This window comes from Scardinius erythrophthalmus (genome assembly GCF_964197995.2).
Source record: "Scardinius erythrophthalmus genome assembly, chromosome: 3".
NCBI classification, from domain to species: Eukaryota; Metazoa; Chordata; class Actinopteri; order Cypriniformes; family Leuciscidae; genus Scardinius; species Scardinius erythrophthalmus.
The window spans coordinates 49,314,153-49,438,414 of NC_138223.1; the positions used below are offsets into that span (position 1 = coordinate 49,314,153).

The 124,262-nt window shown below is 36.8% G+C and overlaps 4 protein-coding genes across 6 annotated transcripts; all 4 read left to right on the forward strand.

Moving 5' to 3' along the window:
* Positions 1 to 20,940: 20,940 nt before the first annotated feature.
* On the forward strand, positions 20,941 to 23,549 carry LOC308688873 (GTPase IMAP family member 8-like; the record flags this gene model as incomplete). The annotated part of the gene is made up of 2 exons (XM_081362313.1): positions 20,941 to 21,998; positions 22,883 to 23,549. 2 exons carry the CDS (start codon positions 20,941 to 20,943, stop codon positions 23,547 to 23,549), a joined length of 1,725 nt encoding a protein of 574 aa, XP_081218439.1.
* A 34,812-nt stretch (positions 23,550 to 58,361) lies between these two features.
* LOC308688244 (uncharacterized protein) lies at positions 58,362 to 66,348 on the forward strand. Its single transcript, XM_081361192.1, has 5 exons — positions 58,362 to 58,517; positions 58,886 to 59,577; positions 59,656 to 59,765; positions 59,834 to 59,937; positions 65,886 to 66,348. Exons 1-2 carry the CDS (start codon positions 58,409 to 58,411, stop codon positions 59,161 to 59,163), a joined length of 387 nt encoding a protein of 128 aa, XP_081217318.1. The 5' UTR covers positions 58,362 to 58,408; the 3' UTR covers positions 59,164 to 59,577; positions 59,656 to 59,765; positions 59,834 to 59,937; positions 65,886 to 66,348.
* Positions 66,349 to 73,850: 7,502 nt separating this feature from the next.
* LOC308688239 (uncharacterized protein) lies at positions 73,851 to 79,187 on the forward strand. Its single transcript, XM_081361186.1, has 5 exons — positions 73,851 to 74,007; positions 74,313 to 74,630; positions 74,710 to 74,819; positions 74,888 to 74,991; positions 78,711 to 79,187. The coding sequence occupies exons 1-5, from the start codon at positions 73,908 to 73,910 to the stop codon at positions 78,847 to 78,849; spliced, it is 771 nt and encodes a 256-aa protein (XP_081217312.1). The 5' UTR covers positions 73,851 to 73,907; the 3' UTR covers positions 78,850 to 79,187.
* Positions 79,188 to 79,329: 142 nt separating this feature from the next.
* Positions 79,330 to 114,986, forward strand: LOC308688240 (uncharacterized protein). 3 transcript variants are annotated; one of them, XR_014029850.1, is made up of 7 exons: positions 79,330 to 79,391; positions 82,211 to 82,365; positions 93,445 to 93,807; positions 93,906 to 94,015; positions 105,033 to 105,136; positions 110,261 to 110,364; positions 114,487 to 114,986. XR_014029850.1 is itself a non-coding variant. In XM_081361187.1 (6 exons), exons 3-6 carry the CDS (start codon positions 93,468 to 93,470, stop codon positions 114,617 to 114,619), a joined length of 687 nt encoding a protein of 228 aa, XP_081217313.1. In that variant the 5' UTR covers positions 79,330 to 79,391; positions 82,211 to 82,365; positions 93,445 to 93,467; the 3' UTR covers positions 114,620 to 114,948. The 3 variants fall into 3 exon arrangements, 2 of the variants coding, with proteins under 2 accessions (XP_081217313.1, XP_081217314.1); XM_081361187.1 differs by lacking the exon at positions 105,033 to 105,136 and having other exon boundaries at positions 114,487 to 114,948; XM_081361188.1 differs by lacking the exons at positions 105,033 to 105,136; positions 110,261 to 110,364; positions 114,487 to 114,986 and adding an exon at positions 96,341 to 96,700.
* Positions 114,987 to 124,262: the final 9,276 nt, after the last annotated feature.

Sequence of the window (124,262 nt, forward strand, 5' to 3'; positions counted from 1 at the left end):
CAATGGTGACAATCTAAAGTACCTTGCTGCAATGCATGCTGGGTACCATCATTGTACAAAACTCCCAGCATGCATTGCAACATGAATAAATTATGCAGCTAAATTGTCCTATTATTTTAATTCTAAATATGTGCTTTTATTTTTTGCTGTTGTTTTTTTGTGACATTTAGTAGCTTTTCAGTGATGTTATGAATTAATCTGTTTATCTAAAAAAATATATATATATTGTCACCCTTGTTGAGATTCATGTGCTGATTTTTGATATCTCTGTGTGTCACCGTGGATTCATTTTTCATGGTCGTTAAAATCTTCTAACTTATTGTTATAATATTGCTGGACCTCACGCTGCAGTAACACAGGGTTTGTGATGAGAACATATTATTGGTACAACACAGTTGTTAGATTCAAAATACCTCAGTGAATCAGTCTATTTCATGATGATTATAAAACCATCAACAGGAAACCATCATCACCTGATCTCGTTTCACTTTAGCTTTCTTTGCTGCTGCAAATGTGTTTGACAAACACACTGTCACAGCGGCCAAAAAAGACAAAAGATATAATAAGAGTTAAGAGCCCAACTAATGGAAACACTATTCACTGTTATGGTGACTTCAAATGAAACACATTAGAGTTAAACACCTGTTAATTCTCAATAAAAACTTCTGTAGACTTCTGACAGAAATAAAGTCAGTCTGGTTAGTAATAAGTGAAGCTGGTAATGCTGTTTGTGGAGTTGTTTAATCCTCCTCTGCTGAGATCTTCACAGATTTAATTTCTTCTTTTCTCTTCAGTTGATTTCATCTGAGGCTGTGGCTGAAGTCAGTTGTAGTTCTTGTGTTTCTGCTCGTCTCTTTTTCTGTTCTCTTCTTTCCTTCAGTGTTTCTGCTTGTTAACAGGCTTATTAAGGCTGAAATTACTCTATATTTAATATACACAGACTTTGTGGCTCAGGTAAGGTCCAGTTCTGGTTTATTTATTTGCTCTTGGCTGACATGTGGCATTGCTATGGCCTGCTTGTGGCCCAGATCTGACAAACAGGAGTGGCCCACCCAAGTGCCGTAATTCCACGCTGCATGTGGGCCAGATCATCTTTCCACGTGTGCCAGATGTGGGCCGGATCTGGGCCGACACAATGTTGCTATGTGGGAAGTAGCCTACCCACATTCAAATCTACTCTTAAAAGTAGGCTACATTTTTTCCATAAAAAAAAAACACTCAAGTAAATGTAATGAAGTAAATGTAGCCTACTTTGTTACTACCCACCTCTGGCTATTAATCAACTGACTGTGATTTATATATGTAAGTCAAACGTAAATAAAAACAGGGAAGATTAACGTAATCGGGCACTGAACACTGCCTACTGTTTTCACTGACCCATAGTGTAGTATATTATAATCCCTTTATCTTAATTTAAATTTACCCTAAGTTAATAAAGTTTACTTGGCTCCATTCTAAAATGACGATTTGGAATTGGGAATTTGCAACGAAGACTGGGGCTGTTTAAAGTTGAACTTGTTTTAGCTTGACACAGAGCTCTGAAAACATTGTTACAAATGACGCGAGACACGAACGCAAATCATCCATCAATTGGAACGAGTTCTGCGGGAACGTCCAGTACGAAAGAGTTTCTACACACAAGAGAGTTTAAAGGACAAAAACCTGAAAATGTCTTGAAATGAAACCTGAGAGATGCCTTGGGGTCACGTGACAGGGATATAAGCGGAATAATTTGAATGATTAAAAACGTAACGAAACCCAGGAAGTGTGACGTTGTCATGGCATCCTCACATCAAACACTATAAGTTTCGTTTTGGCGTACTTATATTAAGGGTATATTATAAATTGTAAATTACCTGACTGCTTGCTTGCAAATGTTCCAAAAAATAATGGGTCTTCCATGTTTTTTCCTGTGCTGTGCATTTTCTCTCTCCGCGACCCGCGTCTCTCTTTTTTAAGTCTGAAAGGAACTGAAAGTGTTTTAGGAGTGGACTATGTCACAGTGGGCTGTGCTTATGCTTATGTCTTACTCTAGATGGAGTTTTCACTGTAAATGAAACTGGAGCAGTTTTGATAGGTCTAATTGTTAATGTGAGTTGAGGTTTGTTTGTTTTTTTCCACCAGGATGAATTCATTGAAGTCTTTCAAACATCAGCTTTTCATCTCTGATGCTCATAATATTATAGTGGAGATATGTTAGTGTTTAATGTTCCGTTTTTTTTTCTTTTTTTTTTCTTTCCTATACTCTGGAAGTCAATGGGTCCAGTTAACGGTTTGGTTACTGACATACATTCTTCAAAATATCTTCCTTTGTGTTCAGCAGAAGAAAGAAATTCATATAGGTTTGAAGGGTAAGTATATGATGACAGAATTTTCATTTTGAAGTGAACCATCCCTGTAACTGGAAAACTAAGAGAGGAGCGCCACCTAGTGGACAAAGCAAGCACAGACCACAGAGAGGAGAAATGGGCAGATTTGTCACAGAAGCTGTCAGATGAAATCAATATATTTTGTTGTATCTTTTTCCTTTCTTTCTTTTCTATTCTTTCTTATACTTGGTGTTTATCAAAACAAATCAGACATGTTTGCCATCTTGAGCCAAACAGTTGAGCACAGATGTGTCTGTGCATGTTTACTAGTTTGCTTCGTAATAAAAGAACATACAGAACGTTCTCAAATAGTTATTTTTAGGCTTTATTTTTACAACCTTTATTTTTTTTACAGAGAACAGAGAAAGCGAGTGATATAGGCTATTTTTTAGCAGGTTTTTAAAATCACAATACAATCAATATGCATATTGTATGTAAAACATGACAATGTGTAATTATCTAAAACAACTGAATCTAGTTATTCTCATTAAATCTTTCAAAGAAGTTAATTAGACAGAAATTAGTAGTCAAACATCTAGCCTTTCTCGTTTAGTCTGATTAACTGTGGTCCCTATTTTGCTTTTGCTATTGCGATTGTTGCTAATGCTACTGCTCCTACTACTGCCCCTCCTAGTATTAATTTTTGTTTAAGAGTCTCACGTTCAATCTTTTTTTGGGCTTTTTTATATATCTCTTCTGTATAGTGTTGTCCAGCATTCTTCTTCACTATTTCATCAATCTTCTTCAGCAGTTCAGTGACCTGATCATGGTTCCTCAAGTCTTCATTGTTGAATGAGTGAAATCTGCCACCACACTCATTGACAACAACCTGGGCCCAGTTTTTCAAAAGTAATCCAGTGGGATTTTGGATCACAGATTGGATCAAATCTTGGAAATGGGTTTTTCAAAAGCAAAAGAGGGATTCTGAACTAAGATCAGATCATGTAATCCGATCTTAAATTTGATCTGGATCAAACCTGCCCTTTGGGTTTTTCAGAACTTTGAACTCGGTTTGGGATCTATTTGATCCAAAAAAACAGGATTATCCTGATCCCATCAGAAGGGTGGATTCAGTTGTGATTTTTCGAACCAAATAAAACCAGAGAGGTTTTTTTTTAAGTGAATGATCACAAAATCAATGTTTACTGATGATATATACATTTCTTCATATTTGAAGCATATATGAACATGTCACATCTAATGAGATATGGTAAAACAACAAAATCTGCAATTTAACATTATAACAAAATAACGAAAGTAAAATGTTTCTGTTTATTACAGTGTTTCTGTTTCTTAAAATTAAAATAAACAATGGTTATTTGTGGCCACCGGTATTTTGCCAACTGTTGTTCTTTGCTAAGCCAGTAGGCTACACTGTTGGTTCCATTTAAGGCTCTAGTAAACAGGATTTGGTGATCCTGAAAAGTTCCTATCCGGATCAGATTGATCCAATCCGATGTTGCTTTGAAAAACTGGCTCAAAAGTAAGCTGGATTACGTGATCATGGATCGCAAAAAAAAGGATTACTAAATCCGGATCAATTTTATCCGGATTAAACCTTTTGAAAAACCGGGCCCTGAAGATCATTATTTTCTCTGAAATACTCATCTAATGGTTTCCCCTTCAGTTGATCAGCGTGAGTGAACAGAACGATGGTGTAATGTGCAGCTTCTTCTCCAAAGTTCTCCTGAATCCATTTGACTGTTTTTTCTCTTCATCTATGAGTCTCACACCCACTCTGAGGACCAGAACACATGTGGACCAGGAACGGACATGTTGACACACTTCAAAACCTCAGCCTTCAGTTCTTCTCCAGTCAGGGACGTGTCATAATCCTGGAGTGTCGATGACGGAGATGACTTTACTCGCCACTGTTGTCTTACATCTTTGACAGTGTCTAGTAACAGACTTAGAAGACATTCCTTGTTGAAACTCAAAGTTTCCAATGATGGTGTTTCCTGTTGAACTCTTTCCGGATCCAGTTTTACCCAGAAGAACAATCCTGAGATCTGAAATAAAGACAGAGGAATATATATATATATATATATATATATATATATATATATATATATATATATATATATATATATATATATATAATTTAATAATTTTGCATTTTTTACTTTGTCATGAAATAATAGTGAACATGACATACAATATATGTACACTCTAAAAAATGCTATGTTGGCTTTAATTAACTTTTTATGTTAACAGGTCCCATATATATATATATATATATATATATATATATATATATATATATATATATATATATATATATATATATATATATATATATATAATTTATTTATTTATTTATTTATTTATTTATTTATTTATTTATTTATTTTATTTTTTTCTTGGTTTCCACAGAAGTAAACTACAACCAACAGTGCTCCAGACTAAATTTTTTTACTAGGAGCGCTGTAGCCCCTGAAATATTAGGAGCGCAAGCAGACAATTTAGGGGCACACCTTAAATCAGCTTGCAATGCAATTATTCAAATTTCTCCCAAAATAACTGTAATACTTACAAATTATTTAATAATAAATAGACTTAATATTACAGTGTGCAGTTTTATTTTAAGTTCACTGGGCTCCAGACTAACATCTGAGGGCAGCAGCACCGGAGCCACTGAGCTCTACAAAACATATCTGGTAGCACTGGGGCTGACAATAAAGCACTAAGCTTAATTTAGGGTGTAGTTGAAATTAACTTTAATTATTGTCATTCATAATGCCTTAATATAAATTAAAAGCAAAACGAGTAAAAAAAATTATATTGGGGAGTGAAAATTGCCAATAAGCATAATTTTTGCGTTCTGTTCACGTCAAAAGAGAACTCCCTCAAGGTGAAAGGTAGAAATGCCTTTGACAAAATATTTTAATTTCTAACTTTTAAGGTTGCACAGGAATGAGGAAGGAATGAGAGGCATTAACCCAGCTAACAGAGGATCTTGGTTTGTAACATTCCAAGAACATACAAATGTCCAGTTTCTTGAATGTTACTAGAATATTATTTAAAGGTTAGTGTGATGTTCCTGAAACATTCTTCAGTCATTCAAACACCTGCTGTGAAGAGAAAAGAAGACATTAAATCTGTGAAGATCTCAGCAGAGGAGGATTAAACAACTCCACAAACAGCATTACCAGCTTCACTTATTACTAACCAGACTGACTTTAATTCTGGCAGACGTCTACAAAAGTTCTTAATGAGAATTAACAGAGGTTTAGAAGTTGATGATTGGTTGAAAATGTTTTGTTTGACATTACAATCATGGTGATCAGTGTTTGCTTTAGTTGACCTCTTGACCCTTCTCTTTTGTCAAGTTGTCAAGTTGGAAAAGGGTGGTTTGCTCACTTCAGGTTGGTGGAGAGCTCCTGCCTCAAGTGGAGGAGTTTAAGTATCTTGGGGTCTTGTTCACGAGTGAGGGAAGGATGGAACGGGAGATTGACAAACGGATCGGTGCAGCTTCTGCAGTAATGCGGTCGCTGTACCGGTCTGTCGTGGTGAAGAAAGAGCTGATCTGCAAGGCGAAGCTTTCGATTTACCGGTCAATCTACGTTCCTACTCTCACCTACTGTATGGTCATGAGCTGTGGGTCATGACCGAAAGGACAAGATCACGGATACAGGCGGCCGAATTGAGCTTTCTCCGCAGGGTGGCCGGGCGATCCCTTAGAGATAGGGTGAAAAGCTCGGCCACTCGGGAGGAGCTCAGAGTAGAGCCGCTGCTCCTCCACATCGAGAGGGGTCAGCTGAGGTGGCTCGGGCATCTGTTCCGGATGCCTCCAGGACGCCTTCCCGGGAAGGTGTTCCGGGCGCGTCCCACTGGGAGGAGACCCCGGGGAAGACCTAGGACACGCTGGAGGGACTATGTCCCCGGCTGGCCTGGGAACGCCACGGTGTCCCCCCAGAAGAGCTGGAGGAAGTGTCTAGGGAGAGGGAGGTCTGGGCATCTCTGCTTAGACTGCTGCCCCAGCGACCCGACCCCGGATAAGCGGAAGAAGATGGTATGGTATGGTATGGTATGGTATGGTTTTTGTTTTTGTTTGTGACATCAAGAAAATATCTATATTCTGATGCTCTGATTTAATCAGATTCAATGTCAACATAACATGTGCTATCAGTTATTTTGAATTTTACACGTGTATTGACTGAACTGGTGATTTCTACATATTTTGGGTTTGTTAAACATTTTATTGAATATGTTTGTTTGATAATGTGGTAATAATTAATGTGTTCTTAATTAAGATACAAGCACTTTTTTTTTTTTTTTTTTTTTTTTTTTTTGATAAACCAGGGAGGGCCCTCTTTATTTGAAAATAAATTTGTCTGGAGTGCATGATTTAAAAACCTTATAAAATTGATAGAAACTAAAAGAAAAGGAAATGAAAAAAACATCCAGGTATCTAAATTACATATTTAACAAAAAGTGTCCCACTTTACCTGCATTCACCAAATAACTAAATTTTCTCATTAAATCTAACATCATTGGTTTTAATGAGAAAATAATAATAAACTATTCGAGGACGGATTAGAAACTAGCGGACTAGGACGCTAGTTCAACACCAGACCATTGGAGACAAGCATTAACACATTACTTTACACTATTAGTAAATAGTATATGTTATTAATCAATTAATACAGATATTCATCATGGGGAAAATCAGACATTTGCTCTAGAAAAAGTATTGTGACATTTGTAAACGAAAACACCAGTGAACATGAATTGATGAGTTTTATTTATTAATAACTATGTTTATTTAAAATGAATATTATCACATCTCTAATTATAACACATCTCCGCTATACATTTTGATGTCCTTCAGGGTTGATCAAGCAGTTATATGGAGGTCAAGCTACTCCATGGTTGTTTAGAAAGTAGCCATTGACTATGCTTTTATTTTCAAACAAAACTTGCAAAGAAATCTTCCAGAGAAAATATGTCACAGACAGACATGATTATCAGGTTGGGGCAGAAACATATATTATGCAAGTTTTAGTCATGTGAAAACAGTTGCTTGGCTGGAAATGCATGCTTCAGATTCTCAATGTTCTCATGAAAGTCCATAAATACAAACTGCATTCACAAGTTTAGGAGCCCGATGATTCAAACTGATCCCTTAAACCTTCTAGAAAAGCAATGGGTTCAGATAACAGCAAAGCAAGATGTAAGAATTGCAAGAAGAACAATTGTAAATGCAGAAGCCGTGATCGTGATAGTGGCAAACGAGTCAAAGTTTATAAATCTTCGGGAGACTTGGGTGATTTTGGAGATTTCTCTGGAGACTTCAATGCGGGAGACTGTGGTGGAGCGGGAGACTGTGGAGGAGATTATGGAGGAGACTGTGGAGGAGATGGTGGAGGAGACTGTGGAGGAGACTGTGGAGGAGATTATGGAGGAGACTGTGGAGGAGATTATGGAGGAGACTGTGGAGGAGATGGTGGAGGAGACTGTGGAGGAGACTGAGTTATCTCAGACAAGTGAGTTACATTTAAGTAATATTCACTATCTCTATATAAAAATATGCCATATACATAATTACATTACATTTCACTGAATTGATTATTTAAATCTGATGAAGAAAAGTAGTTGGAGCAGTTTTTTTGAGTAATCAACTTAAAATTAGTTTGCTACAAATTATGTATTTGCTCTGAACTCAGTGTAGTTTGTTGGATTAACATAATTCCATTCAAAGTTTTCATAACTCAAAAAGATTGATGCAAACCATTACGTTACGTTGCTTTAGATTGTATAAAAATATGGTATAAACAACTGCACTTCATTACATTGATTTAAATCTGATTAAGAAAAATAAACAAGATTCTTTCAGAAAAAAATAAGTACATTTTTAAGATTGTAATGTTTTATGAATTTTAAAATATTTCTACATGAGAAATATTTTTCCAGTGCATTTGGAGGCATAATAAACATTTAATTCAATACTGAATCTGTTTTTGTCCCAAGTGAATAATCTGTGCGGACTGAATGGATTTGTGCGACGCTCAGGACGGTTTCAGATCCAGTGAAGAACATCATCAACACAAACACAACAGAACTACAAACTACAATCAACATCAGGACGTCTTTAGTGTCATTATGAATGTATCATTAAGACAGTGTTATTTAAATGATCATTATTTGACATGAAAAATAGACAGGTTAGGTCTCCTTTTAAAAGAAACCTACTTATTACTTCCCTTCGTTTGAAACCATTTAAGTGTGATTTATTGCTATATCAATCAGAAGAGAGTTACAATATTATAAGTGAAGTTCCAAGTGCTCAACCAAAGGGAACACTGATCACCATAACATAATTCAGAAATGAGTGAATGCAACTAGAGACAGATAACTGCAAAAGTGGAGATAATGAGTGAAAAGTCTATTAAGAATTTGCCTTTTAAGAATTTGTCTATTATTTAATTTTTCCCTTTTTTTGCCTTCTCTCCGTCTTTTTCTGACTGTGTGAACCTGAATAAGAGGAAATAGAATTGTCTAAACTTCCTCATACAAAAAAAATACAGTGAACGCCGCTCATCGGCTGCATATTTGACCTGCTGGTATTAAAAACATGCAGAAGTATGTTTTTGGCTGAGGCACATTGAGTATGTACAACTGATGTAATTTGAATGGAGTAACTATTCATTTACATTAAACATTTACATTTAACATTTACTAATACATTTACATTAAACTTATATTTACATTTTGGCTCCACTTCCTGCTTTGCTACTGTTCGGACGCTTTTGCCTACTGCTCCGCACTTTGCTCTATCGCTTTCGTTATTATTACATTTTATCTCCTAATTTTAACTTCAGTGAATCAGCACAGTGCTCAGGACGCTTGGATTACTATAAAAAAGCAGAATTAGTTTCATTCCTTCAGAATTTACTGAAGCTTACATTCCGAGGAAGAGAAAACTGAACTGCTTACATTCTGGCGGAAGAGAAAACATTCACAAGGATAAGAGAAAATGCGTCCTTTTGATTCTACTTGCTGTACTAACTGCCAAAAACTTTTACAAAGGATTACAGTTCTTGAAACAAAGCTAATGGTAGGATCAAACCAGACGGAACCCACAACAGAGTTTCATCAAGGACAAATACAGCGCACAGCCGGTGAGTGTCATGAATTTAATGCTCCTCAACAGAACAGACCTAGTGCAGAGAAACAAGCCGATCGACCTACAAACCGTTGGTACAAAGAGGGGGCAAAACCCAAAAATAGAGGCATTAGACTCTCTCAGGCAAAAATAGTTTCATCTACACCATACACAGCTACAAGGATTACAAACACTGGTCGTCTTCCACAACCTATTCATCTTAAGAACAGATTTGAAGTATTATTGAATGAGGAATGCTCAAATTTGTTAAATGTGGATGAACACAGACAGCCAGGAGCTCACTCTGATACTAACAGGCGCTCAAGGTCAAGCAGACAGCGGCACTCAGCTCAGAGCGCAGCCGAGGTCAAAACATTGATAGTTGGGGACTCTACGATCAGAGATATCAGCTCGAAAGATACAACTACATGCTGCCTTCCACAAGCAACAACCTCTGACGTAAACAGAGAAATTCAAAACATTTTGATGAAACATAAGACTGCAAATCGACTCATCATTCATGTGGGGAAGAATGATATCCATAAAGAGCAGTCAGAACAGCTTAAGAAGGATTTCAATGAACTTTTTGAAACACTCAAAAGACTGAAAGTACAAACATTCATCAGTGGACCACTCCCAGCAAGAGGAAGTAACAGGTTCTCACGGTTGCTTGGGCTTAATTCATGGCTGCAAAAAACCTGTAATATAAAAGGAGTGAACTTCATAGACAACTTTAATCTTTTCTGGAATCAGAGGCCACTGTTTCAACAAAATGGCCATCTTCCAAACAAACTGGGTTCAAGAGTGCTAAAGGACAATATCCTTTTCTCCCTTCACCATCCTTCTGCCAATCCAATCAACCAGAATGGCACACACTCACCTGGACACAGTTTGAATGACCACAGGACTTCGCTTCAGGACTTGAATGGACATGCGGCTGACACATCTCACAAAGACAATGATAACACCATGCAGCCAAAACAACTTCTGCTCATGGACACAACTTCAGCTGAGCCCTGCCCACTGAGCTCACCAGAGTCAGACTGTGACATATTAGAAATGTCACAAGATTCAGCTCCCAAGGACAGCATATTACAGCCTCCAATAACAACAGATTCAGCACCCAAGAATGACCAGGGAAGCCAGGACAGCATATTACAGCCTCCAATAACAACAGATTCAGCACCCAAGAATGACCAGGGAAGCCAGGACAGCATATTACAGCCTCCAATAACAACAGATTCAGCACCCAAGAATGACCAGGGAAGCCAGGACACCATATTACAGCCTCCAATAACAACAGATTCAGCACCCAAGAATGACCAGGGAAGCCAGGACAGTACATTACAGCCACCAGTAACAACAGATTCAGCACCCAAACACGACCAGGAAAGCCAAGACAGCATATTACAGCCTCCATTAACACCACAGCCACTCTCACCGCTATCACTATCTCCTACATCCCCATTGATGTGTTTCTCAGAGAAAATGGAAAAACTAGTGTATGCTGGAACCCAATTCGCTGGAAGCCCCCAGATATCAACCAGAAAAACATCACTACCACCAAAGTCTATGGGCGCAGCTCGCCCTCTCCCCCCTCCCCCTCCTCCCCGAGCATTAAGGCCCCTTCCACAACGCCAGGGCCCACAACTTCCACCGTCTGCTCGAGGTGTTACAAAATCAACTGATACCAGCTCCAAGTGATTTGTGCCGGGTCCCCGCTGTGATAACAGTAACTTTCTCAAATGTTTACAGAACAAGCGGGAACCCAGTGTTCCTGTATCATCTGTTCATTCACATGTTAGAAAGTCTAAGGCCTTTAAAAGCCGTACAGCAAACCCATCTAATCTGGTGCCTATCACACGACAAACTAAGATTGTGGACACAAAAAGCAAGACTGTTAAGTTAGCACTTTTAAACATCCGCTCACTTAAAAATAAATCACTTCTAGTCAATGACTTTATAAGCACATACAACCTGGACTTTATATTTCTAAATGAAACTTGGCTAGAAGCCAGCTGCAGTGCAACAATCCTCAATGAAACATCTCCTCCGAACTTTACCTTTATGAGTGTCTCCAGAGCTGGAAGGAGAGGTGGGGGTGTAGCTGCTCTTTTTAAAGATGTCTATCAATGTAAGCAAATATCATTTGGTAATTACCCGTCTTTTGAATATCTGGGTATTGTGTTAAAAGGTGCTCCACGGATTTTACTTATCACTATTTACAGGCCTCCAAAATACTCTTCAGCCTTTGCTGAAGACTTTACAGAACTGTTATCAATAATTTCCTCAGAGTTTGACAGTTTCACTATTGCTGGAGATTTTAACATTCACATAGATAATTCAGAAAATAATATGGCAAAAGAAATCAATACTGTTTTAAAAACTTTTGATCTGATTCAACATGTACATGGGCCCACACACAATCGTGGACACACTCTAGATTTACTTATCAGTAAGGGTCTAAACATTTCATTGAATGATATTAAGGATGTCGCACTCTCTGATCATTACTGTATTTTCTTTGATTTATTGATCTCTCCTGCCATTGAAGTTAGATCTGTGTCTGTCAAGAAGAGATGCCTAAATGAGAACACTAGTGTACTATTTATGAAGGCCATATCCCTAAGACCGAGCATATCTGCTGACTCGGTTGATTCTCTCCTTGTTTCTTTTAACTCGAAGGTTAAAAATGTAATTGATGATATTGCTCCTGTGAAAGTCAGGAAGAATGGTAAACAAAAAGCACCTTGGAGAAACTCAACAGCAGTGCAAATTATGAAAAGACAATGCAGAAAATCAGAGCGCATGTGGCGAAAGACAAAACTTGTAATCCACTATAACATCTATAGAGACACCATTCGTGCTTTCAATATGGAACTAGGCAAAGCTAGACAGACTTTCTTCTCCAATATCATAAACAGAAACCTAAATAATACTCGAAATCTCTTCGCTACTGTCGACAGACTAACAAATCCCCCAAGCCAGATTCCCAGTGAAATGCTCTCCGACAGCAAGTGTAGTGAGTTTGCTACCTTTTTCTCTGAGAAAATCAATAATATTAGAAAGGTGATCAGCACATCCTTGAGTTGCACTGAGGTCAGACAGATCAGACTACAACCTGAGAAAGTAGTTACTATGTCTGATTTTGAAGAAATTGATGGCAAAATTCTGAAAGAAACCGTTCAGCACCTTAAAACATCAACCTGCGCCCTTGACACACTTCCCACATCTTTTTTTAAAAGTGTGTTAGACTGTTTAGAAGCAGATCTCCTAGAAGTGGTAAATGCCTCACTTTTCTATGGAACTTTTCCAAACTCCCTTAAAACTGCTGTTGTCAAACCCCTCCTGAAAAAGAGCAATCTGGATAAGACTATATTAAGCAACTATAGACCGATCTCAAATCTTCCTTTCACAGGCAAAATCATTGAAAAAGTTGTCTTCAACCAGCTGAACAAATTCTTAAACTCAAATGGATACTTTGATAATTTTCAATCTGGTTTCCGACCGCACCACAGCACAGAGACGGCGCTCATTAAGATAATAAACGATATTCGCTTAAATACGGATTCAGGCAAATTATCAGTGCTGGTTCTACTCGACCTCAGTGCTGCATTTGACACTGTCGATCACAAAATACTTCTGGACAGGCTGGAAAACTGGGTGGGGATTTCTGGGATAGTCCTAAAATGGTTCAGGTCATACTTAGATGGGAGAGGTTATTATGTGAGTATAGGTGACCATAAGTCTGAGTGGACGCCCATGACATGCGGAGTCCCTCAAGGCTCAATTCTTGCGCCACTCCTGTTCAACCTGTATATGCTCCCAATGAGCCAAATAATGAGAAAGAACCAAATCGCTTACCACAGCTATGCAGACGACACACAGATCTACTTAGCCCTATCGCCTAACGATTACAGCCCCATTGACTCCCTGTGCCAATGCATCGATGAAGTCAACAGCTGGATGTGCCAAAACTTTCTACAGTTAAACAAAGACAAAACTGAAATCATTGTGTTTGGAAACAAAGATGAAGTTCTCAAGGTGAACGCATACCTTCACTCTAAAGGTCAAACAACTAAAAATCAAGTCAGGAATCTTGGTGTGTCTTTAGAGTCAGACCTTAGTTTCAATAGTCATGTCAAAGCAATAACTAAATCAGCATACTATCATCTGAAAAATATTGCAAGAATTAGATGCTTTGTTTCCAGTCAAGACTTAGAGAAACTTGTTCATGCTTTCATCACCAGCAGGGTGGATTATTGTAATGGACTCCTCACTGGCCTTCCCAAAAAGACCATAAGACATTTGCAGCTCATACAGAACGCTGCTGCCAGGATTCTTAGCAGAACCAGAAAATATGAACATATCACACCAGTACTCAGGTCATTACACTGGCTGCCAGTTACTTATAGGATTGATTTTAAAGTATTATTACTAGTATATAAATCATTTAATGGCCTAGGACCTCAATACATTGCAGATATGCTCACGGAATACAAACCCAACAGATTACTCAGATCATTAGGATCACATCAGCTAGAAGTTCCAAGAGTTCACTCTAAGCATGGAGAGTCTGCTTTTAGCTATTATGCCAGCCGCAGCTGGAACCAGCTTCCAGAGGAGATCAGATGTGCTCCTACAGTAGTCACATTCAAATCCAGACTCAAAACACATCTGTTTAACTTTGCATTTAATGAATGAGCACTGTGTCACTGTCTGTCCGACTGTTTATACTGTGTCTTATTTTAGTCTTTATTCTAAACTGTTTTAATTATTTTTAGTTCTTTCTCGTTTCTTTATTTTAAACTGTTCTTTATTCTAAACTGTTTTAATTATTTTTAGTTCTTTCTTGTTTCTTTATTCTAAACTGTTTTGTATATTCTTATTTCTTCTGTTTATTTTTAATAGTATGTAAAGCACTTTGAATTACCATTGTGTATGAAATGTGCTATATAAATAAACTTGCCTTGCCTTGCCTTGCCTTGCCTTGCCTTGCCTTACATTTTGCCATGCCACAGTTACAATCTAAACTCAACTTTAAAGGGGACCTATTATGCCCCTTTTTACAAGATGTAATACAAGTTTTAGGTGTCCCCAGAATGTGTCTGTGAAGTTGTAGCTCAAAACACCCCACAGATCATTCATTATACCATGTTGTAAATGCCCACATTTGAATGGAAGGGAAAACATGCTGTTTTCATGCATGCATCTTTGAATGCAAATGAGCTGCTGTTGCTGCCCAATTTTACATAATAGGTCCCCTTTAAAGGAGAACTCCGGTCAATTTTAACATTGAGCTCATTTTTTTGTACATTTGGAGTGCTGTCAATACAGAGAACAACGACAAAAATCGGTGTTGCCTACACGAGTTATTCTATTTTTAAAATTTGCACCCTGTTGACTTCAATAGGGCAAGTAGTAAGCCTGCTTTTTAGCCTCTTAACATCCTTTAAGTGTCATTACAAGTGCACAGAAAATGTGAGTGATTCCTTCCGAGTAAACACGGGTGGATCTGACTGCAGTAGATGTTAGAGATATTAATAAAAACGAAGTTAATTCAGCCAGCGCTCATACCTTTGTTTACATCCTGTTTTCGGTGGAACGCCATAGTAATCGATTGTCGAGTTCACGCGCGTGATCATTGGTAACTAAACCTATGCGCGTGAACTCGACAATCGATTACTATGGCCTTCCACCGAAAACAGGATGTAAACAAAGGTATGAGCGCTGGCTGAATTAACTTCGTTTTTATTAATATCTCTAACATCTACTGCAGTCAGATCCACCCGTGTTTACTCGGAAGGAATCACTCACATTTTCTGTGCACTTGTAATGACACTTAAAGGATGTTAAGAGGCTAAAAAGCAGGCTTACTACTTGCCCTATTGAAGTCAACAGGGTGCAAATTTTAAAAATAGAATAACTCGGTGTAGGCAACACCGATTTTTGTCGTTGTTCTCTGTATTGACAGCACTCCAAATGTACAAAAAAATGAGCTCAATGTTAAAATTGACCGGAGTTCTCCTTTAACTTAGTTAACTTTAACTAAGTTCTTCAATTATAATATCTATATATTCAGAACTATCACCCATTTTCACAGTGTAAAACACATGATAGTCATTGAGATCAACTAGCCTAGTTAAACAGATTTTGCTGTAGGTTTCGACTCTAACATTCTCTTCGTCCCCAGTGTTAAATTAACACTCCTCAGTGTACATGTGTGTCCACACTACAGGGTGTTAAAGTAACACTGAATCAGTGCTGAAGTTATTGAGATAATTAAGTGATTAATTGAGTGATGATTGAGCATTAGTGATGAACACCTGCTGTTAACAAGCAGAATCACTGAAGCACAGAGAAACGACAATAACTACAACTGACTTCCAGACTGTGATCGCAATCCGTCTTGTTCAACTTTGTTGCTTCTTCTTCTTGGGTGAGCGTGATTTGAACTCAAATAACATCACATAGTCCTGTAACTTCTTTTAAGTAAAGTTTAATGACACAATTAACTGGAAAATAAAACTGTATCGCTCCAATATTGCATCACACAAAAAACTAATAGCCATCACCGGAAATGACATCATGGTCAATATGAAATATTATATTGCACAATATGTTTTTTTTTTACACATAATTATTTACCAATTGCTTAATGCACACAATTGTAAGAACTGATTTTCCTGCTAAGACAAAAGCTGAGATAAAACTCACCCTTGCAATAAAGCAATAAAACGCACCCTGGACAGAAGATCGCACAGGACATTGTCCTGTCCAAACTTTTCTCCTTCCTTATCTATATATGTATCCCGCCTCCTCAAGTCACTAAAAGTTCACTGAGGTTGTCTGTATATCACATATGATGTATCTTGTGAATCTATTGTTTTTCCTTTTTATGTTTGGTATCATTTTAAATGTCTCAGTGCGATTGGTCAAATGGTCTTAATTTCACTGCAGTCATTGGTTTAATGAGAAAGATTGAAACCTTGGGAGAATTCTGTTCTCCTCTTTGGGTGATGTCTCTTCCAGATATCTCCCGAAACCAGGTGTTACCCCCTGGGGTACATGAATTGACCCAAAACAACTCTAAACAATATTTGTATAACCCTTTTGTTCTGGTCTGGGTCTGTAAGGGTAGGTGACAGAACAGACTTTGGGAACCTGTAACCAGGAAAACCCCCCATGCATCTCAAGTCTTACACTTGGAACACACTCACACACGCATGTCTCTGTCAGGAATGCATTGCTTACTTTTAGAGTCATCTTTGAGTAATTGATGTCATGTATTTATTATTTCTGAATTGGCTTTTAATCACTTGTGTAATTGGCATGATACAGTTTTACCTGACAAATAAATGTTACATCTTGATTTAATCTGAAGTATTCTGAAATCATTATTACTAGTAGATTAAAGTGCACGAGGTACAATTTCAACTTACAACTACTGACGCAAGTAGTTCTAATTACAACTTCTGACGCAAGAGGTACAATTTCATTAATGTAGGATTAAGTCAGCATTGAACATTTCAAACAAAGCCATTAATTACAAAACATTTCTGAAGCATTGTGCAAAAAACTATAAAAATGTCCTTAAAATCATCAACATCGGATCTCTTTCGCAAATTGATATCATGACATTACATCATACATCAAGAAATAATTTTAAAACGTTTCTGTTTTCTGAACATCAGGACCTGTATTTTTCAAGCCTCTGAGAATTACTCACAAGAACACTGATAAGAATTGACTTGAGAGTAAAAAAAATCTTGACTCAAAGCTGCGCTTAAAAGTAAGTTATCAAGCATCTCAGTCGTAATTTAAGTGAAGTGTAAGACTAAATATTAAGTGTCAGTCTTAGGGATGATTCTCGACAATTTACTCCTTGAGAGACTTCTCAGCTGTCTTAAATAACTGGGAGAGTAAGAGTGATTCTTAAAGAAATTAGATAACTTGCTTTAATACTTAAGTTTGAAAGAAGGAGTAAACTTCTTGAATTCTCAGCACTTAAAGGAGAACTCCGGTCAATTTTAACATTGAGCTAATTTTTTTGTACATTTGGAGTGCTGTCAATACAGAGAACAACGACAAAAATCGGTGTTGCCTACACCGTGTTAGTTGATTTCATCTAAGGCTGTGGCTGAAGTCAGTTGTAGTTCTTGTGTTTCTACTCGTCTCTTTTTCTGTTCTCTTCTTTCCTTCAGTGATTCTGCTTGTTAACAGGCTTATTAAGGCTGAGATGACTTCATATTTAATATACACAGATGTTGTGGCTCATATAAGGTCCAGTTGTGGTTTATTTCTTTGCTCTCGGCTGAGATGTGGCATTGCTATGGCCTGCTTGTGGCCCAGATCTGGCAAACAGGAGCGAGCCGCCCAAGTGGCGTAATTCCACGCTGCATGTGGGCCAGATCATCTTTCCACGTGTGCCAGATGTGGGCCGGATCTGGGCCGACACAATGTTGCTATGTGGGTAGGGGCTGGGTGTGTAAAAGCCATAAGTTATGTTTCTTTATATAGATGTGGAATAAATAATTGTGTAAAGACCACCCATTGGCCCAGTGACGTAAGTCCAACGGTCTGGACGAAGGGATAATGCGTGTATGTCTTTTCAGCGCTCCAGTGAAGTTCACTTAATTTATTGGAATTTAGTTTCAATATTATTTTAGCTCTGCGCTTAATCTGACTCCAATTTCAAATGATAATCAAATTTAGATTTGGTTTCTTATTAGAAAATAATCATAAATATTGATTATGAAGTAATTTAGATCTTTGATTACTCTGGGTATCCCATAATTTAAAATATCCGTTCATTAGGGACCCGGTGTCGATTTGAGACGTCACGTCGCGAGTGTGCGCTCACGATCACAATCTAGCCAGTTCTGAAATAGTCAGAGGATGCAGTGCAACTATTTTACCCTTAGCGGCCGCTCACTGCTGACTCATAACAAAAGTGTAATTTTTTTTAATAGTTGCGAGCTTGCAACATGCTAAGTCAGTGATAGTCAGAAATCAGAAGGTCTCCTTAATGATGTGCCCCATGCTCCATTCATAGTGCCTTCGGTTTGATCTATCCTGGACAGAGATTTGCGGAAACACCAGACTGCACTTTAATCTAGAGCACATCTGATTGTTATAATATTGCTGGACCTCACGCTGCAGCAACACAGGGTTTGTGGTGTGAAGATATTAATGGATCAACACAATTGTTAAACTCAAAAGACATCAGTGAAACAGTTTTTTTTAATGATGATTATAAATCCATCAACAGGTAACCATCATCACCTGATCTCAATTCACTTTAGCTTTCTTTGCTGCTGCAAATGTGTTTGACAAACACTCTGTCAGAGCAGCCAAAGAAGACAAAAATATATTAAGAGTTAAGAGCCCAACTAATGGAAACACTATTCACTGTAATGGTGACTTTAAATGAAACACATTATAGTTAAACCTCTGTTAATTCTCAATAAAACTTCTGTAGACGTCTGACAGAAATAAAGTCAGTCTGGTTGGTAATAAGTGAAGCTGGTAATGTTGTTTGTGGAGTTGTTTAATCCTCCTCTGCTGAGATCTTCACAGATTTAATGTCTTCTTTTCTCTTCAGTTGATTTCATCTGAGGCTGTGGCTGAAGTCAGTTGTAGTTCTTGTGTTTCTGCTCGTCTCTTTTTTCTGTTCTCTTCTTTCTTTCAGTGATTCTGCTTGTTAACAGGCTTATTAAGGCTGAGATGACTCCATATTTAATATACACAGATTTTGTGTCTCAGATAAGGTCCAGTTCTGGTTTATTTCTTTGCTCTTGGCTGAGATGTGGCATTGCTATGGCCTGCTTGTGGCCCAGATCTGGCAAACAGGAGTGGCCCACCCAAGTGCCGTAATTCCACGCTGCATGTGGGCCAGATCATCTTTCCACGTGTGCCAGATGTGGGCCGGATCTGGGCCGACACAATGTTGCTATGTGGGTAACAGTATCGTTTTCAAAAACTGGAAATTTGAAACCCGTTTTCAAAAGTTTGTGTTTTCAGGCCACGGTTTTCAGTTCACGTGTAAGTGAACAACCAAAATGCATGAAAAGTTTTCCTTTTTTAACTGAAAACGGTGTCGTGTAAACAGCCCCTCACTGACTCCATCATGCTAACCTGAGTAATAGCTTATGTGCACTGACAGCAGGACTTTCTGTATGAAATCCCTCACTAGAGGTCGCTATAGTGTTTTGTGTTGTTTTTTATTTGAAGTTTGGCTTCTCTTGTTCTTTGCTCGTGGTTCTGATCGTCAAGTGTTTGTTTTTACTATTTCAATGCCAGCAATTACAGAAAATATGTATTTATACACAACCAAATACAAAAAATGATCTGATCATTACCACTTTTATATTCAATTTTTATTTATTTATATAACTTTAATTAAAAAATGTGGGAATTATAAAACACACTGACAGACAATGCTGTCAGTTTTACCATAGAAATAAAACAAAGAATAACATGATTTAAAGCTCATCTTTATACAGTCTTCTCTCTGTTCAGGGTCCTGCAGGCCAAAAACACACTGCTGCATAATATCTAATATACAGCCAATGAACAGCGTTGAGATGACATTAAAGCCGGGCAAAGTTCAGTATAGAAACTTCTAGATTCTCTTATTCAGATTGACAGTCAGACAGAAACAGAAAGACTCTGAATGACATAAAAACTGCAAGAGACATAATGGAATCAGAACATGAAGGTCAGTGTAAATTAATGAACATAATATGATATAGCCAGTTTAAATCAATACTCAGAACTGAATTATATGATGGGATTTTTGTTTGTGGTATTGACAAAACTGAAACGTAAAACAGGGAGTAAAAATTGAATTAAATCTTTACTAAGATAAGTTGGTCATATTACAAAGCTTCTGATTTACAGCTGATTTAAAGCAGTTTCATCATGCATTAGTTTCAACAGAATCGTTGTCTTATGTAAAATTCTATTTGGTTGTTATAAAAATGAGACGTGACGAAGAGCACATCTGCAGACTGACAGTTTTCAGTCTCTTATATCATGATCTGAGACAGGAGTTTGATACGCTGTCGCTGCTCCAGCAGATTTTAGTCTCAACTCTGATTAAAACTCATTTTCTGTGATTTTCAACTAATAATAATAAAAACTGGTTCAGGTATTTGGAAGGTGGCCTTACAAGGAAGAAGATTATACTTCCCTGTTCTAAGATTTACTTTATTGCGTGTCATTCAAACTATCTAGTTTAGGATATAAGTTAAAGGTTTACTGACAGCTGACTCTTTATATTAATGGGTCCAAGGTTAATAAGATGTTGGATCAGTGGAGATAAATTTGTGATGTGACATTCAAAGCTCTAAATCTTGTGCCAATGAATAAATAAACATATTTCAAAACGAACCATTGGGACCTGATGAGTTTTTGTCAAAGTGATTTATGACATTGGAAGCAACAATATCTCAAGCTAATGACATGAACTGTTTGACAGGTGGTGCACATGATCTGAGGATTGTGTTACTGGGAGTCTGTGGAGCTGGAAAGAGTTCAACTGGAAATGCAATACTGGGTCAAGAGGCATTTAAAGAGAGCAGAACCAGAGAGAGTGAGAAACAGAGAGGAAGAGTAGAAGACAGAAACATCTCCATCATCGACTCTCCAGGATTCTTCAACACTCAACTGACTGATGAAGAGATGAAGAAGCAGATGATGAAGAGTCTGGATCTCTCTGATCCTGGTCCTCACGTCTTCCTGCTCGTCATCAACCTGGAGAACTTTAAAGAGGACAAGAGGAACATTGTGGAGCAAATTCAGGAGAACTTTGGAGCTCAAGCTTTGAAGTTCACAATGGTGCTGTTTACTGGAAGAGAAAACATGTCAAAGAGAGAATGGATGCTCTTTATACATGGTACAAAATGTCAAGAGCTGGTCAGTCACTGCAGAGGTAATTATCATGGGATCAACAGTAAAAATGAGATGAATCAAACTCACATCATAAAGCTTTTAGAGAAGATTGATGAATTCATCAAACAGAATAATCACCAGCATTACAATAGTGGGATTTTCTCTCAAACAAAGAGCATAAGAATATGGGAAAAACAAGAGGAAAAAAAGACATACAAAAGAGTAGAGCAAGAAATTAAACAAGTGCAAACTAAAACAGCATTTGAGACTTTCACAACCCACAGAGTAATAGAAGAGAGAACACGTGCTGTGATTGAACAAGTAAGTGAAATCACAAGAGAAAAGACACTAGAAGAGAGAGAAAAGACACTAGAAGAGGAAGAAAAAGAGGAGAGACAAGAACGAGCAAAAACAAAGTCAGAGACTTTTGAAATGGAAAGTGCAACGGAAGAGAGAACAACACACACTGTGACTGAAGAAGAAACGGGCAGTTCTGTTGCTTATGTCAGAGAAAGAATGAAAACAACTCACATGTATGAAAACCTGGATAATGAGTCATTAGACAGATTCGAGGTATTCTCTAATGAAAAAGTGAGAGACAAAAATGTTGGCAAGACACCAGAAAACACGTGGGAAATTAACCACAAGAAGACATACCATATCAAATCAGAAGGTAAGAACTTTACACAAAACTCGAAAAACAACCCATACAGAAAAAAATAATAATATTGAAATATATATTTAAAGTGTCAAAAATATATGTGGCATATATTCCAAATACATTGAAATATATTTGCATTGTTGTTCATTTATATTTATCATTTTGAAATATATTCTGAAATATAACAAAAATATATGATGTTAAGTGTGAAATATATTTACATTTATAACATGTAAAATATATGACAAAATATATGGTCATAAAATGTTAAGCTTGCTAAAGAAGGGTCAAAATGTATTTTGATCATAGTAATTCCTCTAACTTTTTCCCTATACACAACAGTAGGCTACCAAACTTTTTCCCTATACACAACAGTAGGCTACCAAACCAAACCCCTCTGCATTCTGTGTGTTATTTCCTACATCAAATTTTCATTTTAGGCCAATAAAGTCAATAAAGTGGCAGCCGTGGCCTACTGGTTATAGGGCTTCAGGCTTGTAACCGAAGGGTTCCCCGACCAGTAGGAAAAATATGGGCGGGGGAAGTGGCACTGCTCTCCCATGCCCACATCCATGGCTGAAGTGGTCTATCTAAAAATCTTAATCTTTAAATTTCAAAATATATTTAAAATGAAACAATTTGCAAAAGTTAAAACATATATTAACATATATGTAAACATATATGAAAATATATTTACATATATTTAACTAAAATAGATTTATTGGGCAAATTTCGAATATTTGCATATATTCCAAAAATATATTTTGAAAATATATTTCAAATATATTTATTTTGTGTATGGGAAAAAACAAACATCAGTAGTGAATGCACTAGGAGTAAATCTTTATTTAGTACATGTTTATACCTATCCTTTTATGTTTTAATCTTGTCAGATCTCAGGATCGTGATGGTTGGTAAAACTGGAACTGGAAAGAGCGCAACAGGAAACACTATCCTAGGAGAAAAGGCGTTTATTGAAAAAATGTCTTCTCAATCTGTGACTAAGGAATGCCAAAAACATCAGAGGAAAACGGATGGTCGAAAAATCTCAGTGATCGACACTTCAGGACTGTGTGATACTTCGCTCAGTGAAGAACAACTGAAGGAGGAAATAGTGAAGTGTGTCTACATGTCTGCTCCTGGTCCTCATGCATTTCTGCTGGTCATCAGACTGGACGTGAGATTCACAGCTGAGGAGAAAAACACAGTCAAATGGATTCAGAAGAACTTTGGAGAAGAAGCTGCTCGTTACACCATCGTTCTGTTCACTAAAGGAGATCAGTTAGAAACATCTATAAAGCAGTTTCTGACTGACAACAAACAGATTAATGAGCTAGTCAAACAGTGTAACGGCGGTTATCATGTTTTCAATAACAAAGATGAAAATCGATCACAGGTCATTAAACTGTTAAAGAAGATAGAAAGCATGGTGATTGAGAATGGTGGAGAGCATTACACAAATGAGATGTACAAGGAAGCTCAGAGGAAAATAATGTTGAAAAAGTGTAGTGTAATGTAGCGAGTGTAGGACTAGCAGTAGCTGGAGGTGCAGTACTGGTCGCTGCCACTGGTGGAATGGCACTGCCTGTAGCTTTAATAGCAGGAGGAGCAGCTCTAACAGGAGGAACAGGTGCAGTTAAAGCCATTGCAGATAAGGTTAAACATGGCAAGGAAAAGGTAAAGAGGGGAAGTTCCAAGCGGAATGATGATTAATTCTCATTATAATGATCACTTTATTTATTTCCTTTGGTATGTTGTTTATGTCTTATGTATTTCTGCACAGCAAAATCCCCAGTGTTAAATTAACACCCCTCAGTGTACATATGTGTCCACACTACAGGGTGTTAAAATTAACACTGAAGCAGTGTTGAAGTTAATGATTAATTTAATTAAGTGATAATTAAGTGATTAATTAAGTGATGATTGGCCATTTAGGGCTGGGCGATATATATCGTGAGATTGTTTTGCGCATCTCGTCAGTAAAGCCGGTTTAGAAACACAGAAATATCAAAAATCTGCATATGTCTCTCATCAATGGTGGCAATAATTTATTTGTATTTATTTATTCATGCAGTAGTGCATGCTGGGAGTTTTATACAATCCTGGAACTAGAGCTGGGAGATATATCGCACGATATTGTTATGCGCATCTCGTCAGTAAAGGCGGTTCCTTGATTAGTAGTAAATCGCCATCACCTGCTTTCAGATGGAGCGGCATTTACTACAAAGAACTGTAGTTAACTGACAAGCTGAGCCATATCGCATTAATATCGCGGACGTATCGCCAGCGATAATTAATGCGATGTGGCTCAGCTTGTCAGTTAACTACGGCTCTTTGTAAACATCAAAAACTCCAGTGTTAAATTAACACTGCTGGGAGTGTATGAGTCCACACTCAAGAGTGTTGAAGTTAATGAGATAATTAAGTGATTAATTTAGTGATGATTGATCATTATTGAAGACACCTGATGATAACAAGCAGAATCACTGAAGGAGAAAATCTCAAATTGTAAGTTACCATTAGGGAAAATAGTGTTTGCTTTAGTTGGGCTCTTGACCCTCTTATTATTAACTTAAGATTTTGTTTGGCTGCTGTATCTGAGTTATAACTGCCTGATGAAAAATTTAAAAAAGTGATCTGTTGGTTATATTATGACATTCATCATTTGAACTATGTTTTTGATTTATGTTGTTGTTTACAGCATAACTGTGATTCTGCATAAATATCCAGAATTTTTGATATAATATAAAGGATTTCTTAAAAGTTGTTTAAAAAAAATCTTTCTTTTAGACACACACAGACGTCAAGATTCAGTCTATGCATCTCAACAATGGTGACGAGCAGAATATTCAATTAGGAAAAGTAAATTACGTAGACAATTCAGATCATAATTTATTATGACCGCCGCTAGCATAGCTAGCGAAAGCGGTCATATAGGGATTGTCAAAGTTTTTTTTTTTTTTTTCGTCATCTACTGAATTGTTCGTCAACGATACCAGGGACACCGAAACACCGGGGAACATGAAATTTGGTGAGCATGTAGCCCCACTAGACTTTTACGGAAAAAATTTGTTTGGTCCCCGGGGGCCACTCCCCCCCCCCCCCCCCTGCGCTGGGCCCCCCCAAACCCAAAAAATGCAGTTTTTCCTAAATAACTACCTGAACCGTGGCACCGAGGATGAAGAAATTTTTATGGTATGTTGCTCTTAAGGGCCCACATCAACCTAGCCCATAATCACTCATTTGTGATTTGCGCCCCTTCCCATAAAAAATGAAAATGCAATATTATTCTGCTTTAATCGCCCCTATCTTCAGTGGAGATGTTCAGAACTGCACCATATTTCATGTGTATGATTAACTTGACATCCTCTGGGGGTATGCTAAGTTTCGTAGAATTTCATCCATGGGGGGGTATAAAATAAATTCATTTATGTGCACATTTAGTGACTGTACACTCATCGGGCCTGTAGATGGTGCTGTTGAGCGAAGGGTTGCTGGTTTAGGATGATACTGTCACACACACACATGCAGGAATACAAAGAAACGCAAGCATGCACACACACTGACATCCACACGCACAGACACACACCCATACACACACATACAAATCCACATGCACAGACACACAAACACACACGCGCACACACATGTACGTACGCATACATACACGCACAGACACACACACACACACAGACACACACTATGAATACATTTTATCAGCGTTATGGACATAACATGAAATACACACACTTTACAAGTGTCCTACAAACTCTGTGAATTATTAAACAAACTGCCGATGTAGCATGAAAAAGACTTGTTTTTGAAACTCACTTTTGTAATACATTATGTTGGGAAAACCACTGCTATGGATGTGACGTTTTCACATTATGGATGTTAAGTGTCTAAACTAATGACTTTTGATATAAAACTTAAATAGTAATGGCAAATAATTACAAAACTCTAAATTATCCATGATCCACAGGAATACTCCAGACAGTCTTTTAAAATATACAACTTACATAAACACGCAATACAGCCAAATTGCTCCACGTCATTTATTTTTGTGGAAAGCCAGTGCAGGCCTGAGCGGCGGTCATATTTTGTACCGCCATGCGGTACATCTAGTTCATACCGCAATGCATGATGGGAGCCATGAATGAGTTGTGATTGGTGGCAGCCACTGCAACATGCTTTATTATTGTCACCATTGTTGAGATTCACAGGATGATTATTGATGTCAATGTTTCTAAATAAATTCATTTAAAAGTGTTTTGATCAGAACAATGTTTATTAAACGTATTGGATTATAAGAAAAAATACTGATAATCACATGCTGTAAAATCACAAAGCTGCTGCTAACAAGTTAAACCAAACTATCTCAATAAGTTTCATTTTTCAGATCACAGCATGATTATGTTAAAGTGTAAGTTGCAGGTTAACCACCACAGCCAATTAATGTGTAAATTAAAGTGCTCTATATGTATATATTTAATTATTTCTGTCTTAAAATGCGTTAAAATAACATTTATTGGGGTTTCTTCAAAGGTAGCGTGTTTTTTCAGTTACTGGGTGATGACGTCATAAGAGGAACTCGCAACCCATACTCTGCTAGATTCCTACTGTATTATGGCTATTTGGAGAACGACTGAGGATGTGGGAAACCATGAAATTCTTTATGGACCCTACAATTTTTAACTGGTCAGGCGTGAGAGAGGGGAGCCATGGCACTCAAAGAGTTATTAATGCTTGGTGTGTGAGGAGAATTAGTGGAGGGTTGGCCAGGTGTCCTGGTGAGTAACGTTAGCTACGTTATAGTCTAGCCTGGTGCAAACTTAACCCGGATAATATAACGGAACAAGCAAGTCTTTTCAAAATATTGCCGTCATGTAGAATAGCAAGGAGGGACAACGACTGAAGACATTATTTACTTACGGTAACTCAGTCCAAATCAGAGCTGCAACGTTAGAGATGCACACACTGCACAGGCATCAATCGCTAGTCTCATCGACGCCTCAAACGTCATGTAATACCCTTCCTCAATCCACGCGTTATCAATTTCTCACGATTTAATTAGCGATGTTTATTGTCAGAAAAGAAAAAGATAGATCGATGTCCCCATCACTGTGTTTGTGTGGGCTATGATATGCTACCCAGTTGAATCAGCAGTGGAGAGTAACGCGTGCTGCCGTGGTGAACGCGGTTTGGAGTTTAGTAGAACAGCTCGACCCGCGACCGGCTGATCTGACGTGCCTGAACCCGTTTGTTTTGCGAATAGCTTATTCTCATTTCAGGCAGGATCACGGTCCCCTTGAAGTCAGCACACACGAGTATGTTTACAATGAAGTTATTTTATCCATAATTTTTTTATCAAATAAAACATACAACCAACTTTTCTGAAGTTATGTAAGGCATCTATAGCTGCTAGCGTAGGTAACTCTACTAGTGAGTTCCTCTTATGACGTCACGCCCCATCTAGTGGAAGGCAGCGGGAGCGGTTAAAACCACTGTTAAAAGTGCCAACTTTTCATATTATATCAGCATTTTGGTATAAAAAACAATGGTGGGCGGTTCTTATCTATATGTTTAATAAACACATTGCATTATCTTAGTGAAAATTTTAACCTGCAACTTACACTTTAAAGGGGACATATCATGCCAAATGCACTTTTTTAGCCCTTAAATGCATTTTGTTGTATATTTGGAGTGTTTAGAAGTACAGAAAATATGAAATTATTCTCTTCAGGTGCTTCGTTGATATCTTTATATTCTGTTTTGGTCATATTTTTCAACCTGTTCCGATTTTTCTGTTATCTATGACGTTTTTTGAACTATTACGTCACAGTATTTGCAGCGGAACTGCCAAATAAGGACATCGACTACCGGCCCAACACTTCGAGCAATCCGCCATTTTTATTTCTCGCTGCAATTTTGTAGTCCAAGCTCAAGGATGCAGAAGTTACGAGAGGGTAAGTTAAAATGTTCGGTTGTTGGATGTAGTAACCCACACGCTTCATTACACCGTCTAATGTAGATGAACTGCCGCGCTTGTGACAGGACGCATGTTTAACTGAAAGAATGAGCAGAGAGAGAGACCCGGTCGCGCGCGAGCTCACTCTCTCTTCAGAGCCAGGGGAAAGTGTAAACAAGACATCACCGTCTCCAAACTAGACGCTATCTTGCTCTCTCTCCCTCGCACATATTCATCAAAATAAATCGACACGGTGGTAAAAGGTCGGAAGACAAAAGTTTCATGTGTAAATACAGTTCACACCATTGCGATACATCCATATGAAGACGTTGTTCTGCAGGTTCGTCGTCTTAATTTTCATCTCGCTCCGACTCTGGCTCGAACATGTAAGGCTGGCTGGACAAGTCTTCCGTTGTTGACATTTTGTTAATAACGTGTGAATAAAAAGTTTCTGTGCCGCTAGATAATCGTATCTCTGCTATCAAACTACAAAAATGGCCGAACGGGGTGGAGTTGAACCTCTGCAACCTGGAGAGGGGGCGGGGTATGAAGTGTCTCAGTTGTATTTAAAGAGACCGCACCAAAACGAGTTGCTTTCAGAAGCACATCAGAAAAGGGGTAGAAAAGGGGTAGAAAAGGGGCCTGTGGAGCTATAATAATGAGGAATTCAGACCCAAGCATTGCAGTTACGCTTTATATAGACTACAAATGTATGATTTATATGTAAAAAGGAACAATTTAAAAGCATGATATGTCTCCTTTAACCCCCTGGGGTCGACGGTATCGCCGGCGATACCAGCTCGCTTTTTTTCAGTTCAGTTCAAAAGAAATTAATTTTGCTCTGTGGACTTTGATATTACAAGCAAGTTTCATACATCAATCGATTCTGTTAAATGTGTATTATTTTTGTGTATACTCACAATAAAAACAAAGTGTTGTGCTTTTTGCCAAATAAAGAAAAATAAACGTGATGCGAGTTCTGCCTTCTCTCTGTCAGTGAAGACCATTCTGAAACGCGTCCGAAAATGAACTGTAACTCAGCGAATACTCAGTCAAACAGGCATACAGATACACAGACATGAAGCTTGAATTCTATGCTTTTAAATGAGGTAATTTATATAAAAAACAAATATTCTAATCTTGTGAAATCTGTATTAAAAGAGAGCGATCCCAGTCGAGCTCATTAGAGCTAATTCAAAGGTAACGTGACTCCGCCCACGGAGAGCGTGTGCTATTCAAACGCAAATTACTGAGGCAATCCAAGCAAACCTGTGAACGCCCCCATATCAGCTCGAGAAAACACAAGTTTATTCAGATCATTGTAGCCTACGTGTTTACACCATCTGGCAGCGCTGTGAGAAATATTAATAATGGAAAATCTACCTCAGAGTGCGGGTATTGCAGGAGAGAGGATCCGAATATGTAGTAAGTTTTTTTTTCTTTCTCAAGTTAATCGCGTTTCTGTGAATGAATGAACGGCAGCCGTTTATCACAGCTCGCAAAAAGACAGTTTAAATTTAAATTGCGTCTGTGTGAATGAATGATGATGTTTTAGCAAACTGTATTGCTATACTGAGTTGAGTAAAAATCGACAGAAATATGTTGAAATAAAATGTAGGCTATTTGTATAAGCAACGTTTTAAACTGAAAATTAACATTTATATGCCCTATATTTCATAAAAACAACGTTACAGTCAGGCGTTTCTGTTTGTGTATGAATGTTTCGGTTTTAGCAAACTGTATTGCTACACTCAGTAAATATCGACTAAAATATGTTGAAATAAAATGTATTTGTATAAGCAACATATTAAACTACAAATTAACATTTATATTTCTTATAATAAAAATGAAAGACCTATGTTACAGACATATGAAAGACAACATTTCGTTGATTAGTTTTGGATAGATTATACATTTTTACTGTAAAATATCTGCCACCTCAAATAAGCTTTTGTTTGCCAATATTTGCTTATGTTAAATATAATATGTTTTGTCAAAAATAAAGCTATCAAATAATCAATCAAATCCTTAACTTTGAAATATGTATGATAAAATGTATACTTTAGTTTTTACAAAGAAAGATTACACTTGAATTGTTGTTGTAATTGTAACCTTTTTAATAAAAAAAATATTTACAAGGTAGATGTAAACAAACTATTAAAAGGTAAATATAAGCCTTTTCTTTAAATAACTTTTATTGTGTTTTATTATTGACAAATTTGGGGAGAGGATAAATATTCCAAAACTGAAAATACAGTATGAGAATTAACTGCACAATTACTAGACATGTTTTCCTTGGATATTATAGGCCAAATTGCAAGCACAATATGTGGAAAAATAAAAAAGAATTGAGATGCTTCCAACTGTTGCTCTTGCATTCTTGTGGCTCAGTGACTCACCTGAATGAATGGCTAATTAAGTATGCAGGCCCCATTGTCTCCTCAGGTGTGAACTACTACATATACATGACCGTTGACGCCCACTCCGCATATTGCCTTTCCAAACAGAAAGTGCTTTGCAAAATTCAAATCAATGTATTGTGTTATGTGAATGATAAGGCAGGGTGATTTTCACTTCATTTTGAAGAAAAAACACTAGGCCATGACATCTTTTAGACAAAAGTCTTATTGGCACATATTTAGAATGTGTTTTATGGCCTAATTTCAGAAACTTTAGTTTTTTCAATAACCATGCATAAACATTATTCACTCAAAAATGCAGACATGTACATTCTTGTTGCTCACATTTCATGGTAGCCCTGTTTGTGCTAAATAGTGTGTAATTTTTTTTTTTTTGCCATTAACATGTTTATAAGCAACTGAAAAAAGCAAAAATGTCAGGGCATGTCAGAACATCTCAAGGGCCCCAAAAACACCTTAGACCCCAGAGGGTTAAATTGTGGAATAAACTATATGAAAACTTAAAGCAATGCCCTAACATATTCCTCTTCAAAAAAATGTATAAAGAAAAGATTTTCAAGAAGTATCAAGAAGCACTGTAGTGAAAGTAGGAGTGCTCCTTTGTTATGATTTAAATATTTATTAGTGGTCACTGATGTATGTATGTAGGTATGTATGTATGTAAGGTATGTATATGTATATATGTATGTATATGTATGTGTACATGTATGTATATGTATATGTATGTGTATATATATGTGTGTATAAGTGTGTATGTGTATGTATATGTGCATAGATGCATATAACAAAATAATAATAATAACATAAAAAATTGTTAATTAAAGGAATGTAAGAATTAAAGGGGTAGGAGTACATAAGTTTAGCTTCTTCCTACTCCTTTTCGTACATGAGATAGAAGTATGTTCACACAGGAAAGTAATGTACTTCGTTTACGGCTTATCTGTTGTTGTTGTTTTTTTCTCTTGTTTTTTTTTTTAAAAAAATGCTTTGAACATTATTGTATTTTATTTTATATATTCTTCTCTCATGTTCGAAATAAAGATTTCAATCAATCAATCAATCAATCAATCAATCAATCAATCAATCAATATTTATTTATACAGTCTCGTAATCTACACGCTGCCTCGGCAAACACGAGATTCAAGCCGTTACAATATATTTGGCTTTCATCCCTCGAGAAGAAAGTCATCAGGTGCGAGGTTGAAACATCCGACAGTGCACGGAATTTTGCATGCGCCGCCCGAGATATTTCTCAATGAACACTGCCAGCACCCTCAGGAGCTGATTGTGAATGCCTCGCACCCAAACAGTATTATTTCACAGATCGCGTGTGTCCCTTTTATTGCAAACTCGTAATCTACGCGCTGCCTCTGCAAATGCGAGATTCGAGTCGTTCACAATATATTTGGCTTTCATCTCTCGAGAATAAAGTCAACGGGCGCGAGGCTGAAACACCCGAAACGCACGGCTGTGTGCGTCGAGATATTTCTCAATGAACACAGCCAGTGTAATATGCACGCCCTCCTCATCCCTAATCCTACCCAAGGGGTTTACAGTGCGTATCATTTGAACGTTACGAGAAATATCATTCGTGCTATAGATACGCACTTTCATGAGATCATGTTGACTAATTTTATTTACTGGTCTCGGGGGTTTCTACTGAGTAATTTGTCCAGACTGACTTGTTATCATCTCCCTGATCTTTTAGAAGGTGTTTGGCCCTGCAGCTCCAGCTGTGCTGGTATGAGCATGTGTGCACAGCAACAAACCAAGCTGGAAACCAGTTACAGCTGCTTTGATGCTGTGAACATTAAATGGACTGCAAGCACTGAGAAACATGGGTCAAATCATTGCTCAATTTAAAGATTTTTGTGACTACAATATAGAATTTGACACAATTATCTTGTTTTAGGCTGAGATGTTATCAATTGCATTCTTTTAATAATCTATTTGAATGCGAAAGAAAGGTTGAACAAACGGGTCTGATGGGGGGCGTCAAGACTATTTTTTGGTTTGTTACTTTTGTCAGTCTCTTTTGAGACCTCGAAAAACTTACAAGAGTGCAGCGATTGCAAAATCTGATGTAGCCCCATGGAAAAAAAGGTATTTCCATAAGCCAATATTTTATTTTGGTTATTTTCACTGCAATATATATTTCACTTTGATACAAGTGTTTATGTTTATATGTGTTAATGTATTATGTTTGTTTGAAAATGCACTTACCCGTAAGAGTGTCCAATCAGGAGTGGGGTGAGAGGTCATGAAGGAAGAAGGGAGGAGGATGAACTGAAATGAGATGGAGACACACGTGAAGATTGTGCTGTGACAGATACGACTTAAAAGTTGGTAAAACACCAAGTTTAATGTTTGTTATGATAAGTGACATTGTATACTGCGCGAAGAGTGAGTTACAGACACTTAAATAAGTAAAAGTGTGAGAGTTCATGTCGTGGACTTTGCGATTATAGTTAGCACCACGAGGAGAAAGTGTGGATGGCTAATTACCACGTGCAAGCTAAAAGGACTTTGCCAGCGAGTAGCCTGCTCGGTTGCTGTGTTGAGTGCATCGCCTGAAAAGCCTAATCTTCGAGGAAGAGACTGTGAATGTTCGGAAGGATTCTTCCAGGAGCGTTGAAGGACGACACAGCGACTCATCAGTTCTGTTGCGTGAGTTTTATTTTGTTTGTTGCGCCGAGGCGTGAAGTGACCATTGTGTTTTAGGTCTCAACGATCTCAAGCTACACAACAGGCCTGCCACGTGTATTCATTTGACTATCAGGGTATTCATTTTGTTTATTCATTTTGATGGCCATTTAGTCATTTGCCGGCATTAGATTTAGAAGTTCAATTGGTTTAATTTGGAGAATTTAATGTGATTGAGAATTGTGATTATTTTAATTTGTTTATTTGAATCTACTTGTATGTTAGTAAATATTTTATATTTTCTTTAAGTAAATAGTTCATAACTATTTCCTGTGAAGATTGTCTTTATATTTTAGGTTTTATATATTTATACGAGTGATATATTAAGTAAATAATATCATCTAGCGTATAATAATTTGGTTTAGAGTGGACGTAATTATTTGTGTTAAAGTAACATAATAATTCCTTTCCAGTCAAAGTAATAGTATACTTTGGAGAGTATAGTAATTTAAGTAGGTGTGATACAAAAACGGATATTAAAGTGAGTGTTCATTTTAATTAGCATGTGAGATAGAGACATATAGTTAATATTTTACTTTATTTTAGCTATACAGACATTGTGTGGTTAATATAAATTAAGTAAAGTGACTATTAGGAATAAAAGTGAACTTATAGTAGAAGTTAGTAATTTACTATATAAGTTGTATATAGAAGTTAGTAATTTACATTGGTTCATTAATTAATAACAGAAAGAGAGATCTTTCGCCAAGTAGGAATTCGGGGAGCGCACTTCAATAAAATAGCTAAGACACGCTAAGGGGGCGCTACACTGATATAAGATCAAATTAAAAATGATATTTTATAATACTGAGCCTTAAATGGTGTTGTTTAAACCATATTTTGGGACATCAGTCATGAACTTTTTAGCACTATTGAAAGATTTTCAAAGAACAGCAATTAATTTGATGTAATTCATATTGTTCTTTGTCTAAATTCTCTCATCAGACAAGGACAAGCTGTGCATGTCCTCTGAAACTGGCTACAAGCCTCTTAGTGACACGATAATTGTCATTATATGCATCAGTTTTAAAATTTAGCAATTTTTCTGAATTTCAGTCTCTAGGACTTCTGCATAGCAGCTGTTCTCTAGGACTGAGAGATTTTCCCAGATCATTTCATTTGAAATATTCTAATAGCATTGCACTGTTTTGTCCAACTTTACATTTCACACTCAAAGGATTCAAGTGAGACATTTTTACTTGTTATTTTTTAGTTAATCAAATCACAAGATTTTTTTCACAAGTTAGCGTGACCATTTTCTTATGTCCAGTGTTGCAATGTTGTTGCAGCAAAGCAAATAATCAAATGTAACAACATTATTTACCTCAGAATTTAAGTTTTTAGTTTTCAACCCTCTATTGAGTACCAGAATAAAATTTGGATGATGTTATTCCAATTTAGTTTTCATCACTTGTTGCATGGGCAAACAAGGAGGTATTTAAAGTTAAAGCAATTAAGGGATGTCATTTCTCATCTAGCCACTTCCATACAACTTGCCAAGTCAGTGATAGACATAAATCAAAAGGTCTTCAGATGACGTGCCTACTGCTCTGTTCATATGTGCCTTTAGTTTGACATATCCTGGACACAGAGCTGCGGTAGCTCCAGCCTCCTCATAATCTACTAAAATAATGATTTCAGAATACTCCAGAATAAATCAAGATGTAACATTTATTTGTCAGGTAAAAATATATCATGCCAATTACACAAGTAAATGATTAAAAGCCAATTCAGAAATAATAAATACATGACATCAATTACTCAAAGATGACTCTAAAAGTAAGCAATGCATTCCTGACAGAAACACGTAGTGGTGGGTTTCCAATGGGAAAACACTGAAACCGCACTGTATGGGGGATGATCCTGGTTAAAGGGTCCCAAAGACTGCTTTGTCACCTAGCCTTAAATACCCAGACCAGAACAAATGGGTTGTACCAATATTTTTGGGTCAATTCATGTACCCCAGGGGGTAACACCTGGTTTTGGGGGAGAGGGGAGATGTCTTGAAGAGACATCACCCAAAGAGAAGAACATGATTCTCCTAAGTTCTCAATCTTTCTCATTAAACCAATGACTGCAATGAAATTAAAACCATTTTACCAATCGCACTGAGACATTTAACCCCCTGGGGTCGACTTGCAACACCATAGCAACCACCAAAACAACCTAGCAACAGCATAGCAACCACCCAGAACACCCTAGCAACCACCTAGCAACACCCTAGCAACCACCCAGAATACCCTAGCAACCGCCTAGCAACACCATAGCAACAACCAAAACACCCTAGCAACCACCCAGAATACCCTACACAGCAAAAACTCCAGTGTTAAATTAACACTCCTGGGAGTGTATATGAGTCCAGACTCAAAGGTGTAAAGTGTTAAAATATGAGTGTTAAATTAACACTCAAGAGTGTTAAAGTTAATGAGATAATTAAGTGATTAAATGAGTGATGATTGATCATTATTGAAGACACCTGATGTTAACAAGCAGAATCACTGAAGAAGAAAATCACAAATTGTAAGTTACCATTATGGTGATGGGTGTTTGCTTTAGTTGGGCTCTTGGACCTTATATGTTTACTTTAGATTTTGCTTGTCTGCTGTTATTGATTTATAACAGTCAGATGAACAAAGAGATAATGTGATCTGATGTGGTTGGTTATATTATGACAATCATCATTTAAACTTGATCACTGACCTCATTAAGATCCTTATTTCTGACTTAGATTTATGTTGTTGATTACAGCATAACTGTGATTCTGCATAAATATCCAGAATTTTAGATATAATAAAAATGATTTCTTAAAAGTTGTTTAAAAAAAAAAAAAAAAAAAAAATGTTTCTTTTAGGCACACACAGACGTCAAGATTCAGTGTATGCATCTCAACAATGGTGACGAGCAGAATATTCAATTAGGAAAAGTAAATTACATAGACAATTCAGATCATAATTTATTCATACCGCAATGCATGATGGGAGCCATTAATGAGTTGTGATTGGTGGCAGCCACTGCAACATGCTTTATTATTGTCAACATTGTTGAGATTCACAGGCTGATTATTGATATCTGTGTTTCTAAATAAATTCATTTGAAAGTCTTTTGATCAGAACAATGTTTATTAAATATTTTGGATTATATGAAAAATACTGAAAATCATATGCTGTAGAATCACAGAGCTGCTGTAATTAACAAGTTAAACCAATCTGTCTCAATAAGTTTCATTTTTCAGATCACAACATGATTATGTCAAAACATAACCAACGCCATCAGATCACATTGTCTCTTTGTTCATCTGACTGTTATAAATCAATAACAGCAGACAAGCAAAATTTAAAGTAAACACATAAGGGTCAAGAGCCCAACTAAAGTGAACACTGATAACCATAATGGTAACTTACAATTTGTGATTTTCTCCTTCAGTGATTCTGCTTGTTAACATCAGGTGTCTTCAATAATGGTCAATCATCACTCAATTAATCACTTAATTATCTCATTAACTTTAACACTCTTAAGTGTTAATTTAACACTCATATTTTAACACTTTACACTCTTGAGTGTGGACTCATATACACTCCCAGGAGTGTTAATTTAACACTGGAGTTTTTGCTGTGTAGCAACTGTCTAGCAAAAGCATAGCAACCACCCAGAACATTCTAGCAACCGCCTAGCAACACCCTAGCAACCACTCAGAACACCCTAGCAACCACCCAGAATACCCTAGCAACCACCCAGGACACTTTAGCAACCCACTAGAAACTCCCTAGAAACTTTTTAATTTTAAACTACTTCAAACTTTAAACTACTTTACTCTTTAAACAACTTTAAACTACTTTAAACTTTAAACTATTTTAAACTAATTTAAACTTCAAACTAATATAAACTTCAAACTATTTTAAACTAATTTAAACTTCAAACTAAGTTAAACTTTAAACTAATTAAACTGCAAATTAATTTAAACCTCAAACTACTTTAAACTTCAAACTTCTTCAAACTTTCTGGTCCGGCTTTCTCAAGCCAACTTAAAGTTTGTCTCAACGAACTTTTTAATCTAGGCTTGTTGGCTTTCCAACAGGAAAACACTGAAACAGAACTGTATGGGGATGATCCTGGTAAGGGTCCCAAAGACTGCTCTGTCACCTAGCCTTAAATACCCAGACCAGAACAAAAGGGTTATACAAATATTGTTTAGAGTTGTTTTGGGTCAATTCATGTACCCCAGGGGGTAGCACCATGGTTTCGGGAGATATCTGGAAGAGACATCACCCAGAGAGGAGAACAGGATTCTCCTAAGTTCTCAAGATAAGGAAGAGATAAGGAAGAAGAAAAGTTTGGACAGGCTAGGTCACACTCAATAATGCAGGTCTGTCCTGTGCTCTGTCTTTGTTATCTTTTGTCCAGGGTGCGTTTTATGGCTTTATTGCTTTATTGCAGGGTGAGCTTTGTCTTAGCAGGAAAATCAGTCCTTACAAAGTCCATAAATACAAACTGCATTCACAAGTTTAGGAGCCCGATGATTCAAACTGATCCCTTAAACCTTCTAGAAAAGAAATGGGTTCAGGTAACAGCAAAGCAAGATGTAAGAATTGCAAGAAGAACAATTGTAAATGCAGACGCCGTGATCGTGATAGTGGCAAACGAGTCAAAGTTTATAAATCTTCTGGAGACTTGGGTGATTTTGGAGATTTCTCTGGAGACTTCAATGCTGGAGACTGTGGTGGAGCGGGAGACTGTGGAGGAGATTATGGAGGAGACTGTGGAGGAGACTGTGGAGGAGATGGTGGAGGCGGTGGTGGAGATTGAGTTATGTCAGACAAGTGAGTTACATTTAAGTAATATTCACTATCTCTATATAAAAATATGCCATATACATAATTACATTACATTTCATTGAATTGATTATTTAAATCTGATGAAGAAAAGTAGTTGGAGCAGTTTTTTTGAGTAATCAACTTAAAAATTAGTTTGCTACAAATTATGTATTTGCTCTGAACTCAGTGTAGTTTGTTGGATTAACATAATTCCATTCAAAGTTTTCATAACTCAAAAAGATTGATGCAACCCATTACGTTACGTTGCTTTAGATTGCATAAAAATATGGCATACACAATTGCACTTCATTACATTGATTTAAATCTGATTAAGAAAAATAAACAAGATTATTTCAGAAAAAAATAAGTACATTTTTAAGATTGTAATGTTTAATGAATTTTTAAATATTTCTACATGAGAACAATGTTTAACTTTTCCAGTGCATTTGGAGGCATAATAAATATTTAATTCAATACTGAATCTGTTTTTTTCCCAAGTGAATAATCTGTGTGGACTGAATGGATTTGTGCGACGCTCAGGACGGTTTCAGATCCAGTGAAGAACATCATCAACACAAACACAACAGAACTACAATCAACATCAGGACGTCTTTAGTGTCATTATGAATGTATCATTAAGACAGTGTTATTTAAATGATCATTATTTGACATGAAAAATAGACAGGTTAGGTCTCCTTTTAAAAGAAACCTACTTATTACTTCCCTTCGTTTGAAACCATTTAAGTGTGATTTATTGCTATATCAATCAGAAGAGAGTTACAATATTATAAGTGAAGTTCCAAGTGCTCAACCAAAGGGAACACTGATCACCATAATGGTGAATCAATCAAAAACATTTTAGACAAATCAACATCAATTTATGAATTCAGAAATGAGTGAATGCATTAAGTGATTTATTTGGAGATGATTGAGCAATAGTGATGAACACCTGCTGTTAACAAGCAGAATCACTGAAGCACAGAGAAACAACAATAACTACAATTGACTTCCAGCCTGTGATTGCAATCCGTCTTGTTCAACTTTGTTGCTTCTTCTTCTTGGGTGAGCGTGATTTGAACTCAAATAACATCCCATAGTCCAGTAACTTCTTTTAAGTAAAGTTTAATGACACAATTAACTGGAAAAAAATGTAACACGGTCAAAAAAACATTGTCCTGTCCAAACTTTTCTCCTTCCTTATCTATATATGTATCCAGCCTCCTCAAGTCACTAAAAGTTCACTGAGGTTGTCTATATATCACATATGATGTATCTTGTGAATCTATTGTTTTTCCTTTTCATGTTTGGTATCATTTTAAGTGTCTCAGTGCGATTGGTCAAATGGTCTTAATTTCACTGCAGTCATTGGTTTAATGAGAAAGATTGAGAACTTGAGAGAATCCTGTTCTCCTCTTTGGGTGATGTCTCTTCCAGATATCTCCCGAAACCAGGTGTTACCCCCTGGGGTACATGAATTGACCCAAAACAACTCTAAACAATATTTGTATAACCCTTTTGTTCTGGTCTGGGTCTGTAAGGGTAGGTGACAGAACAGACTTTGGGAACCTGTAACCAGGAAAAAACCCCATGCATCTCAAGTCTTACACTTGGAACACACTCACACACGCATGTCTCTGTCAGGAATGCATTGCTTACTTTTAGAGTCATTTTTGAGTAATTGATGTCATGTATTTATTATTTCTGAATTGGCTTTTAGTCATTTCCTTATTTAATTGGCATGATACATTTTTACCTGACAAATAAATGTTACATCTTGATTTATTCTGAAGTATTCTGAAATCATTATTCCAAGTAGATTAATGTGTTTTTTTCTCAAATCTCTGTCCAGGATAGATCAAGCCACAGGCACTATGAAATGAATGGACCTTTGTTATGAGTCAGCAGTGAGCGGCCGCTTAGGGTAAAATAGTTGCACTGCATCCTCTGACTATTTCAGAACTGGCTAGATTGTGATCGTGAGCGCACACTCGCGACGTGACGTCTTAAAGCGACACCGGGTCCCTAATGAACGGATATTTGAAAATATGGGATACCCAGAGTACTCAAAGATCTAAATTACATCATAATCAATATTTATTATTATTTTCTATTAAGAAACACAATCTAAATTTGATTATCATGTGAAATTGGAGTCAGATTAAGCGCAGAGCTAAAATAATATTGAAACTAAATTCCAATAAATTAAGTGAACTTCACTGGAGCGCTGAAAAGACATACACGCATTATCCCTTCGTCCAGACCGTTGGACTTACGTCACTGGGCCAATGGGTGGTCTTTACACAATTATTTATTCCACATCTATATAAAGAAACACAACTTATGGCTTTTACACACCCAGCCCCTAATTGGTTGGGCAGGAGACCAATCCATTGTTATAGGCATTCCAATATTAAAGAGCCATTAAACTTGAACATTTATAAATAAGAAATAGCTACTTAGTTTTTCAACCTTTCCCTTTGGTTAGCTTTACTCTTGATAGTTCTATGTTAGTAAGCGTAAATTGCACAAGTTATTTACAGGTCTCTCCAGTATATTTGTTGTGGTGTTTAATTTTAACACGGTGTACAGTTCCACTGGAGTCTGGTATAAGGTTTGAATTACTCTTCCCATTATCCATGAAGAACTGTCCACAACTAGCACGACATAACCAGGTTCAAAGTTCCTTTAAAATCTTCAACGTTTGCTGCGTTCCTGAAGAATGGGCCGGTACTCACGAGTCCAACTTCTCCAGAACAAATCTGCGAGATACTGGACCTGTCTCCAACGTTTTCTCACATGTTGGTCCTCCTTGTTAAAGGGACACTAAGTAGGATTTTCTCCCATCTAGTGGTGAAATTGTATTTTGCAATCAAATGAATAGTGCTCTCTAGCGCCTCGCATTTTCAAATGTGTGTTGCATCTACGGTAGCCATTATGTACCAAAAAGCTATGACATGATGTCCTCTAATAGCACTTCATCGAGTTTCCCTTCGGGTGAACTGGTTTGTTATTTCAAACAAACTACAACTTGACACAACGAACAAACGAATGTTACAGTTTTGAACAAACAAAACTTACAACCTTGTTTATAGGGCCTTCTCTACTTTACTCAATAGCTGCTATTCATCAAAGAGCCTGTTTAACTTTTAACTATGTTCTACTGTCTATATCAGTGTTTCCCAACCTAAAAAAAATGTGTGGCACCCTACACTAGTGTTGTCACGATACTACTTTGATACTATACCTTGAAATGTGCTGGGGGGGGGGGGGGTATTTAATTTTTGATGTGCACAAATAAATGACAGGTACCATAAGATTTTCTTCTTCCTGTTCCATTTTTTTTCTTCGTTCATGCATGTTACGAATGAATGAATGAATGAATGAATGAAACATTTATGTATGACTTGAGTAATAAATAAATAAATAAATAATAAATGTATCATTTTTCAATACCACAGGGAAGAACTTATAGGCCTACTGTCATATAGATATTTTTATCTATTATTTTCTTTTTTTTTTTTGTCCATCCATTTAAAATCTAGGAAATCATTACTTTCTTCTGAAGAGATCACTTTAAATAATGACATATTCAATTAAGGCTTTTTATTCATATATAAACATTGCTCAATTACCATTGCAAATCTCACCTAAATGTTTGCTCACTCAGTGTATGGGATAATTATTGGGATAATAATTGGGATAATGTGATAATTATTGGGATAATTTTGTTATAATTGCACAAGATAGCTTGTTTTTACTATATTTTAGGTAGCCTAATAATTTCACAGTAAATCTCCAAATTAATGTAGAAACATCATAAAGACAGTATATTTCAAATAATTGTTTAATGGCATATTTTTATGAATGAAGTGTTATTTGATTCTGATGTCACTGCTGCACTGTCACATGTGGATCCCACACGCGTCCCATTTTCTCACAACTCTTAACGTTCATTTAAGACTTTATTTAACTAATTTAAGACTGCTCTGATGAGGATACTCAAAGCGAAAGAGAAGTCGAGTCTGGCGCGCGTCGTGTCAGCATCACAGACAGCGCATTCTCTTTTGTATTTTCTCGCTTGCATGGTTAGAAGCATTTGCATGAGGAAGAACGTGATTATATAATGTAACGCTAGCCAAAGGATGACAGGAAAAAAATGCTGCTTTAACTGCGTTAAATATTTTTAACGTGTTAAACTGAAAAACATTAATCGCACGCATTGCGTTGACAGCAGCACGGACATAACCGATGTGTTTATGTGAATACGCGGCAAGACGGACGTTGTGACAATGTTTTCGTGTGTATTTGACTGTAAGCGCATCAATGAAAAATAGGCAGCTTTATGTGGACGCACTGGGAATAAGGCACGGGAATAAAATCACACGCAAACGCAACCTCCGCAATTCAACGCCGAAAACTTATGATTTGCATTTTTATTATAAGTTTGTGCGCATTATTTGTTGTTATTAGAGACTTCCGACGATCCGAGATATTGTTTTTTAAAAATTGATAAAAAATGTTTTTTTTACACAGCACCCCTGCTCTCGCCAGAAGCACCCCGGGGTGCCGCGTCACCCCGCTGGGAAACGCTGGTCTATATAGGCTAATAAAAAAAAATAAAAATAAAAAAAAGCCTGTAATTAAGACCTTAACATTGACTTACCTGTCGAGAAGAAAGCAGGCAACTTCAGCGTCTCTTCTGAAAGCTTTCTCCTGCATTAGCTATCCCGACATTATAATAACCCTTGTTTTTGTAATCTCCGGTCACTTTTTATTTTACGGTCTTATTGTGGACTTTTTCGACGAAGAGGACTCGTTATCCTGTGACTTAACCGTGAAGTGCAGCCTTTTAAACTTGCCGGGGCAGTGACAAAAGCGCCTCTCACTGCTCTGCTCCGTTTCTGCTGGTTTCAGTCACGTGACGCGGGCTCTGAACGAAAACGCGTTGTGGAAACGCGTTGGCCTAGTACTTTTTGTCCCTCTCTGCTATTATAGTTTTTCAAGATGGTGGAACTACATGGAAGCCTCCGTGGACTTACCCATCTCATGTATATAAAGATAATAAATTCTTCGTTTACGAGGATAAGTCAGATCATTGGCAGAGGTATTTGTACACCATTGAGGACATATTTATGAATAAAAATATTGATTTTAGATAATAAAATACCTAAAAAGTTACACATTGTCCCTTTAAAGACACCTGGAGGTAAGCTGGGTTGAGTTTTCAGCAACAGTAAATGGTTAGGCGTCAGAGGCTCAAGGTCATTTGGATAGGGTTGGATAGTCATGTTTTCGTAGTTTACATGGAGACGATAACAGTATCGTTTTCAAAAACTGCAATTTGAAACCCATTTTCAAAAGTTTGCGTTTTCAGGCCACGGTTTTCAGTTCACGTGTAAGTGAACAACCAAAATGCATGAAAAGTTTTCCTTTTTTAATTGAAAACGGTGTCGTGTAAACGGCCCCTCACTGACTCCATCATGCTAACCTGAGTAATAGCTTATGTGCACTGACAGCAGGACTTTCTGTATGAAATCCCTCACTAGAGGTCGCTATAGTGTTTTGTGTTGTTTTTTATTTGAAGTTTGGCTTCTCTTGTTCTTTGCTCGTGGTTCTGATCGTCAAGTGTTTGTTTTTACAATTTCAATGCCAGCAATTACAGAAAATATGTATTTATACACAACCAAATACAAAAAATGATCTGATCATTACCACTTTTATATTCAATTTTTATTTATTTATATAACTTTAATTAAAAAATGTGGGAATTATAAAACACACTGACAGACAATGCTGTCATTTTTACCATAGAAATAAAACAAAGAATAACATGATTTAAAGCTCATCTTTTACAGTCTTCTCTCTGTTCAGGGTCCTGCAGGCCAAAAACACACTGCTGCATAATATCTAATATACAGCCAATGAACAGCGTTGAGATGACATTAAAGCCGGGCAAAGTTCAGTATAGACACTTCTAGATTCTCTTATTCAGATTGACAGTCAGACAGAAACAGAAAGACTCTGAATGACATAAAAACTGCAAGAGACATAATGGAATCAGAACATGAAGGTCAGTGTAAATTAATTAACATAATATATGATACAGCCAGTTTAAATCAATACTCAGAACTGAATTATATGCTGGGATTTTTGTTTATGGTATTGGCAAAACTGAAACGTAAAACAGGGAGTAAAAATTGAATTAAATCTTTACTAAGATAAGTTGGTCATATTACAAAGCTTCTGATTTACAGCTGATTTAAAGCAGTTTCATCATGCATTAGTTTCAACAGAATCGTTGTCTTATGTAAAATTCTATTTGGTTGTTATAAAAATGAGACGTGACGAAGAGCACATCTGCAGACTGACAGTTTTCAGTCTCTTATATCATGATCTGAGACAGGAGTTTTATACACTGTCGCTGCTCCAGCAGATTTTAGTCTCAACTCTGATTAAAACTCATTGTCTGTGATTTTCAACTAATAATAAAAACTGGTTCAGGTATTTGGAAGGTGGCCTTACAAGGAAGAAGATTATACTTCCCTGTTCTAAGATTTACTTTATTGCGTGTCATTCAAACTATCTAGTTTAGGATATAAGTTAAAGGTTTACTGACAGCTGACTCTTTATATTAATGGGTCCAAGGTTAATAAGATGTTGGATCAGTGGAGATAAATTTGTGATGTGACATTCAAAGCTCTAAATCTTGTGCCAATGAATAAATAAACATATATTTCAAAACAAACCATTGGGACCTGATGAGTTTTTGTCAAAGTGATTAATGACATTGGAAGCTGAGAAACACAGGACTGCATCAGTATCTGGTTCAACAGGAGTAAGCCCCGGTGTGGTTTATCTTGCATTAAAACACTGAAATGTTTTAATAGGCCTAATAATGCCAATACATCCAAACGGCATAATCTGTTTAAAGCTTGTGTTTATGTTAAAGGTATAGCGGAGGATCTTTCCGAATTTTAGATAAGACCCGCCCTCTCCACTTTTTGAAAAGTTTGATTGATTCACCAGAATGATTGACAATTAGGAGGACCAATAGTATAGGTCACCCACCCGGAAGTAAAAAATCCTCCGCTATACCTTTAATAATGGGTTGAAAAATAATATCACAAAACAAACATACACATCAACAATATCTCAAGCTAATGACATGAACTGTTTAACAGGTGGTTTACATGATCTGAGGATTGTGTTACTGGGAGTCTCTGGAGCTGGAAAGAGTTCAATAGGAAATGCAATACTGGGTCGAGAGGCATTTAAAGAGAGCAGAACCAGAGAGAGTGAGAAACAGAGAGGAAGAGTAGAAGACAGAAACATCTCCATCATCGACACTCCAGGATTCTTCAACACTCAACTGACTGATGAAGAGATGAAGAAGCAGATAATGAAGAGTCTGGATCTCTCTGATCCTGGTCCTCACGTCTTCCTGCTCGTCATCAACCTGGAGAACTTTGAAGAGGACAAGAGGAACATTGTGGAGCAAATTCAGAAGAACTTTGGAGCTCAAGTGTTTAAATTCACTCTGGTGCTGTTTACTGGAAGAGAAAACATGTCAAAGAGAGAATGGATGCTCTTTATACTTGATACAAAATGTCAAGAGCTGGTCAGTCACTGCAGAGGTAATTATCATGGGATCAACAGTAAAAATGAGATGAATCAAACTCACATCATAGAGCTTTTAGAGAAGATTGATGAATTCATCAAACAGAATAATCACCAGCATTACAATAGTGTGATTTTCTCTCGAACAAAGAGCATAAGAATAAGAAAAAAACAAGAAGAAAAACAGACATCCAAAAGAAAAGAGCAAGAAATTAAACAAGTGCAAACTAAAACAGCATTTGAGACTTTCACAACCCACAGAGTAATAGAAGAGAGAACACGTGCTGTGATTGAACAAGTAAGTGAAATCACAAGAGAAAAGACACTAGAAGAGGAAGAAAAAGAGGAGAGACAAGAACGAGCAAAAACAAAGTCAGAGACTTTTGAAATGGAAAGTGCAACGGAAGAGAGAACAACACACACTGTGACTGAAGAATTAACGGGGAGTTCTGTTTTTTATGTCAGAGAAAGAATGAAAACAACTCCCATTTATGAAAACCTGGATAAAGGGTCATTAGTCAGATTCGTGGAATTCTCTAATGAAAAAATGGGAGACAACAATGTAGGCAAGACACCAGAAAACATATGGGAAATGGGCCACAAGATGAAGACATACTATATCAAATCAAAAGGTAAGAACTTTACACAAAACTCTAAACGCAAAAGCCAAACATCAGTAGTGAATGTACTAGGAGTAAATCTTTATTTAGTACATGTTTACACCTATCCTTTTATGTTTTAATCTTGTCAGATCTCAGGATCGTGATGGTTGGTAAAACTGGAACTGGAAAGAGCGCAACAGGAAACACTATCCTAGGAGAAAAGGCGTTTACTGACAAAATGTCTTCTGAATCTATGACTAAGGAATGCCAAAAACATCAGAGGATAACGGATGGTCGAAACATCTCAGTGATCGACACTCCAGGACTGTTTGATACTTCGCTCAGTGAAGAACAACTGAAGGAGGAAATAGTGAAGTGTGTCTACATGTCTGCTCCTGGTCCTCATGCGTTTCTGCTGGTCATCAGACTGGACGTGAGATTCACAGCTGAGGAGAAAAACACAGTCAAATGGATTCAGAAGAACTTTGGAGAAGAAGCTGCTCGTTACACCATCGTTCTGTTCACTAGAGGAGATCAGTTAGAAACATCTATAAAGCAGTTTCTGACTGAAAACAAACAGATTAATGAGCTAGTCAAACAGTGTAACGGCGGTTATCATGTTTTCAATAACAAAGATGAAAATCGATCACAGGTCATTAAACTGTTAAAGAAGATAGAAAGCATGGTGATTGAGAATGGTGGAGAGCATTACACAAATGAGATGTACAAGGAAGCTCAGAGAAAGATCATGATGAAGAAGGCTCAAGACGCAGCTTTAGTAGGAGCGAGTGTAGCGGGTGTAGGAGCAGCAGTAGCTGGAGGTGCAGTACTGGTCGCTGCCACTGGTGGAGTGGCACTGCCTGTAGCTTTAATAGCAGGAGGAGCAGCTCTAACAGGAGGAACAGGTGCAGTTAAAGCCATTGCAGATAAGGTTAAACATAGCAAGGGAAAGGTAAAGAGGGGAAGTTCCAAGCGGTAGGATGATTAATTCTCATTATAATGATCACTTTATATTTATTTCCTTTGGTATGTTGTTGATGTCTTATGTATTTCTGTGATTTTCATGTTTTTTTCTGATTTAAGGGATTACTTACAGATTTATGATTATCATTATTGTTGTTTTGATCATAAAATGCAAAAAGTACAAATATTTTGAGTTTGTACATCTTTGTCATGTAAACTTACCCTTAGTCTGGCCACACACTTGAAGATATTTAGCCCTGTTTTGAGCCAGATTTGCACCCCAAGAGATCGGGGTACAATTATTTTACTGCCCCGATCGCGTCAGAGCTCGCACGATCCCTTTTCGTAAATATGAAACATGTTTGATATTTCTGATTCTTGATCAGTCCTCCTGTGACGTGATACCCATGATAGCCAATGAGAGCGAGCGAGCTTCACCAACCGGATGTTGTGTGCTTCTATAGAGGAGACGTGGCAGCCACGAAAGTGGAGTATTGAGAAAGAAGATCACCCATACCCTTTTTTTTTCTCCTTTGTTTTTCTTCCTCTAAAACAAAAATCAAGCCAGGAGTAGCAGCTGATGACATCAATCGTTCTCCATTAGTTTATTCTTCTCAAGTCAAATTTGATCTCACGAGTCTCAGTGAGATCTCGTCTCACTGTGAAAATAGGCTTTTTTGAGATAAGCAAAATCTGCACAGAACTGGACACTGCGAGATGCATGAGTGTGGCCCGTCTTGCTCTGATGTCATGCTGACGTGTCCTACATAACTTTTGCAACAGCGAGGCTGCCATGTCGAATTCTGCAGTCAAGCGAAGTTGTTCTCCACCGACTGCGTTGATCAAAAGCATGATGGGAAACGACTTGCTGATGACACAGCTTAATCCTCATTGATTTAAACGACCACAATGTATAGTTCTCTTTTAAAATGTTTGATTTTAAAACTCTGATATCATGTTTTTATGTGTATAAATGATATGTGTATATTCCCAAACTCTGACAGTGGGATCTTTCTGTGGGTTATGTGATTGTTGTCTAAAAATATATTTTTTCACTCCTCCCCTCTCTGCAGCTGCCTACTCTCAGATGGATTTCAGGTGAGGTGAGGCGCATCTCACACAAGCCTAATGTTACTACAATCAACAGGCGTGTGGTCTCACAGTCCGGACAAATCTTCTAGTGTGTGCATTCAGAGGATTATATTTGAAACTGCCCTTATGTCTGTGCTCTCCCACAGTTTTAAATCACTTAAGATTTGAAAATTGTCTAATGTGTCCCAGGCATTAGAGTTTGAAAGTAGCTGAAGCAGAGTTAAAGTTAATGAGATAATTAGGTGATTAATTAAGTGATGATTGTGCATTAGTGATGAACACCTGCTGTTAAGAAGGACAGAAAAAAAGAGATGAACAGAAACACAAGAACTACAACTGACTTCTGTCACAGCTTTAGACGAAATCAACTGAAGAGAAAAGAAGACATTAAGGGTATTTAAGTTTACACGACAACGATATGCTTAAAACAGAGAAGTTTTTCCTTTGAATTTTCCGCGTACAGTCGACACCATTGTCAAATGATCCCCATTCACACGGATCCGCGTAAACGACTAAAAACCCTGTATTCTGCTGCCAGGCCATTGGATGGCGATGAAACACTATAGACTGAACATGTAATACACATGTGCATGATGTCATAATTTCCACAGATTCACGTTTTTTTTTTTTTTTTTCGTTTACATGGAGACCGTTTTCAAAAACTTTGCACAGTTTTCAAAAGTTTGTGTTTTAAACACTCTTGAGTGTGGACTCATACACTCCCAGGAGTGTTAAATTAACACTGGAGTTTTTGCTGTGTACAAAGAGCCGTAGTTAACTGACAAGCTGAGCCATATCGCATTAATTATCGCTGGCGATACGTCCGCGATATTAATGCGATATGGCTCAGCTTGTCAGTTAACTACGGTTCTTTGTAGTAAATGCCGCTTCATCTGAAAGCAGGTGATGGTGATTTACTACTAATCAAGGAACCGGCTTTACTGATGAGATGCGCATAACAATATCGCGATTTAAATCGCCCAGCCCTACTTTTAAGAAATATGCTAAACACAAGCATACTTTTAATATATTTCTAACAAATGCACTAGAAGTACATTGGTAATAAATGTATGCTTAATTATACTTTTAAGAAATATGCTAAACACAATATTTGTGTGAAGTTTTAGTGTATTTAAAGAAAACATACTTATGTTGCTCTTACTTAAAGTACATTTTATGTGTAACTTGTGTAAGAACATAGCAAAATGATTAAGCTTTTAGTGTGTTTAAAGTACTTTAAACACTTAGGCCTAGTGCAATATATTTGTAATATTTATGTATTTATCATTTTAATATTTTAGATTTTTTTTTTTTTGTATAAAGTACCAACTTCTAATGTATTATAAACATTTGTCAAGTTTATTAAGCTTTGCAATATAAGCACTTAAAATTAATGTTGTTCACTTTTACTTGTTTGTAGGCTATACTTGTAAAGGGCTAGGCTGTTGTCCATTACATTATATGTTTTTACTACTGAAATTCCCACAAGGATATGAACATCATATTATTTTAATTGCATATAGATACATTTTCCAAAGATGTTTAAATGTTGTCCAAAAATATGTTGTAGGCTACTTGTTTAAATTTGAAAAATACGAATAACACACGTGACTAATCCTGATTGGTTCCAGAGCTGTTGAACGGCTGTGATTGGTTCTTGCTGTGCCTTGAATGTGATTAGATTTAGAAGTCTAAATTTAAACTGGAGCGATCGTGTTTCTTTAGAGGACTTGGAGGAAACCACGCGATTCATATGGATTAGGTGATGTTTTTTTGCGATTAACTTTCTTAAATGTTTTGCAACTGCTTAAAGGGTTAGTTCGCCCATTTAAGACATGAAGTTGTATGCAATCCTTACCAGCACTATAATGCATACACACTGACCCACTCTGTGGTCACCTCCCTGGTCAGAGTTCTGGCCGCTCGAAGTTTTTCAAGAAAGTATTCCCGGTTAGTTTCCGGGGCCTCAAAACTGTGCGTTTTTACGTGAAAAAATTATATGCGTTTCAAAGCTTGATTAATTTACATCACAAAAAACACTCCGGGCAAAATTCATACCTCAGTTTTAATCGGCACTATTTTCTTTCCATTTCTATCAATCCGCGCTGCTGTCAACGTCAACAGTGTGCACGTTCCGATCAGCTGTTCCATAGTGTTTACACAATCGAATGACAACGACTTAAAAAGTACAAAATTAAAGGAGCTGTATGTAAGAAATGTATTTCAATTAATCATAAAATGGCCCTGATATGTCACTAGACATTAAGAAATCATGTTCATTTCAAATACTTATATCACTGACAAAAGTAGTACGGCAAGGATATTGTCATTTAAAAAGTGAAGTTGCAGCCCTCAACTGATGTTGATGTTGTCATCTTGTGTTTTGGCCTGAAGCGCCGCCCTCCATCTATCTACCAATCACGAAGTCAGTAGTGTTTCTGCATCCGGGTTGCCAGCTCTGCTCTAGTTACCACAGCTGCAGCTACAAACTGCAGCCTACGTTCCTGCTGGATCCTGCAGCCTATCTGGCAACCTCGAGTCAGGGGGAGGGGGAGGGGATACACCGCTCTATACAGTAATTTGAAAGTGATTGCAGTACCAGTTTTGGCCACAATCTTACATACAGCTCCTTTAACAATGGTGCGAACTTGTAAATTCCCAGGTTGTGACCACAAGAAAGTGCCAGGATCACCGTTCAGATTCCATCGTTTTCCTGTTTCGGATATAGCTATGAGACAGCTTTGGCTGGTTGCCATCGGCTACTCTGCGGGAGCTAAAATATCCAGAATCAAGGATTTTCGTGTGTGCAGTGCTCACTTCAGCGAAGACGATTACATCCCCAACCAAGGAGGAAAAATAAAAAAAAAGATTTTAAAGAGTTTTGCTGTACCATTATCACAGGTAAGCTCTATTTACTAACTTTATAATCCCATGTCTAAACTGTACGGTAAACAAGCTGATGTTTAGACTCCAGTGGAAATCACGTGAAAAGAGGTCTAATATAAAAACAGTTTATAGGGATATAGGTACAATTTTGCGGGTAAGCTCTATTTACTAACTTTATGATCCCATGTCTAAACTGTACGGTAAACAATCTGATGTTTAGACTCCAGTGGAAACCACGTGAAAAGAGGTCTAATATTAAAACAGTATATAGGGATATAACGATGGAATCTGAACGGTGATCCCGGCACATCGGAACGTGTGCACTGTTGACGTTGACAGCAGCGCGGATTGATAGAAATGGAAAGAAAATAGTGCAGATTAAAACTGAGGTATGAATTTTGCCCGGAGTGTTTTTTGTGATGTAAATTACAGTTTTTACCAACTGCTTACACACAAAATCTTTTCATGTCACACGATTTTTGAAACCTCTCACTCAAAGTGCAAAACTACATGCCAAATCTTCAAAACCATAAGCTATTTCTCAGCCTTTGACTCAGTTTTCAATTGCATAAAACACTTTTTGCAAAACACTACACACAATTCTCTACCTAAAACACAAAGATCTATCAGGAAGTGACTTGCTTTCCTTTTCCAAACACAACCAATCAAAATGCTACACTTATTCACCAGGTCACACAGACACACTCCTCACATGTGCAAACACTAATTGCTTAACTGATCACTAACCAATCACTGCTATACTGTAGCATAGGCCTAAATAGGTCAAAGGTCAGATGATCTGTTTTGAACAATGGATTCCTGGGACCCCCTGGGACACACACACACACACACACACACACACACACACACACACACACACACACACACACACACAATTGTGTTATTTACTGTATTCTAAAGAATATACTTTTGGTTTACAGTACATATGTTTATGGTTTTGTTGTAAGCTACTGTATACAACAATAATGTTATGCCTAATAAATATTTTCTGTTTCTACATTGCATTGGTGTTTACAGTGTACTTGTTACATCAGATTACTTTCGCTGTAGAACATTGTATTGAAATGTAGATATAAGCCTATGAAAGACCAAAGAGCTTTAGATTTAGAACAGCAGTGTTTACATGGTATATCCAAAAATGTATTATTATGAAAGAAGTGTTTGCCATTTGATGCAAATGCTTCATTCTGACATGTGTTTATGGCATTTTGAATGCAGTGTTGCATTTTGAAGGAGATGTGAGGCATTTTGCATTTTGTGTGTGCAGTTTTGAGAATTGTGTGTAGAGATTTGAAAAAAGGAGACTTAGTTTTGAAAACGTGTGTAAGCAATTGGTAAAAACTGTAATCAAGCTTTGAAACGCATATAATTTTTTCACGTAAAAACGCACAGTTTTGAGGCCCCGGAAACTAACCGGGAATACTTTCTTGAAAAACTTCGAGCGGCCAGAACTCTGACCAGGGAGGTGACCACAGAGTGGGTCAGTGTGTATGCATTATAGTGCTGGTAAGGATTGCATACAACTTCATGTCTTAAATGGGCAAACTAACCCTTTAAGGTTGAGTGATCATTACAGCATTTAGATTTTTTTTTTTTTTATCTAACGTTAATAGAAAACGTAACTGTTAGTGTTACTTAAATACTGAAGATTTATTATAACGATAGAATGATGATAGATGATACTTTATTATTAATAGAGTTAAAGATGTTTAATTTGTATCATCTTTTCTCTTAATCTGGTGTCCTGCTTCAGACCTAATTTAAATGTATGCAGGAAACAGAAATCCGATCAGTTATCCAGATACAGAGGCTACTTAATGTGAACAAACGCGCCATGCCTGACTGATATATAAATATATATATATGTATGTAAATCTCTCTCTTTTTTTAAATATTAATATTTGTTTTTTTTTCAGACCAGCTGCTATAGAAGAAACACTGAAATCTGAGTGCAGTGACAAGCAAAGAGTAGAGTAGTAAGTATGGTTTAATCTCATATCACCTCTGTTATAGAGATTTTTGAATCAGGCTTATTGAAAGGCGATTCGGTCTTGGTAGGAAAATGTTAGCAAAATGTCCATTTCAGGTGTCTAATTTGTGCTCATTCATGTAAAAACCTGTTTATTTAATTGATTTTTGGGAAAGCTGCAAGTCATTTGTCCTGGCCTACAATATTTTACACAACTTCGAATTTCCTTAAATCTTTTTAACAGAGGTGAAGTGTATGTGTTTCTGTACATCACTTTTTTTTTGCTCTCAAAGTCAAAGGGGGCTGACTAAAACATTAATGCTAAAAATAAAGATTAGCATTTGTTGTACATTATAATTATTATTCTTGTTGGCTGGGTTTACTTTTTCAGTTAAACAGTTAAATTGCCCTTTTTTGCTGTGATACAGTGACATACCATGTAGACTTCACAGTTGTTCAAGAGATATTTTATTAACTCCTTTTCTGAATTACATTAACATTTTATATTGAATGTCTACTGTTAAAATATGAACTAAGCATTACATGCCATGTTAAAGAATTCAATTTTTACCAGGCGAAAAAGACTTGCAATTAAATGTATTAAATTTGTACTTAAGTATGTTTTTAGTACAAAACAAATGTACTTTAATGCATATATAATACATTTAACAGTACGTCTTTTTCACCTTGTATGTACAACAGAGGGAAATGTCAAAACATCATACTGTGTTGTAATAAAAAATGTCTAGGTTACGACCTCTGTTCCCTGAGAACAGGGAATGAGACACTGCATCGATGACGCTATGGGGAACACCCTCCATGTGAACCGGTGTTTGAAAAGCTGTACAATCACGGCAATAGAATTTAACTGCCGACAGCCTATGACACCACTAGTGCGACTCAGAAGTATTAAAGAGGTGCCTAGAGAACATTGTTCCCCAATAGCATCATCGAAGCAGTGCAAGTTCCCTTTTGAAAGGGAACAGTTACTTTTTTAACAGAGGTTAATTTTGCTTTAATATAAAAATAAACTCCTCTTTTTCCCTTTTCACAGACACTGTGATCAAACAATTTCCAACACGTCTGAGGTGCGAGCACTGATTCGAAGGAAATGCAACGAGGCAAACTCAAAGACCAGTCACTCCAATTCACTTGAAGGATGAAGATGGTTTGAGTTGTAACAGTACTGTAACTGTTTGCAGCTATCAATGACTGCACTTTATTGACTGTAGTTGGATTTATTGACTCAAGTTAGTTTTTGTTGTTGTTTATAATACCTCTGCAGATCACTGTATTTTATGTTATTGTTTTTTTTACAGTTTACATATGCTGCTGTACTGATGTACACTGGGTGTAGTACGTTGAAGTTTACTAGCTTTCAAAGTGTGTGTGTGTGTGTGTGTGTGTGTGTGTGTGTGTGTGTGTGTTTTATACAAATATTTTTTACTGTGTTTTACGGAATGATAATTTTTCACATTAAAATATATTATTTTCATACTGAATGGTTTTATAAAAATGTATTTTTATTATACTAATAGTGGCTCTTATAGTGTTCTTCTAATACATTATTAATAAGCTGATATTATATTTAAAATACACTGGGAACACATTAATGTGAAGCTAAAAATATACTTAAGCTGTAGTTCTAAAACATTTAAAGTGTATTAAAAATACAATTTAAAGAAGTGCTATTAAATTACACTAAATGTACTTAAAAAAGGTCCATTTTAACACAATTAAAGGGGGGGTACCATGGTGTTTCATGTATTCAAAAAATATTTTGGACGAATAACGGAGAATTTCTGTGCTGAAAATCTTACTTCCGGGTTGGTACAAGTTTCGGCTGGGTTTTTTTTTATCGTGGATCTAATGACGTAGATCAGAGTGGAACTCCTTATATGAGCATTTCTCTCGGAAAAGCTCGCCCGCGCACACGTCGACCAGAGGAGAACGAGACCGCGCACATCAACGCGCTTCAACAGGAAATCATCGGCAGCGCTGCATAGGATTTGTTCAAAAATGTCTCCAAAAAAGTGTGTTTTTGGATGTGAGGGAAAGCTTACCGTGTCCAGCTTTCCAAAGAACCCAGTGTTACAAGAACAGTGGATGCCGTTTGTATTTCCGGGGCAGCAACGGAGTGTAGGAAGTGCGGTTGTGTGTTCTGGCCATTTCAGTGACGAATGTTTTATTAACAAGGCTCAGGTCGACGCTGGATTTGCAAATCGTTTGCTATTAAAACGTGGAGTGGTCTTAGTGATAAAAGACACCATTCATGTAAGTACAACTGGATCAGATTTCCGCTTGACTCTATAGCTCCGCCTCCAGGACCTCGGCTTTTTCCGGAGAGAATCGGAAAGCTGTATTTTTCTTTTATAAATTTAATAAAACTAAACACTTTTTTGAGATATTAAGGATGCACTACTACTCTATAGGTACTCAAGATTAACATGAGATTAGGTGAAACTGTGCATGTTATGTACCCTTTAAGTATATTAAAATATATTACTATTACCTTAAAATTGAACTTAAATACATATTAAAGTATACTAAGTATATTTGAAGTTGTCTCAAAATAACACATTTAATACATACTTAATGCTGTACACTTAAAGTACATTAAATCTATCAAAATAAGCACAATTTAAATATATTTCCTTTTCACCTGGGAAACCATACTCATTCTAGAGAACAAAGCTCATCTGTGAACACATACTGTACTGTAACTGTAAGAAAGTGCAAATAATGGAATCAGACGTCTATTATGTCAATTTTGAAAGAAGAGATGCTGAAGATTAGCCTGGTTAAAACCAGACCATTCTCAGTAGTAACTGAGTTATGGTCTGGCAAAGCTCTTTTAATAACTCATTTCCAAAGGGGCATCACCAACGGACGTCGCTCAAATGCCTCTGGGCGCAATTGGATAGACCTAAAACTCCTAAAACCAATCAGAGATCGTCATGTGTAAAGCCATATGCTGTGTCCCAATTCGCCTATGTTACACTACGCCATATGTACTCTTTTTGTGAAGAAAAGGTATTTACTTTTGAATGTGTAGCAAAAAAGTAGGCAACTTTGGGACATACTACTTCGTCATCTTTATCGGACGGATCTGTCGTGTGCATCCTGTCACGTAAACTGCCCTGTCAATCATCTTGTCACAGTTAAAATCCTCTATTAAATCTAATTTAATTTCCTACCGTTTCGGAGAGAAATGTAGTTACACATTCATCTGCCAGTGGGTCTTTCATGGAGACTGTCCTCATGTGTTTGCAATTTGAATATAATAATGCATTTAAAAGTTGGTGTGCTTAGCCAACGGACGTCGGAGTGGACGTCGCTCAAATGCCTCTGGGCGCAATTGGATAGGCTAGACCTAAAACCAATCAGAGCGATCGTCATGTGTAAAGCCCGCCTCAACGTTTCTGATTGGTGCCGCGATTTCTCGGCATGGGGAAATGGACTTGAATGAGCTCTTTGCCAGACTTCTTGCAGAGCAAATCTAAATTTGCCGGAAGTTGTCTGGGTTTTCCCAGGCTAGCTGAAGACACAACTGGACCTCAAACATCAAATCACCACCAGGATGAAGGAAAAGCTCAAAAGCGCAGTAAGTACAAACTTTATTCTGAAGAAGTGATGGTGGTGATAATATTTGAGGAACTGAGAAATGTTGCACACAATTTCAATTATTGTTCTTTAAGAACACGTCAATGTTTATATTTGAAATGTATTTAAAAAACTCTTTAAAAAGCCTTTTTGAAGGTGTCACACTTTGCAGATTTTAGGAACTTCTTTACTGGATGAGTTTTCAGTGAGAGGAGAATCTTAAGCAGTGTAAAAATGGAGGGATCTGAAATTGCCAAGCAGTTCGGGTGGAAAATGGTGTTTTAAAATAAAAAGTGTGAAAAGTGAAAAACAAACAAAAAAAAAAACAAAAAAAAAACAGGTCTAGCTTTGTTGTTGATGAGAAAATATATTTTATGTACTGTAACATTAATTGCAATTTAAATTCTTTCAAATCTTTTTAAAGAAGTGATATTCTGTTAATTTTGCTAAGTCTTTATTGTATTATGAATTATTTGATGTATTTACACAAAGAAATACTTTACTGTAAGTTGGAACGAAAGCATTAAAACGTTAATATGTATTTGATATGTATTTACAGAAATTATTAAATTGATGCCTTTTGGATTCAGTTGTTGAATGTGCATGTTATTCAATAAGAAAATAGCCTTTAATAGTTCTCGAAGGAACACATTTGACACAGTTAAGGTACACAGATAAAGATCATTTGTATCAACATTGTTTCAGATGCTGAATGTTGATTTCTGTGAGTGTATATGAAGAGTTGCATATGTATATTTAAGTTCAGTAATTTCATTTAAATGACAATTCCATTGCCATTTAAGTAAAATTACTGAACTTAAATATATGAGCTTGATAAAAAATGATCATTCCCTTTTAAACAGACCAAAATTAATCTAATTTAATTACCTGTTTACAGCTGGTATTAAGATGCATTTTGGTCGATCGGATCACAAGTGGACGATGCTAAAGGTGTAAACGGGGTCTAAAATGTTTTAAGCTCATCCACTTTCCCCCACTTCCAGAGGTCGTTGAAAACACACTCGACCGGATTGCTTTCGTAGTGTAAACACTCATGTGGTCGAATGTGTTCAAACAGCCACAAAAGACCGTCTACTCTCCGTCTACTGATCTAATGTGTGAACATTATGGGAAGAGCTCTAGCCAGACGGGGTTTAAACTATCAGCTGTAGACTCAAGTTTGGTTTGAAGATGAAAAACATACAAAGCATTCTCTCTCCATTCCTGATTTTTAACACACACTCACAGTGGTCGGCTGGTCTTGTGTCTGTCAGAGCAGAAACTAAAGCTGATGCTCTTCGTGTGTTTTTCCTTTTTCTCCGGCCGCATTCATATGTAAATAGCATGAGCTTATTTCGTCCATTACATCTAAAGATCTGAAAAAACGCACTCATTTACCTGCCCATAGACCCTCCCCTCGAAGAAAGCAGGACAGAAGTGGTTGAAAGTGGACAAAAGAGACGGATTACAACACCAGGCGTGAACGGGAATGTGTCTCCCTCATCTACTTGTGATCCGATCGACCAAAACGCATCTTAAGAACACAACTGGAGCTTGAACACAGAGTAACTGTCAGGATGAAGGAGAAGATGAAAAGTGCAGTAAGCAGAAAAAGGCCAGTGTGAAAATCACTTCCTGTTTAGGGTTAGCACTATTTAAAAACACTCATCACTCTAAAGACCACAGCTCAACTGTGAAGACGTACTGTCAGACACAGCAAATAATGGATTCAAAGGACATTTATCAAAATGTTGAACGCGGAGATATTGAGGACACATTCAGACCTCAAACACAGAATCACAGCCAGGATGAAGGAAAAGATGGAAAGCGCAGTAAGCAGAAAACTACTTTAAAGCAGAGATGATGTCGCAGATGATGTTGTTAATGGTGTCACTAAAGTTTGAGGAAATGAGAACCGTTACATACCATTGAAAATACTTTTCTAAGAACGTGTGTTAGAGTTTCTGATTTTATATTTAACATATTATTTTATTAAATTATTTAAATATACAAATATTTATTTTACTTTTTCAACATTTTTTGGATATTTTATCATTTGGTAATGTTTGTCTTATAAAATAATATACTGTAAAACCTCTATCTACAGCATTATCTAAAGACAAGGGTAAATAAAAAGGTTGATTTAAAACATAATATGAAGGGTATACACTGATATGTGTGTGTTTTGTCTGTTTGTCAGGAGGACGCAAGTGTTTGGTGTTGATGACAGTGTGTCTCGGGCTCATTTGTGTTCTTCTGCTGGTCTTCATCACACTGTACATCACCATCACAGCAGAGAGAGACCTGTTAAAGAGTTACAAGAACACAGTTGAAGAGTTCAATCACACTATCATCAGCTTGAGTCTGAAGAAACTGGAGTTAGAAAGCAAAGTCATGGATTTGAGTGAAGAACTGAAGAAAGAAAGATCTAAACAAGGTCAGTACGAATCTATGAAAGCCTGTTTCTGCCACAGCTGAGTAAAGTGTAATGAGTAATATGATTCTGAAAGAACTTTTCTCATAAATTTGACTTAGTATGGCATTATATTAAGAAGGTTCCTCATAAAAGTAGAGGAGTGAAGGGCACAACCTAACACCCGTTTCACACATACTCCGTGTGCAGTGCGTATGCGGTGCAGGAGCAGTACGCTATAGTGCTTTCACATATGCTGCGTTTGCAGTGCGGAACTGACTGTACCACAAACACATACTCACTATTTGTAGTTCAAATCCAGAAGTTTTATTTTTAAAAAAGTTTTCAGTGATCAACAATTTTCTCTTTTTCAATGAGAGTCAGTGATCTCACTGCTGAGAAAAGAGAAGTTTTGACTCTTTGAATCAGAAGAAACTGGAGTTAGAGACTGAACTCTCTAAGGAAGTTATCTGAATGAGGTTTGTGCAAATGGATTTATATGTTTATTTGCACTTTACAATACAATTAACAAGCAAAGTGTTTGTGTTTGTTGAAAGGAAATGGCAGGTTTTTCATATTCAGTGAGTCGAAGAACTGGTCTGAGAGCAGGCAGTACTGCAGGGATCGAGGAGCTGATCTGATCATTATCAACACTGAAGTGAAGCAGGTGAGTTTGTGTGAGTGACTGTTAGTTAAAGAGAGGAATCACACTTACTCCTGTTTTTATTCACACAGAGGTGCATAACTTCATTAGTCAAGGAGAGTGTGTGGATTGGTTTGTTTGACTCTGAGACTGAAGGCAGAATGAAATGGGTGGATAATTCAACACTGAATCAAGGGTAAGTGATCGAAGAAACACTTCGTATTCATTTGTTAAGTCATTTAAATTCTCATTCAAAAATTACATTATCACAACCTTTATAAATTAGACTCAGAAAAATATAAAAATATATAAAAATATAAAAAAACTTCCCATAAATAAATTGTATGGATACATTCTTCTCTCTCTTGCTTTTCTGCACTTTAACTTCTGAACTACTCTGCCCTACAAAGGCAAAACGCTGTAACATCATGTTTGGTCAAAAATGAGTTAGTGTCATTTTTGTGGTATCTGAGACCTCCTTTATCATGTGAATAAATATCGTGAGTCAATTTGATTGTTTTAGCGAGAAAATAAAGGGCTATGACAACCGTAACTTCCAAAACCATACGAGAAACCACAGCAGAACGCCGTAACAGCTGTTACGACTCTTTGCCTTTGTTCCAGCACGCTGAAGTTGAGTTAAGGTGTTCTGACTTTGTTTAGCCTGGCATCAAGAGAGATGTTACAGTGCCGCTGTGATGTTACTGTACTCTGGCTTTGTAATATTGTCAAAGTTTGCCGCTCTTTAATTGTCACCAAACCACGTAACATACACACGACACATCTTTGAAATAAAGTGTAGACTGCCGAGTGCTTGTTTGTATACAGAAACAAAGCAAGGTGAACAAGCCATACTTAGATGGTATGCAAGCTAATAGGTTGTCATAAATGTTATTTTCGTTCAGGGCGATGGTTCAGATCTGTCAATCTCAGTGACAGCACGGAGCTAGCTAAATTTAATCTGTGTCACGTAAATTAGCGCTAACGTTGACGCTGACACTCGCCTCACATCAGACGCCGGAAACCAATTATTAAATACACAGGCATCCTACCTTTCCATGCAATCCGATATAATCCATAGCAATGCACGTCATCTGCTGTATCCACAACAAATTTGTGTTTGAGCCATATTTCCTTCTTGCAGGTGTTCAGATCTTACACAATCATATAGCACTAAGCTAGTTATCGCTAACGTACAAAGTAGGCTAACCTAAATGGTAAAAGTAATTCCAACTTTTTTTCGGTTGACTCTGTCTATATTATCTCAGAATTAAAAAGCAGTAATCCAAGTCGAGTTCGTTGACTGTGCATCTTGAGCAGTTTGGTGGCCCTTAACCCTTTAACTGCCACCCCCCACTCCTCCCCACCCCTCCCCTCCCTTTTTTCGCATAGACATGAAAATCACGATCCAAACTTAAATGGTTGTAATTCAAGAATGCTTTGTAATAGACCTATGGAGAAGTTGTGTTCCAAATTTTAGCTTGATATCTCAAAAAATAAGCTTTCAGTAAGATTTTTTTTCGGCGCAGTAACAAACTTTTTCTCTAGATGGACAGCCAAGCTTCCTTACTGACCATATAAGGGCGCCTCCATTTTCATATATGTTTTGAGTGATCTGAACCAAGTATTTCCATAATTTTCATACAATTTATGAAGTAGACATCCTATTCAGAAGTAGTATGGGTGGTTTGGCAGTATTTGATTTGAATTCAACCTCTAATAAACGCATAAAAAGAGCATATGTGCGTTATAGCTGGCAGCCGCATCACAAATCGAGAATCCATAATATTTTTGTTTTTATATATATATATATATATATATATATACATATAAAAAAAAATCAGACTTTTTTTTTTTAAATACAATTCAATTGATGTTATTTTTTTAACTCTTGGTATGAAAACAAACTGAGCTTTCACCAATCTTTCATGATTTTTCATGTTTATTGCTATTTCAAAATAAAGGCCTAAACACGCCTAATGAATATGAAATATTATTGTTGCAAATTGATAAATTACTGCTCCTCTGTAATTTATTTTAAAAACATTTGTATTCAGTTATCTTTATAGTGAAAATATTTATTGTATTTATTCATACTGTACTGCAAAGTAACTTATCTGATATACTGTTTAACTGTGCTAGTGTTGCCGCACTATCCTGATCATTATAGCACTAAATAGGAACAACCAAAGGTCTTCTATATAATTTAAAACACATACCATGATGACTAGACCTTGGTTAGGTGTTCTTATAATGGATGTAAGTATGGGGGACAGCAAGCAAATATTGATTATATGTCAGTTACTGCCTTTTGCCTTTGCACGACTCCTTATTTTTGGCACATGATACAAAGGCAGAAAACAGTAACTGCCAAACAAGGGTCAAAGGTCAATTTTGAGCTCAAGATTTTTTGCATACAAACATTTCTTGATTATAGCAACTAGTTGTCAAATTTTAGCAGTCCTACCTATAATACTTTTGTCTGGACAAAACAGAAACTTTAAAGTCATTTTTCTCAGTTTCACACTCTAGCGAGTTAAGGTCTTTTGCCTTTGCAGGGCAGTATAACTCTGCTGTTGTCCCACACTGTTAGACCTTACCGGTTTTTTTTACAGTAAAATACTGGCAACACTGTTGCCAGTAATTTACTGTTAATTGTGCAGTTCTTTACTGGAAAAATGCACTAAAACTCGAGTTAACTAATTTCACTTGCAGAAACCGACTGCCTTAAATTGACCAACTGTCATTTAAATGTATTAACTAAAATTTATAATGCATTAATAACGTGAGCAAACTATTACTGTGAACTTATTTCATTTGAAACCACAACAAAACTTTTGTAAAAAAGAAGATTTCCACTGGACCAGCAACTACACAATCACCGCCTGTTAAATAAAGCAACATGCAGCAAATCATCAATGTTTGTAGATCTTCTCCTGGACTGAAGCACAGGCTCTACTCTTCTGCACAATGGTGACCCAAAAAATACATTTTACAGTAAACTACTGGCAACAGTGTTGCCAGTATATACCTGTTTTATAACTTACAGTTTATTACTGTTAAAATACATTTTGTGGGTGTGTCTTTTAATCTTACACTGTTAACCCTTTCAACCCCACAGGGAAATCCACACTACAAAGAGTAAAAGTAACATTGAGACAGTGATAATTAAGGGAATATGTAAGTGATTGTTGAGCATTAGTGATGAACACCTGCTGTTAGAACAGAAAATAGAGAAACACAAGACCTACAACTGACTTCCAGCCATTACACATTACACTTATTATTAACCAGTATGACTTTATTTCATACATCTACAGAAGTTGTTATTAAGATGTTTAATTGAAAATGTTTGGTTTGAAGTTACCATTATAGAGATCAGTGCTTGCTTTAGTTGGGATGCTGATGCTAAAACATTAGTGTTTCTTTTGCTGCTTGAGCTGTGTTGTTGCAAGTCACACTTGTGCACACACACAGTTTATGAATGATTGCGGTTATAATGATTATGATGACAAAATCATCATATTGCCTGTTCATTCACTAAGGAATTCATCCTCAATTAAAAGTGTTACATTACCACCACTGTGAAACCACAACAATAAATTACAATGATTCATTTTTTTAACACATCATGCATAACCAGAGAAACAGAGCTACACTGTCTTTTAGAAACACAGAGATATCACAATTTAGCACATGAATCTCAACAACGGTGGCAATATATATATTTTTATTCATGCAGCAGTGCATGCTGGGAGTTTTATATTATCCTGGAACCCAGCATGCATTGCGACATGAAACTTTTGATTGTCACCATTGTTGAGATTCATGTGCTGATTGTTGATGTCTGTGTGTGTCTGAGTCAACCAGGAGTTTTTTAAAGCACTATATGATTACAATATTCTTCAGAAGACCTTATTACAGAAGTATTGATTTTATGTTGTAGATTTACAGATATAAGCTAATTATGAAATACCCATAAATTCAAAGAATAAAAGATCAGAGAATCAGACATATCCAGGATGATTGTGACATCATCACAAAAGCCAAAAACACCTGATCATCTTCCTCTTGGCTCTTTCTTGCCATAACAAATGTGTTTTATAAACTCACTGTTACAGCAGTCAGAGAGAGATGAATGGTAAGTAGTCAAGGGACAAGTGACCAACTAAAGCAAATACTGATCTCCATCATGGTGACAACAAACTTTATTATTAACTATATCTCTGTTAATTCTCAACAAGAACTTTTGTACATGTATGAAAGAAATAATCGTAAACTGGTTTCACACTCAGTGTTCCTGGAAGTCATTTGTAGTTTTTGTGTTTCTCTTTTTTTCTGTTCTTGTTTCTGTGTCCTTCAGTGATTCTGCTTATCAGGTGTTCATCAGTTTCTCAATTCACTCACTTCTTTTCATTCACTTTGTCAAGGGGACTTTATTAGTGAACTAATGTAGGGAATAGTGAATGAGGGTAGGGTGTGATTGGGAAAACAGATTATTTATTAAATAATCTGCTGATGTACTTACAATTTGCTCGATGTCATGGTGCAAAGGAAAGGACCCTAGGTTGATTTTACTCCGAACCATCCCTTTAATGAAACATTTTTACTGTGGATTTTACTGTGAAGCTTTAAACCAGAAATGTATTGATCCTTAATATTTAAAGGACATTCGAAGAATGTTTGTCAAAGAATGTTTTCTGCCAAAATTATGAGAACATTCATCAAATACTAACGAGAATATGTGGTGATTCCATGAACATTGTTTTGAAAGTGTTTAATTCTCACACTTACAGAACTTTACATAAATTTAAGAGAAAAGTTAGGAACAATAAAACTTTCCCACATTCCAAGTATGTTCTTTATAAAAGAGCAACACAACCTTATTCATCTAAAGTTCGTTGTCATTCTAATGTTTAAAGGATGTTCCAAGAATGTTGTTCTAAGAATGTTTTCTCCCAACATTATGGCGACGTTAAAAGAACCTACAAACAATGTATAAATAATGTTTTTGTGCAAACCTTTTGAGAACATTAATAATGACCAGATAACGTTGAAGAAACACTCTTGTATTGAAGACTGTAGTATGCACTGATTACTGTTACGGTTCTAAATCACCTTAGAGGACTATTTACACAATTAATGTCCAGTAACTAGGAGAAGAGTAAAGAAGCCAGAGTCATGGGTCAAATTCACTCAATGTATTAATGAAAGAATGAATTATTCTCTTACAATGTCAACAAAATGTAAAGATGTCACAATAAAAGAGCGTAGGCCTACGCAAAATAACCAAAACAATAAAACAACGTTCTTTGAGTCAAAAGATACAATGATGTTGAGATAAGGCAGTGAAGTGGTGTTAATAAGAGTACTCAGTCTTAACAAGTCCCAGGTATTCCAAAGAAGGTCCACGTGATGAAAGGAGGGTGTAGATATCCGTCATTATCACTTCACGTCATTGAACGCTCGAGACATCGCAAACATGTGTTAAGGGCATAATATAGCAGCTGTTCTTTTATAACTGAAGAAATATCTTATTTATGCATCTAACAACATACCAGACAGTGATTACTAGACTGACTAATGTAATATAAACACTTACAGTCTGCAATGACGCACGCACTGATATTCATCACATAATTCCAACAACCTCTGGAGCGATCACACAACATCGGCCGCCCCTCACATCTGAAATGCCAAACTGCTCACCAGCTGAGTGCTATATTATCAATCTATAGCTTGATGGCCTTTATCAACTTTGCATGGTGTATTTACAATAACACGCACCACATTTCTTCCTTTTTTTCCTCCATTGCCGTATATCTAATCTCACGTCATTTTCGCCGAACTCGCGAGACTTCAGATTAAAACTCCGCCTACTCAGCAGGCGCAACACTTGAACAGAAAGAAAACTGTACAACTATAATATTAAAATAAATGTAACTTGACCATGGCCTTTTGCACAACTCTATTAACGTTACTGGAAGAACGTTTGTTCATAACTTTGAGAGAACCTTGACAGAACATTTGCCAAAGTTATGTATAGTTTGTTAAGCGCCTCATTTATTGTTGTCTGAATGGATAAAAAATTTAATTGATCATCTGGGGTCCTGAATAACTGAAAATCTGACACATTTTATTCAGGTTTTGGTACAGAGGTGAGCCGAATAATCTAGGTACAAATGAGGACTGTATTGAATCCTACAAAAGATCCTGTGAACAACTGGAATGATCTGTCATGCTCTTATACGAGGAAATGGATTTGTGAGAAATAAGTTTCATCCAGTCTTGTTGTGCTTTTGCTTCTGATTGATGATCTATGAATCATTCTTATTGTGAATGTATAATTTCTGTTTGAGGTTTCTGTCTTTTAAAAAACTGTCATCTGATCTTAATATGAATTTGTTAGAAAAATGTAAAATATTGTCTCATTGCTGTAATAAACTCAAAACATATTGTTTCTCACGATGTGAATGAGGATGATCTGGGACACCAAACCTCTGATGTGTTCATGACTATTATTCTGATATCGAGTGTCTGTGAAACTGCTTTTGAGTTGTATTGCTTTCACTTTTAATAAAATGGTCAATAGCCATTGTTATTATAGTAAACTGTATTTTTGTTTTTATTTCATATTTCATTCTTGTGCATCTGTTTATTGCTCTATGGCTATCTTTGCTCCAGTCCAGCAGGGGCAGCAGAGAGCAGGTTTATCAGACTGAAGTGATCAGAGAGGAACAGAAACATCAGATTCAGGCACTTTCTGCTGTTTCCTGCATCATCAATACAAAGGTCCAGTTTGGCCTGTTTAAGGGTGTTTGAGTTTATTTGAGTGTTCACAGATTCCTCTTGTTGGCTTTTGAAGCGGATAACATGTGGTTGAATGTACAATACACAAACACAGTATTATGAGTCTGCAGGGAGTTTTTAGGTTGGACTGCAAGTCTTTATTCTTGTTGAAGGCCAGTGTGAAATTAAATCACTTCCTGTTCAGAGTTAGCAGCATAGAAAACACACACACACACACACACACACACACACACACACACACACACACACACACACAAAACGCTACTCATTCTGAAGATCACAGCTCATGTGTAGATGTATGCTGACATGCTGTAAGAGCAAATTATGAAATTAAAATATTGAATGCAGAGATATTAAGAACACAACTGGAGCTTGAACGCAGAGTAACTGTCAGGATGAAGGAGAAGATGGAAAGCGCAGTAAGCAGAAAACGACTTTAAAGCAGAGATGATGTTGTTAAAGGTGTCACTAATGTTTGAGGAAATGAGAACTGTTACATACCATTGCAAATACTTTTCTAAGAACGTGTGTTAGAGATTCTGATTTTATATTTAACATATTATTTTATTAAATTATTTAAATATACAAATATTTATTGTACTTTTGCAACATTGTTTTTATATTTTATCATTTGGTAATGTTTGTCTTATAAAAGAATAAACTGTTAAACCTCTATCTACAGCATTATTTAAAGGGGACATATCATGCTAAATTCACTTTTTTTAGCCCTTAAATGCATTTAGTTGTATATTTGTAGTGTTTAGAAGTATAGAAATGTTGAAATTAGTCTCTTCAGGTGCTTCGTTGATATCTTTATATTCTGTTTTGGTCATATTTTACAGCCTGTTCCGATTTTTCTGTTCTCTATGGTGTTTTTTGAACTTTTACGTCACAGTATTTGCAGTGGAACTGCCAAATAAGGACATCGACCACCGGCTCAACACTTCGAGCAATCCGCCATTTTTATTTCTCGCTGCGATTTTGTAGTCCAAGCTCAAAGATGCAGAAGTTATGAGAGGGTAAGTTAAAATGTTCGGTTGTTGGATGTAATAACCCACACGCTTCATTACATCGTCTCCCAGCATCAGAACCTCTTCGAAGTGCCTGGTTGAGTTTTATTTTTCATGGAAATGTACCCATAAAGTCATTTTTGTGTGCGCGAACGCGAAGCACTTCAAGGATAACTACTTTAGCAACAACAGGGTTTTTCCTGCATTGAACTTAATTTAGCGCCTGCCAAAGTCTTATTTGATCGGTGAGTAATGTAGATGAACTGCCGCGCTTGTGACAGGGCGCATGTTTAACTGAAAGGACGAGCAGAGAGAGAGACCCGGTCGCGCACGCTCTCTCTCTCTCTCTCTCTCTCTCTCTCTCTCTCTCTCTCTCTCTCTCTCTCTCTCTCTCTCTCTCTCTCTCTCTCTCTCTCTCTCTCTCTCTCTCTCTCTCTCTCTCTCTCTCTCTCTCTCTCTCTCTCTCTCTCTCTCTCTCTCTCTCTCTCTCTCTCTCTCTCTCTCTCTCTCTCTCTCTCTCTCTCTCTCTCTCTCTCTCTCTCTCTCTCTCTCTTCGGAGCCAGCTGAAAGTGTAAACAAGACTTAACCGTCTCCAACATAGGCGCTGTCTTGCTCTCTCTCGCTCGCACATATTAATCAAAATAAATCGACACGGTGGTAAAAGGTCGGAAGACCAAAGTTTCATGTGGAGCATTCTGAGATATATTTTTCCTGAATTACCGTGTGAATTGTGCCTTATCTTTTCTGAAAAGCGTTCTGGGCATTAAGCTGACATAAAACAACACTTTAATAAAACGAAAAAAAACTATCCAATGATGAAATGTTTTCTGTGTTGACACAAATCTTGGATGTCCAAAAGTTTCTGTGCCACTAGATAATCGTATCTCTGCTATCAAACTACAAAAATGGCCGAACGGGGTGGAGTTGAACCGAGTGTCACTTCTGCAACCTGGAGAGGGGGCGGGGTATGACGTGTCTCATTTGCATTTAAAAAGACCGCACCAAAACGAGTTGCTCTCAGACGCACATCAGTAAAGGGGTAGAAAAGGGGCCTGTGGAGCTATAATAATGAGGCATTCAGACCCAAGCATTGCAGTTACGCTTTATATAGACCACAAATTTATGATTTATATGTAAAAAGGAACAATTTAAAAGCATGATATGTCTCTTTTAAAGACAAGGGTATATAAAAAGGTTGATTTGAAACATATTTTCTAATAATATGAAGGGTATTCACTGATATGTGTGTGTTTTGTCTCTGTTTGTCAGGAGGACGCAGGTGTTTGGTGTTGATGACAGTGTGTCTCGGACTCATGTGTGTTCTTCTGCTGGTCTTCATCACACTGTACATCACCATCACAGCAGAGAGAGACCTGTTAAAGAGTTACAAGAACACAGTTGAAGAGTTCAATCACACTATCATCAGCTTGAGTCTGAAGAAACTGGAGTTAGAAAGCAAAGTCATGGATTTGAGTGAAGAACTGAAGAAAGAAAGATCTAAACAAGGTCAGTGCGAATCTATGAAAGCCTGTTTAAAATGTAATGAGTAATATGATTCTGAAAGAACGTTTCTCATAGCATGACTTAGTATGGCATTATATTAAGAAGGTTCCTCATAAAAGTAGAGGAGTGAAGGGCACGCCCGTTTCACACATACTCCGTGTGCAGTGCGTATGCGGTGCAGGAGCAGTACGCTATAGTGCTTTCACATATGCTGCGTTTGCAGTGCGGAACTGACTGTACCACAAACACATACTCACTATTTGTATTTCAAAAAAAGTTTTCAATGATCAACGAGTCAGTGATCTCACTGCTGAGAAAAGTCAGTTACAGAGAAGTTTTGACTCTTTGAGTCAGAAGAAACTGGAGTTAGAGGCTGAAATAAGGAAGTTATCTGAACGAGGTTTGTGCAAATGGATTTATATGTTTATTTGCACTTTACAACACAAATGATGAGCAACGTCTTTCCTGTTTGTTGAAAGGAAATGGCAGGTTTTTCATATTCAGTGAGTCGAAGAACTGGTCTGAGAGCAGGCAGTACTGCAGGGATCGAGGAGCTGATCTGGTCATTATCAACACTGAAGAGAAACAGGTGAGTTTGTGTGAGTGACTGTTAGTTAATGAGAGGAATCACACTTACTCCTGTTTTTATTCACACAGAGGCACATAACTTCATTAGTCAAGGAGAGTGTGTGGATTGGTTTGTCTGATTCTGAGACTGAGGGGATCATGAAATGGGTGGATAATTCAATACCGAAACAAGGGTAAGTCATACAACACTCACAGAAAATCATGTGTATGTATTTATTTTAGTCTTTTTTATTGTTATTTTAACATACCTCCAGATTGATTGAACATTTGTGAATAATGGAAAATCTGACACATTTTATTCAGGTTTTGGTCCAAAGGTGAGCCGAATAGCCATGGTGGAGATGAGGACTGTATTGTACTGGATCCTGCAGACCCCAGCCTGAACAACTGGCATGATTACCCATGCTCAGATAGGAAACAATGCATTTGTGAGAAATAGGTTCCATCCATTCCTGTCATGCTTTTACTTATCTTATGGAATCAATTTTATTAAAACTGAGTAAAGTGAAAGAGGAATAGTATTTTGTACTGATAAATGCGCAGTTAGTATAGTTCACTTACACAAGAGTTCTAGTTCTAACCCTAACCCTAACGCTAGTAACTAAAAAAGAACTGAGAGTACTTGATAATTTACTTAAGATTTACTCTTGACTTAGCATAGCTACCATTGTTGTGTTTTCATGCTAAATGTTGAAGTATGTGTGCAAGTCAAGTATGGTCAATTGGTATTTGTGGATTTCTCATCAGCTTTTAACTTTATTTCCCCAAGTACGTAAGCCGATACCCTGGCAAAATAATTTTCATTAGACGGTAGGCTGCTTACATGAGTGATTGATGTCCTTAGCTTTCCATTATTATTTATTTTATATACCAATCCCTTTTCTAGTTATTTTAAAAATAGATTTATTGTCAATTATGCAGATGATACTGCTTTAGTGAGCCTTCTATGCGCTGGGGAGGAAGAGCATGGACCTGTTTTGGACTTATTTTTAAACTGGTGTGAGAAATCAAATCTCCTCTTAAATGCCTCCAAAACTAAGGGTATGTAACACCCTGCATTAATTAAAGGGGAACAAATTCAATTAGTAACAAATTATAAATACTTTGACATAGTTTTGGATCATAAACTCAAATGAGATGTTTGGACTGATTATGTAAGTAAGAAGACACAACAGAGGTTGTGTTTCTTAAATAAATTACTATCTTTTAATGCCTATAGCAGAGTGCTTGTGATGTTTCATGGGGCCTTTATTGAAAGCGTGAATGCTTCAGATGCTCAGAAGAAATCACTAAGAAAAGTATTAACAATGACAAGCTAACTGTTGGGAATTAAGAGAGTATACAGAGAGATTGCTGCATAAAGTTTACATCACTTTGAATGATACGAGGCATCCCTTTTTATTGCCCTCTGGCCGACGGCACTGTGTTCCCGATGCATGAAAAACTGGTCCAAACTATATTTTATCCCCCAAGCGATTTGATTTTTAAATTCTTCTTCTAGTGTTGATTGATGGTCAGCTGGTCTGGGTATCCTAAAATAGATTTATTTGCTTTAAATTATTGTTTGTATATGCCAACAGTGATTTTTTTTTTTTAAATGTCTGTGTGAGCTTGCTGCAAACTACTTTCCCTACGGGGATAAATAAACTTACTTGTACTTCTAAGATGTTGTCATAAATATAGAGTGATCTTATCAACCAATTAAAAGTTTCACAACATGTTTATGATATAAGTGTTAGCAATAACATTTAAAAAGGCATGAAAAATAGACTTTTTAATGATTTAGTTAGAAGTGAGGTCACCTTTTAAAAGCAATCTTAATACTTATCTTTCTTACCTGTGATTTCCTGTTGCATCACTGCATCAATAGAAAGAGAATTACAATAATAAAAATATGTTCCAATGCCCAACAAAATGGGACACTGATCAGCATAATGGTGAGTTGAGGGAAAAAAAGTCCTTTTTTAGGACTTTAGGAGAATGAGTCTATTAAGACTTGTTTTTTTTTTTTTTTTTTTTTGCTTGACAAAATGGTACTCAAACCAATCTATTAATCTTAATTAGGGTTTTCTGAGTAAACAAGGCATAGTATGTGAATAGTGCACATCACTAGATTTGTACAATTAAGTAAAGACATTAAGTACATTTAACTAAAAAGTGTTAGTTATAATCACTGTTGGATTTTACAGTGCACGATTCCTGTCTTTTATAACTGTCAGTTTATTTTCTTATGCATTAACTGCTATTATAAGAAATTCTGCGGAATTCTGTGGAAATGTTTTGCTCCAACACTAGCGGCTCAATATTAATACAACCTTATTATAGATAACATCATGTGTCTCATTTGTTGGTCTGAAGTGCTGATGTGAAAATCACAGTAAAGTACAGATGTGTTCCAGCCGGCACACGCATGTGCATCAACAGCTAAACCTGTAGAAGGTCTGACTGAAATAAAGTGTTTTGAACTGCTTTTGAACTACTTTCTGTTTTAATAAAATTTTCAATTGTCATTATTATCACAGCATTTTTGTTTTTATTTCATATTTCATTGTTGTGCATCTGTTTATTGCACTATGGTTATATTTGCTCCAGTCCAGCAGGGGCAGCAGAGAGCAGGTTTATCAGACTGAAGTGATCAGAGAGGAACAGAAACATCAGATTCAGGCACTTTCTGCTGTTTCTGCATCATCAATACAAAGGTCCAGTTTGGCCTGTTTAAGGGTGTTAGAGTTTATTTGAGTGTTCACAGATTCCTCTTGTTGGCTTTTTAAGCTGATAACATGTGGTTGAATGTACAATACACAAACACAGTAGTATGAGTCTGCAGGGAGTTTTTAAGTTGGACTGCAAGTTTTTATTCAGTGTGATATGAAACTACTTCTTGTTTAGAGTTAGCAGCATAGAACACACACACACACACACACACACACACACACACACACACACACACACACACACACACACACCCTTTAAAGCTGAAATTTAACACATAAGCAAGAGCAAAAGTGAAAGTGCAAAAACTTAATAGAGAGAAGAGTTTGTTTTGCTAAACATCTTTGGTTGTGGTGTTTATATTCAGATTTGTTAACATATGTTTGTCTTGTAAAATAATATACTCTATAGAACTGTCTGTAGAATTATCTAAAGAAAAATGTAGATTAAAATGTTGATTCTAAATGTTAAATCTAATAATATATAACGAATTGTTCTTAATTTGTGTGTTTTGTGTCTGTCTGTCAGGAGGACGCAGGTGTTTGGTGTTGATGACAGTGTGTCTCGGGCTCATTTGTGTTCTTCTGCTGGTCTTCATCACACTGTTCTTGAATGTTTCTTGATAAATAGTCTACATAAAAATCACAAACAACACTTAATTTTTTTTTTTTTTTTGTCAGTTAAACTTAGAAAATGTACTTCATGTAGTAACATCTACATTAACTGTTTTGTTGAAATTAAATAAATGATTAAAATGACTGATTATTACTGAATTCAGCCAACCTGAAAAACAAGGTTTTACTGAAGGATATCTGTATATAACCTGATTTCTCCAGCAAGGTAAACTCTTACTTAATAAGTTTGATATCATATTTTTTAGTTTGATATGATGAAAGTCTTTTTCCACCTTAAAAAAATTATTCACTGTCCTTGGAGAAATGTAGGATCTTCTAAGCTTTTACCATTCAGATTTAAACAAAGTTGAAGGGTTATTTATTTACTTATTTAATTTATTTATACCATAGTGAAAATGGCAGAACAGTGACATCTACTGAGAATATGAATATGAGAATATCCTGTTGTTACCCACTTGTGTTTAATAACAGGAAGTCCTCATCCCACAATCTCTATTTCCCATTATCCTCTCTGTTCCTGAACACGACAGCGATGTAAATCATCATTCCCTTCCAGTTTATGGTCATCAACACACAGGTCCAGTTTGGCCAGTTTTAGGGTGTTTGATCAGTTTAGGTGATCACAGATTCCTCTTGTTGGACGTTGTAGATGCTAACTTGATCACAGGGAAAACTACACAATGCTTTGAATATATGAGGATGAATATGCAATATGTGTTCAATCATACAGTAGTATAAGCATACAGAGAGTTTCAGAGTGAGAATGAAATCTAGATTTATCTGTGTCTCATCTAATAAAAACCACTTCCTGTGTTGGTACTATTTAAAACACGGCACACATCTTAAAGACCACACCTCATCTGTGAACACATACTGTAAGACTGCAAGACTGTGAGTTTGAGCTAATAATGGAATCAGGGACCTTTTATGTAAGCAGAAATATTAATAACAGATCGAGACCTCCAGCACAGAGTCGCAGCAACGATGAAGGAACAGATCGAAAGCAAAGTAAGCAGAAAGCTTCGTTTGGCGCAGAGACAGTGTCACTAATGTTTGAGCGGATGAGAAATGTTACGTAAAGTTTCAATCATAGTTTTCTGTGAAAAAAAAAACCTGTCATTGTTTTTGATTTTATATGAAATGTTCCATATTTCTGTATAGGAATTCCAGATGTTTGTCATAAGAACATTAAAAATCCCTACCGTTTATCTAAAAACAATGCTGGGTTACTACCAAAGGTTGATTTGAAACATATTTTCTAATAATATGAAGGGTATTCACTGATATGTGTGTGTTTTGTCTCTGTTTGTCAGGAGGACGCAGGTGTTTGGTGTTGACGACAGTGTGTCTCGGGCTCATTTGTGTTCTTCTGCTGGTCTTCATCACACTGTACATCACCATCACAGCAGAGAGAGACCTGTTAAAGAGTTACAAGAACACAGTTGAAGAGTTCAATCACAGTATCAACATCTTACAGGACAACTTCAACTCTTTGAATCAGAAGAAACTGGAGCTAGAGACCAGAGTCAATAATCTCAGTGCTGAGAAAAGTCAGTTACAGGGAAGTGTTGATTCTTTGAATCAGAAGAAACTGGAGTTAGAGAATGAACTAAGGAAGTTATCTACACAAGGTTTGTGCAAATGGATTTATATGTTTATTTGCACTTTACAACACAAATGATGAGCAACGTTTTTCCTGTTTATTGAAAGGAAATGACACATTTTTCATATCAAATGAGCGGAAGAGCTGGTCTGAGAGCAGGCAGTTCTGCAGAGATCGAGGAGCTAATCTGATCATTATCAACACTGAAGAGAAGCAGGTGAGTTTGTGTGAGTGTCTGTTAGTTAAAGAGAGGAATCACACTTACTCCTGTTTTTATTCACACAGAGGCACATAACTTCATTAGTCAAGGAGAGTGTGTGGATTGGTTTGTCTGATTCTGAGACTGAGGGGACCATGAAATGGGTGGATAATTCAGCACTGAATCAAGGGTAAGTGTCAGTGATAAAACACTCTTAAATCCTTTTAATTCTCATTCAATTCTGTTTTGGTTATGGAAATGTTAAGGTTTGCACCTTTAAACCTATTTCTGGGAGTGCATTCTTGAGACACCAGGCACTGTTTTGTACGGATGGGCGACCGGAGCGCATTAAGGATTTTCCTGTCAGAACGGTGTTGTGTTAGTGGCCCCTAAGTTAATAAATAATGATCTTTGCAACGGAAGTGAATCAAACAATCAAAACTAACTTTAGCTGGACAATAACTTTATCTTAGAGCTGCAGTAAAGTTTAAACAATCTGTTACGGTAATTTCCTATTATCACTGTAAAGCTGCTTTGAAACAATCCATATTGTTAAAAGCGCTATAAATGAAGGTGACTTGACTTGATGACTTAAAATGTTTTCTGGATGTTAGAGGTATGTTTTTTTAAGGTTATGATGTTCCTGAAACATTCTTTCAACTTAATTTTTATTAACAACTTAACATTCTAGGAGCGTTGATTTGTAACATTCCAAGAACATAAAAAAATAGTTTCCTGAATGTTAATAGAAGGTAATTTAAAGGTTAGTATGATGTTCCTGAAACATTCTTTCAATCATTTTAACACCTGCTGTAAACAAGCAGAATCACTGAAGGAAAGAGAGACAAGAATCGAAAAAAACTACAACTGACTTCAGCCACAGATCTTAGAACTCAAGATAACTGATGTTAAATCTCTGAAGGTCTCAGAAGAGGAGGATTAAACAACTTATTACTAACCAGATTTACTTTATTTCTGTCAGTCTACAGAAGTTCTTATTGAGATTAACAGAGGTTTAGATGTTGATGTTTGATTTATTAGATGTTTCATTTGAAGTCGCCGTTATGATGATCAGTGTTTGCTTTAGTTGGCCTCTTGACCTTGACATTCCTTATATTTTTTCAGCAATTGCAGGTGTAAACTCACACTCTATAAGCCCAAAAATCAGCATCTGACCAGCGGGGAAGGTCTCTGCATGTAACTTTCCGTGTGGCAAAGTAATTTTGATTAAATGCAATACATTTTCTCATATGTATTCTCTCGTTATTTCATCTGACTCAATAAATTAAAAGGTTTTAATGATATCTGTGTATCATTAAATGTGAGTGAATGTTTGACTATTCTTTTTAACTTAACGTTAATTTATTATGTCAGGTAACAGGGTTCTTGCAGGTTTCAGTAAGTCAAATTTAAAGGACAACTTCGGTATTTTACACTTAAAGCCCTGTTTTCAGATTGTTTCTGATGAAATACAATGGTTAAGATTGAAATTTGGACAAATGCTGCTGGCCCGAGAATTTTCGGTTTCTGTGGTAGCACCCCCCCACCTCCATTGACTTGTATTGTATTGAGTTGGACAAAAACTACGATAAAACACCTGTTGGAAAGCATCTTTTGCAGCGATTTTTGTGTGAGCATATCAGTGAACACCCCTGACCACTCGGTGAGTTTCAAGTCTTTGTAAACGAAAGTTTAATGCGTTTTAGGAAGGATTGTTCCTATGCACCTATGCAACCATTGTGGAGGTGCTACCACAGAAAATTCTGAAAATTCTCGGGCCAGCAGCATTTGTCCAAATTTCAATCTTAACCATTGTATTTCATCAGAAACGATCTGAAAACAGGGCTTTAAGTGTAAAATACCAAACTTGTCCTTTAAGACCTTAAGACATTTTAAGACCATAAAGATTGAAATTTAAGACCTACACGACGCATTGCCAAAAAAATATTCAAATCAAAGAATGAATTTTTGAATTCAGTAATTGAAAAAGCATTAATTTAATTTACAGATAAAGCAATCACATTATTAACCTTCCAGACCCAACAACGCGTGTCAGAGAAAAGAACAAAATCAGATATCATTTTTTTTATAGAAAATTGTACTTTGCATATTATACTGTAAAAAACACATAATTAGTTGATTTTAGTTGATCATAGTTGATCATAACTAGAGATGAAATGGCATGAACATTTCATTTCATGATTATAGTGACAAAAATGATCACGGTTATCACAGAATCCTGTTCAAAAAGTACTAATACTACACAATGAAATCAATTCACCAAGTTTTATGTCGAAAACCAGCAAATAACAAATAAAATTAGCATCAATATGCACTTTTTGTTTACATAAACATTAAAATAATACCATTTAAAAGTGTCTTGCAACATGTTATATACTAACATGTACAAGTTCAAATAAAGTTTTAACAAAAAAGGTTTTTATAAAAAGATAAACCTCACATATTTCAGACTTTAAATAATTTTTTATAAAAAAATAATGAGTCAAAAAAGATAAATTACTGACATTTACAATGCACTTTAGCTTATCTTTTATTATTAATAGTAAAATTAGGTTTGATTTTCCCGTGGCGTCTGTCGTTGCTATGCAACCATGCACCGCGCTCTCCACAATGACAAAAAAGTTTTAGTGGCTTTCCACCACCGAGAAACGCTTGCTGTAGCTCTGCTCCAAGATTTATTTACGGAGAAGAGAAAAACACCCGTAGTGTTTGGGTGCACCCCCATCCTTCCTGTTGACGGAGCTTTCAATGTTGTTATGGAAAGGGCGAAGCTGTTTGGTTGGTTCAGTCTTTTTTGCTACTTTGTAATAACTTTCTGCGGCCAGCGTTTCTGGAAATGAACGAGTGTAAAACCTTTTTAAGACCTGACTAAATTAAATTTAAGACAGCGGATGAAAATCTGGCCGTTTTTAAGTTTAACATTTTCTTAAATTTCTCTTAAATTTAAAGTTCAGAATTTTAGACTTTTTAAGATAAATGTAGGTAAGGTAAATGTATCATGCCAATTTCATAATCAGTTCAAGGATAATCGATACAAAGACATCAAATGCTCTAAGAAAAGATGTGAACCTAACATTAAAATACATGATGCTAAGAGTTTGGTCACTCTTAGCATCATGGGCCAACTTTGTGTTACAAAAGGCCCTGATTCTCTAGTTGCATTTCATTATATAGACAGAAATCTCTTTCACATGGAAACATCTGCTAACAATGGGAATTTACATTCGGAGTTGACACCTTTTGGGGGTATGAGACCATCTTCCTTTGTGTGCCAGTTATCTCTAAACTCTTAAAAACATTATTACCTTTTGTTTTACTTATTTGGAAATGAGACATTTGTACCAGTCGCACTGAGACATTTCAAATGATACTAAACATGTGTAATAATGTATGATAATTATTCACATTAAACCATAAAGATTCTTGGGTGAATTTTGGTGATCTCAGCTTGAGAGACAGGGAGTGGGGGAAGAGGGGAAGAAATGTATTCTGAGGTGAGACTTTGCGTTATGCTAACTTCACAAGACTGAGTTCAAATGTTAATTTCCAGAAAGGAATTTCCTTTGTCCTCTCAGGGAGTGGTCATTCCTCAAGTAGTGCATGGCGTTTATCTAATTTCTCAAGTCTTACACAGGTATTTGTTGAAGAAACACTCTATTAACGTTACTGGAAGAATGTTTGCTCATTACTCTGAGAGAACTTTGCCAGTACATTAGCCAATGTTATAAGATTGTTCCCTGTTAGCTGGGCTGGTGCTGTGAATATTGATGGCTCTTTTATGATGAATAGCTTGTTAAGCTCCTCATTTGATGTATGCTGAATGGATAAAAAACTTTCATTGAACATCTGGGGTCCTGAATAACTGAAAATTTGACACACTTTATTCAGGTTTTGGCGCAGAGGTGAGCCGAATAACTTTCTAGGTACAGATGAGGACTGTATTGAACTGGATCCTGGAAGAGACCCTGTGAACAACTGGAATGATGCGCCATGCACTCATGAGAAGAAATGTATTTGTGAGAAATAAGTTTCCTCCAGTTGTGTTGTGCTTTTGCTTTTATTATTTTAGTGAATCATTCTTATTATGAATGTGTAATTTCTAATTGAGGTTTCTGTCTTAAAAAATAAATAAATAAATTGGCATCTGATCTTCAAAAGAATTTGTTAGATGTGAATAGTAAAATTTTCATTATTTTCTCATTGCTATAATAAACTCAAAACATCCTGTTTCTCACGGTGTGAATGAGGATGATCTGGGACACCAAACCTCTGATGTGGTCGTGACTGTTATTCTGATATTGAGTGTCTGTGAAACTGCTTTGAGTTGTATTACTTTCACTTTGAATAAAATGGTCAATAACCATTATTATTATTATTATTATTATTATTATTATTATAGTAAACTGTATTTATGTTTTTATTTCATATTGCATTCTTGTGCATCTGTATATTGCACTATGGCTATATTTGCTCCAGTCCAGCAGGGGCAGCAGAGAGCAGGTTTATCAGACTGAAGTGATCAGAGAGGAACAGAAACATCAGATTCAGGCGCTTCAGGGATGAGAAATGGTACAGACAATTTCAATCATATTCCATATTTTAGCGAATAGGAGCTCCAGATGTTTGTCATTATAAAGGAACATTCAAAACAATGCTGGATTACAAACAAATGTTGATTTGAAACATAGTTTCTAGTAATATGAATGTGCTTATTGTTGATGTCTTTGTGTGTCATCGTAGATTAACTCTGTTGATTTTGATCTTACATATTGAGTGTTGTACATCATTCGATCCTGTTAAGTGTCTATTTTTTACAATAAAAACAAAGTGTTGTGCTTTTTGCCAAATAAAGAAAAATAAACATGATGCCAGTTCTGCCTTCTATCTGACAGTGAAGTCCATTCTGAAACACAGCCGAAAATTAACTGTAATTCAGCTAATACTCAGTCGCACAGGCATACAGGCAGGGCCGGCCCGTGGCATAGGTGGAATAGGCAAATGCTAGGGGCGCCCAAGAGCGCCCAAAGGAGTTTTTGTTTTTATTTATTTTGTTATTATTATTATTATTATTATTATTATTATTACTATTACCAATACAACTACAATACTATGGATTTACAATATTAATTTTTAAAAAAGAAAGAAAAAAAGCAATCGTCCCACAAAAATGTAGCACACCCGCTGTCCAACTGGCGGTGCTGCTGTAAGTCAATTCTGTTTGGCAAAACAATGAGACAGACACAGTTGTGCTGTTATCAGTAACAGGTCGCTCTTGTAATCTTTTATTACAATAATTCAAAGATTATATATATTTATTACATGGCTTGGCTGAATTCCAATGTAGAATGCGGTCTGTTATTTCTTTATAACAGACCGCTGCGAAGTATAACAGACCGTTGCCATGAAAAACAGAGCGTTGCTATGGACGCAACCGCAGAGACGGAACGGACTATTTTCTTTAGCGGAAGCAATACAATCGTTTTTAAATCAATAAACTCCTTTTTAAATCAATATTTTGTGTCAAATTATTGATTTATTTGGTAGGTAGCCATGTAATAAGCGGGATAATGTATAGGGAGCCGGTTGTTATAGCGAATAACAACCCCTTCAGGCTGACTCAAGACCCCTCCGCTTCGCGTCGGGATCCCGTTCAGCCTGTCGGGGTTGTTATTCGCTATAACAACCGGCTCCCTATACATTATCTCTTACATATTGTATAATTAAATCACAATATCTTGTGTCACCTTACATGTGACTCACTCAAACAAAACACCAATAAACATGTGTTGCATCAATCTTAAGTCTTTCTTCTTATACTCTAGTATTTTTTCAGATAACTCAAAACTTTTTCCCGTAAATCATACATCACAATGTATTACAGTCTGTGCAAATGTGTCCTACTAAATACTGTATAACTGAATATTTAAGCGAACCATTGGTTACACAATATAACCATTTATTACATGGCTTGGTTGAATTCTAATGTAGAATGCGATCTGTTATTTCTTGATAACAGACGGCAGCTAATGATAACACCGTTGCCATGAAAAACAGAGCGTTGCTATGGACGCAGGATTCTAACCGTAGAGACTATGGACTATATATAATGGACTATTTTCTTTAGCGGAAGCAATACAATCATTTTTAAATCAATATTTTGTGTCAAATTATTGATTTTATTTGGTGGGTAGCCATGTAATAAGCGGGATAATGTAGAGCGAGGCGGTTGTTATAGCGAATACAACCCCTTCAGGCTCCGCTTCGTGTCAGGGTCCTGATCAGCCTGTCGGGGTTGTATTCGCTATAACAGCCACCTCGCTCTACATTATCCCTTACTTAAACTGAATTACTATATACAGTACAGCGGATATACTTAATCAAAAGATCATTAAAACATATTATAAAAAACAAATGTCAACAGTAGCCTATATAATATAGTATGCACAGATTATATATGTATAATATTCAACAATTACATATGTACATATCTATACATATACTTCAATCTTGAAACCCAGGGCGATTGCTCAGAACATTGCTCTTTATGCTATAAACCCAATTATAAAGCTATAACCATCACATTACGTTAGGTATTCAGTCTACTGGAGCCTCTAACCATTCAGATTTGATTTAAATAACACAACACTGTCTCTATTAAACATCTTAACTCTACTCAGGAAATGTCTATCACCCTCCCAAAACAGTGTACACATGCTATCAACATATTGTTTCATGTTTTTATGTCCATGGTGGTTGATTTCACCCACCTGTTTGTCTAATCAATGAGACAGATACAGTTCTGCTGTTATCAGTAACGAGTCGCTCTTGTAATGGCGGCTTCTTCTCCGCGACTCATAGAAACCATAGTCTCCAATCAGCACACTGTCTCCCCACCTTACTTTGAATTGACTAAATTAGTAATGTTATATATATATAAATGTAAATCTTTATTCAAATTGAGTTTTACATAAAATGTTGCTATTTTTAATATATGCATAATATATGCATATATTATATGCATAATGTGTGTGTGTGTGTGTGTGTGTTTATTAAAAATAGCAACATTTTATGTAAAACTCAATTTAAATAAAGAAATATGTTTCTCCTCTGTTTCATGCTCTGCTATAGTGTAGTTAGTAGGACGTTGCTGCTATGCCATCTACTGGAAAACAAACATTTTCACAATTAATTTTGAAAATGTAACCACTGTATGCTAGAGAAGTGCTCAATGAATAGAGTTTTGTGCATAATTATTCTTGCTGTTTGTGTGTTTAAGCTATAATGTGGTTTAGGTGCTGCCATATTTTTATAGTTTCACTATCATCAGCTTTTTAATAATAAAATTTTACACCCAATGGTCACACATAATCCTCCTCTTCTCTCTTCAGATGCACTTTTAAAATATCTGAACACCATCCCTGCAAATCCTGGGCCACCTGTTGCAGACATCTCCATCTCAGCACCACCCAGCGATTCAGCATCAGTTTACAAGAAGGCTGCACCATTAGACCTTGCTGACTGGCAATCTGTTTTAATTGAAAAGGTAAGAACAGAGTTTGTTCTCAGAGGACCATATCAAATAAAAAACAATTTCACATTTCCGAAAGAAAAAGACGAGAGAAGATGTCAGCATGACTATTTTAATAGAGTCTTAGTCAATAAGCACAAAAATACTGGACAAAATATTGGAAGAGATCAAGACCTCAAAGTATTTCTCCATCATTTTAGATTGCACCCCTGATCTGAGCCATAAAGAACAGCTCTCTGTCATTGTCAGGATTGTTTCACTGGTAGAAGAATCGCCACAAATTAAAGAACATTTCATGGGCTTACTTGTGGCAGAGGAGTCAGCCGGGGAAAGTTTGTCTTCTCTCATCCTCAAAAGACTGGAGGAGCTGAACATCCCCTTTGAGGACTGCAGAGGACAATCCTATGATAATGGTGCCCACATGAAGGGAAAGAATAAAGGTGTTCAGGCTAGGCTGCTTCAACTGATCTCAAGAGCCTTCCCAGTCAACATGTTGATCTCACAGTGATCTCTCCATATGACCACAATGTGAGTTCACAGTGAGCTAAAAGTGTAACCGCACTGTGCACTCACTGTGTGCTCATATTATGGACACAATGTGAGTCACCCCAGCTAGAAATGTAATTGGACATGGATGGACACAAATTGTAAGTTACCATTAAGGTGATGGGTGTTTGCTTTAGTTGGGCTCTAGAACATTATATGTTTACTTTAATATTTACTGTTGTTTGACTGCTGTTATTGATTTATAACAGTTAAATGAACAAAGTAAAATGTTATCTTATAGTGTTGGTTATGTTTTGACATAATCATGCTGTGATCTGAAAAAGGAAACTTATTGAGATAGTTTGGTTTAACTTGTTAGCAGCAGTTTAGTGATTCTTCAGCCTATGATTATCAGTACTTTACTTATAATTCTAAATATTTAATAAACATTGTTCTGATCAAAAGACATTCAGATAAATTAATTTAAAACACAGACATCAATAATCAGCCTGTGAATCTCAACAATGGTGACAATAATAAAGCATATTGCAGTGGCTGTCACCAATCACAACTCATTAATGGCTCCCATCATGCATTGCGGTATGAATAAATTATGATCTGAATTGTCTATGTAATTTACTTTTCCTAATTGAATATTCTGCTCCTCACCATTGTTGAGACGCATAGACTGAATCTTGACATCTGTGTGTGCCTAAAAGAATGATTTTTTTTTTAACAACTTTTAAGAAATCCTTTATATTATATCAAAAATTCTGGGCATTTATGCAGATTCACTAACCAACAACATAAACCGAAGTCAGAAAGAAGGATTTTAATGAGTTCAGTGATCAAGTTCAAATGATGATTGTCATAACATAACCAACACCATCAGATCACTTTTTTCTTTGTTCAACTGGTGATTATAATTCAGAAACAACAGACAAACAAAATCTAAAGTTAATAATATATGGGTCAAGAGTCCAACTAAAGCAACCATTGATCGTCATAACAGTAACTTACAATTTGTGATTTTCTCCTTCAGTGATTCTGCTTGTTAACATCAGGTGTCTTCAATAATGCTCAATCATCACTAAATTCAACATGTAAACCTCTTAAACATAATTTCTAAACATCGAAACTTCCCGCTATAACTGTCTAAGAATGTTAGGGGGGATAATGTTCTATCAATGTCATCACTAAACATGTTTGAAATGTTTATAGAGAGTGTTATCCTACCTTTTAGGAGAACATTCTGGTTACAAAAATAAAATTAGCTACAGAAAATATTACAAGAACATAACATAATGCTCTCAAAACATTCATAGAACAATAACATTTCTAGCTGGGATGAGCTCATATTGTGGTCATAGTTTGAGCACACAGTGAGAGTGCTGTGAGGTTACACTTTTAGAACACTGTGAACTCAGATTGCTGACGTTGTGACCACATGGTGACATCACTGTGAGATCATAGTGTTGACTGGGTTTTTTGTCTCATGTGGTGCCCACTCCTTAAATTTGGTGGTAGCTGATGCTGCTAAGAGCTCACCAGATGTCATTGGCTACTTTGGATATTTAGCAAAATTGTTCAAACTCTTCTCAGCCTCCACCCATAGATGGGATATCCTCCTGAAACATGTCAAAACCACCCTGAAATCATGGTCAGAGGCCAGGTGGGAAAGCATGATAGACAGCATCCAGGCAGTAAGGTCAGAGCCGATCCGCCCTATACGCACACTACGCAAGCTGCGTAGGGCCCCGCAAATTACTCAAGGCCCCGCCTCCCCCTCGTGTCAAAGCGCGTCAATCAAAGATTACAACATCGTTGAGAAATGAGAAATGAAGCGGAACTATCCTTCTGGTCACGAAGAATGAGGAAAAAACACTATGAGAGTGAATTGTGGGAACAGCAATCAGGTAGACTGAGTTTGCTTGTTTATAAACTGCAGCTGGGAAAAGATAACCGCGTCGCACGTTAACATGCGTTCATATGCGCGTGCACGAAATGAAACGCGCACTTTCCAAAATAAACTACAATAGCGGGATGACAATCCTCATTATAGGCGTAGGCACACATACTTTTAAAACAAGACAATGATCATCTACTCTCCAAGTCAAGGTTAAGTTACAACTCTGCAATGCCAGATGGAAAACAATGTATTGGCTTTATAGTCTATATTGCAATTAAGATGTTGATTGACTGGACATACTGGTCAATATGGATGCACATCCCTCAGTAAATAATAACCTTCAAGTATTAAGTATTGCTGTTATCATTTAAAACACAGTGACATGCTGTGGCAATTTTAGCTAGTTTTATTCATTCACAGCACAGGATGCATTTGTGATTTCAAGAATTCAATTTGTTCTATTTGAAGTGTGAATACTTAATATTTTACTAGTAACTGTCTATTTCTGATATCAGGAATTACCTTTATTATATTACCTTTATAATATTATTACTCAGCAAGTAAACAAAAGCTTAAATATCTACGTAATAAAATACAAATTCTGATAATTTGGGGCCAATCATGCAGTGAACCTTGATTAATTAACAAGGTTAATTCTTCACTGTTTTCCAGCTGTATATACAGTTTTATCATTGCTTTTGTTGTCAGGATTAGTAACTTGCCATTTTGTGACATTTGGAGTTCATTTTCTATCAAATGTTATTGGCATTGTGTATTGTCTACAAGTATTGAGGTCTCTGCATTCACATTACGCTTAACATCTGACATGTAGATATGGTGTCTCACAAAATATCTAAGTACATGGATTTCCCAAGTAAAGCACATACCATAAATGTGTGGTATAATTTAATATTATATTGTTTGAGTGAAATGTAATGCAAAGGAAATTTCAACTAAATTGATACTACCCAACCTTTTACTAGCCAAGTTAAAATACTTTCACCTAACTTAGTTAAGTAACGTATACTTAATTCCATATGTGAAATTAACTTAAAAAATATGCGTGTGAAATAAAAAAAAAAGTAAATTTTACTTATTGTTTATTTAGTGTGAGTCAGGTAGGAGGGCCCCTTAATTTTTTTTTGCTTAGGGCCCCAGGGAGGTCAGGATCGGCTCTGAGTAAGGTACCAGACTGGACAAGTCAGAGAGGCTCTTCTGGAGGTGAGGGAAACTACTCAAGACCCTACTGTGAAGGTTGAAGCCCAGTCTTTGGCTGAGGAGATTGGATCCTACCGCTTTTCTATTTGCACAGTCATATGGTATGGCATTCTTAACAAGATCCAGCATGTGAGTAAACAGATGCAATCACCCTCCATGCAGCTAGATGTGGCTGTTGACTTGCTGAAGAAAACCAGAGATTCTCTTGACGGCTACAGAAGTACTGGATTGTCTAGTGCACAGGCAACAGCAAAGGAAATGTGAGGAGATGAACGTGGAAGCTGTAATCAAACAAAAGCGGTTGAGAACCACAAAAAGGCACTTTGGTTATGAGGCTCCAGATGAGCCTATTGGTGATGCACTTAAAAAATTGGAAACAACATTTTTTAATGTAGTCGTGGATACAGCCCTCTCTTCACTAGATGAGAGATTTCAGACCATGAGGGAGGTGAATGACAAATTTGGAGTTATCCTCAACTTTCCCAACATGTCCAAAGAAGAGTTGTTAGAACACTGTCAAACCCTGAGCACAGCTTTAAGCCATGACAGACAGCCAGATGTTGATGGCAGAGAACTTGTATTAGAAATGCAAAACTTTTCACATCTGCCATCAAAAAATATGACAAACATTGAGCTCCTGACTTTCCTGCACAAGAAAAAGCTGACGGAAATTTACCCCAATATGTGGGTCGCTCTGAGAATCTCTGCAACTCTACCTGTTACAGTCGCTGCTGCTGAAAGGAGCTTCTCTAAGCTCAAACTGATCAAAATCTACCTGAGATCTGCAATGGCTCAAGAACGTCTCAGTGGACTTTCAGTCATTAGCATAAATCATGTGGTCTCACAACAGCTGTCTTATGATGATATCATAGATGACTATGCTGCTAGAAAGGCAAGGCGTGTAAGGCTGTAGAACATTTGCTACATTTTGCATAGTGCGTTCAAGTTTGTGTATAGTTATTTATTTTTTGTGCAATGCTCTTATTTATTATTTTTGGAATGGTATATGCTGTAAGAAAGGCAAGGCAAGCAAGGTTTCTGTAATATATTTTTTTTCTGCAATAATATTATCTAATATAAACGTATTTATATTGCATTTATAATACGTTTGTGTGTGTGTATGTGTTTCCAGAATATTTTCAAAATAAAGAAAAACAAGACAAAGCTGTGCAGTTTGTTTCTGTGTGAGTGTATGAACACAATGATCAGAACACAACTGTCTGTGATTCCAGGGGCACCAGGTGAAATCTTGCCTAGGGCAGCAAATTGGCCAGGGCCGGCCCTACGTACAGGCACACAGGCATAAAGCTTGAATTCTCTTCTTTTAAATGAAGTAATTTATATAAAAAACAAATATTCTCAGTTTATGTATAATCTGTATGAAAAGACAGAGATGTCAGTCGTTCTAATTTCAGCTCATTATAGCGCATTATCTGTTAATGTGAACATGCCCACGGAAAGCGCATGCTATAAACGCAAATTATGGCCCGCACCCTGTGCCTAAATTAAACATATGACCGACCGATTGAACATCTATCTGAACGTCTTGTACTTTTGAGCGTCTTACTGAACGGGTGACCCACGTGGCGACCTGACGTGACGTCAGCATCTTGAAATTAGCAGTTTTTTAACCATGCAAGTATCCAAGCTGATGTGTAAAGACTAAAAATGGACATTAAAGGCAATACATATATATTATACCCCTAAAACAACACTAAAATATTAACTGCATCCTGCTGTACTGTAGCCTACTTGAATAAGCCTTTTACAGTTTTTCTGAATTGCTAAAACTCTAAACTCCATTCTCTGAACCAAATTATCAATAGTCTAAACCAATTTGTCGAATAAATCACTATTTCTGCAAAACCTTACACAAGTTTAGGCAGTTAGACAATGTTTGCAAATCTCCTGTACTCTTTTTTCAAAACTCTAAACACATTCTCATTTATTAAAACACATATCGCACTGTGATACATTTGTGTCGCAAAAAAATAAACACAAGAGGCAAAACTTTTCACACACAACGATTCAAAATTGTTCACACTGATTTCTAATGATGTGATCAAACCAATATGTGTTGTATACCCCCCCCCCCACCCCACCCCCTTGAACTGCCACCTTACTGTGGTGGAGGGGTTTGAGTACCCGAATGACCCAGGTGTTGTCTGGGGCTATATGCCCCTGGTAGGGTCTCCCAAGGCAAACAGGTCCTAGGTGACGGGTCAGACTAAGGGCGGTTCAAAAACCCTTTATGATGGCGTTAAATCCGAGGACTGTGACGTCGCCCGGCATGGCACAGCTGGGGCCCCACCCAGGCTGGGGTTGGGGCTCGTATGCGAGCGCCTGGTGGCCGGGCCTCCCCCATGGGGTCTGGCCGGGCTCAGCCCGAAGGAGCGATGTGGGGCCGCCCTCCCGTGGGCTCACCACCTGCAGGAGGGACTTAGTGCTTAGTGGATCGGGTGGCAGTCGAAAGCGGGGGCCTCAATAACCGATCCCTGGACATGGACACTAGCTCTAGGGATGTGGAACGTCACCTCGCTGGCAGGGAAGGAGTCTGAGATTGTGCGTGAGGTTGAGAGGTACCGACTAGAGATAGTCTGGATCACCTCTACGCACGGCTTGGGCTCTGGAACCACACTCCTTGAGAGAGGATGGACTCTTCACCACTCTGGAGTTGCCCATGGTGAGAGGCGGCGGGCTGGGGTGGGTTTGCTTATACAGATGGTACTCAACCAGAATGCCTATTACCGCCGCGCCAGCCACCGCGGCAAAACTACCGCGGCAAAACTAAACCAGTCGCATTTCAAAGTCATTCGCGAAATGACCGACAGGTGGCGCAAAGGGATATTGTGCAAAACAGCAGCAATTGCTGCATTTTTTTCAATTGCCTTAAGTGGGGTTAATGTCAATTTACAGTTAGGATGAAATACTACAACTATGGTAAACAGAATAGAACATTTTTATAAGGCCAGAAAAATAGAATAACAAATTAAAAATAGAGACGATAACAATATAACCTGTATTTCATATTGTAGGCCTAGACGTCGGTGGGCGACAAGCCTATTTCCCGGGGAGCAGTGCGATAAAACACACACACACACACACGCACACACACACACACACACACACACACACACACACACACACGCACACACACACACACACACACACACACAAATTTAATACCAAAAATAACAAACAAAAGTAAATTATGTGTAATGAAGCTGATTATTTGTACTATTCTATTGAGGAATGAGACGAATGTAGAGCGTTTCTCGGCTCGCTCGTGTGAGCGAACACACATTGGAAAGTTTGAGCATTCCGCAGCGAGCAAATTCATGGCCGAGTGGTAGAACGTACGTTTCGATCATCTAGATGACACGGGTTCAAATCCCGAACCAACTTGGACTATTGTAATTTTTATATTAGCCTATTAATGCATTTTATAGCCTATTATTGATGCAGAGAGATTTGTCTAGTTCTAAAACTCACCATAGTTATACCATCATTTTTTGCTTATATATATAAAATAAAATTACCATGCATTTCCATTTTACACTAAGGAACAAATATTATGCAATGACTTTACATCTGTAGCCTATAATAATTCCAATCGTAATTTCAAAAGCAGTTCTGTTATATATATATTGCTACTTCACCAATAAACCATATAAAATATATAAAATAAAGATATGCAACAGGCGCGTTTAAACGACAAACAATAAAATCAGAACCAGTATTCTGTTACGTTCATGGTTTCAGATGTAGCCTGATATTTTTCTATTGCAATGTTTTATGTTTAAAATGTTTTCATTATTAAATTTATTCAATTCAATTTCAGTAATTTCAGTATTGTGATTATAAATTCGTTAAATGTTTCATTTGAATTGATCTGCTACCAGCTTTCAATCGCTCTCAATGAGCCGCGACGCGGCGGCAGATTACGCAATAGAGAGAATAAACTGACACTTTGCAAGGTCTGTGATTGTAGCGCCTCTTAGCGGTAAGAGGTTGCAAATACACACCCGCAATTTACCGCCGCGGGAACGCGTAAAATACATTGTTATTTTATATATATACATTTATATATATATTATTATAAGTATTTCCAATGATATAAATTTAATATTAATATTTATGAAATATTTCCTGGATCTGGATCTGTTTTTTAAATTAAAAAATTATTGCAAAAAGTAAAAAATAAAAATACATTTATTAATTTGGAGTGTTTTTTATGGACTGTGTGAACATTGTACATTAGGCAATACAATTTACAATAAAAACTAGTTAAAATGAATATAGCTAAAATTAAGACTATTGAATGTATGTATGTAGGCTACAGTATGTCTGCTCTTTGAAAGTAAAACACATAGGCTAGCCTCACAAGCACAGGATTCAGGAAAAGAAAAATGTTTTAGGTGTACACTATCTATATGTATTTCATTTGATGTCTATTTTTAGCCTTTACACATCAGCTTGGATACTTGCATGGTTAAAAAATCTGCTAATTTCAAGACGCTGGCGTCACGTCAGGTCGTCACGTGGGTCACTCGTTCAGAAGTACAAGACGTTCGGATTGACGTTCGATCGATCGGTTGGTCGGTCGTTCGGATGTTTAATTTTGGTACAGGAATGCGCCATACCGATGTTTAATTTTGGCACAGGCGTGCACCATAATTAACATGGAAAAGATGCCTTTTATCGCGCGTCGCGTGTAGTTAGGACACGGTGTGTGAGTAAATGGACGTCAGCTGCAATTCAGATGCCCAGCAGAGACTGAGTTGGACTTTGACTGTTCCCTGAGCTCAGATTTTTTGGACTTTGGACTTACATGTTTTTCTTTTTTTTTCTTTTTTTTTTTCTTTTTTAATTCGTTTTTCTGTCAATATTTATTGTAATAAAATTAGTTAATAGCTATTGCTGGGTGTTGTTTTCCATTGTTCCTTCCCCTGATAAAGAACCTGTTTTAACAGTAAGTTCCTGGGGTCTCAGTTTCAACTCTAGGTGGCGTAGTCGGCTACAAAGGTTTTTTAAATAATTGAATTAGTCATTGGGGTCTGACAATTACATGTTTAATCTTGTCTTGCCTGGATCTTTTGTGTAAACTCATGAATGCCCCTTTTCAAAAATCTTGCTTCCAACGCCCCCCGTTGTTCTCTGAACGGTACCGCCTCCGTTGAGAAACACTAATGGGGCATCATTTCATTTTGCACGGGTTCCGTAAAAATGGGCAGGTCACTACTGTATAAATAACAGGTACTCATTCTAGAGACCAAAGCTCATCTGTGAACACATACTGTACTGTAAGACTTTTGTAAAAAAGTGCAAATAATGGAATTAGACATCTATTATAAAAATTTTGAAAAAAGAGATACTGAGGATAAGCTTGGACCTCAAACACCAAATTACCACCAGGATGAAGGAAAAGCTGAAGTGTGCAGTAAGTACAAACCTTTTTAAGCAGTGATGGTGGCGATAATGTTTGAGGTACTGTGAAATGTTGCACACAATTTCATTTTCTCTATTTCTCAGTTGTTCTTTAAGAACACGTCAATGTTTATATTTGAAATGTATTAAAACAAAATATTTTTTTCTTTTTACTTTTTTTGCATATTTTACCATATATTAATTTCTGTGAATTTTCATTTATACAGTTTTTCTAAATTACTAAAACACTAAAACCCATTCGCTGAACAAAGTTCTCAGTTGCCTGAACTCATTTAGCTAATTGTGCAGTCTGTTGTCAATACCTTAAACCATTTCACATGGTAAAACACAATTTGCAGATCTCACTTAGACTTTTCAGCAAATCTCTAAACACATTCTCATTCTCAAAACACATTCTGCACTGTAATGCACATGTCATCCATACTGGTAAACACAAGTGGCAATAATCAAATACAAATAGAGAACACAAGTCATTGATTGAACACAACCACTAAACACTGATTTAACCTGTTTCAAATGATGCCCAAAGACAAGAAGAAGCACACTGATCACGTTTACTCCTTTGATTTGTGTCCCTGTTAGTATTGTATACTGTAGTACAGTGCATTGAAGGCTGTATACTGTACAATGAACAACTTGTATGGCCTGAACATGCTTTCCATTTGTTAACAGTATACTGACTGCTCAATAGATTTTGACTGGTTGCAGGTTCATATCAACAAATAACAAGAAGTACAGTATCACAGAGACAAAGGACAAGTTTGTGAGATGCAGGGTACAGTACTGTAAAAATAGGGGTACAAGAAGAGGAAGAACAAAAAATTGCAAAGAGCAAAGCAGAGTAGTAATTTCTGATCAGTTTTGAGCTACTATGATAGAACATGTTTTCGTTCATCAAAAGACAATGACGGAAAAATATTAAACTTGTTTTGAGATTAAAAATGTACTTCTCCCTGAGAACTATGTTTTGAACAATGTGTTTTCTATTTTTTGGTGTATTGTTTACTGACTGCTTGATAGTGTATATCATAGTTTTATATTCACTTTGTCTATGATTTGAGAGCAGTGTTTGATTTTGAACACAGGTAAAACTGTTTTGAGGCAAAATTTTCATTTTGCAAGAGGAGTCAGAGGTTTTGTAAATAGTGCTTGAAGATGAGGTTTTGTGTTTAAACGGGTGGTAAAATGCCCCTTTCACGAGATGTAAAATAAATCTCTGATGTCCCCAGAGTGTGTGTGTGAAGTTTTAGCACAAAATACCCCACAAATATTTTATATAGCATGTTAAAGTTGTCACTTTTTGAGGGTTTGCATAAATGCACCGTTTTGTGCCTTGCCCTTTAAATGCAAATGAGCTGCTGATCGCAGATACTATAAAATGACAGAAACTGTTCTGCCTTTAATGTTAAAACTGAGTTAGACAAAGATGGAGAGACTCAAGAAGAAGTGACAACATAGAATGCAACAGAACATCTCTGAATGGTTAGTTGATGACGTTATGTTGCTGTTGTGGCGTTAACTATCTTCAAATAGCATATTCTGTCATGGTAATCTATTAATCACTCATATAGGAACTGTTGAAAGATGCACACAGATTGACTTTCTATTGCATTTGAAAAGATGGATGCTAAAGTTTGAGCTGACTCACAAATTTACTCTTATACAATAACTTTTCCTCTTCTCAACATGGACTGTGTGTTCCCGGAGGCGGGGTTTATGTACATTTTAGCGTTGGTGATGTCACTAACCCGTGAGGAATGTCATGTAGTCCCTAACAGCCGTTTGTTGTAGTCCTTTTCTTTAAAAGCAAATATCGACTTCCTTTGCTTTGAACTTTGAGCGTTGTAACTTTGCAGATGTTGTTTATGCTCAAACAGCAACATTTCACACTAACTAAAGTTAAAAAAGTGAAATCATACTCAACCACTCCTTTAATGTTTTCAGAAAATGGAGCAAGGTTTCAGAAATTGTGTTTTAGCAATTGAGAAAAACAGTATTTACTGATATGTGTGTGTTTTGTCTCTGTTTGTCAGGAGGACGCAGGTGTTTGGTGTTGATGGCAGTGTGTCTCGGGCTCATTTGTGTTCTTCTGCTGGTCTTCATCTCACTGTACATCACCATCACAGCAGAGAGAGACCTGTTAAAGAGTTACAAGAACACAGTTGAAGAGTTCAATCACACTATCAACAGCTTACAGGACAATTACACTGATCTAATGACTGAAAAAGACCAACTGAAGAACAACTTCAGCTCTTTGAGTCAGAAGAAACTGGAGCTGGAGACCAAAGTCAATGATCTCACTGCTGAGAAAAGCCAGTTACAGGGAAGTGTTGATTCTTTGAGTCAGAAGATCCTGGAACTGGAGACCAGAGTTAATGATCTAGAGGATAAACTAAGTAAGTTATCTGAACGAGGTTTGTGCAAATGGATTTATATCTTTGTTTGCACTTTACAATACAAATAATGAGCAACGTTTTTTCCTGTTTATTGAAAGGAAATGGCTGGTTTTTCATATCCAGTGAGCGGAAGAACTGGCCTGAGAGCAGGCAGTTCTGCAGAGATCGAGGAGCTGATCTGATCATTATCAACACCATAGAGAAGCAGGTGAGTTTGTGTGAGTGACTGTTATAGTCCGTGAGGCGGGCAGAAAATTGGTATCAAAAAGGGCACCAATTCTAATGTTTATTTTTCAAAACAGGCATGCCCCCTGACCACAAAAATGCATGATAGCAGTGCCATGTAGGTAGCTTAAGGTATGAAAATTACAAATTTTACTTTTAAAAAATCGAATTATGCTAAATAAATTTCAACATTGATAAACTGTGTTATATTGACATATCTATTGCTATATCATTTATGATGAAATATCACTGTGAAATGAAATAAAGTAAAATAAAATCATATATAGGCTCTTTAGGACAGAAAATATACAAAAAACTAAGGAAAATATAACACAATTTTGAAATTTTATTAACACAAAATAATATTTTGTGCAAATATGGTTCTATATATCTCCCAACATTTTTAGGAAAATATTTTCATGAACATCCACCTACACTCTAAAAAGAGATGTGTTAAAAAACAACACACAGCATGTGTTGATGGTATTTTGACACGTTGTGTAGATTTTTAACACACAATGTGTGTTAAAATGTAACTCTGGATAGAATAGCACTGGGTGGAGGAGAGTTTGTGTTTATGAAAAAAATGATAGGTATATTTTATATGGCATCCCATAAAATGCTCTAACATAAATAAAGCAATATATTCAAATAAATAAATTAAATCTTAATTCATGAAAACTTAAAGATCAACGGGTGGTTTTTTTTCAGCCAATCACATCATGCCTCTTTTTCAATGTCTTTTTCAAATGCTGCTTTCACTTGTTATTAATAACCAGATTAACTTTATTTCTGTCAGACTCTACAGAAGCTCTTATTGAGAATTAACAGGTTTTGGTGTTGATGATTCATTGAATGTTTCATTTAAAGTCACCAGAATCGCGATTAGTGTCAGCTTTATTTGAGCTCTTGACCCTTGACTCTTTAACATTAGTTTCTCTGATAGTTGTAAATGTGTATTTAATTTGCACATTTGAAACAGCAGAAATAATCATGAGAAAAATATGCTCAGATGATAATATTATCATCATGGACATGTAAGATTATCCAAATGGAGCTCAGAAAGAGTTTAATATTTGAAAGATGAGTGTAACACATAAAAGATTAGCATAATGCACTTAGCTTAAAATTAATTAATAAATACACAGTTCGTACAGAATCTTACAGTCTAAGGTATCAAACAGACATCAAGAATCAGCACATGAATATCAACAATGGTGACAAACAAAAAGCTTCATGCCGCAATGCATGCTGGGTGCCACAATAGTGCAAATCTCATCCATGACTCCCAGCATGCATTGCGGCATGAAGCTTTTTGTTTGTCACCATTGTTGAGATTCATACACTGATTCTTGATGTCTGTGTTTGACTAATTTCTGCTGCAGATTAATATTTTCAGAAAACATTTATTTTATTTTTCTGCACTGCTGGATAGCATGATGTAGTGTCACAAGATCATTATAACTAACAGCACATAAATAAATTAAATGCACACCATCCATTTACTCATAAACTTGACCAGATCAGCACTTGTTGATTATGACATCATCAAGAAACATCTGATCATCTTTTCACGCGCCATAACAAATGTATTTTATTAAAATACAGTTAAAGCAGCAAGAGAAAAACTAAAAGAAGAGTAAAGGGTCAAGAGCTCAAATAAAGGAGCCATTAATCACGATTCTGGTGACTTCAAATAAAACATTCAGTGAAACATCAACATCTAAACCTCAGTTAATTCTCAATAAGAGCTTGTCTATGTAGATTCATGATGTCTAAACCATCCAAATGTTCAAACAAACTCTTTATTAAACGTCACTGGACTACATAAACACAAGTTAACAATACGTTTCAGTTTTCATCCAAACACTCAGTTGTAAAAACACAGGAAGTAACTCTGGCAAATACACACCGACTACAGTCACATGTGACACATATCTGACACAAGTTGTGTAACTATAACACATTAGTGTGTAAAAGGTTTCAACACACTTCTGTGTAAGAGGAATAACACATTAGTTGTGTTAAAGGTAATACAAAATGTGTAGTCCTTATAAACACAGAGATGTGTTAAGAATCGACACAGGTTGTGTGTTAAATTTGACACAACATGTGTTGTCCCTGAGCACACACACTACATGTGTTAAAATCTACACAACATGTGTTAAAATCTACACAACATGTGTTGTCCCTGAGCACACACACAACATGTGTTAAAATCTACACAACATGTGTTGTCCCTGAGCACACACACAACATGTGTTAAAATCTACACAACATGTGTCATTTTTAACATCTCTTTCTACAGGTTGTGTTGTTTTCAACTCATCATTTTGAGTGCCGACACTCTCCATCACTGTGAATGGTATGCAGTGTTTGCTATGTTCTCAAACAAACAGGCCAGTGAAAATACAAGTTATTAATATACAATATTTTGTCAGTTGTTACATTTTAATTAAATTCAAAGTGCAAACTCAGTTAACCTTTATTTCTTCATGAACTTTTGTCAAAAGCAGCATTATCAATTAGGGGTTGAAGCATGAATAACTGAATAATGTCCAGTACAGTGAGTCTGTCCAGTCATTGAGCTTGAAACTTTGTGTTGTACTTTGTGTGCACATGCATTCTGTACTCGACTATTGATTAAACGGTTAATATTTTTGCATCTGGCCCTTTCGCTTTATTTTTTAAAATGACACAATTTGTGTGTTAAAATGACTTACACATTTATTGTGTTAAATTTGACACAACATGTGTTGTCCCTGAGCACACTCACTACATGTGTTAAAACTGACACAACATGTGTCATTTTTAACACATCTCTTTTTAGAGTGTAGTTGGATATTAGCCCCAAGAAGAACTTTTAAAGAAAACTAAACCACAAGTCCAGTGTACAAATGAGCAGCTTTAAGAACACCTTAGTCACATACAGGTAACTTGAAGTTATTCAGTGTCTGTGTCATCATTATCTTCATCCCCACGATATCAATGTCACTTTCCATTACATCATTCTGCTCTCTGTTGTCACAATCCATTTTGCTTAGGTCTGTACACTTAAGACCATTAGCTAGACAGGTACACTTTGGAAGAGTGCATGAGCGTGTACATTTGCACGATATGAAGGCAAGCACTGCATCTGGAGTTGCTGGGCCAATCATCCAGTCCACTTCCAGGTCACCATTCTTTATCCACCCCTTTCCCACCGGGCTTGGGATAGTAGGGCAAGCCTCCAGACAATGTCGCCATATTCCAGCTTGATAATTAGCTCGAAGTACATGCTTGAATACACTCTCAGAAATAGGGGTACAGCAGGAGTCCATTTCTGTCCCCCAAGGTACATATATGTACCTTTTTGAGGGTACATATATGTCTCCAAGCATTAAAAGGTACAAATATATACCGTTTCTTTTAAAGGTTAAGGTACAATATCAAAAGACAGCCTCTGCTAAGTAATTTTATTTATTTTTTTGTAAAAAAAAGTTTTTTTTTAAAGGTTTTAATGATACCTTAATCATTTAAGGTAGATTTTAACTTATCACTATATTTGAGTAGCCTTGAAATAAAGGAAATAAAAGTTTTGTAAGTCAATTTACTGATATTAAATCATTATAACACAGCAAAAACTCCAGTGTTAAATGAACTTTCCTGGGAGTTTATTTGGCTCCAGACTCAAGAGTGTTAAAGTGTTAAAATATGAGTGTTAAATTAACAATCAAGAGTGCTAAAGTTAATGAGCTAATTAAGTGATTCATTGAGTGATGATTGAGCATTATTGAAGACACCTGATGTTAACAAGCAGAATCACTGAAGGAGAAAATATTTTTTTAAGACACCGTTGTGGTGATCAGTGTTTGCTTTAGTTGGGTCTTTTGACCCTTAAACTGTTAACATTAGGTTTTGTTTGGCTGTTGTATCTGAGATATAATGGCTAGATGAACAAAGAGGTAAGTTGATCAGGTGGTGTTGGTTATGTTTTGACTTAATCATAATTTGACCTGAATCACTGAACTCATTTAAAGTCTAATCTCTGACTTAAATGTATATTGTTGATTACAGCATCACTGTGATTCCACAGCATAAGATCCAGAATTTTTGAAATAATCTAAAGGATTTCTTAAAAGTTGATCTGATAAAACAAATATTTATTTTAGGCACACACAGACATCAAGAATCAGTGTATGAATCTCAACAATGGTGACAAACAGAATATTCAGTTAGGGAAAGGAAATTAGTAAGACAATTCAGATCATAATTTATTCATACCGCAATGCATGATAGGAGCCATGAATGAGTTTTTATTGGTGGCACCCAGAATGCACTGCAACATGCTTTATTATTGTCACCATTGTTGAGATTCACAGGCTGATTATTGATGTCAGTGTTTCTTCATAAAGTAATTTTCAATGTCTTTTGATCAGAACAACTTTTAAGAATTTTTGGATTATATTGAAAATGCTGAAAATCTTTTGCTGTAGAATCACAGGCTGCTGTAATTAACAACATACGTTTAAGTCAGAGATTCAGGTTAAATTATGATTATGTCAAAACATAATCAACACCACCTGATCAACTTTTCTCTTTGTTCATCTGGCAGTTATAACTCAGATACAACAGCCAAACATATTCTAAAGTTAATGATTTAAGGGTCAAGAGCCCAACTAAAGCAAACACTGATCTCCATAACGATGTCTTAAAAAATATATTTTCTCCTTCCGTGATTCTGCTAGTTAACATCAGGTGTCTTCAATAATGGTCAATCATCACTCAATGAATCACTTAATTAGATCATTAACTTCAACACTCTTGAGTCTGGAGTAGGGCTGTGCGATATATATCGTGAGATTGTTATGCGCATCTCGTCAGTAAAGCCGGTTCCTTGATTAGTAGTAAATCACCATCACCTGCTTTCAGATGAAGCGGCATTTACTACAAAGAGCCGTAATTAACTGACAAGCTGAGCCATATCGCATTAATATCGCGGACGTATCGCCAGCGATACTTAATGCGATATGGCTCAGCTTGTCAGTTAACTACGGCTCTTTCACAGCAAAAACTCCAGTGTTAAATTAACACTCCTGGGAGTGTATGAGTCCACACTCAAGAGTGTTTAAGTTAATGAGATAATTAAGTGATTAATTTAGTGATGATTGAACATTATTGAAGACACCTGATGTTAACAAGCAGAATCACTGAAGGAGAAAATCACAAATTGTAAGTTACCATTAAGGTGATGGGTGTTTGCTTTAGTTGGGCTCTAGACCATTATATATGTACTTTAGATTTTATTTGGCTGCTGTATCTGAGTTATAACTGACAGATAAACAAAGAAAAAAAAAGTGATCTGATGGTGTTGGTTATATTATGACAATCATCATTTGAACTTGATCACTGAACTCATTAAAATCCTTCTTTCTGACTTCGATTTATGTTGTTGGTTAGTGAATCTGCATAAATGCCCAGCATTTTTGATATAATATAAAGGATTTCTTAAAAGTTGCTTAAAAAAAAAAATCATTCTTTTAGGCACACACAGATTTCAAGATTCAGTCTATGCATCTCAACAATGGTGAGGAGCAGAATATTCAATTAGGAAAAGTAAATTACATAGACAATTCAGATCATAATTTATTCATACCGCAATGCATGATGGGAGCCATTAATGAGTTGTGATTGGTGGCAGCCACTGCAACATGCTTTATTATTGTCACCATTGTTGAGATTCACAGGCTGATTATTGATGTCTGTGTTTTAAATGAATTTATCTGAATGTCTTTTGATCAGAACAATGTTTATTAAATATTTAGAATTATAAGTAAAATACTGATAATCATAGGCTGAAGAATCACTAAACTGCAGCTAACAAGTTAAACCGAACTATCTCAATAAGTTTCCTTTTTCAAATCACAGCATGATTATGTCAAAACATAACCAACACTATAAGATAGATAACATTTTACTTTGTTCATTTAACTGTTATAAATCAATAACAGCAGACAAACAACAGTAAATATTAAAGTAAACATATAATGGTCTAGAGCCCAACTAAAGCAAACACCCATCACCTTAATGGTAACTTACAATTTGTGATTTTCTTCTTCAGTGATTCTGCTTGTTAACATCAGGTGTCTTCAATAATGCTCAATCATCACTAAATTAATCACTTAATTATCTCCTCAGCCCTAAATGCCGCTCCATCTGAAAGCAGGTGATGGTGATTTACTACTAATCAAGGAACCGGCTTTACTGACGAGATGCGCATAACAATCTCACGATATATATCGCACAGCCCTAGTCTGGAGTCATATAAACTCCCAGGAGAGTTCAAACACGGGAGTTTTTGCTGTTGGACCTCAAGGTACATATATGTAACTTTTTGAGGATCAAAAAGCATTAAAAGTTACATATATGTACCGTTTCTTTTAAAGGTTAAGGTACAATATTGTACCCTTGAGGGTACAGCCCCAGTGACAAGCCATTGTACCCCTAAAGGTACAATTATGTACTTTATTTTCTGAGAGTGTATGTAGAGCCAGCCCTGATTGGCTGCTTGAATCTCAATTTAAAAGAATGTCCAGTTCGCGGTCTTTCTTTCTTTTGGCCATCGGTGGAGAAGAAGTCATAGCACGGTTACTCATGGTTCTTACAGGGCTTTCAACCGAGGAGGTCCTTCAGAAAATATCAGAAGCAGGCATAGAAGTAACCGTCGTCGAGATGAAAGGAGATAAAATGGACTTTCAGGCAAATGACACTTACTCAGATGATAATAATTTATATGTCACAGTTAGACATTGAGTTTAAAATAAAATGTTGGAAAATGTGAAAATGAAAAGGATTTAATAAATTCTGATTTTAATTCAGTGTGTGTGTAATATATACATATCATTATAGTCAACGATTGTACCCTGTCAAAGCCAATTTGGTACCATTTTTGAAGGGTCCATTTTTGTACTGTTAAATAAAGGTACAAAATTGTCACCACAGGTACAAGACTGGTCTCTTAAGGTACAAATCACAAGGGTACAAATATGTACCCTATGCCAAGGGTACAATATTGTACCCTTGAGGGTACAGCCCCAGTGACAAGCCATTGTACCCCTAAAGGTACAATTATGTACTTTATTTTCTGAGAGTGTAGAGTGTCTTCACATGGTGGGAGCTGATGCTTAGGAGGTCTATTGTGGAATTGTTTGATAGGTGCTGCACTTATAGTCTCTCTGATTTGAAAAGCTGATATGCACTGTCACCTTTTTCAAATGCTGTTGTCAGGTCTCTGATAACTTCATCTGGAGCTAAGTGGCCTGTTGAGAGGGATAACAAGTCTTGTGTCTCTCCACTGAAAGGGTCTATCCAGTTCTTCTCAAGTAGCTCTACTACTGATCTAACTGCATTCTCATCCTTCTCCTTCCGTGGAGCCTGTAAGTCTTGATGATTGCTGCAGCATTCTTTGTGGCTCACCATTTCTCTGAGATACCTCAAGAAAGATATGCGGAATTCTGAAGTCAGATAATATCTAGCTAGTGTGGATTGTTTCAAGCTGAAGCCTTTTGTTCCACCAGGTGTCTGGGTATCTTTATTCACTGTTTCCTCCACAGCCTGGTCAACAGGAATGCGACCAAATGGGTTTTCTGACCCTATCTGGACTTAGAATACACCCTTCAGAAGGTATTCTTCTGCGCCCGGATGATCCCTGTGGAGTAATTGCATTTGTGCATAATATACTGGCAAATATCTGGCATAATTTAAGTGGTCATAGGCAAACACCCATGGAATTATTCTCCTTACTGATGCCAAAAGAAGATGCCAGTCCCCTTCCCTTAGGCTCTGAGTGTTGCCAGTAAAATTTATACCATGTCAATGTACGACATCCATAATTTGGAGAGGCCGTTTCTTTTGAGGAAATCTCTCTTCCTGAGCCTTATACATATTTCTCCAAGCAGTAAATTAATTAGATGTTTATTGTCTGCCTTCAGGCGTGTAATATAGTAAATGTATGCTTATGTGTGTTTCTGCATATATGTGTGTGCTTCTATTATAAAGATATCTCAAGCACCAGTACATGGACAGTCAACAAATGTACAATTTGGGCAATTGACTTCACTTGTTGTTTAGTTATCCATGGTAGTTAGCATACAATGAATTGACTTGATAGATTAATCAATAATTGCATAATATATAACATTGCAAAAATCCATTCTTACCTGTTACATGGAAGCCTCTTATGATACTAATTTCTGAAATTTGGGGGTCTGCTTCACGGACTATTAGTTATTGAGAGGAATTACACCTATATTTATACCTGTATAAGCAACATATTAAAGGGCACCTATTATGCAAAATTCACTTTTACATGGTGTTTGAACATAAATGTGTGTTGGCAGTGTGTGAGCAAAACCACCCTAGAATGATAAAAATCCACCCAGTGTTTTTTTTTTTTTTACAATCTCAATAAATCATAAGCACTGTCTCAGACCGAGCTGTTCTCAGATTCGGCGCAATGTGATGTAGAATTGCACAGGCCCCGCCCACGACTGTTGAGTGACACTGCAGTTTGAGCCTAGACCTGCCCTGAGTGAGCTGGACACAGTCCGCCATTGTTCGACGCTTGAGCAGCTGTAGACAAGAATGTCTCCTAAGCGATTGAGGTGTGTTGTTGATGGATGTAAGAATGAACAAAGCAGTCTTCATTTACTCCCGTTGTTACTCAATGATGGATCTGTACTGTTTGTGATCAAGCTTACACTCTCCGGAGCGACAGGCCTAACGTGACTGGACACGGAAGAAATGAAAGTGCGAGCGCGGCGCGCTCTTTATGACAGCTCTTCGAGTCATTTTACGGATATAAGGTTTACCAGTTTATTTAGCACCCACTGAAAAGGTGTGTATATTTGTTTACTGTTAGTTGTAAGGAGTGTTTTGTGTACTTCGCTGTGTATGATGTTAAAGGGAGAGAGAGAGAGTTTATGGATAAGACTTTAATGCACACTTCTTATACTATGTTTATTCAGCTCTTACAGAGATTCTCTGGAGTAAAACTAATGCTCATCTTTTGTGTGATGTACAATAAACTTCACTGAACTCGTCAGTATATTTTGGTCATCATTCGAATCAGGCACAGGACGTGATGTTTCCTGAAGGTGTTCTGCACAAACTCCTGCAGCTCGGGGGTGAACAAATAAGTTATAACCATAATTAAACTAAACTATACCTGTTCTATGTCCATACAGCATATATTCTCTGGCTCTGTGGGCATTATTGTCCGACTCCGAGTCGAATGAGTCATTATCAGATGAGTTTGTCCTGACTCTGAGCGCGAGCTCGTGAGGCTCCGCCCCCTGGGCCGTGCAGCAGCAGTTAATTTGCATTTAAAGGGCACACACTAAAACAGCGCGTTTTTCTGAGCCCCCAAAAATTGAAGTTTTGAGCTAAAATTTCACATACATACTCTGGGGACATCAGAGACTTATTTTACATCTTGTGAAAAGAGTCATAATAGGTGCCCTTTAAACTGCAAATTAACATTCATATGCCCTAATATATCATAAAAACGATAGGCCTATGTTACAGACGATATATGAAAGACAACATTTCGTTGATTAGTTATGGATAATTATACAGTTTTTACTGTAAAATAGTACTACTGCCACTTCAAATAAGCTTTTGTTCGCCAATTTCTGCTCATATGTTAAATATATATAGTATGTGTTGTCAAAAATAAAGTCATCAACTAAGATGTTACTATAGTGTTTGTTCCAATGCTATATTCAAATTAATGAATCCTTAACTTTGAAATACATATGATAAATGTATACTTTAGTTTTTGCAAAGAAAGATTACACTTGAAATATGATTAAAATTGCAATTGTTGTTGTAATTGTTGCAACGTTAATGGCTGGAGCAAAATATATGTTGATTCAGTGTAGTTAACATTGACACATTAACATTATTTTGATGGTTGCTGTCTATCTGGGACCCTAATCAAACACACCTGAACCAGCTAATCAACGTCTTCAGGATTACTAGAAAGCTACAGACAGGAGAGTTACAATGACATTATTTTTTATTTTTTTTACATATCACACACAACCAAAAAACCAGAGCTACACTGTCTTGCAGAAACACAGAGATATAAAAAAAATAGCACATTAATCTCAACAATGTCAGCAATATATATATATATATATATTTTTTTTTTTATTATTATTATTTTTTTCATAAAGAAGTGCATGCTGGGAGTTTTATACTATTCTGGAACCCAGCATGCATTGCGACATGACACTTTTGATTGTCACCATTGTTGAGATTCATGTGCTGATTGTTGATGTCTGTGTGTGTCTGAGTCAAACTGGAGTTCAATTTATTGCACTATATGTGCACTATATGATTTAATGCACTATATGATTTCAATATCCTTCAGAACAACTTATTACTGAAATATTGTTGGATTTCATGTTGTAGATCCACAGATATATGATAAAAATGAAATACCCATAAAGTCAAAGCTTATACATAGGATGAGATCAGAGAATCAGACATGTCCAGAATGGTTATACCATCATCACAACAGCCAAACACACCCGATCAAGTTCCTCTTGACTTTTTTTATAAACTCACAGCAGCCAGAGAGAAAATAATGCTAAAACGTCAAGGGACTGGTTACACTGGTTTGTAAACTGGTTTCACACTCAGTGTGGCTGGAAGTCAGTTGTAGTTCTTTTTTTTTTCTGTTCTTGTTTCTCTGTCCTTCAGTGATTCAGGTGTTCATCAGTTTCTCAATTCACTCACTTCTTTTCAGTCTAGTGGACTATATTAGTGAACTAATGTAGGGAATAGTGAATGAGGGTATAGGGTGTGATTGGAAAACAGCCACTGAGTGTCGAGCGACAAATATAATGCATTGTATAATGGCAAATATATAACCGTTTTAATGGAAAATGGCATGATACTGTCAGAATTTGGCCTTTTTTACAGCAAGGGTTAACAGTGAGTTTTTATTCACACAGAGGTTCATAACTGCATTAGTCAAGGAGAAAATGTGGATTGGTTTGTCTGACTCTGAGAGTGAGGGGATCATGAAATGGGTGGATGATTCACCACTGAAAAAAGGGTAAGTGATAAAACACTCACAGAAAAACACTTTAATTTGTTAAGTCCTTTTAATTATCTTTAAAAAAGTAGATAATCACAACCTTTATAAATTAGACTCAGGTTTTCCACAAACACAATCACAACAACCACAATACAAATTGAATAAATAAAAAAAAAAACTTCCCACAAATAAATTGTATGGATAAATTCTTTTTTTTTCTTTTCTTTCTTTCTTTTTTTTTCTGCATTTTGTCTTCTGCTTTTGTTCCAGCTAATAATTTTGTGTTCTAAGAACATTTTCCAAACATTCTGTTTTGGTTACGGAAACTTTAAAATGTCCAGTTTTATTTATGTTAGAGGTTTATTTATGTTATTTGTTTTTGATGTTCCTGAAACATTCTTTCAACTTAAATTTTTCTTAACATTCCAGGGAAAGTTGATTTGTAACATTCTAAAGAACATAAAAATGTTCAGTTTCCTTTATGTTAAAGTGCCCCTATTATGCTATTTTAAAGTTTCCTTATGTTGTTTTGGAGTCTCCTGCAATAGGTTTACATGCATCAAATGTCAAAAAACTGTTTAATTTTCTCATAATAATACATTTGCAGATCACCACATTTTCAATGATTCTCAAACTCGTCAGATGAATCAATCTCTCTAAATCCCTCCTTTCCATGAGCTGCTCTGCTCTGATTGGCCAGACAGCTCAGTCTGTTGTGATTGGTTTAACGCATGCAGCGCACACGTTGAAAACAAAAATGCCCATTGCTATAACAACATCAGCTCTGCTTGTCCTGAGGCTTCCTACACTGTAAACTGTAAACAGTAACGAACAATGATGTCGATTTTACCATATCAATTGAGTCCGATGATGAAACATTGGAAGAACTAGTTATTCAGCCCGAACCTTCATCGCAAGGACGACTCGAGCAGGACGTTTCTCAGTGATACGCTACTTAGTTTGAGGTACATTATGAGATTTTGCAACTGTAATTCCTCACCATCAGCATTAACAAGTGCATTTCCATCAATAAACCAATTATTTTAATTGTACTAAATTATTTAACAAGTATTTTTCTAATTTATTGCGGTGAACATGTGGAAACTGTATCAATAACAGTGCATACACTGTTAGACCTTACCGGGTTTTTTTTACAGTAAAATACTGGCAACACTGTTGCCAGTAATTTACTGTTAATTTCGCAGTTCTTTACTGTAAAAATGCACTAAAACTCGAGTTGAATAATTTCACTTGCAGAAACCGACTGCCTTAAATTGACCAACTGTCATTTAAATGTATTAACTAAAATTTATAATGCATTAATAACGTGAGCAAAGTATTACTGTGAACTTACTGGACCATCAACTACACAGTCACCGCCTGTTAAATAAAGCAACATGCAGCAAATCATCAATGTTTGTAGATCTTCTCCTGGACTGAAGCTCAGGCTCTACTCTTCTGCACAATGGTGACCCAAAAAATACATTTTACAGTAAACTACTGGCAACAGTGTTGCCAGTATATACCTGTTTTATAACTTACAGTTTATTTCTGTTAAAATACATTTTGTGGGTGTGACTTTTTATCTTACACTGTTAACCCTTTCAACCCCACAGGAAAATCCACACTACAAAGAGTAAAAGTAACATTGAGACAGTGTTGCAGTGAGATAATTAAGGGAATATGTAAGTGATTGTTGAGCATTAGTGATGAACACCTGCTGTTAGAACAGAAAATAGAGAAACACAAGACCTACAACTGACTTCCAGCCATTACACATTATTATACTTATTATTAACCAGTATGACTTTATTTCATACATCTACATAAGTTGTTATTAAGATGTTTAATTGAAAATGTTTGGTTTGAAGTTACCATTATAGAGATCAGTGCTTGCTTTAGTTGGGATGCTGATGATAAAACATTAGATTTTCTTTTGCTGCTTGAGCTGTGTTGTTGCAAGTCACACTTGTGCACACACACAGTTTATGAATGACTGCGGTTATAATGATTATGATGACAAAATCATCATATTGCCTGTTCATTCACTAAGGAATTCATCCTCAATTAAAAGTGTTACATTACCACCACTGTGAAACCACAACAATAAATTACAATGATGCATTTTTTTTACACATCATGCATTACCAGAGAAACAGAGCTACACTGTCTTTTAGAAACACAGAGATATCACAATTTAGCACATGAATCTCAACAATGGTGGCAATATATATTTTTTTATTCATGCAGCAGTGCATGCTGGGAGTTTTATATTATCCTGGAACCCAGCATGCATTGCGACATGAAACTTTTGATTGTCACCATTGTTGAGATTCATGTGCTGATTGTTGATGTCTGTGTGTGTCTGAGTCAAGCAGGAGTTTTTTAATGCACTATATGATTACAATATTCTTCAGAAGACCTTATTGCAGAAATATTGATTTTATGTTGTAGATTTACAGATATATGCTAAATATGAAATACCCATAAATTCAAAGAATAAATACAGAAAAGATCAGAGAATCAGACATGTCCAGGATGATTATGACATTATCACAAAAGCCAAAAACACGATAATCTTCCTCTTGACACTTTCTTGCCATAACAAATGTGTTTTATAAACTCACTGTTACAGCAGTCAGAGAGAGATGAATGGTAAGTAGTCAAGGGACAAGAGACCAACTAAAGCAAATACTGATCTCCATCATGGTGACAACAAACTTTATTATTAACTATATCTCTGTTAATTCTCAACAAGAACTTTTATACATGTATGAAAGAAATAATCGTAAACTGGTTTCACACTCAGTGTCGCTGGAAGTCAATTGTAGTTTTTGTGTTTCTCTTTTTTCTGTTCTTGTTTCTCTGTCCTTCAGTGATTCTGCTTATCAGGTGTTCATCAGTTTCTCAATTCACTCACTTCTTTTCATTCACTTTGTCAAGTGGACTATATTAGTGAACTAATGTAGAGAATAGTGAATGAGGGTATAGGGTGTGATTGTGAAAACAGCCTCTGAGTGTCGATTTTGAGCAATGTTAATTTACAGTATATTCCTGTAGGCTAGTTTTGTTTTCTACGGTATATTACTGTTTTAATGGAAAATGGTATGATATTGTCAGAATTTGGCCTTTTTTTACAGCAAGGGTTAACATTGTACATTATCCGAGCTCTAGCGTGAATGACTGATGTAACATAAACGTTGGTAAAAAAAATCTTGCTCCATGCTTAATCTTTCCTCGAAGTAGTGAGAACGACAGACAATCTGCATTAATACACTAATACTGCAGCCAGAGGGAAAAACTAATAAAACTAACAAGGTTTATGAGCCCAACTACAGAAAACACTGATCAGCACAATGGTGGCTTCACATGTTTGTTCCTCTTTCCTTTAATGATTTTAAACATTAACTTCAGGTGTCAATACTAATGCTCACACTGAGCGCTGTTAATGAAACACAGGGGATTTTACTGTGAAGCGTCTGACTTTAAGCCAGAAATGTATGATCCTTAATATTTAAAGGACATTCAAAGAATGTTGTTCAAAGAATGTTTTCTGCCAACATTATGAGAACATTCATCATACACAAATGACAATATATAGTGATTTCATGAATTTGAAAGTATTTAATTTGCAAACCTGCAAAACTTTACATCAATTTAAGAGAAAAGTTGAGAACAAAAACTATGGCACAGGCTATAAAACTTTCCCACGTTCCAAGTATGTTCTTTTAAAAGAGCAACACAACTTTATTCATCTGAAGTGTATGTCATTCTAATGTTTAAAGGATGTTATAAGAATGTCGTTCTAATAACATTTTCTCCCCAACATTATGAGAACAAAACCTTCTACAAACAATGTATAAATTATGTTTTTGTGCTAACCTTTTGAGAACACTAATAATGACCAGATAACTTTGAGGAAACTATTAACGTTACTGGAAGAATGTTTGTTCATAACTTTGAGATAACCTTTACAGAACATTAGCCAATGTTATGAGATCGTTCCCTGTTAGCTGGGGTGGTGCTGTGAATATGATGAATAGCTTGTTAAGCTCCTCATTTGTTGTTTTCTGAACTTAACATTATTTTGATGGTTGCTGTCTATCTGGGACCCTAATCAAACACACCTGAACCAGCTAATCAACGTCTTCAGGATTACTAGAAAGCTACAGACAGGAGAGTTACAATGACATTATTTTTTATTTTTTTTACATATCACACACAACCAAAAAACCAGAGCTACACTGTCTTGCAGAAACACAGAGATATAAAAAAAATAGCACATTAATCTCAACAATGTCAGCAATATATATATATATATATATTTTTTTTTTTATTATTATTATTTTTTTCATAAAGAAGTGCATGCTGGGAGTTTTATACTATTCTGGAACCCAGCATGCATTGCGACATGACACTTTTGATTGTCACCATTGTTGAGATTCATGTGCTGATTGTTGATGTCTGTGTGTGTCTGAGTCAAACTGGAGTTCAATTTATTGCACTATATGTGCACTATATGATTTAATGCACTATATGATTTCAATATCCTTCAGAACAACTTATTACTGAAATATTGTTGGATTTCATGTTGTAGATCCACAGATATATGATAAAAATGAAATACCCATAAAGTCAAAGCTTATACATAGGATGAGATCAGAGAATCAGACATGTCCAGAATGGTTATACCATCATCACAACAGCCAAACACACCCGATCAAGTTCCTCTTGACTTTTTTTATAAACTCACAGCAGCCAGAGAGAAAATAATGCTAAAACGTCAAGGGACTGGTTACACTGGTTTGTAAACTGGTTTCACACTCAGTGTGGCTGGAAGTCAGTTGTAGTTCTTTTTTTTTTCTGTTCTTGTTTCTCTGTCCTTCAGTGATTCAGGTGTTCATCAGTTTCTCAATTCACTCACTTCTTTTCAGTCTAGTGGACTATATTAGTGAACTAATGTAGGGAATAGTGAATGAGGGTATAGGGTGTGATTGGAAAACAGCCACTGAGTGTCGAGCGACAAATATAATGCATTGTATAATGGCAAATATATAACCGTTTTAATGGAAAATGGCATGATACTGTCAGAATTTGGCCTTTTTTACAGCAAGGGTTAACAGTGAGTTTTTATTCACACAGAGGTTCATAACTGCATTAGTCAAGGAGAAAATGTGGATTGGTTTGTCTGACTCTGAGAGTGAGGGGATCATGAAATGGGTGGATGATTCACCACTGAAAAAAGGGTAAGTGATAAAACACTCACAGAAAAACACTTTAATTTGTTAAGTCCTTTTAATTATCTTTAAAAAAGTAGATAATCACAACCTTTATAAATTAGACTCAGGTTTTCCACAAACACAATCACAACAACCACAATACAAATTGAATAAATAAAAAAAAAAACTTCCCACAAATAAATTGTATGGATAAATTCTTTTTTTTTCTTTTCTTTCTTTCTTTTTTTTTCTGCATTTTGTCTTCTGCTTTTGTTCCAGCTAATAATTTTGTGTTCTAAGAACATTTTCCAAACATTCTGTTTTGGTTACGGAAACTTTAAAATGTCCAGTTTTATTTATGTTAGAGGTTTATTTATGTTATTTGTTTTTGATGTTCCTGAAACATTCTTTCAACTTAAATTTTTCTTAACATTCCAGGGAAAGTTGATTTGTAACATTCTAAAGAACATAAAAATGTTCAGTTTCCTTTATGTTAAAGTGCCCCTATTATGCTATTTTAAAGTTTCCTTATGTTGTTTTGGAGTCTCCTGCAATAGGTTTACATGCATCAAATGTCAAAAAACTGTTTAATTTTCTCATAATAATACATTTGCAGATCACCACATTTTCAATGATTCTCAAACTCGTCAGATGAATCAATCTCTCTAAATCCCTCCTTTCCATGAGCTGCTCTGCTCTGATTGGCCAGACAGCTCAGTCTGTTGTGATTGGTTTAACGCATGCAGCGCACACGTTGAAAACAAAAATGCCCATTGCTATAACAACATCAGCTCTGCTTGTCCTGAGGCTTCCTACACTGTAAACTGTAAACAGTAACGAACAATGATGTCGATTTTACCATATCAATTGAGTCCGATGATGAAACATTGGAAGAACTAGTTATTCAGCCCGAACCTTCATCGCAAGGACGACTCGAGCAGGACGTTTCTCAGTGATACGCTACTTAGTTTGAGGTACATTATGAGATTTTGCAACTGTAATTCCTCACCATCAGCATTAACAAGTGCATTTCCATCAATAAACCAATTATTTTAATTGTACTAAATTATTTAACAAGTATTTTTCTAATTTATTGCGGTGAACATGTGGAAACTGTATCAATAACAGTGCATACACTGTTAGACCTTACCGGGTTTTTTTTACAGTAAAATACTGGCAACACTGTTGCCAGTAATTTACTGTTAATTTCGCAGTTCTTTACTGTAAAAATGCACTAAAACTCGAGTTGAATAATTTCACTTGCAGAAACCGACTGCCTTAAATTGACCAACTGTCATTTAAATGTATTAACTAAAATTTATAATGCATTAATAACGTGAGCAAAGTATTACTGTGAACTTACTGGACCATCAACTACACAGTCACCGCCTGTTAAATAAAGCAACATGCAGCAAATCATCAATGTTTGTAGATCTTCTCCTGGACTGAAGCTCAGGCTCTACTCTTCTGCACAATGGTGACCCAAAAAATACATTTTACAGTAAACTACTGGCAACAGTGTTGCCAGTATATACCTGTTTTATAACTTACAGTTTATTTCTGTTAAAATACATTTTGTGGGTGTGACTTTTTATCTTACACTGTTAACCCTTTCAACCCCACAGGAAAATCCACACTACAAAGAGTAAAAGTAACATTGAGACAGTGTTGCAGTGAGATAATTAAGGGAATATGTAAGTGATTGTTGAGCATTAGTGATGAACACCTGCTGTTAGAACAGAAAATAGAGAAACACAAGACCTACAACTGACTTCCAGCCATTACACATTATTATACTTATTATTAACCAGTATGACTTTATTTCATACATCTACATAAGTTGTTATTAAGATGTTTAATTGAAAATGTTTGGTTTGAAGTTACCATTATAGAGATCAGTGCTTGCTTTAGTTGGGATGCTGATGATAAAACATTAGATTTTCTTTTGCTGCTTGAGCTGTGTTGTTGCAAGTCACACTTGTGCACACACACAGTTTATGAATGACTGCGGTTATAATGATTATGATGACAAAATCATCATATTGCCTGTTCATTCACTAAGGAATTCATCCTCAATTAAAAGTGTTACATTACCACCACTGTGAAACCACAACAATAAATTACAATGATGCATTTTTTTTACACATCATGCATTACCAGAGAAACAGAGCTACACTGTCTTTTAGAAACACAGAGATATCACAATTTAGCACATGAATCTCAACAATGGTGGCAATATATATTTTTTTATTCATGCAGCAGTGCATGCTGGGAGTTTTATATTATCCTGGAACCCAGCATGCATTGCGACATGAAACTTTTGATTGTCACCATTGTTGAGATTCATGTGCTGATTGTTGATGTCTGTGTGTGTCTGAGTCAAGCAGGAGTTTTTTAATGCACTATATGATTACAATATTCTTCAGAAGACCTTATTGCAGAAATATTGATTTTATGTTGTAGATTTACAGATATATGCTAAATATGAAATACCCATAAATTCAAAGAATAAATACAGAAAAGATCAGAGAATCAGACATGTCCAGGATGATTATGACATTATCACAAAAGCCAAAAACACGATAATCTTCCTCTTGACACTTTCTTGCCATAACAAATGTGTTTTATAAACTCACTGTTACAGCAGCCAGAGAAAGATGAATGGTAAGTAGTCAAGGGACAAGAGACCAACTAAAGCAAATACTGATCTCCATCATGGTGACAACAAACTTTATTATTAACTATATCTCTGTTAATTCTCAACAAGAACTTTTATACATGTATGAAAGAAATAATCGTAAACTGGTTTCACACTCAGTGTCGCTGGAAGTCAATTGTAGTTTTTGTGTTTCTCTTTTTTCTGTTCTTGTTTCTCTGTCCTTCAGTGATTCTGCTTATCAGGTGTTCATCAGTTTCTCAATTCACTCACTTCTTTTCATTCACTTTGTCAAGTGGACTATATTAGTGAACTAATGTAGAGAATAGTGAATGAGGGTATAGGGTGTGATTGTGAAAACAGCCTCTGAGTGTCGATTTTGAGCAATGTTAATTTACAGTATATTCCTGTAGGCTAGTTTTGTTTTCTACGGTATATTACTGTTTTAATGGAAAATGGTATGATATTGTCAGAATTTGGCCTTTTTTTACAGCAAGGGTTAACATTGTACATTATCCGAGCTCTAGCGTGAATGACTGATGTAACATAAACGTTGGTAAAAAAAATCTTGCTCCATGCTTAATCTTTCCTCGAAGTAGTGAGAACGACAGACAATCTGCATTAATACACTAATACTGCAGCCAGAGGGAAAAACTAATAAAACTAACAAGGTTTATGAGCCCAACTACAGAAAACACTGATCAGCACAATGGTGGCTTCACATGTTTGTTCCTCTTTCCTTTAATGATTTTAAACATTAACTTCAGGTGTCAATACTAATGCTCACACTGAGCGCTGTTAATGAAACACAGGGGATTTTACTGTGAAGCGTCTGACTTTAAGCCAGAAATGTATGATCCTTAATATTTAAAGGACATTCAAAGAATGTTGTTCAAAGAATGTTTTCTGCCAACATTATGAGAACATTCATCATACACAAATGACAATATATAGTGATTTCATGAATTTGAAAGTATTTAATTTGCAAACCTGCAAAACTTTACATCAATTTAAGAGAAAAGTTGAGAACAAAAACTATGGCACAGGCTATAAAACTTTCCCACGTTCCAAGTATGTTCTTTTAAAAGAGCAACACAACTTTATTCATCTGAAGTGTATGTCATTCTAATGTTTAAAGGATGTTATAAGAATGTCGTTCTAATAACATTTTCTCCCCAACATTATGAGAACAAAACCTTCTACAAACAATGTATAAATTATGTTTTTGTGCTAACCTTTTGAGAACACTAATAATGACCAGATAACTTTGAGGAAACTATTAACGTTACTGGAAGAATGTTTGTTCATAACTTTGAGATAACCTTTACAGAACATTAGCCAATGTTATGAGATCGTTCCCTGTTAGCTGGGGTGGTGCTGTGAATATGATGAATAGCTTGTTAAGCTCCTCATTTGTTGTTTTCTGAACTTTCATTGAACATCTGGGGTCATGAATAACATGAATAACTGAAAATCTGACACATTTTATTTAGGTTTTGGTACAAAGATGAGCCGAATAACAAAAATAATGAGGACTGCATTGAACTGGATCCTACAAAAGATCTTGTGAACAACTGGAATGATCTGTCATGCTCTGATAAGAGAAAATGTATTTGTGAGCCATAAGTTTCATCCAGTCTTGTTGTGCTTTTGCTTCTATGATTCATGATCTATGAATCATTCTTATTGTGAATGTATAATTTCTGATTGAGGTTTCTGTCTTTTAAAAACTGCCATCTGATCTTCATATGAATGGAAAATGTAAAATTGTAATTATTTTCTCATTACTATAATAAACTCAAAACATCATGTTTCTCACGATGTGCATGAGGGTGATCTGGGACACCAAACCTCTGATGTGTTCATTACTATTATTCTGATATTGAGTGTCTGTGAAACTGCTTTGAGTTGTATTGCTTTCACTTTGAATAAAATGGTCAATAACCATTATTATTAATAAAATAAACTGTATTTTGTTTTTATTTCATACTTCATTCTTGTGTATCTGTTTATTGTTCATTATTTCAAACAGCTGAACATCTGCTGTTAACAAGCAGAACACAAGAACTACAACTGACTTCAGCCACAGTCTTAGATGAAATCAACTGAAGAGAAAAGAAGACATTAAATCTGTGAAGATCTCAGCAGAGGAGGATTAAACAACCCCACAAACAGCATTACCAGCTTCACTTATTACTAACCAGACTGACTTTATTTCTGTCAGACTTCTACAGAAGTTCATATTGAGAATTTACAGAGGTTTAGATGTTAATGTTTGGTTGAAAATATTTAGTTTGAAAATACAGTGTTTGCTCTAGTGTATGCTCTTGACCCTTGATATTTCTTATTTTATTTAATCAATTGCAGGTACTTCTGCATTGATAAAGAATCAGTGAATCAGTCCACTTCCTGATGAAGTCACCAATAATTCACAGTCATCATCATCTGATGTTATTTTGTCTCATGTCAATTTTGTCAATTGTGTTTCTGTACACACTGAAACTGGAGCCAGAGGACAAACTGATAAGACTATCAATGTTCAAGAACCCAACTACTGGAAACGCTGATCAGAACAATGGTGACTTCAAATGTTTGTTCCTCTTTCCTTTAGTGATTTTAAACATTAACTTCAGGTGTCAATAATAATGGTCACGCAGAGCGCTGTTAATGAAACACAGGGGATTTTGCTGTGTAGCGTCTGACTTTAATCCAGAAATGTATTGAAAGAGAAAAAGAGAAAAGTTAGGAACAATAACTATGGGACAGACTACAAAAATTTGTTGTCATTCTAATGTTTAAAGAATGTTCCAAGAATAGTTTTATCCCAACATTATGAGAACATTTAATAGACTTTTCACTCATTTCCTACACTTCTGCAGTTATCTCTCTCTAGTCAAGACTGTACCACGTTCAAGAGGTGTACTGCAAAGTGCCTTCTCCACAAGCTCAATTTAACTGATAAAACAACATTTTCATCTTGATAAATTCTGTGTTTTAGGGGTCTCTAGTGCTGTCCTTCACACATCTGTGCACTAAAGAACTTAACAGTGATAATGAACTGCACTTATACATACCCTACTGGATATCAGATCAAGAAAGTGTTCTGGACAAAAGGCCCATTCCAAGAGGGTGTAGATCCTCCAGATCTGTCTGAGGACCCTGAATACAGTCAGAGGCTTCAGTATCTGGGAGATAAACAGCAGAACTGCACCATCAAACTGAGTCATGTGACACTGAAGGATTCACACATGTACTATTTCAGATTCATCACTAGCTGCGTTTACATGTGCAGACACAATCGGAATGAAATCAATACGATTGATGAATCCGAACAAGGTGTTTACATGAATGATAAATAAAGTAATCGGGTTGATGTGAACGTTTATATGTCACAAGTTTCAAATCGGATCTGATGTTTTGACATGCGCACACTGCACGAATATAAAATTTCCCGCTTTTTGCGCATAAATATTCTCCTCTATTGGTTCTTTATTTGTTTTAAACAGCAGACGTAATATTAATTCGTCTCTGGTCATAATTTAGAGCATATTAACCGTTTTGCCGTGCTGCTTATTGATCACGCAGGAAAAATGCCCCTCCCCGCGGCCAAAATCAGACGCCTGTGGATGAGAATCCACAACAAGGACTGGTGAGACGTTGTCCTGCATCACTTCACAGACGCTGAGTGAAATGAGAACTTTAGAATGACTGAACACTTATGTTAGGATCCTGAGATATTTTGTGTGTTTGTATCAATTGTCCTTGTGTGTGGGTGTGTCCTGCTTGCCTTCTCTCTGTGTGTACACAAGCGTGTGTTTCAGATGGGCGTTGCCTCTGTTAATCTGTGGAAGACTGTGATTGGACCAGCTATGCACCTGACCTGGATATAAGGACCGCTCCCTGACACACCATGGTTGCCTTTGAGCCTCGCTGACTTTGTGCTTTATGCCTTTGTACTTTGCGGTCGTACCTTTTTTTAATTGTGCTTCTCTTCAGCTTTGTTCGTTTCACCATTATTTAATTAAGAGTGTCATGCCAGAGAGATAGTGTTTAGTGAAACTTTGAGTGTTTGTTGAATGTAACTACTTCTGGTTTTCTCCTATATCTGACTATTGCCTGTTTAACTACTCCTTGGATTACGATTCTAACTTGTCAACCTGATACTTCTTTAAATAAGCGTGTCATTATTCTTGTATATAATGTGACCATATTAAGGGATGTAGGGGGTTAGACGCCATTTTATTTGTATTGCTTTTTCACTTTGGTTATGGGTAAGGGAGTTAGGTAAGTTAAACTGTATTTTCATTTTTTTCTTTTGTTTAAGGTCATTTTGATTATAAAAAGAAGATTGTTTTGTTTGTTATTTTGGCCTTGTCTGCCCCTGACGCTAACCCTTCATGGTCAATAAAATTCATATTACACGTCATCTCTCTGGTAGTGTGACTCTCTTCCTTTTCCTGTTGCGGCTGACCCCTAGAGGTCGTAACACTTATTAATATGACACTTTATTCAACAGGAAGAACAGCTCGTTCCGCGCGTCATACGTCATTACACTATTTAACGTCATTGCACATGCGCAGTCCTTTCAGTTTCTGTTTTCAATCCGATCAAGTGTTTACATGTTCTCTCGATCCGATTACAAAAGGAATAAACCACCCCTTTCAATCCGAACGAAATTTCATTCGGATCGAGCTCAATCGGATCGATTACGGTGTTTACATGAAGCTTTTTTAGTCCGATTGAGCCGTCAATCCGATTATAAGTGTCCATGTAAACGCAGCTATTGATGAAGAAAAATGGATTGGTAAACCAGGAGTGACTCTTACTGTCACAGGTGACTTTGATGAGGTTTATCTCTTCTTCTGTGCATTATGTTGAATAATAATCAGTGTATGACAGCAGCACTAGATATAATGTGTGTGTTGTGTTCAGATCTTCAGGTGGAGTCTCCTGAGAGAGTGACAGAGGGAGATTCAGTCAATCTGAGATGTAAAAGCAGCTGCGCTCTGACTGACAGAGCAACATTCATCTGGTACAGAAACTCACAGCCATTAACTGAGAGAAGAGACAGAAACAATGAACTCCTGCTGCAGTCAGTCAGAAGAGAGGATTCAGGCAGATATAGCTGTGCTGTAGACGGACACACTCACATCTCTCCTGCTGTTCAGCTCAATGTCACGTGTGAGTACAGATTCATTTGTTCTTTTAAAAAAACAGAGATTGTGTTTAAATGAGATGATTAAAATATTTAATTTTTGTCCTGTGTTAGATCCTCCAAAGAACGTCTCAGTGTCCATCAGTCCATCTGGTGTAATAGTGGAGGGAGATTCAGTGACTCTGAACTGCATCAGTGACTCAAACCCTCCTGCAGAAATCAGCTGGATTAAAGGAGGAACGATTGTAGGATCTGGAAGAATCTTCAACATCTCAAAGATCAGCTCTGATGACAGTGGAGAATACAAGTGCAAGTCCATCAATAAACATGGAGAGAAATACTCTGATACTGTGACTTTAAATGTCATGTGTGAGTTAATGATCGTTTACATATTGTTCACATATAAATTCATAATTTTCTAATATCTGTTGTGAATTTTCATTTTTGTCTTAAGATCCTCCCAGTGTTGATGAGTAGATCTGGTGTAATAGTGGAGGGAGATTCAGTGACTCTGAACTGCATCAGTGACTCAAACCCTCCTGCTCTGAACTTCAGCTGGTTTAAGGAGAATGAAACCTCAGCTGTTGGATCTGGACAGAGTTTCAGTGCACTACAGAGTGGACGCTTCTACTGTCAGGCTCACAATCAACATGGATCTCAGAGATCAGACGCTGTCACTGTCACAGGTGAAGCTTTTGTAAGAGCAAACCTGTATATCTTTCTTCAGTCTGGACTGTTAATCTTAGCTGATAATGTTTCACTCTTTCAGTGCATCCTAGATCCAGTTGGCATGAAGTATTTGGGATCACAGTGGAATGTGGAGCAATATTCATCCTCGTCATCATCATTATCATCGTCATCAGGGCCGTTTGAAGGAATTTGGGGGCCCCAAGCAAAATGGACATGGAGGCCTCCCCCCCCCCCCCCCCCCGCATGCACGCACGCACGCAAAGCCTACAGGAACCACAGCATAGCCATATAGTTCAACCAACACTTTATATAAATAAAAAATGTTTACAGTGCAAATACTGCTGTTGCATACTGTGCATAAAATTTGAACATTTTCAACAATTGAACATTTGCGGTAACCTTGAAGTAACTGTTCGTGATCCATTGGTAACTTATACAAATAATGTCATATTTGCATAAACTGTCACTACTATATCCCGACACTAGCACATTAAGATAAGCTATGAAAAAATCATGTTCCTCTGCCTCTTTCTGGTTAAATAATGTTTATAGATGGGTTACAAAGTATTTATTAAGTAAAAAGCACCCCTGTTTGCTAACAGTTAAATGACAATTAACTAAAGATTAAATAACTAACAATTTACCATCTATTAATGATGGTTATTATAAAGTGTTACCGAAAAGATATGTTAGCATTTCCATATTTTGATATTAGAAGGGAAGGGATGCAGCTGCTTTCACAACTACCAATGCTTAAAAACAAGCTAATGTTTGATGCACAATTTATTGTGTGGTTTTCCTAACCCCCATTTGGTAAATAGATTATCACGGTGGAATAGTTAGTATAGCATGCTATGCCACTTTCATCAAAACCTATTACAAAGCTATAGCAATGTCATGTCATTAAATACGATAAACAGTGATTCTGGAACAGATCTGCGTCTTCCTTATCCCGTTAAAAAAACATATTACAGTATGTAACCATATTCCATCCGTTCGAAAAAAAAGTTGCACTAACTGTTCGTTACAAGCAGCATTTGCCGTCAGGCAGGTAACGTAGCTAACATAAACATATTTTTGCTAGCCTACCTGCAAAATTACACCATTTGTACAAGACAAGTAGAGCTATTTTATCCAGTGTAATTTATCACTTACCACTATCTTGTTTTACTTGCATAATTCTGCTTCATGATGAATGAGTGCCGAGGAGGTTTTGTATTTTGCCGGCAGCAGAGATCACCTGGTTGGCTGGCTGCTGTCAGCCACTACTGAGGGGGGCCCCCTTGAGGGGGATCCCGATAAAAGTGTCATTGCACTTTACTGCATTGACTATCAAAGGGGCGCTCACACAGTTTGTCGTTGCATTTTATTCTTAACCAGTTGTTGTCTTGATTGCTTGGTTTGCTTGCCTTGTCGCGACGGGCCTGATCGTCATCCTGTTTATAATGTGAGAACCACAAACAACATTGATAATTTCAATATAGTCATCCATATGCTGTTAATTTCTGTCATTATTACAGAAAGAAACGAAGGAGTGTTAAAAATGAAAATCTCACACTGAAAGAGTAAATCGTCCAAACACAACATGACTTTACAGAAGCAGAAAATCAATCGATCAGCCATTATCTGTATAATCATATGTCTTCATGATCTGCATGCAGGAACAAATATACAGTCCGAATCAGAAACAAATGAGTCGATTCTAAAAAAAATAATAATACTAATGCTATAAATTTAGTTTATATTGACTTCTCTATTTTGTGATGTAAATCCTTCTGTCTCTCCTATAGATCTCTGATCCCAATGAAGACACATACAGTATACAGCTCTTGTATAAAGAACCAATCCTGAGCTCTGTGGGCGGAGCCACAATATGATTGACAGGTATTGACCCTCATTTGTTCCCTTTGACCCTTTGCGAGAGAATGACTGCTATTGTGTGCTACTGACTGATGTAATGCATGTTTAATTTTGTTTAATATTTTTTGTAGTGTAATCTTACATTGATATATAATACTCTTTTTCAGTATTTTTGGTCTTCAGTTTTAGGCACAAACTTGGAAAGCAAAAATCTACTTTTTTTATCAGTATTTGAATGCATACGTTTTTTTATTTTTATGTATTTTGTCCTCGGGGTTCCACCACACATCAGGATTATTCGTGATCGTGGCGGCTCCGACGTTCTTCAGAGCAGATCCAGTCACTCTTAACACACCTCATAGCCTGACTATGTCAGACTTCGTACTTCCGCTCAATTTCATTTCGCTTCTGTACTCAGTCTGAGATAGCGACCGTTTTCCCCGTTTTCCTCCGGCCTAAAAACAGCCGGCCAATCAACGAACAGAAGGCGGGCTGAGAGCCGTGACGTAGACGCTGATTGTACCGTGGATGCGTAGATTTACTTCACATAATCTGCAAAAGTCGTTCACAGCCATGTTCACTCCGGTATTTCGCTCGATGGTTTTGTTTTCACATCATACATGTGTTTACAGTGGAAGTTAGATGCGGCTGAGCATGCGCATAACACACGCCATAACCAAACGTTATGTGATTGGCTTACGGGTAACCAATGATTTTAAACTTCAGACAAGCGCCCCCCCGCGAGAAAGAAAACGCTTTTCAATTATGCCATGCCAGACTCTGTCTACGAAGCAAAGCGAAGTAGCAGAGTTTGGTATTACCAGGCTACACACCTCACACACCACAGGAACATCTGATCAGATAATCAGATACGACTGTAACCCTAGTTCCCTGAGAAGGGAACGAGACGATGCGTCGATGACGCTTTGGGAACGCTCCTGCGTGATTGCGTCTTAAGCACTTGTGTCAGCTAGTCCAATGGCGAGAGTGGGCGTCACTGGCGGGTGACATGACGACCAGGAAAGGATAAAGGACATCCGGTTTTACATCCGGCCAAACCCACAGGATCCAAATCTCTGGGCTGGGTGAAGATCACGCCGTCCACTTGAGACCGAAGGTCCCTTCTGACTGGAATCTCCAAGGGAGAGCCATCGAGGAGAGACACAGAGTCCGAGAACCAGTAGGCTCGGCCAGTACGGTTCTACTAGTAGTATAATTATTCCATCCCGGCGGACCTTCTCCAGAACTCCTGGGAGCAGAGTAATCAGGGAAAGATGTACAGACGTAGCCTCGGCCATGTCCATACCACAACGTCCAGCCCTGGGTGTGTGAGGGAGAACCAAAGTGGACTGTGCGTCGTATCCTGAGACGCGAAGAGATCCACTTGTGCCTGGCCATAAACCCCCCAAATGTGGAGCGGGCCTCCATTCCCCGGGCCTCAGCCCCTGCCTCAACAGGATGTCTGCTCCTACATATTTATGTAAGAGACCACCGATGTGTTGTCTGTACGGACAAGCACATGATGGTCCCTCAGGTCTAGGAGGAATGTCTCAATGTATTGAAGACTGCCATCATCTCCAGGCAATTTATGTGCCAAAAATGATGATGACTACTCCACAGGCCCTGGGATGAACGGCCTCCCATTACCGCTCCCCAGCCAGTGAGGGAAGCATCTGTCGAGATAGCAACTCGATGGCAAAGAGCTCCCAACACCAGAACCTGGGAAAGGAACCAGCATTTCCTCCATATAACCAAGGCGCGGAGACACCGCCACGTGATCTTGATTGAACAAAGTGGGTTTCCCCTCGGGGAGAACCCTCTGGTTCTGAGCCACCACTGCAAGGGTCTCATGTACAGTAGGCCAAAGGGTATCACATTGGACGCTGCTGCCATGAGGCCCAGCACTTTCTCGAACTGTTTCACAGTGTGTGACTGCTCATGTGGGATAGGAACCAGTATTTCCTTCATATGACCAAGGCGCGGAGACACCGCCGTGTGATCTTAATCGTACGAAGTTGATTTCCCCTCGGGGAGAACCCTCTGGTTCTGAGCCACCACTGGAAGGGTCTCATGTACAATAGGCCAAAGGTTATCACATTGGACGCTGCTGCCATGAGGCCCAACAGTTTCTCGCAGCTACATGAACGGGCTATAGTGTGGCTCGCATCGTGACTGAATCCCATACCACACCAAGGAAAGTGGTTCTCTGTAGTGGAGAAAGCACACTCTTCTTGGCATTGAGTCTCAACCCCAATTTCTTCATCTGAGCGAGGACGACATCTCGATGCCGAACCGCTAACTGCTCTGATTCCGCCAGAATCAGCCAGTCATCAATGTAGTTCAGAATGCATAGCCCCACAGCCTGGCGGGGCCAGAGCTGCATCTACGCACTTTGTGAACGTGCGGGGTGATAGAGCTAGACCGAATGGAAGCACCCGATAATGGTATTCTTTGCCCCCAAAAGAAAACCTCAGGAACTTCCTTTGTTGAGGGAGGATGGAAGTAAACGTCTTTTAAATCTATTGTGACAAACCAGTCCTCGGATCTGATTTGAGTCACAATGTTTTTGAGTGTGAGCATCTTGAACTTGAGTTTCATGACTGCACGATACAACAGACGAAGATCTAAAATGGGACGCAACCCCCCATCCTTTTTCGGAACAATAAAGTAGCGGCTGTAAAACCCCGATTCTCTGTCGGGCGAGTATACCTGCTATATATCTCCCTTCGCTAATAGAGACTCTACTTCTTGCTCCATCACCAGAGCCTGCTTGGGATGTACTAACGCGAGTAGAACCCCGTTGTAACGAGGTGGAGGAGAACGAAACTGGATTCTGTAACCTCTCTCTATTATCTGCAGGACCCATGGAGATATATATTCGGCAGATTCTACCACTCTGTCAGAAAATCTACTAAGGGTAACAGTCTCTCGAGACTGGCCTCTGGTGTTATTGTAACAGCCACTTCGGTGACCTGAAGCATCCTGGCAGGAAACAACCAAACTGACTGTTTTTGAACCCCCCTCAAAGGGTGCGAGTTTAACACAGTGTCGTGGTGACACTGAGCCATGTGCTCGCTGGAGACCGCTGCACCCCGAGGCACCAAGGTTGGCGAGGTTGGCAGAACGGCCTCCTGAGGGCACCGAGGTGGGGCGGGCACCGTATACTGAGATGTACACCGCTCCATCCCGGTCGGGGTTGCCCTCAGAGGTCTGACACCAGTGGCATCAGGACCTTGGCCGAAGCCTTTTTCACAGAAAAAAAACAGTCCTCAGATCCATCATCTGCTTTAAAGGCATCTGTTGAGAATGCCATTCCGGTCCCTAATCTTTCTCAGGGGGAGCACAGGAAATGACACTCTGTCTGTACAAGGAGTTTGTTAATGGTTAGGGCTGCTTCGCCCAGCAGCCCCATTTCCGAAGTTATAAACTCCAAACTCATTATACACAGGAGATTGAGATGGAGAATCTTCAATTCCCTTAACTCGATGCTCAGCACATCCATCTCCTCGGAGGTGGACAGCTGTAGCACCAAATTATACCATTTAATTCCTCAAAATTAAATGT

Excerpts from the sequence above, each read along its gene's own strand:
- LOC308688240 (XM_081361187.1), top strand. The coding sequence starts at position 93,468 with ATGGCAGTGTGTCTCGGGCTCATTTGTGTTCTTCTGCTGGTCTTCATC. Across the intron at positions 93,808-93,905 it reads TGATCTAGAGGATAAACTAA|GAAATGGCTGGTTTTTCATA; the intron begins GTAAGTTATCTG and ends GTTTATTGAAAG. Across the intron at positions 94,016-110,260 it reads TCAACACCATAGAGAAGCAG|AGGTTCATAACTGCATTAGT; the intron begins GTGAGTTTGTGT and ends TTATTCACACAG.
- LOC308688239 (XM_081361186.1), top strand. The coding sequence starts at position 73,908 with ATGGAATCAGGGACCTTTTATGTAAGCAGAAATATTAATAACAGATCG. Across the intron at positions 74,008-74,312 it reads AGGAACAGATCGAAAGCAAA|GAGGACGCAGGTGTTTGGTG; the intron begins GTAAGCAGAAAG and ends TCTGTTTGTCAG. Across the intron at positions 74,992-78,710 it reads AATTCAGCACTGAATCAAGG|GTTTTGGCGCAGAGGTGAGC; the intron begins GTAAGTGTCAGT and ends CACTTTATTCAG.
- LOC308688244 (XM_081361192.1), top strand. The coding sequence starts at position 58,409 with ATGGATTCAAAGGACATTTATCAAAATGTTGAACGCGGAGATATTGAG. Across the intron at positions 58,518-58,885 it reads AGGAAAAGATGGAAAGCGCA|GAGGACGCAAGTGTTTGGTG; the intron begins GTAAGCAGAAAA and ends TCTGTTTGTCAG.